The sequence below is a fragment of the Quercus robur genome, chromosome 12, assembly GCF_932294415.1.
Source record: "Quercus robur chromosome 12, dhQueRobu3.1, whole genome shotgun sequence".
Classification (NCBI taxonomy): Eukaryota; Viridiplantae; Streptophyta; class Magnoliopsida; order Fagales; family Fagaceae; genus Quercus; species Quercus robur.
This window is the reverse complement of record NC_065545.1, coordinates 40,557,977-40,702,155: the sequence shown is the minus strand read 5'-3', so window position 1 is coordinate 40,702,155 and position 144,179 is coordinate 40,557,977. Positions and strand designations below refer to the sequence as shown.

The window sequence follows — 144,179 nt, the reverse complement described above, 5'->3', positions numbered from 1 at the left end:
CATTATTAAAAGTAAACTTTATTACTATAAAAAATATCAAAATCACTTCAATTTGGTCAAGTTAGCTTGAATTTGAATTTATTTTTTATTTTTTTTTTTTTTGTGGTGATTTGTGTAGTGGTTTTTGGCTAATTTGGATTTTTGGCGGTGGTTGTGGGTGGTTGTTCTTAGCTTGCTAGTTGTTGTTGAGTGGTTGTGGGTGGTTGTTCTTGGTTGGCAGTGGTTGTGGATTGTGTCATTGATCGGTTTGCGGTGTTTTTATTGTTGTAGGATGTATTATTTTATTATAGTAGATATATTATTTTATTGTGATATTTATATTATTTTATTGTGTTGGATGGTTGCAGGTGGTTGTTCTTGGTTGGCAGTGGTTGTGGATTGTGTCATTGATCGGTTTGCGGTGTTTTTATTGTAGTAGGATGTATTATTTTATTGTAGTAGATATATTATTTTATTGTGTTGAAAGCTAAAATAGATCCACTACTACTGGATGTTTTATAAAGTGAGTATAAAAAATAGATAAAGTAGTTTTTTACGATGTCAAATAGTAAAAAAATTAGCTTTACTGTTGTGGATGCCCAAGGGAATTTCAAAGTTTGAAGGCACTTTTTCAAAGTTCGTTTCAATCCAAGGATCTGGAAAAGTTACACTATTTTTTTGGAATTGATTTGTTGTATAGAAAAATGTGTTATCATTTTAGAAGACACAGGCTAGTTAGATGCTAAACCCACAAAGACTCCTCCGGATCTCGATGTGACTATTTAAGGCACAGGTCATCAAATTCTGACAAATATCATTATTTGATTGGAAAATGCTCTCTCTCTATCTCTCTCTCTCTCTCTCTCTCTCTCCAAGGGAATTTCAGAGTTTGAAGGCACTTTTTCAAAGTTCGTTTCAATCCAAGGATCTGGAAAAGTTGCACTATTTTTTTGGAATTGATTTGTTGTATAGAAAAATGTGTTATCATTTTAGAAGAAACAGGCTAGTTAGATGCTAAACCCACAAAGACTCCCCGGATCTTGATGTGACTATTTAAGGCACAGGTCATCAAATCGGTAGTGTATTAAAAGGCATATCTTTGGATGTCAATGTTCACACATAATAGAGAAGAATTAACTCGTTCAAATTGATCCAAATCAATTGCAGATAGAAGATCCACCATATAATATTTGCACCTTTATAGGAAAAAATTTGATCACTTGAAAAAGTGAAAGCATAGTTAACTTTCCACATAAAGTGCAGAGACTAAGAGCTTGTTTGGATGGGATGAAAACTGAGTGATATCACTCAGCTTTCATGATCCATCATCCAAACCGAGTGGGTCCCGCGAATGACCATTTGTTTAGCTTAGTTTTGGATCACTGTTTTCATGACTCAAATACTCAAAAAAAAAGGATGTGGGTGATGGAAAATGAAAACAGGTTTTTGGTGTTTTCAAAACTTGAAAACTGAAACTCAGTGGCAATATGGTAATTTCATTCAACTTATAGGACCCACAGCTTTGTCTTGTCATGTCATGGTAGCAACTTGCAGCCAACGGCTCTCTCTTTCTCATACTCTCTTTTCTTTCATTTTAGTTTTCTTTCTATCTATTCTCCTCATTTCTTCATTCTTCATTTTTTTTCTTCTACACAGAGCCTCAACTACTCCTCCACAAACCGCTACCACAAGCCACCACTGAACCACTCAGACCTCAAACCCCAAACCCGAATTTGAATCCTAACGATGACGAAGAACGAATCTCGATCTGAATGACTCCAACAATCTGAATCCCAACCACTCCTCACAACGAACTTCGATGACTATAGCAACTCTGGTTTCAAATTCCACCGGTGAAGGCTCAGATTTGAGTTGGGTTTGCTATGTTTGTGGGTTTGGGTTTGGTTTTGTGTTTTCTGTACATTTGTATGTTGGTGGGTTTGGATTTTTGGTTGTGAGTGTGTTTGATGGTTGAATTTTGTGTGGCTGTTGGTAGTGTTTATTGTGGTTGATCCTAGGTTTGCCGTTGGTGGTGGTGATGGAGATAAAGATGGCCTTCAACTTTTGCTGGAGAAGAATAGAAGCTTCAAACTTTGCTGAAGATGGGTCTGTGATCTACATGAGGAGATGGGTCTCTTTGTTTTCTGCAGATTGGTATTGTGAAATTGAAAAAGGAATGTGAAATTGAAAGAGGTGCCTTAAATGGGTATTGTGAAAGTGAAAAAGGAAATAAGATTAAAACGAAGAAGAGAACCTTGGATGATCTACGCATGCGATGATGTGGGAGGGTGAATGGGTATTATGAGATGCGTTAAATGGGTTTTTTGATGGGATAAAATGAACCACTGTGTAGTATAGAAGAAAGGGACGCGGGTAGCTGTTAGTGAACCACTGTGTAGTGTCAGTGGGTGGGGTCCACAGATTTGGCAAAAAGTTGGGTTAAAAAGGTGAGATATGTGATTGGGTTTTTTAACCAAACAAATGTTTTTGTGTTTTTGAGAAAAAGTGAGGTTTGGGTTATGATTTATGGGTTTTGAGTTTGAGTGATGAGTTTTGAGTATTGAGTGATGACCAATCCAAACGAGCCCTAACTAGCTAAGTACAAGCAGATCAATCAACTTTTCGAGGAATTAAAATTAGATGTGCAAGTTTCTATAACTATATATTGCAACAACTAAGCAACAATTCATTTTGCTTCTAATCATGTGTTTCATGGGTGAATTAAACATACATAGGTAGGTTATCATCTTGTGTGAGAAAGAGTAGGTCGTATAATTGCAACTCGAAGTGCTGCAACAAGAACTCAAGTTACCAATAAGTTTACCAAACCTGGGTGCAAGACCAGCATGGATTTGCTATATGTCTGTGTTTTTTTTGATAAACTGCATATCCATTAAACTGAAAAGGAACAAACAGAGGAATCTCCCATACAAATAGCCTCAAGGGAGGGTGGGAGATTTCCATTATTGAAACAAAAATCTAAATTAGAGTTCAAGGCAAATTTAGCAATTTCATGGGCTGCTAAATTACCAAGTCTCCGAACCCAACTGAACTTTACAGCAGTAAAATGAGAAGAAAGACAACGGATATTACTGATAGTAGCGGTCGAATACCAATCAGGGATAAGCTTAGAATTTGATAACGCATCTATACAGATTTTAGCGTCCCCTTCAAATATAACAATGCTCCATTGCTCTTGGATTACTAGTTTCATTGCCCACAGGAGGGCATCGACTTCTGCTTGAGTTGGTCTACATAAATGATGCCTTATTCCCCTCAAGAATATGACTTCACCACGATGGTCCCTTGCCACAACACCTGGAGCTGTTTAATGCGGCATCCACATTAACTTTGATCCAGCCTTGAGGAGGTGGGGGTCCATCTTACAGTAACTTGCTCTGGTGGGGGTTGGATGGCCGGGGATAACACCTTTAAAATCCTAAGGAATTTTGTTTGGACATTATGCTTGGCCTTGAGGACATCGACTTTACCATCTTAGAACTGTATGAGGTTTCTAGTCTGCCATATCTTGTCAATAATGAGGGCCATATTAAGGGAAATACACCATTGCTCATGAGCTGGAACCAAGGAATTTGGAGCTATCATAATGATTTTGATAATGTCTTCATTTGAATTAATAGAAACAGCATCTATTCTGAGACCCCAGCAAGCTGATGCCCAAAGAGCTCTTGCAAAATTGCATTCAAAGAACAGGTGGGTGCTAGTTTCTTCCCCTGAGTTACAGAGAGAACAGGTCGAATCAATATGTGGAATTCTTCTTTGCAGGTTTACTTTAGTAGGAATCGCATTAGCTCCAATTCTCCAAATAAGCAATTTGAGGCGCTCTGGGAACTTGGCCTTCCACAGCTTCGTCCAATATGTTTGGGATTAATCATTGCTGGTGGGATGATTAAAGGTAACTTTGTGGACAGATTTGATAGAAAAAACACCTTTGGAATCAGATACCCAAATAAGTCTATCTTGCTTTGGAGTAAAAGTTATAGGAATGGTGAGAATTGCATGTGCATTAGTATGGGTGAAAATTTCTCTTACCATTCCTACATTCCAAGATTTGGTGGTGGAGTCAATGAGCCGGAATGCTTTGATGGGGAACTATTTGTACTCTTCCACTCTAGGTTGAGGCTTGAAATTATCAACATGGATGGCAATTTAGATCCGACCCGTGGATACCCGGTCCGGCCCGATCCTAATGGGCCGGATTTTACCCGGTCCGATAAAGAATAGGGTCGGGTATGGGTTTTAAAAAAAAAAACCCGAAGCAGATCCGGGTCGGGTCCGGGTTTTATTAAAAAATCCGAAACTCGACCCGGATAAGACCCGGTTACCATAAAATTACTAAAAAACCCCCCTATATATATATAGCTAAACAGAACACAAACCCTAACTCCCTCATTTCTCAGCTCACGCCTCCAGCCTCCTCACCCTCACTCCCTCATTTCTGCTCAAACCTTTTCAGTCCTCACCCTCGTCCCTCACTGCCTTACACAGCACACGGCCTCACACCTCACGTAGCCACGCTCCGTCTCACGGCCTCACACCTCACGCTCCGTCTCACGCTCCGTCTCACACATGGTCGTCGCCCCCCTCGCGGACTCACTCTCACTCTCCAGGCACAGCCGATCGCACCAGATCCTTCAAAGCCCAGCGGATGTTTTTCCTTGTTGGCTGATTGTAAGACTCATCTAGTCATTTGTGTCAATCAAAACAATGATGTCTTCCTCCGACGATCTATGCAACCTAGCCTTAGCTGCGCACGCCGCCATGGCGCGTATGTTGCTCGGCGACATCGACGAGACGACGACGATATCAGATACAGAAGAATCAAAATAGGGTTTTATTTTTTTTTTTTTTTCTGTTTGTGATTTGTGTTTTTTTTTCTTATAGTAAAAAATTATGTATTAACAGAGAAGAGCAAAAAATCAAGCTGATTTGTGTTTCTGTTCATGTTTGGGATTGTGATTTGTATTTTTTTTTTTTTTTTTATGGTGAAAAATTTGTATTAACAAAGAAGAGAAAAAAAAGAAAAAAGAAAAAAAAAAAGAACTGATTTGTTTCCTCTCTTTTTTACAAAAAAAAAAAAAAAAAAAAAAAAAAAAAAAAAAAAAAAGAGGAAAAAAAATCTTACACTATGGCATAATGCATATGCATATACTCAAGATCTTTACACAAGCTGATTTGGTATGAGATTTTTTTTAAAATTTTTTTCCCCTTCACATTTTAAGCTGGCTGGGCCTATTTTTGGCATCTGGGCGTTAAAAAAAAATTGGTTGTGATTGGGCCATGATTTGGTCCGAGAATTAGGCCCAAATTTGGCCTAGCTGGACGGGGCCCGTGGAGCCCGGTGGGGCGGGTCTGGGCCCCGGGAAAAAAACCTGTTTAGCAAACGAGCCGGGTCCGGGCCGTGGGTCTTGGCCCGCGGGTCGGGTCCAGGTATGGAAAAACCCGGCCCGAACCCGACCCGTTGCCATCCCTAATTATCAATCCATGGTACCCACGGGTCAGTCCATATATCAACAAACTTTCCATCAACCAGTAAGAAGCAAACGCCCTTCTCAATCAGTTTTTTAGCAGCTTCTATCGCTCTCCAAGTCGGGGAAGCTAACTTGGCAGGTTCTTTAGTAATCCAATTTTTGCTTACCTTGTACTTAGCTCACAAGACTTCCATGCATATGCTTTGCTTCCCAGAAACCACCATCCATGCAAGCTTAGCTAGTAATGTTGAATTAACATCTTTTGCCTTTTTAAAACCGAGGCCGCCTTGCTTCTTAGGACAACATAACTTGTCCTAGGCATTCCATGCAATAAATCTACTGTCTTTATCTTTGGGCTTCCACCAAAATCTCCTCGAGAGCGCATCCAACTTGTCACAGCTTTTGAGGATAGAGTGTAGTTAGGGATGGCTTAGGCTACCGAGTTAATTAGACTGCATCTCCCAGCCCAAGAAAGACATCGGCTTCTCCATCCGGACAACTTAGCTTCCAGCTTTTCTTCAAGAAATTTGAAGTCTTTAGATGGTGATTTGGTTAAGAATAAGGGGGCGCCAAGATACACTGCATCTTTTTTCATTTTTTTCATTTGGAGCTACTGCTTTATGGATCTTCTAACACTGTCTGTAGTGTGCTTGGAGAAGAATATACCGGACTTGCATTTGTTAATGCTTTGGCTAGACCATATGCAATATTTGTCTAGGCAATTGGATAGGATCTTAGCATCGTTCCTGATTGCCTTAGAGAATAGCACGATGTCATCAACATACATCACGTGCATTAAGGCTAAACTTCTTACACTTGCTTTAGCACTGCTAATATTACCAGCGACAAGCTCCCTGTCAAGCATTCTAGACAGTACTTCCTGACCCAAACTAAAGAGATACGGAGAGAGTGGGTCACCTTGTCTCAGACCTGTGCTAGGTTTGAACTGATCAGACTTACCTCCATTGACAAGCACCTCAAAGGAAACAGAAGAAATACAGGCCACAACCCAGTTAACAAAAGTATCATTAAAACCTAGGTTCGAGAGCACAGTTTGGATAAACCTCCAATTGATTTGCTTTTTGAAGATCAATCTTGATAGCCATGAAACCCGATTTAACTTTTTTTACCTTGAAGCTATGTAGAAGCTCATGAACCACAACTTGGTTTTCTGCAATCCATCTCCCTGGGATGAATGCAGATTGGCAAGGGGAAATGATCTTATGTAAAAGAGGTCTAAGTTTTGCTACTAGTAATTGGATATGATCTTATAAACCACATTACAGAGACTTATGGGCCAGAAATTGTTAACTGTGGAAGGGTTTGGGGTTTTGGGGATTAGGATGATGAGGGAGCTATTAACCTCATTAGACATTCTACCATTTTCGAAGAAGGAGGTAATAGCTCGGATAACTGTCACCAATAATGGGCCAGAATTCTTTGTAGATGAGCGTTGGGAATCCATCTAGTCCAGGAGCTTTTATGTCATGCATCTGAAACAAGTTCTCCTTTATTTCCTCCAGAGATGGTATACTTCTAAGGATTGTGTTATCCTCCTCGGATATGCAATTGGGCATAAGGTTTTCCAACTACTCAGGGAATGCTACATCCACTCCCGTAAACATTTTCTTGAAGGAGGAGTATAATAACTTCCTAATCTGATTTGAGCTTGTTACCCACTGACCCTCTTTCGACTTAATCGCATCAATGCTAATATGCCTTCTTCTAATGATGGTAGAGAGATGGAAGAATTTCGTATTTTTGTCCCGTTCCTTCAACCATAACTCTCTAGATTTTTGCTTCTATAGGATTTCACTTCTCATTAACCATTCTGATAATTCTAATTGCAGCGTTTCCTCGATTATGCCATTTTCCTCCGAAGGAGTCTTTCTTTGGACCTCATTAATGTTTCTCATGAGGCGGTTGACCCTATCCTGACAATTCCCAAACACTTCCTTGTTCCATTTGCGGAGCGCTTCCCTTGTTGCATCTTGCTTTTTATACAGTTTAGTAAAGGCAATGCCACTTGAAACACTCTCTCATGCCTTTTCCACAATAGAGTTGCACCCATTATCTCTAATCCACGCCATTTCAAACCAAAAAGGTCGATGGGCGAAGTTGTTTTCGGGGTTTATGTTAAGGAGAATTGATGCATGATTTGAATTAATCGCACCCAGATGAGATACAACAGCTTTAGCGAAGGCTAGTCTCCAAGATATACTGGCAATGCCTCTGTCCAATCTTCTTTTAATAGCAAAGCATCCCCAACTTCCTCTAGCCCATGTGAATGAATTGCCCGAATAGCCCAGATCAATAGCTCTAAACTCAAAGATAAGCTCTTTCAAGTAATTGGTGGCTGAGGAACCAGCTCCGCCTTTATTTCTTCCAAGAACTTCATTGTCATTTGTGGTGAAATTAAAATCACCTATGCAGACCTAAGGGAGTTGGCACAACTCAAGAAGCGCCATGAGATTCCCCCAAGCCTTTTGCTTTTTGGACAGGTAAGGAGGGCCATAAAAGCCTACAAGGAGCCAGCTGCAAATGGAATCAGAGACCTTGATCGTAATAAGGTTTTTATTGTACTCCACCTGTTGACACATGAGACCAAACTTCCACATGACACAAATACCACCTGTAGAGCCCTTAGCTTCTACCACACGCATATCAACAAACTTTATTGAATTCATAACATTAACCATCCTAGAGGCCGACGCCTTCGTTTCACAGAGAAAGATAAAATCTGGGCTAGTCCCATTTATTTGAGCCTTAAGGGCTCTGACTGTCACAGCATTGCAAATGCCACGACAATTCCAACCAAGAACCTTCATGGGGATGTTGGGGGCTTGATAAGGCCCGCCTTCTTAGCCACAGTAGAAGAATTAAAGAATGAAACATCATAGTTGGGAACAATGGGGGAAATAGTAACATCAATGTATCTGGGGTTGGATGATTCAATAGACTTACCTCAATGGCCAGTGGTCTCTTTACCTGATGCAATTTGCCTTTCCTCTAGGTTGAAAAGCTCAACTCTTGATTTGGGGTTAAAGGTCACTGATTCAGGATCAAGGATGACTGCCTCCGAAGCATCGTCTGTGATTTTGATTCTTTTGGAGTGAAACACAAGTTCATGCCGAGAATCCTTCCTTTTCAAAGATGGGTTGTTATTGGTATGATCATCTTGACTGGGTTGTGGCAATGCGATCAGAGGTTGTAGATGGGGGGTTAGGTTTCGTTGTCTATGTAGGTGATGTGATATGGCTGAGTTTGGTGAAGGATAATTTATATGAATTAGGTCAGACGTTGTTACCAGTTGAACATTAGAGCTTGAAGGGTTGTTTAGTTTTAGGCCAAAAAAGGATGAGTCGAAGCCAGGTGGGAAGGGGGGGGGGGGGCGGTGTCCTCTAAATTCTCATTGAGTGAAAAATGGTTTTGGGCTTGTGATGGGAGTTGGGCTTCAGGCAATTTATGGGCTTTAGGAGAGGAGAGGCAATTGTTCTCAACGTGGATTGGGTTGAAATTGCTGATGTGTTCAAATGAGCTTACCTGCTGATGATTGCTGGTCCCCACCATTACCTTGGGAGGCTGCAGTGTAATGCGCTGTCACGTTGGTGTCATACTCCTGAGGTACGCTGCCATTTCATGGAGTGTGTTGTTTGTCCTAGCTAGCTAACATGGCCTTGCTTGCTAATGCCACCAGGATAGGATCAATTGTGTTTGAATTTGCTCCCGAGGGGGAGATTGGTGGCGAAAGGCTGCTGAAGTTAAGGAATATTTCTGGGGGCATGAAGCTGTTCTCTGCTTTCAACCATGGCCCTGATGCAAGAAAATCATGCCCAAACAGGTTACGAATGAGGAAGGTCTTACCTTAGCATGCACGTGTCACATGTCCGATAATACCGCAACATTAACAGACGTCTGCCAACTTCTCGTATCTCAAGCTAATCCATAGATAAGGAAGGTTTTTCCTTGGAAGGAAGATGTTAGGCATAAGGGGTTGTTAGAGGCCGATTTCAACTTGAATACGAGTAAACCGTTTCCACGCTTCGCTATCCTCGCCAGCAAGGTCCATCTCTACAACTTTACCGACTTTTTCTCCTATTTTTCAGAGATTACTAGGGGACCTCCTTAACACAGGGAGACCATAAACCTATACCCAAAAAGTTGAAGTTGCAAAAGGTACTTCTTGCCATGCTAAAGATGGGTTCCATTGTTTTTAAACAAGGTGTCCACCTCTAACAAACCATGGCCTTCTGCAATAGGCATTGGTCATATCTGCTTCATGATTAAAGTGAAACATGAAGGTATTTTTATCCAAATGACTAACCCAGATTTGAAAGGTTGGTCTCCAAGCTCTGTTGACTACATCGATGATTGAAGCTGTACCTAAATTCTTATAGGTTATGATTTTACCCAGTAGGATGAAGGCAGATGTGTTTGGGTCTTGTTGGTTTGGAGGGAGCTCTAAACTGGCGTCTATCCAAGAGCAATTTTCTGTTCTGGCTACGAGTTCTGAGACCTCCATGGAATGAGGGTGTAATTAGCAAAAAAGAAAACTAACGACATATAGACAGATACCTTAGGGGATCTGTAAGGAAAGATAAGGTGAGGAGTATTGCAGGTAGCAAGAGGATACGGAGAGGAGCTACACGAGGTAGAGTGGGACGGTGCTACAAAGAGAGCACGAAGGAAAAAAAAAAATCATCTCAAGGCCTTAGAACCAGCAAAAAGAGAAAAAAGATGGCAGTTATGTCTATGTATACTAGGGGAAAATAAACATTTGCTCATAATTTACAAATTATACAACAAAATGCTCATGTTTTGAAACTATTTAGAAAAATACTCATATTATTGAAACTCTATTTTAACAAAATCTAGTTTTGTGTAAATCTCGATATCTTCAAAATCAAGTTTTATCTTTTATGTATATTTTTAAACAGAACTCAACATTAGCAATGTCAAGTTCCACTTAATTTTTTTTTTTTTTTTTTTTATTTAAGTGGCAAAATATACATAGAAATCGACATTGCTAATGTTAAATTCCACCTGTAACTCAATTTTGTTAAAACCAAGTTTAAAAAACAGTGACATTTTGCTAAATAGTTTTAAAACAATAGCATTTTGCTGCATAGTTTGTAAATTAAGAGAAAATGCCCATTTTCCCCTTCATACTATGCCTTAACTTGAGGAAAAGTGTTAAGGGTAGAATTGTAATATTGAATTAATATGTATAGGAACCCTACAATTTCCAACGCAGAACATAGACTTTGGTTGCACAATCCAAAAGAACCATTGACTCCAAAGCATTTCCTACATAATAATATACTCGGCTTCCTTGATGTTCAAGTCATCTTCACTCCCATCATATCTGCATTATTGATACTCTTATAATTTTTTCACTTGTAATTTCTTGGAAGGTGGTGGTGGAAAAAGAAAGTCATAAAGAATCTCCATTGGCATAACCCATGCCACACGTTCCTAGTTTTCCTCTCTGGCTAGGAACAAACAAGAAATTCTTCACAAGGGCCCTACATCACTATATTAAAGATTATCAATTCACATGACAAATTTAAGGAATCAAACAACAATCGACAAAGATGTGATAGGTAATGCCATTATTTTCTAAGACAAATATCTCCCACAATAATTCCGCATGTTGATCCCCAACATGTATCCAAAGCAAAATATCACAGAATTTGGCTTCACCAAACTGAATTAAAACCAGGGGCAGCACTAACTAGGTCACCTTGAGTTCATACAGATAATGAAGAACAGTAATGTGCACAAATTTTTTTTTTTTCTAAGGAAAATGTGCTCTAAATTTTTTTTGCATCCATAAACAGAATCCACATACCAGTCTTAACGCCTAGTCGAACATGCTCACACAGAAGTCACAATAAAAGCAGCCCACCAGCACCAAGCCAACATGATTCATAATCTTAAGAAAAAAACCATACCGGACTGAAAGATAACATATAAATCAACAATACAACGGTTCAGTTGACCACCAAACCCATGTGGCTCCAATGGATGATAATAAATAGCAATAACAATCACGACTATAATGAGAGCCCACAGAAATCATGAAAACACGAGATTATTACTTTGTTAGTAATAAATTAGTTTCCATGGGTTCGGATTTGGTATTGGTTTGAAGCCCCCACCTCTACCTCTCCCTCCCCCACTATTTACCTTAAAATAATAAAAGTTCATTGGACTTGGTATCTTGTATAACACTTCAACGAAACAACCAAGCCAGCACATTGACATACTTCCTAATTTTGTTCTCATCCTAATGAAAAACAATTATATCCGTTTCTCCACCTTTTTCTTTTCATCTAAAAAACTGTAAAAATCACTTGTTTCAGGTAAAATTGTACTTTTGCACAATAATAAAAATTAAGTAAAACAAGGTGATGAAAATAACTCATGCTAGACTGGGAAAAGAAATGTAGGATTACCAAATCATAAAAAACAGAAAGATATTTCAGGATCAATTCCCTAAAACAACGCACAAAATTCAGCAATATTAACCAAGAAGCACATGCCTAAACTAACTCAAAGTATTACACTTTTTGGTCCCATCAACCTGCCAACAAGGAATGATATATATATATATATATATATATCTGTGTGTGTATGTGTGTGTTACTGAAAAAGGGATGAGTGAGACTACATAGTTTTACATGCATTTCTTTCTGGACTAGACAGTCCCACAAACCCAAATTCAAACCAGTAGCAATTTTTTCTTATTGTTTGCCAGTAAGAAAGTCTGCACTTGCTGGTGCAGCCTTAAAGAGGCCAAGGAAGCATAGAGATGAAAGATGTTTAGAAACCATGTCTATATTACTTGTAGAGGTTATTGAATTCAAGTTACTTGTAGAGTCTTTCTATTTCGTTTTCTTAGAATTTTCTTGAACTAAATATATCAAGGTAATCTGATCATTTCATGATTTGGTGGAATGGGTTGAGGGACGGCCCCAAGTATTCATTATGATTTTTTTTTTCTGGCTATATTGAATCCAGTTTTGTTATTTAGTTTTTTTTTTTTTTTTTTAATACTTTACAACTTGTATATTAAGCAAGCCAAGTGGTAATATAATTGTAATCTGTTAACCCAACCAGAGTCAGGCAATAGGGTGTATGCAAGCCGAGTGCCTTCTTCCAAGACCGTTTTAAAACCCTGAACTGGTTTGCTTTTTCTGCAAACCAGGCCTGAAGCTTTTGAATTAAACCCATAAGATATTTAATTCCATGACCAAAATTCCTATTCTACTAGACCCATCCCATACATCACAAAACCTGTCTGAAAAATTAAAGCTCCTGCATATGATTAGCAATGGAAAGCAATCTGTCCTGCACTGCATTCCTTAACCATATTCTATAACCAAGCTAAAAAAATGCAAAAAAACACCCTGCCTTACCATATCTTGCCCTATCTAGCACAATATTCATCAAGATTGAGGAGCCATCCTGCTAGCTAAAATTCAAAGTTTAAACAAAACAAATCACCTTACTGACCTCGAACAAGAACCCACCAGATGAGTCCAGACTTGCGCATTTGGCTAAACATAATAACTTAATTCTAAACCCACCAGAAGAAGATAAATCACTATAATTTCCAACCAACACCCTCTTCCCCCACCCCATAAGAAAATAAATAAAATAAACGAAAAAAAAGGTAAGGTAAAACCATATAGGCCCAAAGATAATAGGGAAAAAAGTTACCATCAGGTTTTTTTTTTGACAGGTAAAAAACTTAACTAAAAATCGAAGGAAGGTGGGAAAAGAGAAAAGTTTGGTTGACAATTTGAACCTATAAAGTAACTTTAGATAATAAGCAAGAAAAGATGCATTGACAATTTAGGCAAGGGTATTGGAGAAATGATTCGACAAATTTGACTAAAACAGCTTTTCCCACAGTTGGATATGACACAACCCATTTAGCAAGGGTGTCAAAAAGCAATGTTTAACACGTCACGCAAACATGACACAAACAAAGACATAATTTTATATACATAGATTCGTGTCATAATGGATCAACCCACTTTAACAAGATTAATAAATTGGTCAATTTTGTTTTGATCTGTGTAAGCCGCAATCAATCCAAAATGATCTTTTTCATTATTCATGTCAATGCAGTTTAACCCATTTTGACATGATCTTGTTTAAGCCATATAAATAAATTTCATTTTTATTTAACATAAATTAAATTTAAAATATAAAATTAAGGGAATCAAAGAATTTTAATGATTATATTTGTTGATTACTGCTTCTTCATTAAACCATAAATTCCCTAACCCTTTTTCCCAAAATGAAGGAATAAAAAAATATATATAAAAAAAAAAGCCCATTTCATTTTATATTTCTTAAATATTGTGTATTTCAACATTTAGATGGAACATCATTGGTTGAAAAAATAATTTTTAGATTATATGATATCAGCCACTCTATTCTAAATGTTGTAGATTATATTCTAAGGGCATGTACACGTCACTAGGGAAAAAATGTAACCTTATTAAAAATCTGATTAGAAATCATAGCAACTCGTGAAGTCACTAGATATTTACAGACATGCAACATTATATTAAGGAAAAACAAGGATGATGTGTACACATAAAATAAAAAAACTGTAACATTCTTGTAAAAAATCTGTACTCAGAAGTCAGTAACTTTTAAAGTCACTAGATATTTGAAGATAAGCAACATGTTATATTCAAGGTTCACACACACACACACACACATAAACAGCAGGAATTTTGAAACAAGGATTCTTCATGTTCTTGTTTAAAGGAGACCTCAGTGAAAAAGCAAAGATCATGAAGCACATTAAACTTAATTATAGGAATACCTAGGTCAAGCAGAGCTCAGCCTTGTGTGATATAATTGATGCAAAAGTTTCAGCAAGCAGTTCTAAGGTTGGTGAAATACATATCACGCCTTCTGCATAAGGAATTTTCAAGACAAATCATAAATGTATATCCGGTACACACCATATGCTTCAACAAAAGAAGAGGTGTAACACAATAGATCTAGAACTAACCTGAAATGTAAACTAAAGATCTCAGCAATTCTGCCACCTAAACAATGTTCTCTGCATCAATTGCTAGAAAGTGTGATCCCTTTTAAGATCTAAACATTCAAAATGTACCACATGGGTTGACAAAGGTTTCATGACCTCCAGCATAACATCTAAACAGCCATATCAACATTTCCCCAGAATCTATCCATAAAAACCAAATAAGAAACTTCATCTTGCAAAGTACTAAGAAGCTGTGTGTTAAAAAAAGAAATATCCTTGATGAAGTTGCATGAAAAATACAAAACACTTTACAGAATGATGAGATGTTCACTATGCTCAACAAATAAAAACTTAATAATGACAAGTAGAAATTGTAAATGTACCCAAAGTCGGTTACAAGGTCTCACCATTCAGCCTCATATGGGAGAGGTTCATTTGGGTACCAACCATAACTGAACATTCCAAGGTGAATTATGAAAGATGTGTAGAAAAACTAGTGAGCAACATGGTCTGGAACCCCAATGCATTCAGCACCTGCAAGGTGTGCAGAAAGAAAGGCACTGATTTAAATGCGATATATTGTTATTGTTTAATTAGGTGCGGAAGACCAACATTACTAAATTACATTAAAAGATCACATAAATCAGGTTACAAAGCAGATGGGGAAAATGAAAACAATAGAAAAGGTAAAATCAGCTTGGTTTAACAATGGACTAATTAACATTATAAAATGAAAAGTTCCCGGTCCTCTTTGCTTTTTAAAAATTAGAAACAGAATGATTACTCTTCATTAATTATTAATAAAAGTTGAGCCTCACTGGTTCTACCTAATGCCCATAAAATATACAAACTATGTACACATTCGATGAATCTTCCTTATTCCACCAAGTTAGTTGTCTAGTCAAACTCCCCATCCAAAGGTTTCAGCTATACAACTCCCAATAAAATAAATCAGTGATTTGAAATTTGTATCAACCTAGACCAGATATCCCAAGTTTTGTTTTTCCTTTTTGGTTTAAGTGAGGGAGGACTTTCATGGAGAGAGAGAGAGAGAAGGCTCTGATACTGATTTTGATGTAGGATCATTAGGAATACAATATTAAATAAGGGTTCTTGAATAAGGTTTGTTGTTAGGGGTTTAGGTAGGGTTAGGTAATAAAAAATATTAGATCTTATATGAATTTGATGGATACTTGGTGATAAAAAAGTGAATAGAACAAGAAACCAAGCAAGATAAACCCTGGGCAATCACACCTAAGTTTTCCTAGGCAATCACAATTTAGGTAGTAGAAGGCAACCACACCCTCTAGGCTTAAAATAAGTTGCTGGAATTTTATTACATTCAATCTCTCTATGAATGTTACTGACTACAAATAAGAAAAATACTCCAAACACAAAATAAAGCTAACGGTTGTTGGTACTTGGTACAAATAATGACAGCCCATTCCAGAAAATCAAGGATTTACCAGATTGCAATTATTTTAATTTTTTTTTTTTTTTTTATAAATAACGATATTTCATAAATCAAAAGCTCCAAGTACACTAGGAGTATACATGGAAAGGATTACATCAAGAACGAAAATTACAATGATCAAGCATAACAAAAAAATTAGAGCAAGAAAAAGAATTGAAAACAGAACACCAAGCAAATAAAGAGTGGAGGAGGAGAGATTTAATCTCATGAATCGACCGTTCCTTCCCCTCAAAGCATCTATTGTTCCTTTCCCGCCAAAGACACCATAACACACAATGTGGGACAGCCCGCCATAGGTCTATATTGCGCTGTCTACCAAATGGACCCTGCCAAGAAGCAAATAAATCTGCAACACTTTGAGGCATCACCCAAATCACACCAATAAGGCTCCAAACAATAGACCATAGCTCAAAAGCAATGGGACAATGAAGAAGAAGATGGTTTACCGACTCCCCACTTCTTTTACACATATAACACCAACCCATGACGGGTAAACCCTTATTCCACAATCCATCAAGGGTCAAAATCTTGCCTAAGGCGGCAGTCCAAGAAAATACTCCAAACTGAACCCACAACTTTCTAATCTAAAGAAACTTAATAGTAAGACTTAATTATAACAAAAGTAGCCCAAGAAAACTGCCAAGAAGGCCCTACATTATATCTAGACCACTATTCTTGAATTTTTCATATTTAATCTTATTTTTCCTCAAACTGTTTACTATCTGCATCAGGGAGAGAGATAATCAGAACATATAAGCAAACATAATATAGTAACAATAATGGTTAGCATAATGCAGAACATAGTTTCAACAACCCAAACCTATATTGAGAACAATGTTTCCAAGTTGAATTGCTGGTCAACTTATGATATGTATATATATATATACAAAGCGAAAATAGAGAATCTATGCCTATAATCATTGATACAAGCCCATGGTGCCTAAGAAAAATACGGGCAGGTATCAAAACTATGCCTGCAACATCTCAGTTTTCAACTTTTTTCTTAGTGGATTAATTATGAATGGATTGCCTTCTTCAATATACAGATTAGTGTCTGAAAACAACATCTGGATGGGAATCTATATCTTTTCCCTTAAAGCATTAATGAAAAATTATTTTTCAATAAGCATCTTGACTAGCATCATTTGGTGAACAACTTTGTATTTCTACAAAATATTCTGTCCCAATGATTAAAGGAGAGAATATATGAAGTAGGGATGGAAAGCACTAATTTAACGTATACACAGAAAGAAAGGAAAGACCTGCAATATCAAAAATGGGAAATTCAAAGGAAGAAGAAAGAACTTTGTACTGTCACATCTGGGAAAGTTCAATAAGTTACCAAGAATATAGGGCATTCCAAGCGCAGTGCACTATTGCCTCTGAGAAAGTTTAATAAGATGCCAAGAATACGAGGCACCACAAGTGCGGTATATTGTGATCCATGATTTAAAATAAAATAAATAAAATAAGAGTGAAAACCCAAATTTAGGAAGATGCACACCTAATCCAACTGCGCACAACTTAGATGCACCCAGTCAATAACCAAACTAGTCAGTTGGTAAAATTTCATGTGCAACACATATAATCATCATAATTGATATAATGAAAAAATAATATAAAAACAAAAATATCCAACAAAAAGAAAAAGAAAGAAAGACGAGCACATAAATCTAAAACGGGAAAAATTTCAGGCCACTGCAGGTGGGGAAATGGAAAAAGATGCTGAGAACATAAAGCACCACAAGCACAGTATATCCTTTTCTCTGAGTTATACAATTCAGTCAATGTGCAGCCTTGCAATTGATAGAATATCTTATGCAAGCACAAGCATAAGTTTTATGCATAACAAAAGTGCACCATGTAAGACCATAATGTAAGCATGTATTTAAGTCTCCAAAAAAAAAAAGCTACAGTTGTACTCACAGCATTGTTTGCTTACGTTTCACACCCAAAACAAATTTAAAACATACAACATCAGGTCAACTAGACGTAAAAGCCTGTCATTATCATATTACAACATGATTATTTGATGATTCCACCAAAGCATGTATCAACAAATTGACAAAATAAACTGGAAATTCCAACACTCAAATTTTGAAATTGAAGTTTTAGTACAATGCCATATCTCAAATATTCTCAACTTTTAACTATAAATACTACATCAAATTGAAACCAAATTACAAAACGAAATTCAACTAAGACAATAAATAGATTCACATAAAAAAAACGAAGGCCGAAACTCAAGTACAGTTCCTTAGGCGTCGTACTTTTAGGTAATCCAACCAAACCAAATTCAAACACATTGTCGCAATTATCAACAAAGCACAAACACTGTTATATTTTTCAAAGACAATTAAATTCAATGCCGCTACGTGTTTGAATTTAATTAGCAAATCTGATATACTACACCTAAATACCTGTATGTAATTCACCCCAAAATTTTAAATATTTTTTTTGAAAAAAAAAATACTTAAAATGGTTAAAAATGATTAAGTTACTGGATCCACAAGAATAGCAAATATTGGATCAAACAATCAATAAAATAAAATAAAATAAAAATAAAAATGTAAAAACTGAACTTTTACCGTTACTAGTAAATCAAAATGTTTCTAATTATAGAAAAAGGAGGTCCAAAATCTAGAGACTTGGAATCTGAATGGTTATAAATAACATGGTAACAAGAGTCAAGAGACCGGATTCAAATCCGGTCTACGCTAAAAACTAATTGGCGTCTTATATTGACGAGAGAGTAATCATCATAGAGCGAACGCGATAGATTCAAATCTTTAAGTATCTATCAAAAACAAAAACAACAACAAAAAAAAAAAAAAAAAAAAAATTAGAAAAACCGGACCTGAGATCTGAGAATGAGCCAGGGAAAAAGGCGAGATCCATGCAACCTGTAAAACATCTTTCTTCTTCACCGCGGTCTCCGATTCAGTTGATGCAAGGCGGGATCCAATTCGCTCCCTAACCAATCCCAAAACGCCAACTGGCTATCTATATCTATATATTTTTATTTTTATTTTTATTATATATAAGTGATATTATGAAACTCCCATTTTTAACAAGCGAAGCGAAGTAGTTCCCGACCTGCACCAAGCGAATTAGAGACCGCCGGTAACTGAATCAAATCTCTCTCTCTCTCTCTCTCTCTCTCTCTCTCTACCTCCTTCCTCTGTTGATAGTATTTTGGGAAATGGTGATGGATTTTGAGTTTTTATGTTTTTAAGTTTAACCCTATAGATGGGCTTGGGGTGTTTAGTTGTTTTTTTAAAGGGGTTATTTATAATGGAAACAGACGAACCTGATTTTGACACGTGGAGATTAACCATCCACCAACGTTTCTGGTTGAAACGGCCCAAAAGAAAAATAAAGAAAAGATTTTTTTATTTTTCCTTTTTTTCTTCTTTTTTCAGTCGGCCTACAGACACGCCTAAATCTGGTGAATTATTAGTTAGTTGCGAAATCGTAGTACAATGATGCCGTGTTGTTTCCTCCCACATTGACGTGTGTACCTCTCGTATGTGAGAGGAGACTCACGTTTAGGACCTATCGATAACTTTTCAAGCATTTGTGAAGGATATTACTACTATTAATTAATAATATAGTAGTATTTAATTAATTAGGTGTACACGTGGCATGTTTTTATTGGTAGAATATAAAATGGAATATAAAAAATGAGATAGAAGATTTGGACTCAGAATATTATACATCTATAATATTTTTATAATATTTTCGTAACAAATCATAGATTTAAAGGTTTTATTAGTTTTAATTTGAATTCAAAACTTAAATTACTTTTTTTATCCGCATGTAATAATCAATAACAATCTACCATTTAAAATTTATTATAAAAATATTGTGAACATTATATTTACGCATGGGTCCATATGAAATAGTGGTTGAAAAAGTAAATTTAGGTGCAATAATGATAGAATGAGACTTAGGCATATTTTGAATTTTTGTGTATATTCGGGTTTGTTGTTAGAGTTTCCTTTACTTTTTCACATACAGACATGGGTGTGGACATTTTAAAAATAGGTAAGTGTTATATTAACAATATTTGTACAACAAATCTTAGATGATAAGTTTTTACTGGTTTTAATTTTATACTCACTACTTAAATTAATTTTTTTATCCAGTTGTAAAAGTCAGTAACAACTTATCACTTAGAATTTGTTGTAAAAGTACTGTGAAAATGTTGTAAATATAACATTTCTTTTTATATGAAACATTTTTACATTAATTTGTGGATTTGTGCATAAAACAGTGGATGTAAATGATTGTAAAAGAAAAGTAATGCTACATAAATAACAATTTTCACAACAAATTTTACACTAGCTGATTTGTCAAATTATTATTGATTTTCACATAGTTCATCATTGATATTATTTTATTATGAAAAATGCTAACGGATGCCCTTAGAGCATTCTCATCAAGAATGCTAAATATTTTAGCATTTACCACTTCAAAATCCTACTTGTGAGGGTAAAATTCCCAAGTCAAACGACAGGCCTTGGGCCCTATACAAAGTCCAACTACGACCAAAGGGAAAATGGGCTGCCAAAGCAACTGCCAGCCCAATCCTAATAAGTCCAAACTTATTTAAAGGAGACGTCCGAGGAGGAGTGTCTCCTCGGACGCGCCAAATATGAGCCCAACATGCACCCTATCCATAATAAGGAGTCATTCTAAACAAATATTGGTTATCAGGATAAGCCACACAAAGCAGGGAGAAGACACAAAAGCATAGGATGTCCAGGGAGAGACCACAACTGCCGCATTAAATGCAAGAAAGCTACTTTTCTAGCTGCATTAATATGGAGAAGACAGGCGAACAGTGTTACATTGGCCAATGCAACTCATAGAAAGATAAGGTGGATGTCCGATGGGACAGGCACTCAAGTGAAGGTCCAGATGGTTAACAAGTGTAAGGCTCTTATCAATTTAAGGAGACTATATAAGAGAAGGAAATCCCCATGAAGAAGGGATCGGAAATTGAAAAACAGAAATGAGAGAGGAAGAAACAGCAAGGCAATAGTCTTTGATCAAAACCAGAGGTGCACCCATACGGTTTCTCGGACTAAGTATCCTGTGGACATTAAGGATATATTCTTACGTTCAAACTGCTGCATGGCATGAAATTAACTAACGTTCACTTCGTCCAGCCCTAGTTCTGTAACCCGTTCTCTACAAATTCATTGTCTAGGATTCTTTGGGCCAGAATCACTTACTTGTTGGGCCTGGGCCCCAAAGACCGACCCTACACTACTTTATCAATTTTAAAATACCATTTTACAATCCACCAAATATCAAACATTCTATTTTTTTTACAACTTCATTTAAATAATATTATTTTTATTTTACCACTTTCTCTCTCTTTCCACCACTTTCTTCTCATCCCAAGTAACCCCAGTTAGCCACCACCACCATAAACCATCAACATTCAACAGCAAAACCCGTGGCCAACCCACTGCCACCACAATCAGCATCCATCCAAAAATCGAACCCATAGCCAAAAAACAACAAAAAAAGAAAAAGAAAAAAACAAAAACAAAAACAAAAAAACAAAAACAAAAAAACAAAAACAAAAACAAAAACAACAACAACAACAACAACAAAAACTAAACTAAACTAAACTTGAGAGAGAAGCCTCACCGTGAAAGGAAGAGAGGGAGGTGGAGGATAGAGCGGTGAACAAAACCCACAAACCCAAGACCCACGACAGCCATGGCAAGCAAAACTCATCAAACCCAGAGACCCACGCCTCAACCACAGCAACCCACCTCAGTCACCACCCACCCAGAGACCCATGAACTCAGACCCACAAAATCGCCGGAGCACATCAGGGAGAGAAGAGTGGGTTCGATATGGGTTCATTCAGAGGAAAAAGAGGCTGTGTTTGTGATGGTGGTTCGGTCAGAAGGAGTAGTGAAGCGAAGATGGGTTTGGTGGCGTGAATTGAGGGAAGGGAAGAGCGGCTTGGGTTGAGGGGGTACGAAGAAAAAAAAAAAAAAAAAGGAGAGGAGGCAGAGGCAGAGGTGTAGGCGTAGGCGTGGGAGAAAAAGTGAACCAAAAAAAAATGAGGGAAAACCAGTAGAGATAGGCGCGAAAAAGGGAAGCGGGTGGGAGATAAAGTGATTAAACAAATATTTTTTTATTTTTTACAATCTTGCTACAGTGGGCTGCTAGAGATAACAATCCACTGTAGCCGGATTGCAAATTTTATAGGATTTAAAAGTTTTGATGGAGCATGCTTTTTAATATTTATAGCATTTAGCATGCTAAAATTTAGCATGCTAAAATTTAGCATTCTTAATGAAAATGCTCTTAAGACAAATGTTAACAATCCATTTAAAAAAATTATTGGAAAAGAAAAAAAATAATTAATTTTTTGACAGTTTTTTCTATTTTCTATAAAAATTGTGTCAAAACTTTCCTAAAATAAATTATTAACTATTGCTCTAAAGGCACCTATTAGACCATTTTATTATTTACCATTAATAACTAGTCACATCTGATGTGTAAAATTTGTTGTCAATTTTGATATGTCTCTAGACTTATCAGCAAAAAAAAGAATTTTTCTATAAACTTATTCAATAGTATATATTTTAAGGTTGTGTTAACGGGCACCGTAAAATGTCCATTAACAACACAATTATTGGTAGTTTTTCAACTTTTTGAGTAACTTTTGACAACTTTTGGCAATTTTTTTTTTTTTTTTTTTTTTATAAGTGAGACACAAAAAAAGAAACGTTAAGAAATGCTGCACGTTACTTGCTAACATTTCCCTATATTTTATTGTAGGAATAGAAGGAAAGCAAAAGGTGGATGATTTTGGTTTCGTTCAAAAAGAGAAGGCAGGACGACTGGACGAGGAAGAAAAGGAGGATGTGCCCAAGAATATTTTGAAAATTCGGGTATGGATTTGGGGAATATTTACCAGATGTGCCAGTTGGAAGTTTGGTACTTTTAAAAAAAAAATTGGATTGTTTACTAAATGTGGAGTTATAGGTAGCTAAAGCCTACAGTGAGTGCACGTGCGTGTGTGCTGCCACTGCAACGTGGTCTGAAAATACTCAAAATAGCAAACTGTCTGCGTGCGCTAAGAAAAAGTTTACACAGAAATACTACAAGACTCTATCTCTCTCTGTACATACTTACCAAGAATAACAGCGTTTGAGGACAGAGATCTTTTTGTGTACTTTTTAGCCCATAGAAAATATTGTGGCTTTTTCTATAATAAAAAAATGAAAATAAATTGTTGGATTTTTTGTTTTTTTTTTATCTCAAGAAATATTGGGACTTACCAATGAAGTTTTCTTTTCCTCCTTGCTGGCTGACTGTAGGTTGCTGCTGGGAAAGCTTCAGCACTTCAGGATGAAGCACGCTTTTAGGGAAGCGAATAGAGTGGCAGATGCTATGGCTAAGCTTGGAGGAACAATGCAGGAAAATTTTGTTGTTTGGGATAATCCCCCATTTGATGTAATAGCAAACTTTGTGTATTTTGATACTAATGGAGATGGTGTAAGTAGGCTTGTAGCCTCTAACTTAGCCGTTTTGGCTTAGTTGTTTTTTAATAATATTTCCTTTTAAACCAAAAAAAAAAAAAAAAAAAAAAAAAAATGAAGTTTTCTTTCATATTACAGCATTAGAATAATTATTGGGGCTTTGCATCATGTGTGGCTCGTGGCTCTTTATGTAGAATAATTATTGCATATTCACATGTTATCGATACATGTACAAAACTCTTGTAGAACATGTGAACTTTACAGGTATATAATGGCGTGGAGTCTATGTATTATGAGAAATTTGCTACATATATTCTTAAAATGAGATATTGTCTCCTTTTTCAATTTTACTAGAAAGTCAATATTGGATATTCTATAAAATAATTTTAAAAAATCTCATCTTACTTTATCGTAAGATGAGGTTTTAGGTTATTTTAATGGGTGATATGTTAACATATCATCTATTAAAATAATAGAAGGTGAGTGTTATTTTAGGTTATTTTAATGATTGATATGTATCCCCCATTAAAATAACCTAAATTAACACTCACCTTCTATTAAAAAATAAAAAAGTTAAAACCCACTGTAAAGAGAGAGAAGAGAGAAGAGAGAGAGTCAATAGAGAGGAGAGAGAAATTAATTAAAATTTAAAAAACAAAACAAAACAATGAGCTACTATACTGTAGCTCAAAACTTTTTTTTTTTTCTCTTAAGTTTAGCACATCTAATGGTATTTGGTGTAAAGCATTTAGTACATCCCATGTTGGTTCTCTTATTGGAGTTAAAACTCTTTCAATACATGAGTTCGACAAAGTTCCAATCTCACCTTACTGTAGCATTATTTAAATCGTGTTCCTTTGTTTTGCTATTCCATAGTACTGACCTTAATCTTATATCATACATAAATAAAATTGTACTACTACTTACAAACCAGTAATTGCCAAAAGATTGAAAATAAATAACTAAATTTTTTAATTCCAACTTGATGAAAAAATAATAATAATAAAGCTTGAATAACCTAATATCTGGTCCAAATCATTTTATAATTATGAAAAGTGAAGATGATCTTAAGCTTCACTAAAGGTTTAATTCACAAGTTTTAACATATATGATATACCTCAGCAAATTTCTATTGTGCTAAAGTTTTTTTTTTGCCATCCAACACGTGTCCACTTACACTAAACAATTCAAAGGACCAAGAAACTCCAATTTTCCTCCCTGTTAACTTATGGATGGTCACCCTCTAGTGGCAATGCACAAAAATCTTTGATCTAAGAACCTCACGCACTTACAGAGAGAGAGAGAGATCTTATGTCTTTTTTGCTATATATACCCACACCCCCGTTGATGTTTAAGTAAGAATTGGGGCTTCAATGAATGCACTAACCAAGAAGTTAGGCTTCCGATGCCAATGACAAAAAAGAAATCAATTTTTTTAATGGAAAAAGTCACTCTTGGTGAGCCCAAAAGAATCGTGACTTGAGAAAACTCTAGTTGAGACAATAATAATAATAAGATTCTCAAAATAATAATAATAATGTTCTTAGGGAAGTATACGTACGCATATGCCTAAAAATAAAATTAAAAAACCCTAAATCCAATTTCTTTGGCCTAAATCGGAATTTTGAGGATTTTGGGTGCCCCACCAACCCCTCAAAATGCTCTTATATAAAATCCTTCATCTAGTTGAAAAGAATCCCTTCTTTCAAAAGGGAATTTTTTTTTTTTTTTTGGGTTTTTGGTAATTGCCTAATGAGATTTTGAATCTTGATTGCGCATGGTTCCAAAACCTTAGAGGACTAGTATCTTGTGTGCTAAATGCTAAATTTTTAGCATTTAGCACACCAAACATAAAAAACACTCATACATCAAATCTCTCAAATGCCAAAAAGAATTTAGCATTTGGTACAGTATGCTTCTACAGTTCTACTAATAGAAGTGTACAGTATCATGTGTTATTATTCATTTTTATTCTTTTTTTTTTTTCCCTTTACTCTCCATCATGATAAAGTCTCTCCAAATTAGTTTTGAAAAAAACCCTTCAAATTCCTTCAATATTTTTTTATTAGATGTAAATTTTGAAAATCGAACCGTTGGATTTTATGTAATTTATGTTCTTAACATGCATATTAAATTTGGTTGAAATCAGATATTGTTTGCTATTCAATTAATAAACTTATTTTTATGCATAGTTTTAGATCACAAAATGTTGAAATTTAAACATTTGATTGATAACTTAGCTATTGATCTTTGATCTTCTTATCGATTTGCAAGCATTGAGATTTGAGAATATAATAAGGGTCTGTTTGAGATCCACTTATTTTATTAAAATTGAAAACTTTTTGTTGAAAGTACTATAAATAAAAGTAAATGTTAGTTGGAATAGTATAGTGAGACCTATGAATAGTACCAAAAAGTGTAGTGGGACCCATGAATAGTAACAAAAATAAACTGAATAGTAAAATAAGTTAGCAAAAAATAAGCTAGCCAAACAGACAATAAGAACATACAATCTAACGGTTAAATTTTCAAAATTCACATCCAATAAAAAGATATCAACAGAGTTTTAGGGGTTTCTCTACAAATTAGTTTGGAAGAAACTTGGGAAAATGTTTCTCTCCAAATTAGTTTGAAGAGAAATCCTTAAATTCCTCATATATCTTTTTATTGAATGTGAATTTTGAAAATCTAATTGTTGGATTGTATGTTCTTATTATATATTCCATGCTTACAAAATTATAAGAATATCAAAAATCAATAGTTATGATATCAATCAAATGTTTAAATTTCAATTTTTTTGTGATCTAAAATTATGCATAAAATATATGTTTATTTATCAAATAGTAAATAATATTCAATTTGAACAAAATCTAACATGCGTGTTAAGAACATAAAGAACATGCAATCGAATGATTAGATTTTCAAAATTCACATCTAATAGAAAGATTTATGAAGAGTTTGAAAGGTTTTTCTCCAAACTAGATAGGAGAAAAACCTTTTCCCATTTTGTGGTTGAGAAATTTTTCTTTTTCTTTTTTTCTTTTTTAAGGTCAAGTATTCTACTTTGTGGCTGAATTTTTTTTCTTTTTAAGAAAATGTTGATCTTATTTTAGGTTATTTTAACGGTGATATGTTAAAGTAAAAGATATGACGTGGAATGTACCGTCAAATACCATGTAAAAGTAGATAAAATAATTTTTGATGTGTCATCATCTCATCCAACCTCCGACAAGTCCATAAAAGCTTTGAATTAGATCATCCTCAATACAGAGTAACTATCTTTTCCATTAACCTCTTTCACCTTTTTTTTTTTTTTTTTTAGAATCTCTTTAACCTTTACTTGAATAGATTAACAAGTATTTTATTCTTTTATTTGATACCCCTCCGTTATATGTGACAAGCAAAACATGCATATGCACCCTTAGTCCAACGTGTGTAGAAATCCCTAATATTGGCTCAATCTTTTGTGATTTGTTCAAACTATAACCTAATTGAGCACTTGACTGATGCCTTATTTTGACTCTGTTTAAAATAATTTATGGATCACTAAAATTAGGCTAATTGCGATTGAATGTTCTTTTTAATCAATTGACTTTTGCAAGATTTAGATATGTTTCAAAAAGTGGCTTTGATTTTCAAAATAAATTAGGAGTAATTTCAACTTAATTTAAGGTTCAAGTAATAATGCAATGGTAAGTAATGTCATCATTTTTTTTGCCTCATGTCTACTATTCATATCCCATCTCCCCCCTCCCCCAATATCTAGCTAGTTTAGGTGATTTCCCCGTAAGGTGACTTAGTTGATTTTAATTTATTTGATTGAATGACTTTTCATATTTAGTTTTATCTTATTTGATTGCTAATCATATTTGATTGGAATTTAAATTTTTTTTTCTATATGTTGTGATACAGTCTCTGATAATAAAACCTATGTATATGTATTCATTTATCTGAAAATAGAATCTTTTGATTGCTAATCCGATCTGCATGTGAATAAACTTTTGGAGGAGGATGAGGTATAGACTTACAATATTCCAACCAACACATAGATGTGAAAGATGACCCTTTTCTTGGGTGTGGTTGATTCACTTGATTGTTTGGATTGGATTCTTTTTTAGTAAAATTAAATTTGATGTGACCTAAATTTTTAATGGCGAATAAGGCTTCCTAGCTAGATTAGTATTTTTATTTATTTGTATACAAATTAATGCCTATGTTTTAGGATATGATTGGTTCCTATGTTTTAAAATTTGCTGATGAGGTTATCTCATCTTAGTTTATTTATGTAAGTTGAATGCATAATGAAAATTAAGTATATAATTACCCATAAAGCTATATTTCCTTTCTCAAGTTCAGGGGATTAGTTATCTCAAATTGACGACACTATCGATATGTTTTCTCAATTCAAAACAAAAGACAGATAGGATCTCCGAGTCCATGGATCTCTAGCTTAAATTCGTAATGAGAACAAGTGACAAGACTTAAATTCGTAATGAGAACAAGTGACAAGACGAGCACTTTTTGTAATTTGACCTCTAACCTACCGAAAAAAGAAAAGCATAAAACAAAGAATAAAGATGGCCAAAATTCAATCAAGGAAAGGAAAAGAATGGAAGAAGAGCAAATGTTGAAAGTGGGCTCAAGCGAATGGAAAATGGACTTGAAAATTAGCAAGTGATCATCATTGTACCTTTATTTTAGGCATCATAGCAAGAAGAAATCATGCAAGAGGTAGGTAATCGTAGACCTAAGCTGGAAGAAAAGTAAGGCAAAAGACCATTAGTGGAAAAGGTGGGCGGGGAAGACCAAACTGTATGGGATGAGGAAGACTAGGTTGGCTCTGAGAAAAAGAAGATGCCACTTTTGAAGTTAGTCAAGATCAAACTTTACTTTGTTTTGTAACCCTTCCTAGAGGTGTTAGACTTAATTTCCCTAGACACTCAAGTGTGAAGTACTAGAACATATTGATGATTTCTTTAAATGCATTCTCCTACATACACATCTTTTTAAAAAGTAAAAAATTCTTGCATTGTATCCCAACTTAATGTCAAGTCTTTTTGTCAACATGTGCTTTTATTTTTATTTTATTTTTTATTTTTTGAATTGGTTAGAAATATATCACTCTTCCCGGACTTGAATCAAGGCTCACATATTCTCCCATGCACTTAATGTATGGGCAAATACCATCCAGCTTAACTCACTCAATGTTAACAAATGTCGTTGAACATTTATTAAGAAGGTATTGATAAGATCTCATTTGAATTGGTTAGAAATATATCCCTCCTCCTGAATTTGAATCAAAGCTCACACCTAAGGCATGGACAAGTACCATCTAGCTCAACTTACCTAGTGGAAATTTATTAAGGAGGCATCAATAGGGTCTCATTTGCACGGAGTAGTAAAAAAAGGCGCAAAATTAACAACCAACTACCAACTCAATCTTAAAGGTATATTCCACTCCCTTATGAGTCTAATCCTATCATTCTAGAACTATCCTAGAGCCCTACAAGCCAAACCTATAAAGATAAACTGAAAACATAGTCCTCAGCCCATACCACCAACATAAATATGGCTTGTTGATCACAACCACTCCATCGCATACCATGAAAAGTTGCACCGGCTCTCATCTTCTCGTAAGTATTAGAAGAAAGCCTCTAAAGCAGTAACACGCCCTCAAGTGAAGTGCCATTCGGTGGTCTATCCTAAAAAACAGGATTCGCGACCTCTTTTGAGTATATGCCGAGACATTGACATATGCACATAATTTTTTCACAATTGATTAAATGGTTGACCGTAAGTGGTAGGAAAAAATAAAGTGATGTGTCCATGGGTGTATTGTCTACCACCATTACTCACAGTCACTCACAGTTAAATCATATGAACAATTATGAAATTTGTTGTGAAAAATGTTACGCCAGTAACATTACTGTCTTTTTGTCAACACGTACTTTTATTTTATTTTTAAATTGGTTAGAAATATATCCCTCTTTCCAGACCTAAATCAAGGCTCACATATTCTTCCATGCACATAATATTTGGGCAAGTATCATCCAACTAAACTCTCCCAGTATTAGCGGGTGCTCTTAGACATTTATTAAGAAGGCATCCATAAGGTCTCATTTACGTTGAGAAGTAACAAAAGAAGCAAAATTAACCACCACCTACCAACTCAATCTGTAAGGTATATAAATATTCCACTCCCTTACGAGTCTAATCCTATCATTCTAGAACTATCCTAGAACCCCACAAGCCAAACCTATAAAGATAAACTGAATACTTAGTCCTCAGCCCATGCCACCAACATAAATATGGCTTGTTGATCACAAATTCACAACCACTCCATCTCATACCATGAAAAGTTGCACCAGCTCTCACCTTCTCATTAAAGCAGTAACACGTCCTCAAGTGAAGTGCCATTTAATGGTCTATCTAGGCACCTATAGGTACACAGCTGAAAAAATAGGATTAACGACCTCTTTTGAGTATATGCCAAGACATTGACTTATGCACACAATTTTTTTCACAATTGATTAAATGGTTGACGATAAGTGGTAGGAAAAAAAGTGATGTTCATAAGTGTATTGTCCACCATCACCACCACCACCACCACCACTACTCACAGTCACTCACAATTAAACCGCAAAAACAATTATGAAATTTGTTGTGAAAAATGTTACGTAAGTAACATTACTGTCTTGCAAAATATATTGAGATGAAGGGATGCAAACAAATTAAAAACTAAAAACTACCAATATAAATGATCATCAAGCAACCTCGGAAAATGAAGGTTAAAAGAAATTTATTACAGAAGTTCATTCATGCTAGACAATAACAGAAAAGGACCAATAAACAACCTGTACTGTACAAGCTATAAAGAGTATTACTGCTTTAAACAAACTCGAGATCTATGATACATGTACAAGAAAAGTAAAGAGCCGAGCATTTTCAAGCTGTGGGAATGCGAGACCAAAACCAGCTCACTGTTTGGTCCACAAACCTCAAAGCCAGTGGAGCCAACAATGTAGCAACTCTTGGCAATGCTGGGTAGGTCAGCATGCCAAGTATGAACAAGTTGAAGCTTAAGAGAGCAACTGCATCCGAAGCAGGTTTGTTCTTAATGGTGAAGAAAAACTGAACTACACTCTTCAAGGACATTCCAACTACTGTGAAAAGAGCCACTACAAGGGGCATGCAAGGGTCTCCAGCTTCCCACACAATCATTCCAACCAAAAGCGATAATACTGCACTGAAAAGACTTTGTGATAGTGCAACCTCCCTGCGTTGGTCAAGAACTTCATTTGTATCTGAATGTCTTGCGATGATTTCACTAGATTTTGATCTGGTTTTTAAGAAATTGATAATGTCCGTTTTTCTTTTGCTCTCGTCCCCCCAAGTGTCTTTAGGCATCGTTAGATCCTGGAGAAAGATACCACTTGCATTATAACTGGATTTCAACGATGAGATCCCATAGGGAATTCCATAATTGTCAGAAACGCTAGTGTTTTGGCCATTGCCCTTGTCATCTGGACTTCTAATACTCCAATCTCCCTTACCCTGAATTTCTTTCAGCCAAAGATTCTCATTCTTCATATGCTGAAACTGTGGAGAACAAACCACAAGGGTCAGTAAAGAATATAATCAGCTTACATTAAAAAAAAAAAAACATTTAAATGAATTAACTCTAAAATAAGAAAATTCAAATTTCCAAATATACAATCTCTGGGTTTAAACTCAAATAAGACTAATAAAATGGGGAAATTGAATTTTCAAATAAAGTAAAAGGTAAGTTGCAGTGTCCATTGACTTTTCCAAGCAAGCCATATTCAAGGACATTCCAAAATGAAATAGATGAGCAACGAAAAAAGATGGAGTAATAGGAAGACTACCAGGAAAGAAATAAATAATAAATTTATAACACATTCAAGGCATGTGAAACTATCGTACTTCTGTGTCTGGATATATTTCGTCTTGTGTCATCTTAAACTCAAAGCAAGTTAAGTATATTTCAGGATTTCTTCCCAATTTAAAGTATGATACTGATGACAACTCCTATAATCAAAACCTTTTAAGAATTTGATAATTAAGAATATCATCTCCAGCACAGATATCTGTCTTTGATCATACAAAGGTTTTTTTCCAGTGACTTTCATCCCCTTATTACTGTTGCTTTATCCTAAAGTTATGATGGGAAGATGAGCTAAAATGTAGAGGCAAATTATAATCATATAGTTTGAAGTTTAAACCAGTTAAAATACCACTACTAGGGTACAGCCATAACTCAGAAGCAGGCTAATGATCTAAAGAACTCCTATCATAGTATGTATTGTGGCTATAAGTATTAACTGTGATAAAATCTACACTAAAATACCTTGTGGTCCCTCTTTAGTTTTGGGTCGCTATAATTTTGGCCCCTCATATACTAAAATTTGCAATTGACACACTTCAGTTTAGAATTGTAAGTCAATGTGATTCCTCTGTCAAAATCTGTAAATTGCACCCAAAAAGCTAAATAGACCAAAAGGATTCTAAAGTTAAAAATATATAAATCATTATATATCTCTTATAATACTGTTAAAGTTAATCAATCACTAAAAGATAAAGAGTATAAAACATCCAGAAACTCATCCTCTCATTCAGATAAATGACATGTATACAAAATTCATGTTTCAAGAAAAGTGTTTGTATTCTGGACTTTTTGAAATCCTATCTATGAGTGAGAAATTTCCCTTTCGAAATCCTCTCTGTGTCCCTCTTCCTCTGAAACTGTTTCTCAATAAAGGACGAAAGAATATGAGAAATATCAAAGAATCCTCAAGAAACTCTGGAGATGGACAACAAAAGAGACTGGGATTCCCCAATTTATCTGAGCTTAATTCAGATTTCCAGAGCTAAAAATAGTAGTCTGGATTTGCATCTCTTACCCTGCTTCAATTCCAGACAGCATTCTTTTGCTTCATGACAACTTTTTTGTGTTGAATATAATGACTTTGGACCATCTACCTTACCAGATTTCCATAACTAATTTCTCACTCTAACACGATATCAATTCACACATCCTAAAAGTTATAGAGCATGTGAAAGTATTTATAACCTTTTTTTTCAGCACATAACTATGTGATCATATTCTCATACATCCATATTTGGCATAAAAATTACATCTCCCACAATATTATACTTGTGAATAACGTAACACTGAAAACTTGTCATATTTTGGAGGTCAACCTACATTTTCTTGGGTATTAAAACAGAATTGAGCAAAATCAAATGGCTGAGATCAACAACAATAACGCACAAAACTTGGGTCCTGAAACCATTTTATATTGGATATTGGTGTAAATCCTTTCAGAGCAGAGTGTGTCTCTTTAATCCATTGATCTATGGTATCAATCGTCTATCAATCTGAATCATGTGGCCTGAGCCATTCTATAATCCACAACTCAACCCCAATCAAAATGCAGCTTATCTAATTCTTCTTTTGAAAAGGTGAATATAACTCGTTCCATCCATACACCATTGACAACAACCTAATGTAGTTATGTCAAGTATTGTACAAAATAATATATATGTGGACACAAAATCAATGGAAGCATCAAGCATGTCAACCATCAATCATCATTTTATTGATTTAAGGGCACATATGCACACGCACACATGCATATTATACATATATATGCGCAAACTGCTCTTCAATCTCCTAACTCCAATGCTTCTTATAATTGGAAGGGAATTACTAAATCTAAATTCTAAAGTTTTCTGTTAAATGGTGGCAGCTGGGGTAACTATAAAGATCTAGGAGGATGCTTGGAGCTAGACCCCAATTCCCCTTCATGAAAGACCATTTCACCATTCAGCACTGACCCAGCGTTCAGTGCATCAACCTCACCAGAGGTTGCAAACCAGTCAAATATTAATGGCATATCCACCACACCCTAGATCGGTTGGCTTGTGGAGTTCCAGAGAGTCTTATATTGCCAACATATCAAGATCGGCCTTTCTCTAACCCCTTATGCAACCCACTTCTACCTCTGGCACCTCCCTAGCTTGACCAATCAAAGAATATTGGGCTCCCACACCTATGTTCCGTCACTAAAGCCTCCTCAAAGTCTCCAGTTCTACCTCTGGCACCCTCCCTACATTAACTCATTGACCCAACAGAACATCAGTCAAACATATTCACCATAAGTTCTGTAGTCAACTTCTCTCATCTCATCAATGCCAAACTTGAGGCTCCCAAGGTATTCCCTTTGTTGCATCAAGAGGCATCACCTTGGGTTAGTCCCACTCCCGAACTAGCTCAGCTTGACATGTATTTTTTTCCTTTCGGATATGGTCTTAGGTCAACACCCCCATTCTTAATTGAATTAATGCAAACCCACTTTTTAATTCCTCATCATTCCCTGGCTTGACCCATTGGATCTCCGCTCTAGTATTTGGACCAACCCATAATAACAGTCTTTTTCCATCCCTTGCAACCACTGTACAGATCATTTTAGCTTGAGTTATAGTTTTCAAGTCTCCACATCCTGTTACCGTGGAAAGAATTCTCTGTCTGAGGGGATGAATTTTGGGTGGCATTTATCACTTGGTAGTTATGAGGAAGGGTCATTGAAAGTAGAAACCTTGCGGTGGTGGTGGGTAGTGGAATATGGAGGGTGCGGGTCATTGCGGTAGGGAGGCAAGAGGCAGATAATATGCACCAAATGCGCTACTTAGTTGGAGACTACAATCTTTTGAAAAAAAAAAAAAAAAACTTCCATTACGATGACATTATTTAACAGAGAAATATAAATTGCAGATTCTGAATAAGTGATCAATGGAAGAAGATTCAGAGGATACCGCTCCATGGTAAAAGTTGACACTTTCAAAAGACAACACTTTTTATTAAAATTTAACAGTTTGTTTTAAATTTTTCCTTTTTGAAAATAAAGAATTTTATTAAGTTGTATCATGGCATACATGGAAGCCTCACATGCATGGCCATAACAGATTGATTTCAGATCAAGATAGAAAGTTATTATTGTAAACCTGAGATGAAGTTGGGACATTTACAGAAAATATTTACATTCCCAACAGAGCCAGAAAGTAAGTAAAATTGCTCAAACACTCAACAGTGAAAGATCTGTACCTCACCCTCTAACCGTTCAATTTTGGCAATGGCCTTGTCGTGTTCCTCTTCAAGCTCTTCTAATATCAACTCCATCATTTTACGTTCTTTAATGGCTGTTTGAAGATGTTCTTGTAATTTCTTATTATCCCACAGAAGATTCTCCAAGTCAATCTGCATGTCATGCAGATACAGTTCGAGCTGCACAGACCAACAACCATCTTCATATCTAAAATATATTTGGAGATAAAAAATTCAAGCATTGAAAAATGTGGAATATTTTTTATTGTAGACTTTCTGACAGATTGGCTAAGGTGAAAATTTCAAAGGTTGGAAATGCACCTCATCAAAAACCAAAGCAGGCATAGTTCAACTTAATCCTTCATCTTAGACTTTAGGTGGCACATAAATCCAATTAACCACTTGCTGCGGGAAGCATGAAAACAATTTTATTTTAATTTAGTCTTGTTTAAAAGTCAATTCTAGTGATGAGTATTTTACTTAATTTCCTAGTGATGAGTATTTTTGTAATTCAATTATTTGGATTTTCCAAGTCAATCAAAATTACAGTCCATTTGGAATGAGAGAGGAATGGAATAAAAAAAGATCTTTAAAGGATAGTCCATCTATTCCCTTATGTGAGAGTTCAGTAGGAATGAATGGAATGGCTTCAATGGAATGTGTATTCCACTCCATTTCCTAATCGACATTCCTCCCAATAGTAGGAGGAACACGCATTCCTTTAATAAAATGGAGGTGAAATATTGACTCCCTTTTCTAAAGTATAATAAAAGGTGAAGGGTATATTAGTGAAATATTAATTCCCTATTTTGAAAAGTATAATAGAAGGTAAAAGTTATACTTGTAAAATATTATATTTCTTTCCTTTTCCATTTCTTTTTTCAATAAATTCCCAAAGCAGGCATACCAATGATAAAGCAAACAAGCAAAGGATTGACAATGGAAAGGTCTTGCTAACTTAATCAGCCAATCTCGTTACATCTAAAGACACCCCCTATAAAAAATTCACCATATTCCATTCCATTCCTTTATAATGTATCCATTCAATTCCATTATTGTTGTAATTTCCACTAAATATAGCGACTGTAAAGATCATAAGCAATTGGTACATTCCCAGTCCAAATCAATCTAGAAAGCATTCTCAAGCACTTAAATATTCACTCGTTGTAGTCTTGAAAAATTCCCTTCAAAAGGGATCAGACCTAAGAATATTATCCTTGGATTATTTCATAATTACATAATATCTGTAATCTAATTCAAAACATGTTTTCTAATGATAATGCTCAGATAAGATCAAACCGTAATTCTGGAAATAAGGTATTGCCTTATTAAAAAAGTCAACCTGCTAGAGGATTTAGTTGAGTATCTAACATAAAACACTCTAGGGCTAATTATTTTATTGTGGCGCAACTCTTTCTTTGCAGGTCACAGATGCATATAATTTGGGTGTTTGCTGAGCCTATAAGCCACAGAATACAGTCCAACTTTTTTCAGGAATGCATGGCCACAGCTATAAAATGGACTCCCAAGGCCATTTCTTTTAATTTTAAACTCTAATCTAACTCATGAAAAAAAAAAGTGTGAAAGGACTGGTGTTGAAGTTTACCTATTCAAGAAATTCAGTTGATAACTTACTGTACACACATTACTGCCTGGACACATTCAGTTGATAACATTTCAAGATTTACACTTGCACATATCCTTGTCGTTCATCCTTCTCCAATTACCAAGTTAGAGATTGTCTCACTTGATGCTTAATTCACATCTCATCAGTTTTGCTCACATCTCAGGAGAGGATATAATTTTCATCATTTAATTGGCACCAATAATGGGTTTTTCCTTTCCTATTCTTTTTTCTTGCAAGCCATCATTTTCATCTTATGTCTAATATATCGTTCCATCAATCATTAGACTCAATGTCATTAAATTTTAACTTTCACATAAATAAATGCTAAGTTGATATAATTTATTTGCAAGATAAGGTATTAAAGTCTCTTAGGATTAAAATCATTTTTTATTGTAATAACACATGCACTAGTTGATTCTTGAACCATGACCTCATCCTTCACCTCGCTTAACAATTGAGGGAGGTGCCATTTGAGCTAGAGCAAAAGGCTTAGTATTCAAAATATTGAAATGATATCAAGCAAATCCAACAATGTTCAGCAACCTAATTGATTTATTAGTGTGCATCTAGCTACATAATGGCAACAACAACTAAGCCTTATTCAAAAACATTAGGGTTAGCTATAGATCCTCAACAAACTATTAAGGTCAACCATACTATTCTTTCTTGCCATTCTATCGCACCCAAAATCATACTCTCTATTAAATTAATGATAATTGTCCCAAAAATTTAAGCTATTGGAACATGGTAAATTCAATCATTTAATCACATAGTTCTAACACTCCCCTCATGTGTGAGCTCAAACTTTCTTTTAATAGGTGAGGCCCAACACATGAGATTTTAAATGGGAGGTAAAGTGGAGGAGACAGAAATCGAACTCGGGATCTCCTGCTTTAATACCATATTAAATTATCGATTGCCCTAAAAGCTTAAACTATTGGGATATGGTAAGTTTAATCATTTAATCATATACTTCTAACGCACTCCATCACCTCCTTAAATGACATGTCCTTTTGCACTACTACTAATTTTATTTTAGGTCTTCCTCTACCTTTTTTTTCATTCCATCAACTTAAATCAACTCACACTTAAAACTTTCAAGAATTCAAATATGAGATCAGGTATCTCAATTAAGTAAAAAAAAAAATTTAATAATAAAATTTGAAATAATTTGGCTACTCTCCATGATTTTTTCTTTTCAAATATATATATATATATATATATATATATTTTATTCCCACTTATTCATTTAACTTCTTATTTTAGCTATGCTCATTTTATAAAGATGTTGCTTATTAATAGCCCAAGATGAGCACAACTAATCTTATAGTAGTCTTATAAGAATTTATCTTTGAGCTTAATAGGAATTCTATAAATACACAATATTTTGATGGGCTTCTCCACTTCATTCCACCCTACTTCAATCATATGATTTGCATCCTCTCCGATCACTCCATCCTTCTCCGCTTCGTCCACCCTTCTCCACCAAAAATCAATTTACCATTAATGAATATAAAAAAAAATTTATAAATTATGGACCACGGTAAATATTAGCAAAAAGAAACTGAAACTAATGTTTTGATAGTTTGTCAATAAAAATTAATGTATTTAATCTAGAGTCTATTAAATAGATTACAAAATATATTGATCAGTTCACTGAATAAAATCAAGACACTATATTTTGTACATGGTATACTGGTGTTTCAAAAGGTAGAGAAGGGTTTTTTGAAAGAAACAAAAAAAAATCTCATATAAAGCACACACATAATAGACAAAAATTGCAAAACCCAAACATTTTACAAGCCACAAAGCTAGTGCTTAACTGAAATTGAGATACTGCTAAATGTTCTAGCCTTCTGAATCATATAAACTCATTAGTGGGGGAAAAAATGCATCACGTCTCTCATCAAATGGATCCATTTTTTTTATTGATGGCTCTTGAACCCATGATCTCACCCTCTGCCTAGAACATATAGAGGAGGAGGTGCCAGTTGAGCTGGAACTCATTGGCCTCTCATCAAATGGATCATTAGTGGAAAAGGAAAAACAAAAAATCTCACATCTCTCATTTGATTAAATTTCTTGTCAACCATAGTACTTATTCACGTGGACTTTTAGTAGAAAAGTATGAAAAAATAAAAAGAATTGGAAAATTATAGTAACTTGGTTAAGTCAATAGACAAATGACCAACTGCTGATGATTTGGTTTTAGCACATGCCTAGTACAGTAGGCTGCCAGCATGCTGATTCTGATGACCCACCAATATTTTATCATTGCTCAATGTGCCATTGTGTGCTTAATTCCAACAAAAGGGAATCCAGAAGAAAAGCACAAGCTCATTTCCAGAAATCAGAAAGCATTAGAGTAAAAATCACTAAGATATAATACTGACCTGCCTCTCATTCTGTAAGGCATTCAAAATTCGTACAGGCAGAGATATAAGAGCGACTGTCATCATCGTGATTCTCCAGAACAGATTCAAATGGAAGCAAATTGCAGCCCTTACCAACTCTATCCAAGTGCGAATAATAATGATAACAGGCTTCATGCCAAACAAGTATGCTAATTTGAATAGAGAGAAAGGCCTTGTCACCAAAATTGCTATGGTAGTCATTAACTCAGAAAACAATGCCATCAAATCCGTCATATTGATGCCTTTCCTGCTGAACTACATGTTAACAGGTTGGATAAAGTTGTAGCAAAGTATTCAAATCCCAATATCCAGGAAATTAATGAATCCCTTCAAGGAAAAAAAAAAATTAATATACTAACATAAAACAAGTACCAAAAATAACATCAGTAGAAGTAATCAAAAAGGATGTGTCAATTAAGGAAGTAACAAAGTGTATGACTTTAGACAAAACAAAATGGCAAATAAGAATACATGTGACCAACCCCGTATAGGCTGTTATGGATCTATAACTAACCCCAAAAATTTTGAGACTTGGTTATTGTTGTTAGTGGCATTATACTAATATAAAACAATGAAAGAATGATAGTGCAGGTAGCAAACACATAGGAAGTCAAAAGAATCAAGACATGCTGAACTGCAGCAAACATCTGAACAAATTAGGAGGAAATTTTTATTAACACAGCCTCTAATTTTTTTTTTTTTTTACTTATCAATTGAATACAATGTTGTTCCCTAAAATTTACCCCCATAAATGATTTTCGTTTATAAAGTTTAAAGCAATAGCTTTTAGTCCGTATCAAACTTAAAGCAGCAATCGCTTTTGTTTTCAGTTTTTCAGGTTTTTTCTTTTTATTTTATTTATCTGATAACCAGTCAATGAATACTTTCTACTAGCCATGCCAAATGTGCAGGGATAAGTAAAATTTAACCTTACAGCTGCCCAAATTATTACTCTAGCTGCAAAAGGAATGAGAAGTGCTATGTCCACAAAATTTTCATAACATTACAACAAATCATAGGTGGTAAGTTGTGATTGGTTCTAATTTGAACTCACCACTGAAATTACTTTTTTGCCCACCAATAACCACCAGTAATAACTTATCACTTAGGATTTATTGTGAAAGTGTTGTAAAAATGTTATGGACATAGCATTTTTCTAAAGGAATTGGAACACAAAAGAAATTTTACAATTAACTAAAACAGCATGCATTAAGTAGAAAATGAAAAATGAAATTTGTTGAGAATCTACAATAGTAATCATTAGTTGAGAATAACAGTGAAGTAGGGCTACAACTGTCTTTCTGGCTAAAACTTAAACAAGGAAAATGTTAAAGATACTATAAATTTTATAACATAACCTTTAGAACCGATATGGCAACAACTGTGATTAATGGACACCAACAACATAATAAATGAATGTAAGGATTACTTTTTGTGACTAGTGACACCTCAGTTTTTAAAGGTTATGTGCTAATATTTGGAATAATTATTAGGTGTTCCTGGAGCACAGTGATGTGATGCTCCCTCCTCTCACATTCATAGCAGATCTCACTAATGGATCTCACTAATTAAATTCATGGCAGGATCCACCATGAATGTGAGGAGGAGCACCACATCACCGTGCTCCAGGAGCACCTAATAATTTTCCTAAAATTTGTAGTATCCTAGCATTACTCCTTTAACAATAATACAAATAATCAAGCTTGGTGGCAATTTATTGTCTCATTTTTTAGATAGAGGAAATAATGGAATAGGGCACGCTTTCATCAAAAGAACTAATTATCTATATAAAACAACATTTCACATTTTCAGGACTTCCCATTGGACAGGGGAAGAATAATAGAATATGATGTTACATCATTTTGCCATTTCTCTGGAAACTAAGGAATTAGATGAGTACATGAATCAAGAAGGCACCCAATCCTGCCTCATTCCTAGACAGTTCTTGCTTCCACAAAAGGGAAGTTTACTCTAATAGTTCAAAATTAGCTTTAAAAACAAATTATGGTATAATATTTCCTAATCCATGGCAATAAAAGCAAGCACCCTAGTTTTCACTTAGCTCAACTAGTAAAATCTCCTGTTATCAAATGAGGACTTGATTCGAATCCTGCCATAATTCTCGCTTCCACAAAAGGGAAGTTCACTCTTAATAGTTCAACATTAGCTTAAAAAACAAACTAAGGAATAATATTTCATGATGCAAATAGCAATTAAAGTAAGCATCCTGGGTTTGCCAAAAGCCTTGTAGCTCAACTTGTAGGCAACTCCTAGTGTTTCCAATAAAACAACAAGGACTCAAATCCTCCCATTATAACTATCAAATTATCCCAAAAAAAGAAAGAAAGAAGCATCATGGTTTCACTTAGCTCAAACTAGTAAAATGTCTTGTGGTGGAATAAAAGACTGGGTTAGAAGCTGCCTACACCAAAACCCTTTTTTTTTTCTTTTTTCTTTTTTATGAACAATTGGTATCTTTGATTTAATGATAAAGAGCAAAAATCATGTTTGATTTAATGATAAAGAGCAAAAATCATGAAAATACAAAAAGTGTCCATATATATATATTGAACATAACTCACTTATGATTATTCCTAGAACAAAAAAAGTCCAAAAACAAGATCTAATTGTGAGATAAAACAAATGAAAACAAACCAATTAGCTCCATAAAATGAATTGAAATGTCATTAAAAAAAAAAAAAAAAACCACTTCCCGTTCCAAGATCAAGTATTAAAGAAGAACCTAAGCAACATGTGAAAGCATAGACAAATTAAACAGCCGAAACCCAGAAGTCCCTGACGCATTAGAAACCCCGAAACTCCATACAAATTGTAAAAGCCACAATGTAACCGTCACAGCCCAACAGGGATGTGAAAGGACCAAAATAAATGAGACAAAACAAAACCCAATGAGAGAAAAAGACAAGAAGTACTTACCAAAAGAAAAAGCGACTGCCGACTGGGCTAAAGCAGAAACCAGGTTCTGAGATTTTAGCACAGAGAGAGAGAGAGTGGGCGTGTTGATACTAATGGGTATGGAGATTAACCAGTTATGAGGTGCAGAGGTGGCAGCAACACTATCGCCATGACTGACACGTTAGACTAAGGATTAACGAAACTGGCTGTCTTTTTTTTTTTTTTTTTTTTGGGGGGGGGGGGGTATAGAATTTATTTATTTGTTAGTGTATTCAAAAACTATTAATTTAATTTTCCACGTGTAATCACCTTGTATCACCACAACAGCACTGACTGCTGACTGCCGACTGCCGACTGCCGACTGCTGTGGCCCGACCGAGAGTGACCCAGTCTACATTCAAATTTCAAAATCCACTTCAACTCGACGGGAACTTGGGTCCATATATGTTTATTTTTTATAGGTGCAACACATTTTTTTTTTTTTTTTTTGTCTAATGTCATCATTTTTATTTTATTTTATTTTATTATTTTTTTTTATAACATGTATAAGTAGAAAAATGTCCTATTTTATAGGTATTTTAAATGGAGTTTGAGATATATATATTTTTACTAAGTTGTTCTTTAGTTTTTTCCTTGTTAAACCTAAGGTTTAGAAGTATTTCTAAACCACAAAAAAGTTCAATCCAAATATTGGAATCTTCTTGTAGACACTACTAGTCTCATCACAAGCGTTTTGCATGTGCGATGAGGTTTTTTTTTAGTTTAGTATCATAATTCTTTTTTATTTTTTGTGCATGCAATGAGACTTTTTTTTAGTCTAGTGTCATAATTTTTTTTAAAAAAAATTGGATTAGTTTGTTTTGAAAATATGAATTAGTAGGAGAGTGTCCTATTTTGTAGACATTTTAAGTGGAGTTGGAAATATATTTTTACCGGATTGTTCTTAAGTTTTTTCTCCATTAAATATAAGATTTAGGAATATTTCTAAATCATAAAAAAGTTCAGTGTAAAGAGGGGAATTCTCTTAAAAATAGTATAGATAGATATATATTAATAGGTAAAGTTTAGAGAAATTCCAATTATAATTCCAAATTAGAGTCCAATTTTGTGCCATTTGTCCTAAATTATTTATTTTTAGAGAGAATTTTATTTCCTAATTTTAGAATTAAATATGAGATCACATCATAAATATTCATCCAAGTGAGTTATTGAGTACAAAAACCAAAGAGTCTAGAATAAATGAATAGTAAAAAAAAAAAGTGCTTCACAATAACAAAAATTAAGAAGTAATAAAAAAAAATAGACAGTTTACATTTTATATATGTGCGTGCCAGAAACAAGGCTATTGGGTTGGGCCTGAATCGGACTCACAATCTATTTGTATTGTAGGCTTAAGTTTCCTACTTTGGGTCGTTCTCAACACAGAGATTCAACGAAATTACCTCTTCCTCTAGATCGTTCTATTCTCTCTCATTTCCCAACTTCTTTATGAACCTTTCAACAACCTTTTCCTCCTTTAACTTCTTGTATTTATAGCCCAAAATTAGTGAAGAGACTATGATTACTTTCATGGTTAGTACAATGGGAGATCCAATGTCGTTAATTGTAAGTGGGTGTCAGGTGGGAGTGGGGTGTGATGAGAGTGGCTTTGGAAATGGTTCCCATTTCAGTAGATATGCTCGGCAATGATGCTCCCTAGGCACTGCCGAGCAACCGAGAGACAATACAACCGAGCAATCACTTTCTTGTTTAGGAAGCAGGTCACCGGATATGACCCAGGAGGCGTATCGTGGTATGAATTGATGAAGATCATTTGTTCAATGGGCTTGAAGCTGGCTTAAGGCCTGGGCTTAGGGACGGTATGGGCCATATCATCGGGTTGAAGCCTGAGGCCCAAATGGGTTTGGATATCGCAAGGCCGTACATTAGCCCCCCTTTGATTCTTGCTCGGTTCTTAGGGACGAATCAAGGAATCCAAGGGGCAAATGGCTATCTAAGAAGTTCAACGGGTAGATATTGGATGGTTGAGGAACCCATTAATGCGCTCTCAAAAGGCGCGTTACGTCTGATTGTTTGCTCAGCCGCCATCATTATCTGACGGTTCGTGAACCGAAAGGCACGTGTGGCAGTAAATGGGGATTCGTTGGTTTTCCTGCCCTCCAATTATTAAATGTCATTTATTCCCCTTTTGGCTCCTATAAATAGCCATCTCTGAGTTCCTCCTTCACTTTTGCATTCCTCATCCTCTAAACTTTCACTCTGTCAAGCATACTTTCCTTGTGCGTCCATCTTCCAGCCCAAAAATCTTCCTCCTTAGAGCTCGCTGTAAGTTTCCTCTCCCTTTTCTTCAATTTCTTCTATTTCTTCCTGTTCTATCATAATCGTAGTTCTAGGAATCCTAGCTTAGAAAATGGGCTTTTCTCATCTACTTTCCTCAGAAGCCGCTTTGGCCACTTTTAGGGCTGCTTACAACGTCCCCGAGGATGTTGATATCGCCTACTGTCATGACTCATGAGGGTGATATCAACACTCAAAGGTGTCGTGATGTAAACACTGTATTCTTTCCTTTGATGGCCATCATTGAGGGTGGGGTTAGGTTCCCTGTTGACCCCCTCGTCATTAGCACCATTAGGTTTTATGGTCTTTGCCTCGACCAACTTCCCCCTAATTTTTATCGAGTGGTGAGTTACGTTAGTAAGTTGAACCAGTTGTTTGGGTTGCAACTGGATCACCAAGACATTAATTTTATGTATGGTTTGTGCAGCAAAATTACTTTAGACTATTATTTAAAAACAAGAGACATGAGGGTACGACTTATATCATGCCTACCTGATTCGAATAGGAACTCGGCTAGCGAGTTTGTACAAGTGAGCGGCAATTGGTTTGTCGACGAGCTCCCCTGTCCGTTCTTGCCTCGTGATGTTTGTAAATCTGTGTTTTCTTAATTGTACTTGACTATTTTGACTGACTGATTGTTAACTGGTTTTTGTGTTGTTTCCGTGCAGAGAGTAAATGGTTCAAGCCGGACCTTAAAGTGGTGCATGTGAAAGACCTAAATTTTGTGCTTAGGTCAGAAATTTTCGTTCGCTGGGACGGACAGCTTCAAGCGTCCCACTTAATCCTCGGCGTTGACCCCATGTACTCCACATGGCAAGCATTCGGCCAAGCTTTGCTAGTTGATAGTCCCCTTCTCTCCTATATTGATGTACGGCATGCGAATTTCCTCCCCCCAAAACTTACAGTAGGCGAAGCTCGAGACCTTGGCCCGCGGTACATTTACTCGGACGAACCTGCACCCATACGGGACAAGTCAGCTGAACGTGTATCTTTACGACACCGAGAACAGACTCATGTGAGGGTTCAGCCTAAGGCCCCCGTTCAGCCTGAGGTCCTTATAAAACCCGAGGCCCTTGTTGAACCTGAAGCTCCCGTTCAGGTAGCCAAGGAAGCAGCCATCAAATCAATCAGCTCTTTAGAAACCAAATCTGACCAAGGTAACGACATGGTGACAAGAAGGACAATGACAATCAACCGTTTTGTGCTTGGTGCCCGGCCAACCGCGCAGTAGCAACCACTCCAAGGCCAAGATCAAACTCCCCCTCCTCTTCCTCCTTTTACCAGCAGCACTCGAAAGAGACCACGCACGGCAAAACAAACCTCCGCCGGCTCGGGAGATGCGCCCACAAGGACTCCCTCCCGGTCATCGGGAAACATTGTCATCCAGGAACCAGCAGCTCAGACTGAGATGAATGTGGCGTCCACCTCCCGAGCCACTTCGGCATGGCAACCTTCATTCCTGTTGAATGGTAAACCCTTTCCCGCAACCGCGAGCGTACAGGTGTGGGAGAAGGGTGAAGGGGGTTGTGTTGCTCAAAGTTTGGTGCACGGCCTCCTATTGCCTGAAGACATGCACACGTTCGAGGACGGGATGGACAAATCGCTGGGCAGGCGGCTGCAATGGCATACCATTGCAGTAATCACTTGTTCCCCGGTTCTTTACTGACTTTTACACGCATACTATTCTTGTCGTCGTACTTATCATTGCTATTTTGCTAGGCTGTCCAACTGACCCACATCCTCGATGGACGGGTGTAGGAGCTAGCTGAGAATGCCGAGCGGGAGAAGGCTTTGAAAGACGTGGCCGAGGCAAGCGCAAAAGAGAAGACTAAGGCTGCCGCAACTGCGGAAAAGAAGGCTGCTGCGTTCGAGAAGGCCAAGGTGTTGGCAGAGAAAAGATCTTCGGAACTGAAGGCTAGGCTGGGCAAGACCGAGCTGAAACTGGCAGAGGCTGTGAGCTTGAATACTACGCAAGCCAAGGAGTCGGTTGACTTGAAGGCAGCTTTGGAGACCTATGGAAATAAGTGGTATGACGAGGGATTCGCTGACGTGGAGAACTTAGCAAAGCCGGTCATCAATGAAGCCCAAAAGCTGGCCTTTGAAAAGGGTTGGTTGGCAGCACTACAAGCTTTGGGGGTCCCTGAGGATTCTCCTCTTAGGAATCCCAACGAAATCCCTTTCTCGGGCCCTCCTACGGCTACACAGAACCATCTCGGTGCCATTGACGAGGAGGAGACCCAAAGCATAAAAGAGTTAGTAGAGGCAATTGACTCCCACATGGAGGCAATTGACCTGGAAGCCATTAGCAACCTCCGTGCTGATGAACAGCCCGGGGAGGGTGTTCAGCTCCAGCCTAGCTCCGCGATCCAGCAGCCGTCCGAGATGGTCCAAGTGCAGCCTGCTGACCCCACGAATTGATTGCTAAACCGGATTACTACTGTTTACCTTTCTTTTACTTAAATGATTTCTTTTTTTAGCAAGTTTGCTTATGTCACTGGGCTGTGGTGACAAAACAATTATTTTTCCCGGGTTTAACTTTTTTTACGGTCACCAAGTAATGGTGACAAGACATTGGTTTCGTTTACATGTGTTGACTATTTGACTAAGGTTTACTTACCGAACAACTGCCCTTGTCATGTTTATGAATGTTTTAATATTAAGCTGTTCCATTATACTCTTCTATTTCCGTGAGTATGTATACATGCCTCTAATGGTCGGGTAATTTACTCATGGTTTGCTTCTTATCCGGGCATGCTCGGCGCCCGGAGTTGGTTTGTAAAGGAAAATGAGTTAGCTCCTTGGCGATCGAAACTTTGCTTAATATATGCCTATCTTCTTATGCGAAATGTAGGCTATGGAAAACCTAGTCTCTGAACTTGGCCTTTAAAGCAGGCTCTCATCCTTAGAAAATTGTTATGTAAGGCTTCCACTTGCTCGACAATAGTGAACAAACCAGGAGATAGGTTACTATCATTAGAAGAGTTTAGTGTAAGGTTCCACCTGCTCGGTGATAATGATCAAACCAAGAAGTAGGTTTCTACCCTTAAAAGAGTTTAGTATAAGGTTTCCACCTTCTCGGTGATAGTGATTGAACTGAGAAGCAGGTTTCTACCCTTAAAAGAGTTTAGTATAAGATTTCCACCTGCTCGGTAATAGTGATCAAATCGAGAAGTAGGTTTCTGCCCTTAAAAGAGTTTAATATAAGGTTTCCACTTGCTCGGTAATAGTGATCGAACCAAGAAGCAAGTTTCTGCCCTTAAAAGAGTTTAGTATAAGGTTTCCACCTGCTTGGTGATAGTGATTGAACCGAAAAGCAGGTTTTTGCCCTTAAAAGAGTTTTGTATAAGGTTTCCACCTGCTCGGTGATAGTGATCGAATCGAAAAGCAGGTTTCTACCCTTAAAAGAGTTTAGTATAAGGTTTCACCTTCTCGGTGATAGTGATCGAACCGACCTTAAAAGAGTTTTGTATAAGGTTTCCACCTGCTCGGTGATAATAATCAAACCGAGAAGCAGGTTTTTGCCCTTAAAAGAGTTTAGTATAACGTTTCCACCTGCTCGGTGATAGTGATCGAACCGAGAAGCAGGTTTCTACCCTTAAAAGAGTTTAGTATAAGGTTTCCACCTTCTCGGTGATAGTGATCAAACCGAGAAGCAAGTTTCTGCCCTTAAAAGAGTTTAGTGTAAGGTTTCCACTTGCTCGGTAATAGTGATCGAACCGAGAAGAAGGTTTCTGTCCTTAAAAAAAAAAAAAAAAGTCCCAGTTCCATAACTCTCTTTATATTTACTAACCGGCAACGCCTCTAGATGAATTAACGGCACTAAGGATAAATGCACCTGTAAAAACAAATATCACCTTCATATTAATCAACAAAACATATATACAAGATTACATTTAATTTGCAGCTCCATGCATGAGCAGTTAATGATAAAATTTCTTCAAATTGTGCACGTTCCATGGCCAAGGGAGTGGCCTTTCATTTAAATCTTCCAAGTAGTATGCTCCTACACCTGCAACGGTAGTGACCTTATAAGGCCCCTCCTAAGTCGGGGCTAACTTCCCAGCATTTGTATCTCGCATGTTCCCTACCGCTTTCCATAACACCAGGTCCTTAGTACCGAATCCCCTCGTCTTTACATCTCGGTTGTAGCGCCGGGCAAGTTTTTGCTGATATTTGACTAGCCTTATAGTTGTCGCTTCTCAGTATTCTTCCAGTAAATCCAGGCGCTCTACCATTAATCTTTCATTCTGGAGGGGGGGGGCAAATGTTGCAATTTGTGCACTGTATAAGTTTACCTCGGCTAGTATCACAGCTTCTGCCCTATACATTAGTGTGAATGGAGTCTCTCCTGTAGATATCCTAGGAGTCGTTCGGTATGCCCAGAGAACGTTGGGCAGCTCTTCAGCCCACATACCTTTTGCACCGTCTAATCTTTTTTTCAACTCATTCACAATTGTCTTGTTAGTGGCTTCAACCTATCCATTGTTTTGGGGATACACTGAGGTAGAGTATTTGTTATTGATGCCGAGATCACTGCAGAACTCTCGGAAGGCCCTGCTGTCAAACTGTAACCCATTGTCAGATATAAGAAAGTCGGGCACCCCAAATCTAGTGATTGTATTCTTCCACATGAACTTCTTAACATCTACGTCCCGAATATTGGCTAATGCTTCTGCCTCCACCCACTTAGTGAAGTAATTAACAGCCACTAAAACAAACTTTCGATTGCCTGTCGCCTAAGGAAATGGGCCGAGAATATCCAACCCCCACTATGCAAATGGCCAAGAGCTGCTGATCGGATTCAGATGCCCCGCTAGTTGGTGGATTAAGAGGGCATGCTTCTGGCACCGTTCACACTTACGCACATATTCAGCAGCATCCTTCTGCATCTGTGGCCACCAAAATCCCTGAGTCATTGTCCGGTGAGCTAATGAGTGTCCCCCCACATGACTACGACACACCCCATCATGTAGCTCAACCAAGAGTTCGTTTACTCTCCTGGGGTGTAGGCACAAAAGGTACGGCCCTCCAAAGGACCTCCGATATAGCTTCCTATCTACTAACAACCAGTACCGAGAGGCTATTTGGCGAACCTTGTTAGCCTCTTTTTCGTTATCCGAGACCCAATCCTCAGTCAAGAAGTCAATGATCGGGTCCATCTAACATCGTCCGGATGTTGAAATCACTGTAACACCAACCCCAGCAACACCAACATCAATCACGATATTAATGCTTGGTTTCGTTATGAGCTCCACTTTGATTAACCGAGGAACATCCTCAGTCATTGCTGAAGCTAGCGTAGCTAGAGAATCAGCATGCCTGTTTTGCCCCTGTGCCACTTAGATCAATTTTGCCGTACAGAACTTACCCATAACCTACTTTACCACTTGTAAGTACTCTTTCATTCGAGAATCTCGAGCTTCAAAACTGCCATGTACTTGGCTAACCACCAACCATGAATCTGAATTAACCTCCACGTCCAGAGCACCCATGCCTAATATGGTCCTCAATCCAGCTAGCAAGGCCTCGTATTCTGCCTCATTGTTGGTGGCTCTGAATCCTAATCTAAAAGAATGCTCCAACCATATTCCTTCCGAAGTAATTATGACAATCTCGGCACCAGCCCCCATGGCGCTTGATGCACTGTCCACAAACACCCTTCATGGATGGCATTCCACATGACAAACCATTTCCCCTTTGTCCCTAGGAGAAAATTATGCAACAGAATCAGCCAACATCGAGCCTATGGACTGTAAATTCAGGATCCACCCCGGGCACCTCATAGGAGCTCCAAGTGAAGACATTAAGATTCTGAATAAGAAACAACAACATTCCCACCTTATCCTCATCCTTCAAACTCGCTCCTATTTGGAAATACCTGTCAGCATCCGGTAATATCTTAACTCTGAGTGGTTCCTTGGCACAACCAGCCCCCATTCCTTCTCGGGGCTCCTGTAATTGCTATAAAGGGGCCTCCTCGGCAATTTCCTTCTTCTTAGCTTGCTCACTCTTCCTATTAACCGTGGCAACTAGGCATTGTCTCGCCACTTATTGATTTCCTCTCACTACGGCAACGCCATGCTTGATAGGGAATTTAACCTTCACATGTAAGGTGGACGGGACAACCCCCATTGCGTGAATCCACGGCTTTCCCAAGATTGTTGTATAAGGAGAAAACGAGCCTACCACAATAAACATTGCAATAACCTCCTTACCTTCCATATTCACGGGAAGGGAGATTTGCCCCTAAGGAATCACCACCCTATCATCAAACCCGACCAGAGGTGTATCGCATTTTGAGAGGTCCTCCCTTCTAAGCCTGAGCCCTTTAAACAAGTCGGGGTACATTACGTCGGCCCTGCTCCCCTGATCTATCATCACCCACTTTACTAGGAAACCACTTATTCGTGCCACCACTACCAACGCATCATCGTGCGGCTGAATCGTTCCCTTTAGATCGCTATCGTCGAAAGCAAGAGGTCCCTAAGCAAATCTCATTTTCTTTTCGAGGGGCTACTCATCTGAGTAATTTTCTACGAGTGCCATAGTCAGTACCCCCTTCCTAGTCACTATCGTACTCTTTGGCGCAGCATGGATGACTTCAATCACTTCCAAAGGTTGTGGGAGAGGAATTCCTCTCTGCGAGGCTCCCTGCCCGGCACCCCGATTCCCATAATCCACCACAAACTCTTTCAAGTACCTTGCTTTCACCAGCTGCCCTAGATGATCTTTTAATACCCGACACTGATCGGTGGTATGCCCCTTATCTCTGTGATAGGTACAGTACAAGTTCTGGTTCCTCCGAGATTGGTCTCCCCCCATCTTGTTCGGCCATTTGAAGAACGGTTCGTTCTTTATCCGGTTTACGATCTTGTGCACCGGCTCCTTGAATGCCACGTTCACCTCCCCCTTTTGTACCTCCGGTTCCTGCATTCTCAAATCCTTTCGGGGTCTTGGCGGAAAAACGCCTTGTCGAGGACGATTTAACAACGGGGCCTTGCCCTTACTCTGTAGCCGATTATCTTCAAGGCGTTTATACTCTTCAATACACCTTATAAGTTGCCTCATATCCTCGGGAGGCCTCTTCCTCAACAACTCCCGTAGTTCGGAATCCTCTGGCAGCCCCATCCTAAAAGTGCTTGCCGCAATTTTCTCGTTGCCCCCACCAATTTCATTGTAAAGCTCCCAATACCAACTGGCATAACTATGAAAGGTTTCGCCGACCCTCATCTTCATAGACAGTAGTGCGTCCACCGGCTGCACATCATAAACTGAGCACCGAATTCTTGAATTAGCTCGGTAAAGCTGTGAATAGAGCCTTTTCGCAACCCATTAAATCATCTCAATGTCGTGGAGCCGAGACTTGAGGGAAATACCTTACACATCAGCGCGTCATTACGTGTGTGTAGAGACATCATGTGGATGTAATGATTGACGTGCTCTACCGGGTCCGTTTTCCCATCGTAGGAGTTAAATGGTGGCCGCGTGAATCTACTCGACATTAGGGCCCATTCAACGTCGTCCGAGAACGGTGACCGAGTGGCTCTGCGCAAGGCGCGGCTCATGGCATCCATAGCAACATTGTGGGGCCGTCGCCTCTCTGGGAAGTCTGAACCCCGGTCGACATACTCGCGTGAACGCGAACTGTCCCGGTTTCGATGCGACTCTCGGGAATAGGAACGATCCTTGCATCGACGTGACTCTCGAGAATGGGAACGATCCCGGCATCAACGGGAACCGGACTAATTGGACTCCGCCCCGTATTGGTTTCCCTCACTATCAGCTTTCCTTTCTTGTTCATCTCGATCCTTTCTCTGGTGCCCACCTCTCGCCTCTAACTCCAAATCTCTCACTAGTTCGCATAACCACTCCAGCTCCTCATCTCTCTCGTTAAATTGCTCGTGCTCCAAAGCACTTGATATTGTTCAGTGTGTTTGATATAACCCTTCTCCGAGGCCAGATTGTTCCTCCTCTCTCTCACGCTCCCTATCCTCATGTCTTTTATGTCTTCTCTCTCGCCAAGTTGATCCCTGAGAAAACCCCACCGAATCACTTTCAGCATGGCTCCCTGATCGTCTATTAGACATTTTGCCAGGCATGAGTCTCACTCGAACTACAGCTTTGTAGAAGATTCCCATAGACAACACCAATTGTGCATGCCAGAAACAAGGCTATTGGGTTGGGCCTCAATCGGACTCACAATCTATTTGTATTGTGGGCTTGAGTTTCCTACTTTAGGTCATTCTCGGCACAGAGACTCAACGAAATTACCTTTTCCTCTAGATCGTTCTATTCTCTCTCATTTCCCAACTTCTTTGTGAACCTTTCAACAACCTTTTCCTCCTTTAACTTCTTGTATTTGTAGTCCAAAATTAGTGAAGAGACTATGATTACTTTCATGGTTAGTGCAATGGGAGGTCCAATGTTATTAATCGTAAATGGGTGTTAGGTGGGAGTGGGGTGTTGTGAGAGTGGCTTTGGAAATGGTTCCCCACTTCAGTAGATATGCTCGGTAGTGATACTCCCCAGGCACTATTGAGCAACCGAGAGACAATACAACTGAGCAATCACTTTCTTGTTCAGGAAGCAGGTCACCGGATGTGACCCAGGAGACGTAGCGTGGTATGAATTGATGAAGATCATTTGTTCAATGGGCTTGAAGTCGGCTTGAGGCCTAGGCTTAGGGACGGTATAGGCCATATCATTGGGTTGAAGCCTGAGGACCAAATGGGTCTGGATATCGCAGGGCCGTACAATATCTAATAGTATTCTTACAAGACTTTTTTAAAGAGTTAACAAAATATAAGAATGACTATCAATAGTATTTAAATTATATATACAAGAATTATACTATACATCTTTTTGTGTATCTTTACATGTGTGGACCCCAAACCTTCCGTTACTAGACGACTAAGTGAAGGATTTGGGCTCCCAATTTATTTATTTGTAGGCTTTCTAGCAATCTTACGAATAGGACTCCAAGCAACAACTAGATAGTCCAAGATATATATTTTTTTAATAACCTCTAAACTTATAAACCTCGCATTCTCACAGCTATTCTTCCTCTCTTGTTGCTCACAATCCCTTTCTTTTGTGTTTCTCCCTCTCCTCCTTCTGTTTTTCCTCATGTTTTCTCTAATAGCCAAAAAAATATCTCCCTCTCCTCTCTGTCCTCCTTCCCCTTTACAGTATTTCTTTAGTGGGGTACTAATTATTACTGTTTCACCAATTCACATGCATTTCCACTTTCATCTGAATCCCAAGGAATCATAATTCATTCTGAGAATTCTCTTGAAACTTGTTCCAGACACTAAATAGCATTTGGTAGTGGGTTCCCCAGAGGCACTAACAACTCTTGGCTACCGACCCTAGCTTGGTCAATTCTTTGTCGGTTCCCCATTATCTCATTGATTGGCATTAGGCCAAGCAGTATAGGATTTCCCTCGAGCGATAATTTCTTTGATCCAATACACGTGTTTTTGGGCTGAACTCACTCCTATTGAGATTGAGGTCGATTTCCCTCTTATGGGTTGACCTTGGCTATTCAGGCTGGTCTTGGGCCTCAGCTAAATGGGTTAGTACTGATTTTCTAGGTCCTAACCCCCCACAACGTGTATCCATGTATATGCATGTTATAGTAATTGAACCCAAAACTTATTAGTTTTTTGTGTTAAAGTATATTTCTTCTTTGAAAAGATGAGATGAAATAAGAAAATTTTGATGTTTTAAAAGCTGAATATTAAAACTAAAAAACTTATAATCTAGTGTCAAACGGACACTAGAGGTCACATTAAATAAGGGCAAGCTAGTTTGATTATTCTAGAACCAATGATCCATAATTTGAAGAGAAGTGTTATGTTTACAATATTTTCATAACAAATCATAGGTGGTTAATTATTATTGGTTCAAATTTGAACCTACCACTAAGATTATTTTTACCTCAATAATAACAACCAGTAACAACATGCCACTTAGCATTTATTATAAAAATATTGTGGACATATCATTTATCTAATTAATTTGAATGCCAATTATTTTTTTTTATTTTATACAAGATAGAAATTCTAAGTCGAAAGTGTTGTGGAATTTATTGAACTTTAGAGAGTTTGATTTTACCTAAACAACTTCAAAACTAAAATGGGTTAAGTTCAAATGATTTGGGAGTCCGTTAAATTAAAAGAGTTGGAAACTTGGAATCAAAATAAAAATTCAAACTTTGCAGAAACTATTAAAAAAAAAAAAAAAAAAAAAAAAAAAAAAGGGCCTTGGAGAGTTGGTCGGTACTTCATTCTTGAACAAGGAGCTGATTTCGCCGATGCATGTCCCCGTGGGAATAGTTTTTCAAAGAAATGCCCCTAGTTTTAAGGGGTTTTAATTTGATGCATTATGATCTATTACTCCATAATTAAGCAAAAATGGACAAGATGGGCCAAATGGGCTTTGTAAGGCTATGCAACATTTCATTTCAAAACATATTATTGATCCAGCCTAATTAAGAGAGTTGACTGATACTTGGTTCTCTCTGTACTTCATGTGTACTTAATTCACATATATATTCAGGAAATTTCAGACATTTTATATAATTTATGCCCATACATGTTAAGCTACGTCGCATTGCACGTTTGTTTTCCATTTACTCTTCTTAATTTTGTTGATTTCAGTTTTCTTTTTCTTTTTTATGAATGGTGAATGTGTCGGATTTTATTTTTACTGACTTTTCGTTGCTTTATTAAGTAATTGTGTGTTAGATAGCTAGGTGAACTGTTATATCGACTATTAGTAGTAGTTTTGGATTGTGGTCTCCTTAATTTAGCCACACATGTACTCTCGGTGAATCCCATGAACACATACGTATGAAAAGACAAGTAGTATTGCTTGACCAATGGCATCCCTCGTAACCAGTATAAATAAACCTAGCAATTTTAAGGCCCAAGTCCAATGCTTATTATTTAGGACCCATGTTTGAGCATTGGGCTAACAGTCCAACATGCTGGGAAATGATTTCCAGCACAATATAATTAACTCTAGCCAGTTGAGAAAAAAAAAAACAATTATTTTCCCACAAAGAAATTCTTCATAATACAATTTAAAATTTTTGAGTTTGGAACATGGTTTGTATAATCTCTGAGGAAGAAAATAAAATGTCAAAGACAGTAATTTATTTCACTACACCTAGAGTAAAAAGGAGAAAAAAAAAATTGAAAAAGAGAGCCTGAACAACTTTGAGAGAGAGACAGAGACAGCATATGAGCAGAACTTTAACCAATACATAGATAAAGAAAGGTCATTTAGATTTGGAGCTGCAACGTGAGCTTATGTAAGTTCCGTTCACGGGATGGAACCGGAGTTGACAATTGAGGTGACACCAGAACTTAACAGAGCCAAGCAGCGACACTCTCCACTGAGTCCTCGAGTTCCCTTTAAAATCGAATGTAATTACCTTTTTCTTCAATGCCAAGTCTACTTGATGCATTCGAGCAGAATCCAATGGAATTTCAGAAGATGTGACTACATAATTAAAATCAACAGAACTGTTTTTGCTTACATCAAATGGGTCGGCGACGAGTTTTGCTAGTACTAATCCTTGGAAGCTGAGAATGAAGCTAGTGTCTGAAAAACTTGCATGAACTTTGCTGTTATCATTCTCGGCCCTGATGATAATATTCATTGCGGTTTCAAGTAGACCAGCTTGAGAATATTGCATGGTATCAAGATGGGCATTTGCGACACTCAAGGTAGGTATTCTCGGATGTATGACCATGTATCCAATGAACACTGCGATGCCTGAGATTATCACTGCTATGCATATGATGGTGCAAAGTATGGCGAAAAGCCAAATAAAGTAACCGGTGGTATGTTTATGTCCCAGTTGTTTTTTGCTTGAAGACATTGAGGGAAAATGGTTGAGGTCTAGATAGCGACAACATTCGATCGGCAAGAGTGTTTATGGCTATTCCTATAAAATGGTGAGTTTTAGTTTTAGGCTTTGGCAAGGTAAAGAATTTAATTGGGTTCCTAGCTCAATTTGGTGGGGAAGGTTTTGGTATCTTCCTTTCCGAGTTTCAAAGCTTTGTATTAAATAAGGCTTTCTATATAGTGTGACCCTTCTCTACGTAGTCTGTCTAGGAATCCTGCCTACTTTTTCCCTAAAAAGCAAATATTCCAAACTTGCATTGCTAAATACTACTTCTTCTCTTTCCCCTTTGTTTATGAAAAGATTTTTGAGCGGTAGTGCAATATAAAATGATATCAAACTTCTTCAAAACAGGAATTTGGATCCGGTAGTGACAACATGAACAATGAGAGAGATAAGATTTGTACATAGCTACTGTGCACGTAGAGTAAAAGGGAGCCGAAAAAAGAAATATTTGAGTAAGACTAAGCCTGAACAACTTTGAGAGAAAGAGAAAGTAATGTGCATGTAACCAGGAAGCATGGAGCAGTATTGGTTGTGTCAGACACCACTTCTGCCTGCATGTCCCCAGTGTGTTCGGCCCAGGAATTATTTTACTATCTTCTAACTTTAATTTTTTTAAATAATAACCAAATTATTAGAGCATTCATGGATAGGTTTAAAATATAAATAAATAAAAAACATATTTTACAACTCATCTAACATCTTTTTTTATTTATTTTTCATTTCAAATCCAACATAATTCAATTTTTTATTCATTTGACTCTCTTTCTCAATCTCTTTTCCTTCACCCATAGCAGTTTCTCTCTCTGTACTTCAGTCTCTCTCTCTCTCTCTCTCTCTCTCTCTCTCTCTCTCTCTCTCTCTCTCTCTCTCTCTCTCTCTCTCTCTCTCTCTCTCTCTTCACCCACAATCAAAACTAGGAGTGTTCAACAAACCGCATAAACCGTAAAAACCACACCAAAACCGCCCGCAAAATGGCATAACCGCACCACACCACACTACATGATGCAGTGTGGTATGTAGTTTTATAATAAGAAAACCGCATCGCACCCTCTCTATATATTAATATATTTATTTATTTTTAATATTAAATATATTATTAATAGTTTAATAACCCTCGTTTTCAAAAAAAAAAAAAATTAATAACCCTAGTAAGTGTTAACTAGAAAAGCCAACCCAAAAAAAAAAACCTAGCTCAATAATTTAAAACTTGGCCCAAAAAAAGGGAAAAATTAGTTTTGGGCTGAGTAGAAAAGGCCTAAAATTTGAAAAATATACCGACTTCAAACCGCATCTTATACTTAGTATCGTACATGTGACCGCAAAAAATGAGGTGCAGTGCGGTTATGGTTTTAGCTAAACTCTAAACCGCACCACACCGCACATATGACCGCAAAAATAAAGTGCGGTATAGTTATGGTTTTAGCTAAACCGCACCGCAAAATGCGGTGCTAAAAATGGCCTAAAACCACACCACACCGCGAACACCCCTAATCAAAACACATCCCAAAATTAAACACCATAGCAAAAAAAAAAAAAAAAAAAAAAAAAAAAAAACCCCCAACCATAGCAACTACTACCACTAGGATCCAGCACCACCACCTCCACAACCATCAACAACCACAAACAATCAGCAAACCCAAATAATATATTAAGAAAAAAAACCACCAGATTAGGTAGAGTCACAACCCACCACCACTGTCGCAATCCGATCTCACCCACAACCCAATTTGATGGTGGTACAAAGGTAAGAGAAGAGAGAGGAGAGAGAAGTGAAAGGGGCAAGAGAAGAGAGAGCTGTGAGAGAGGAGTGGAATGAGAGGGCACGAGAGATAGAGTGAGAGTCAGAGAGAGGGGGAAAGAGAGAAGAAACTAAAAAGAATAATAATAAAAAATAATCACCTAGGTGTAGAGGTTTTTTGGTGATTGGGGGTTTTTAAGGAAATATTTTAGCTACAAACACCCAGGTGTAGAGTTTTTTTGGGGTTTAGGGGATCAAAAATAGCCATTTAGGGGTTTTACATCCCTATATGCTAATGCTGTAATTGTTGCGTCGCCTTGTTTAAGATTTGGTTATTAATAAATGATGGCTTTGTTAGTATTTGATGGGTTAGACTCTTTTTTAAATAATTTGAGATAGAAATCTTATTTTAATGTAATCTAAGTATATATATATATATATATGTGTGTGTGTGTGTGTAACTTCCTTCTAAATACTTGAACTCCAATCCATGCCCTCCACCCAACAAGAACTTGGAGTGGTTAGAAATTACAAAAAATAAAAAAAAATCAATTATATTCTAAACATCATTTAATAGCCATGAATTCACTCTATTATCCATTATTGCTCTTAAATTGATATAATTTTAACAATATATGAAAAATAAATGCTCTACAAAATATTAAAAAAAATTAAAAAAATTAATTAATATATGTATAAGCACCATGTCGTATTTTAATTTCTCAGGAAAATTTATATATTGCATCCGTTTCAATTCTTCCTATATGAACAGAACCTTAAACAACAAAGAGACAAAGAGAGGTCATTTAGTTTCGGAGCTGCAACGTGAACTTATGTAAGTTCCGTTCGATGTATGGAACCGGAGTTGACAGTCGAGGTGACACCAGAACTTAACGGAGCCAACCAGCCATACTCTCCATTGAGTCCTTGAGTTCCCTTTGAAATCGAATATAATTACCTTTTTCTTCAATGACAAGTCTACCTGATGCATTCGAGCAGAATCCAACGGAATTTCATCAGATGTGACCTCATAATTAAAATAAATAGAACTGTTTTTCTTTACATCAAACGGGTCAGCGACGAGTTTTGCTATTTCTAGTCCTTGGAAGCTGAGAATAAAGGCAGTGTCTGAAAAACTTGCATGAGCTTTTTTGTTGTCATTCTCTGCCCTGATGATAATAGTCATCTGGGTTTCAAGTAGACCATCTTGAGAATATCGCATGGTGCCAAGAGTGGCATTTGCGACACTCAAGATAGGTATTCTCGGATGTATGACCATGTATCCAATGAACACTGCCATGCCTGTGATTATCACTGCTATGCATATCAAGGTGCAAATTATGGCTAAACACCAAATCAAGGGATGGGTTGTATTTACAATTTTTTTTTTGGGATAATACATTGAGGGAAAATGGTTGATGTCTAGAGATTGACAACATTCGGCAAGAGTGATTATGGTTTTCACTATAATTAAGGCGGTGAATTTTAGGCTTGGCAAGGTAAAGAATTTATTTAGGCTTAAGAAAGGTTTTGGTATCTTCCTTTCTCAGTTTCAAAGCATTTGTATTCAAGGCTTCTGTATAATATGACCCTCTCTACTCTATCAAGGAATTTTGGCTACTTTTTTCTTAAAAAGCAAATTCCAAACTTGCATTGCTAAATACTACTTCATTCTCTTTCCCCTTTGTCCATGAAAAGATATTGAGCCGTTCAATATAAAATGACATCAAACTTCTCCAAAACAGGAATTGCATCCTGTAATGGCAACATATATATATATATATATATATGAACAATGAGAGAGACAAGATTTGTAGCTAAAAAAACAAGGAATTGCTACTTATATATAGGTGCCTTTTTCCAATTAAATTTCAACAAATATTCAAGAATTGAAGATGTCAATATTTAATTTATGCTTTCTTATTTTCAAGTTATATTAATGAGCTGCTTTCAAACAATTTTGAAAACAATGATGATCTAAGAGAAGGTTCTACTCAACTAGGAGTTGGAATTTTGAATTCGAAAGGAAAACCAAAAGATTATACTAGTGGAAACTAGGCACATTTAACTATATAATGGATATATACACATTTTAACGAATGAATTTTTATCCAACAAAGCCAAACTTGCAAATAGATCATAAAGACTAACACAAGGATGTCTAACAATTCCAAACACCAGTAACATAGCTAGTGATGTAGCACGCGGTTACAAGCTAGGGAGACAAATCTAAATTCAATATTATTTATCAAATTCAAGTAATCCAACATGCTAACAAGTCAACAATTAATGTGTTTTTAAGCTCCTAAGTAGAGCTTCAGACTTATACCACAAAAGGAAAGGAAATATTCTTATACTCAGTAGTAGTATATTATAGGAAATAATTAACTTGTAATCAATCACATTAAGCACGGAAAATTTTTTAAATAAGGCCTAATAATTTGTTGGGCTCGAGTTCTATGAGTGTTGTGTTGTCCAACCATGTGATTGGTGACCTTGATTTAGTGTCCACTATCAAAACCATGTTGAACCTTGGGAACATAGAGGCTTCAACATGAGAGTGACAAGAAATATCCACATTGAAGAGCCCACTTTGATGGTCGTCAGTCGTCTAGACCCAATAGGCCACTTCTTTGAAGAGCAGTGCCTTCTCTTTTTCTTTTTTTTTTCAATTAGTGTAAAAGTGTGCATTAAGGAGTGTCCAGTAATATTTATCATTTTTCGAGTTGTACTGCAAAACTTTATTACCGAAGGACAAGAGGATCCGATTTGCCAAGAAAAAAGCTCATATATATAAAGCTGAAATTTTTTGGAAAAATATTTAGGCTTGTTTGGTAGCCTATTTTGAATACATTTTTGAGTATTTTAAACAACATTACATACTTTTCTACCAACATATATATCAAAAACACCCATATAACATTACTCAAATTTCTCTACCAAACATCCCCTAAATAGCTCATTTCTAGGAGAAACCAACCAATTGGGTAGAGATGAAAGAAAAAATGAACCGTGTAGGGGTTGTCACTCTCCTCTCCTATGCTTTTTGTTCTTAAAAAAGAAAAAAAAAACTTTTTTTTTTTTTTTTTTTTTTGAGAATGAAGAAAAGAAAAACTTAATGATAAGTACTTGTCCCTGTCATGCGAAAGTCACGTTCAAGATCAATTGAACTACTTTCTAAAACAAAAGGGTTGAGTTACGTGGTACAATCTGAAACACTTGAAGTAATTGCTAGTCTTTTGGGCTAAATATGGAGCAGTAATATATATATACACACACATAGGATGATCATCATGGGATTCATCAAAAAAAAGAAGATCATCATGGGTCTGAGTTGAATATTAACAGTAGCTGTTTTTTGGCACCGTCAAAATCGGACCATTGTGTCTTGTATGAGTAGGTGGTCTTAATCTTTGGGCTGACCAAGACCCAAGTTAGAGTCAAAATCTTGTTACCAAACTAAAATATGAGTTAAGAAATTCAAGTATGTTTGTAGAAGGTGTTAAACATCACGCTTGTTCAACAAAGGTTCCTCGTATTAAATATATTATGAACGTGATGACTGATGTGCACTAGCGCACCCAATTATAGTCCAATTAGTCAGTACTGATAGTGCTCCCTGCCAACCACAGCTCTCACACCCCCTACTCACTTGTTTGCTTATTATTAATAAATTGTATATATATAAAAATAAATTATGTGAATATGTGTCTGTTTTGAAATTGTTTATTTCCCTAGTTTATTTGTATAGTAGTATTTATTAAAAAAAAAAAATGCTGTAATTTTTAATAACTTTTATATTAAATGTGTCACAAAAATGTCAAAGTTAGTTTGTTTCAAAAATAAAAATAAAAACTAAATTATTTGTTAAAAAGTAAAAAGCAAAAACTTTTCACCAATTCCCAAACTCACATAATAATAATAATAATAATAATAATAACAATTGTGGGGGATTTTTTCCCGCGTACACTCAGCTCATTGTCCGTTTTGGAGAGTCAAGCCCGCACGAATTTAATTGTCCTCGTCCCCGAGTGTGGGTGTGGCTGAGTGGTACACCATGCCTTGCTCCAAGGGCTTATAAAGCATGTGTGGGGCGCTTCTCTAACCAATGTGGGACTGCACTCAAAGTCTTCCCACACTCGGGGACAAGGACAAATCCGTGCAGGCTTAACTTCCCAAAGCGGACAATGAGCTGAGTGTGCGCGGGAAAAATCCCCCACATTTAAAAGCGACAAATCCGTGCGGGCTTGACTCCTCAAAACGGACAATGAGCTGAGTGTGCGCCGGAAAAATCCCCCACAACAATAATAATAGCTAAATCAAATGGAGAGTCTAAAATAGATCATATTAGAATAATGTTAGAGACATAACTATCTTCATAACTTGATAAGATAGCATAAGGTAATTAGAGTACCCCCCCCCCCCCTCCCCACTTCAAGTACACTTCGGGTGGTGGGTTTAATTAATGGATTTGAAAAACATGTTTTGAAAATTTTGAAGGTTTTAAATTCTATCCACCACAATATTAGTACATAATATTTTCAAAATGTCTCATGCATGAACAAAACGTGGAATAATCTTTACCAAAAAATGTCATACCACTCCCTATTGTGATATATTAAAATTTTTTTTTAGGGATTATTACAACTTTTTAAAAACATATATAGATAGGTATTACTTCTACTAAAATAAAAATCCCTCTTACTTGGTCATGCTATAGTACTTCCTCACATCAACTTGTGCAAAAAATTTTGTCTATTTTAATATAAGAACCTACTTTTTCCTATTTTACATAACTAATTTTCAAAAACATCTGAAAGTTCAAAAACGTGTATAAACACCCTTGAACGTTTAGACCCCCAAATTACAACTTAACTAATTCAAGCATTATGTCAAACAACTAGTGTGCGGAAACTTAACATAAACTATAATATGGAATTGGTAAAAACTATCTAAGCCAAATTAAAACACAATCCACAGCAGAAAATAAAAAGGCAAAGATAGAGAGAAAGGAAGATGCAAACACAAAGACAACACGCGATGTGTTATCGAAGAGGAAACCGAAACCCTCGGCGTAAAACCTCTCCGCCGCCCTCCAAGTGGTAAACAATCCACTAGAAAATACAGTTGGGATACATGGACAGCAATAGACCCTCCAAGCCTAATCTACCCAGTGCACCTAAACCCTCCAAGCTTTTTGCTCCAACGAGGTTGCGCCGAACCTATTTCTTTTCTAGCTTCCCGGATTCCGCTACTAGACCGTAGCATCAACCAATGAAGATTGGTTCCTTCCTAACTGCTTCCCAGAAATCCAAACAGCTCTCTCACGGTAATGATAATGGTGAGAACCAGGTTTGGTATAATGCCTCTCAAGGATTTGACAATGGAGAGGAAAAGAGTTGAGGAATTTGAAGAGACTCTAATGTATAGATTGTGGGTGAATCAATCTTGTTTTTCTTTAGGGTTTCTCTCTCAAAATTCTCTCTGGAAGCTCTCTTACAATCATGGGTAAAAGGGGTATTTATACTGGAGTGGGAGAGGAATGTGAAACTTCAGGTTTTACAAAACAGGGGTGGCTCGCGGCTTGACCTCGCGGCTTGACTAAGTCGCGAGATCCAGTCGCGAGATAACCGTATGGCCAGTTATCCTGTTTTGTCTTGTAGTGCTCCAGTTAGCATGACTGTTCACCTTCTGGCATGCTTGGCACGTGTGCTGCGTTTGGCGGCTTGCAGCCGTGAGTCACCCGCGAGGCCAAGCCGCGAGTCTCTGTTTTCTTGCACACTCTTGAGCAAACTTCACTCTATCTCACTCACTACCCTTACATCAAACCCACCTAAATACAGGGTTACTAAATGCTGAATTACAAGCAAATTTGACACGGAATAAAGCCAATTAGATGGTTGAATAAATTCAACCTTACAACATCTACATCAAATTATTTATTTTACACTATATTTCATTAAAATATTATTTCATTATCAATTATTTGTGTATATAAGTAAAGAAAGTATTAAAAAATAGATTTACATAATTACATGTGAACAGTAATCGTGTATTCATGTAAATATACACAGTTACTGTAGCAACAATGTAGAGCACTCATATAAATGCTTGTTGTGGGGTCAGAGAACTTATGACCCGGCCCACTTTCCACTAGGGCCCAGGGCCCGTGTCGAGGAAAGTAGTTGCCGATGACAAGTAGTGAAAGACCAAATAGCCTATAGATGCAGCCGAGGATGACTCTGTCCTCGGCATCCCAAGACTTCGAAAGGAAGAGCGACATGTCGTCAAAGGCAACCTCCAAGGTGCTTTCAGAAGAAAAGGCGAGTAGAATGGGACTCGCATGGGAGTACGAAGTGGGAGTGGTTCAAGGAAAAGACGTCACCTCCGCATTGAATGCGCCCACAAACGTCCTAGCTGTATTAATGGGAAAAGACTCAAGTAGGTACCTGCCTGACCAACAGATGGAGGGTCAGGATCAACTGAGAAGGGCTATATAATGTGAAGGCTTATGCGCCAAAAAGGGGCTGGGAAAAAGGCCAAGAACAAGAGCCTCCAGGCCATGCCGAGGAAAAAGACTTCTTGAGCAAACATCTAAGAACATTAAACTCCATGGACAAGATCCATGGACAACTTTAGCTCGTCTCTACGTAACCGCCATGGGTACCACGACTAACCTCGGTCCGGTGACCAAAGCCTAGCCTTTCAAGCCCACGCTCTACAAATTATATTATTTGGGCCTTTAACGTACGAACCCAATACCATTTTGGGGTCGTTATAAATTGAGTCCTTACACTTGTATAATAGAAAAATGACCAAGTTTTGGCCAACCAAACCCAAAATTCACTCATGTGTTAGGCCATGCAAAGTTATGTAAAAATACATGGTTGCTACTTGCTACAGTAATTGTGTAAATTTATACTAAAACTATTCATCGTATTTTTTTTTTTTTTTTTTTTTTTTTAATTTCTTTATGTATTTCAATAATGAAGGAAGATAGTGGATGGTAGTTGCTGTATTTGAAGAAAGATAATTTTTTTAAAAAAATCAAAAGAAATTGATATTTTAATAAAATGTAAAGTTTTATGTGAAAATAGTTTTTTGTAATTTCTTGTGTTTGTTAGTATTAATAAAAAAATTGAATTTGATAAGGATAAGGTGTAAAACTCATTTTTTGCACCATTCAATAAGAGATTGTTACATTAGTTTTATACTTAAAACTCAATACATCCCATTACATATAATAACATCTCAATAAATTTATAGTTAAGTTGGATTTTCAATCATTCTCCAAAAAAAAAAAAAAAAAGTTGGATTTTCAAATAATTATTAGAATTGATTGAGTGTGGTTGTATCTATTCTTTAATATGTAATATGATGATATGGCATGTTGAGATCAGAGGAGTAAAACTTAGGTTTTACACCATATCCTTATAGAATTTAATCTTTAAAAAAAAACGGTTCATAAGAAAATTATCTCTTTACTTCCCATATTTAACTTAGTAAGAGATAAAGTTGTTTTCTACTATAATTTTTTGAAAAACAACTTCATCTCTTGTGAAGCTAAATAAGAGAAGTCAAAATATTGTTTTACAACTCATTTTAAGGTTGCTAGGAAAATGAGATAGTTTTTCTAGAAAATATTATTTAGAAAATGATTCATTTTTTTGGAAAAATGTTAATGTCAAAACAAATGTAGCGATGGTATAAAATAAATAGTCTGATATTTAGTGTTTTAAAAAGTAAGTATATGAAATAGAAAAAAAGGTTCTCATACTAAAATAGACAAAAATATTTGCACAAGTTGATATGAATACTCTAAATTTATAAAGTTAACTTAATTAATATGAGTGGTTTTTGAGATTGAATGCACTAAATTTAGCTTTTAAGGTTCTTTTTTGCTCTTTTTTTTTTTTTTTTTAATTTTGATTTAATATTAGGGATAATTACACATAACCCACCTGTGGTTTGGGCGAAAATCACCTTGCCAACCCGTGGTTTGAAAAGTGTCACTTAACCCACCTGTGGTATGTTTCCGTCAATCTCCGTAACCCACCTCAAGCCCAGCCGTTACAAAAACACCTCTTAACCCCAAAACACAACATAACGCGAATCAAAACACCAAAAACTCAGAAACTTTTCGAGAGAGAGACCTGTGGTGATATCAACGTGTTCTTCATGGTTTGGAGTGTCTGGAGGGGGAGAAAACATAAGTTTTGCAACATCGAAGCTAGGGAAGGTAGTTTCAGTAAAAAAAATCAAGATATTTGTGTCTGTTCTCGATTTAGGGTTTCAGATTTTGTTCAAGTGCTAAAACAAAAAATAGCACAAAAATGAAAGAAAAACAAGATCAAAAGGGAGAGTTTTGTGAAAATTAATATTTGAACCCTATATTCAACACTCCTAATTTCACCTCTCCCTGTAATCAAAACTCGTATATTTGGACCCTATATTCTAAAGACCCCCTTTGTTTTCACCTCTCCTTGTATTCAAAACCTCGATGGATTAAACCGCAACCGGCATAAGAGCCTTGAGCATTTGGATGAAGGAGACAGAGAGGTAGATGTAGGTGGAGTTAGAGAACCAGAGGGAAAGGGAGTACAGAGCTCCAATGGGTACCACAGATTTGAGGTAAAGGTCACAAGTCATGGTGGATGGGAGTTCCACGACCTTGAAAACTTTGATGAGAACTGGGTTTTTGATTTTTTGGAACTGGGTTTTTTGATTTTTAGGAACTGGGTTTTTAGGATGGGTACTTTGATTTTTAGGAACTGGGTTTTTAGGATGGCTACCACGAAACCCAGACAAAATCCAGCCATCCACCACAAAACAAACCAAAATCCATTACCACAAACCCACTACCACGGCCAAAATCTACCACCATCAAACCCACAAACCATTAAACCCGAAACCCACATTGAACACGGCGAAACCCACGGCTTGGGTTGGCGAGAGTAAGGGTCGGCGGCGAGTGGAGGAATACGTTTGGGTAGGGGAGTTGGGCCGCCGGTGAGGAGTGGAGGAAGATCGGTGAGCTGGGTCAGCGGAATGGGCTACGGAGATTGGCGAGCTGGGTCGGCAGAAGGGCTGGATCGGAGCTGGAGAGGCGAGCTGGGTTTATGGTGGATGGGCTTGTGCATATCGGCGATGGAGGAAAAGAGAGAAACTCAGTGGGAAGATGTGAGGAGAGAGACGGCTGAGATGAAATGAAAGAAAAGGAAGAAAAAAATAAGGAAAAAAAATCATTAAAATAATAAGAGTAGTGTGAACGTGCTAATACAAATTTTTTTTTTTTGGTATGTTCTTCATGTTCAAAATTTGTGTGAATATAGAGAGACAAATACCACTTTTTAATCTTGTTTCTCTTCTATTTTTGTGCTATTTTTTGTTTTGGGAGGAGAGAGATATAAAATTTGAGCAAAAATATCTATTTACCCCTAATTTTAACAGAGGTGGGTTACGGAAAACAAACGGAACATACCTCAGGTGGGTTAAGTGACACTTTTCAAACCACGGGTAGGCAAGGTGATTTTCGCCCAAACCACAGGTGGGTTATCTGTAATTATCCCTTAATATTATAATGTTTAAAAGTGAAATAAAAATATAGTAAAATAAAATAAATTTTTTTTTAAAGATAAAGTAGAATAATATTTAAAAGGAAGATGGGTATAACATCCTAATTTTTAAGGATAAATTGACTGGTGTAAGTGCCTTACCTAAACGATAACGATACTTCTACAGTGACACACAATCTATCCATCCCAAAATACGCGCAATTTGCGGTGACAGCGTGGGTGGTCCATTCCGCCACATCTGAATCTCTTCTTACTGAAGCCGAAACTTAAGGACAAGACAAAGAAAAAAAAAAAAAAAAAAAAAAACAACAAAAATCCATAACAGAAAAGAAAACAAAAAACGTAAAAAAAAGCTAACAAGAATATATCATCCACCAGCTCCTAGATTGAAGCTTCACTCTGATCCCTGTGCTCGTCTCATTCTCCATTTTTTTTCCCCCACAAAAGGGTAAGTCTCTCTTTTTCTTTCTTGTCTTTTATTATTATTATTTTTTTTTTTGCTGTCTTCGGATTCAGATCTGAGCTGCTGAGATTAATTGTTGGGTTTTTTGATAATGGGTTTTCGTTATTGTTGAATTTTGTGAGGGGTGTGATATGGGTACTGACGTGTTTTTGTTGCGTGTGTGTAAGATGTCTGATTGTGAAGTGTGTCAATGTCGTTCGGATGTGTTTTTTTTTCTTTCTTCATGTGGGTATTCGTAGAAATTTAGGAATCTGGATTTGGGGAACAACTTCTTACGTACAAGGTCAATTCTTGCTTTGCGTAACTCAGATGTGATCTAATAATTAAAAATATAAATAAATACGAAAGGATCTGATTGTGACTTTTTCTCTTAAGCAGAAACAAGGGAATAAGATGACTTGCAGAAGATAATTTTGATACCCCACTAAGATCTCAAATTATGTTTAAGAGCTTTATGTTTGTTCTAATCAATATTGAGGAATGCATATATCATGTGTGGAATAATATGAAGTTGTGGTTTTAATCTTTTTGACTTTTTGTAAAATTAAGTGTTATGTTTCAATGTTGGGCCTTAGTGCGATGGAAAGTGGTTTCCACCAAAAGTGACCGGATGAAGGTTTGAGTCTGGGAATTAAAGTTTGTGAAAAAAAATTGGTAGTTAGGTTGCCTACAAATCACCTCTCCTAAACTCCGCAAAAGTGGAAGTTTTAGGCACTGGGTACAATCTTTACGCTCCATCCTCATTGGGCGCTGGATCTATCTTTAATGTGATATGCCTTAAATGAATCCCTTGTGTTGTGTTACTAACTTTTTTCAAGTTGCTAGGTGTTACCTTCCTCACCCACATATGTACACAAATAAAGTGGTGGAGGATGCTATGATCTTTTCTCATGACACCTAAGTAATGCAACTGTCAGGTGGCTTTAATCGGTAAAGAGTTATGAGACTGTAAATACAACCTGGAATGTTAATTTTTATGCTCTAGAAAAGGATGAAATATTGATAACTTGTGAATGGGAAGCATTTTATAGACAGGGAGTAAGATATCTATATGGAGATGAAAGGTCATGCTAGCTATAGCTGGTTTCCAATATCTATATGGAGATGAAAGGTCATGCTATATAGCTGGTTTTCAAATGGATTAATTACCTGCTATTTTTATATGATTGGAAGGTTCCAACTTAATATCAAATTCATAAGTAATTACTTCTGGTTGGGTGGGCTTATATTCTTTGAATTGATTTTACACCTAAGAGTGTCTCTGGTTAATTTTTCTGCAGTGCTCTGCTTCAAATCAGATTTACATGTTTTGCAATTTATGGCTGGTAACCATATTATATTAAAAGGAAAATTGATATGTTCCAAGCAAGTCAAAAGAAATCTCTTGCTCCCTTGCTTGTATACTTTTAAAATATTTTTACAACTCTCTTCTTTGTTGAGTAAAAGTGTTTTGAGGGGGGTTGTTCAATGTATGCTATGATAGATTTTGGGCAATGTAATTTTTTATTTTGTTTAGGTTCATTTTAGACTTTTGTACCATTACAGAATAAGTTTGATGATGTTCAAGTTATTTATAAACTATGCAAATATGTTATATTGTGATTCAGTTGGGGTATGTGTAAATATTCTCTTAAATACATATCATAATAAGTTCAATTTATTCATAATAATACAGGTGAATTCAGAACTTAGGTGTAACTACTCCTCTCTCATAGTTTTTGTGCAATTACTTTTGGTGCTATTCTTGCTTATGCACTTGAAGAAACATTTCTTCAAGTGAGTGAAGGTTGGATTTTGTAGTGAATGTTAACCTATGACTCTAGTCTTGACTATTGTAAGTGCATCTTTATCGTGAAAGAAGATGATGCTTAGTGTCAGGGTCCGCTGCCTTATGAAATTACCATAGCTTGCTTGTGATATTGTCCATGTCTGCCTCTCTCATCTTCACCCCCACCCTCCCCCCTTTGAACCCAAACTCTCTCTATCCCCAATCCTATTGCTTGTTGGTTTCTGTTTTGGGTCTCATTGGCCCACCACTATTTGTAGCCAAGCTGCACTGGACCATCAGTAGTTATCCATGGTTGTCTTGCTCTTCCAACCTTTTAGTATTTAAATGAGCTGAAATTTACAGAAATCCACATGTTTTCTGATATTGTCTCACAAAATGATCCTAACTATGGTTCATTGTGCATCTAAAGGTTGGAGCAAAAGAAGTAATGAAGAGTTCTTTGATATTAGCTTAAATGAAGAAATTGTTTGGTGGAATCTTTTTGCCCACGCTCCTTACTCAAGATTCCTACACAAAATTTCTCTTTCTTGTATATGAAAATAATGTGTCCATATGGTGTATATCTTTATCTTTGCATTTGCAGTGACCTGCTTGAAGTGGTAGTTTCATATGGAGCCTCATGATTTCTTTGCAGTTTTCATATACTTGCTGCCTAAAAAATTTTAGACATGTCCATTTGGGAACATCTTATTTGCTTTTTGCTGAAAGTGTGTGAAATTATACTTGTATTTTGAAAAAGTGAGAAAAAGTAAGAAAAAGTGAGATTTTAAAAAGCTATGCATAAAAGTTAAAAGCTGAGCTTATAAGCTCTAACCAAACAGACATAGTTATTGTTCACCTGCTTAGAAAATGATATGTAGTGTAGCACTTAGCCTGGTTGATTCATCATGGTGAGTGTAGACATCTGTATCGCATTGATTCCAGTGTTATCCAACTCCCAGTAGCCGTCTATTAACCCTTGTTGATGATTGCTTAATTGGTAAGCAACCTGATTATACTGCTATAGTGATACATAGACATTGAGATATCACCCTTTTATCATAATTGTTCTCCTGGTGATAGTTCTGTTTATTCATCATGTATCATTTATAAACACACACACATGCGGAGAGAGGGAGAGATAGAGAGCTACTCTGCTGCCCTTTGCAATTATAACATCATTCTTCTATAGCTGGCAATAGACATCTGTATTGCATTGATTCCAATGTTATCTAACTCCCAGTAGCCTTCAATTAACCCTTATTGATGATTGGCTAATCAGTAAGCAACCTGATTATACTGCTAAAGTGATACATAGACATTGAGATATCACCCTTTTATCATAATTGTTCTCCTGGTGATAGCTCTGTTTATTCATCATGTATCATTTATAAACACACACACACACACACACACATGCGGAGAGAGGGAGAGAGAGAGCTACTCCGCTGCCCTTTGCAATTATAACATCATTCTTCTAAAGCTAGCAATAAACTTATTCTTACAAAAAGAAAGCAATACGCTTCTGCATCTTTTGCCTGCCTGATTGTTCACCTTATCTATAAAATCCTGTCTGGATCAAACCTGTTCACCTGTCATCTCTTGAATAAAAATTTCAGGTTCGCTGAGGAAGGTAGTGCATAAGCCATGGTTCTTGACAGCATTCTATCTTCTCCTCATCGTAGGTCACCATCATTCAGGAAGCAATTCTCGCGGGATGATTCATTAAGCTGGCCAACACTCCTTCAAAGGCACCGCTTCCTCTTAACAGCTCTAGTTCTCCTAGCTTTCCTATGCATTGTGTATCTTTATTTTGCTGTCACTTTAGGTGCTTCTGGATCATGTTCTGATTTAAAGGGTGCTCAGAAAGAGTCGTGTTTGGATGCAAAAGCTTCTGTGGGCAATGGAAAATTGAAATTCCTTTGACATGTAGATGATAATTATAGTCGGAAAGCATTTCCATCCTTGGTTCTTTTCGATTCTAAGGAGATTGAATTTAACCATACTTTTAAAATTGCAATAGGTTGTTTGCTGTTTTTGAACTCAATTGTCCTGAATCTTATATATGAGAAATGTAACAAAAATTTCATTTGGAGACTATATAGCAAAAATTTCATTTGGAGACTGTAATAACTTTGATGTGATTATATAGTTTTTTATAAGCTAATGTAAGTTCTTTGAAAGAATTCAAGGGCCATCCTTTTGTGATGATTACTGGGGATTCAAGTCAGTCCAGCATAACCGGAGAATGAATTAACCGTACCTCCCCTGGGTTGATTTGTGGGAGTGGGTAAGAAAGTACCTTATTTATATACAATTGGAATTTCTTTACGCAATTTATTAATAACAAGCTCATGAGAAAATAGGGATGGACTTGCAATTACTAGAGAATTGAAGTGTAGTTCTTAACTATTTATATAGGAGTCTGATATAAAAGAGGCAATTGAAGTCTGGGGTGACAAAGCCTCAACTGTTAATGGGATGTATTCTGTTGCCCTTGGGACTCGTCCTCTTTTTTTGGTTGTATTACAGGAGCTAGTAATCATATGGTGGTGCAATTCCAGTTATGATTTAGTTGGTGTGGTGGTTCTGGTGTCAACAAGGATTTGGTATGAGCGTTGCCTCGATAATGGCTATTGTGGTTGGTGAATTGGTGATAACTCTGATGATAATTATGGTGGTTGTGGGAATGATAGTGATAGTGATGATAGTGTTAACATGTAAACATTGTATACAAAAAACAATAGACAAAAGATTTGAGATATAAGGATCTCGGTGAAGAAAATTAACAATTGATTACGATAAAATGTTTCGAAGTGATACAAAAATATACTTGATATATGTTTCAAAGTGATACTATATATATATATATATATATATATATATATATATTTACCACATTAAGAGTTAAGATGTTAAACCAACGCAACAAGAATAATTTTGACAATCGAATTAAAAAAAAAAAAAAAAAATTGAATTGAGTTTGTGTGCAACAACATTAATAATTCCTGCAAAAATATTATGAGCATGGTGCCCATGAAAGATGGTACAAAACTTTAGTCGTCAATGTCTCATTTAAAAAAAAAAAAAAAAAAAAAAAAATCCAACCATTAGAAAAAGAAAATTGATAAGTCGGTTCAGACTAATTTCTTTTTATTATTTATTTATTTATTGAAGTTGAAACTTGTGAGGACACGATTTGTAACGACCCGTAACAGTGTTGGGTTCGTACGTAAAAAGGCCCAAACAATATGATTTGTAGAGCGTGGGATTGAAAGGCTAGGCCTTGGTCACCAGACGGTGGTTTTTCGTGATATTCATACATGGATAAATAGTGTTCGTCCTAGGAGTTTTTCTCCTGGAGGCGGGTTGGGAGGCTCTGGTTTTTTGCCATTTTTCCCAGCCCTCTCTCTGGATTGCTTACTTTTTCTTTTATACTAGCATGTGTTCCTTATCTTTCGTCAACGTGTAGGGTCGACTTTTCCAAGGCTGATACTTGTCCCATCAGCCCATGTCCAAAGTGGTTGGACGTGGCTGTAAAAGCTGGAGAGTATGGCTCTGTCAGGTGCAAAGTATTGAATGGTAGTAAGGGCAGCTTTCCCTGGTCGTTATTTTTTTTTTTCCAGCGTATCCTTCTCTATTGACCTAGATATTTTAGATTTTTCCCAAACTACTCCTATACCGTTTTTGCCTTTCCCTCCAGTGAGACCTCGGACATGCCGAGGACTGAATCATCCTCGGCTGTGTCCCAAAACTATTCTGTACTTGTATTACTGAGCCTAGGCTATAACCTTCCTCGACTCGGGCCTTTGGGCCCTAATGAATAAATGGGCCAGGGCCATATATTATGGGGCCCCACAAAACTAATTTCTAAATCAAAAGCAAGTGGGTAGTAATTTAATTGGTAAAATCTCTTACAATTATCATATAAATTAGATAAAAGAAATTAAAATTGTATCGTATCTAGAAATCAAAAGTAGAAAAAAGATGATATAAATTGGAAAACGACTAGGAAGCAGTAACGTGTGAAGAAAAGAAATGAAAGCGAAAGAACGTGTGTCACAAGACATTAATACTCATTCAACTTGCAATTTTTAGGTTTCAAAGAATTGAATAGAAAATAAGAGAAAAGATTAATCACTCTACCTCAGTGAAAAATTTAGTGTCTCTCTATCTTAGCCAACATCAGGATCTTAATCAATGATTGCTTTCTCACTCATCTTCATACTTCTTTTGACTATATCTCTTTTCTCTCTTGTCAATTGTTCTAGGGAAGCATTGGTTTGATGGTGCTTGTGGTGAGATTGAGTTACTGATGTGCTTGTATGGAGATTATTAGTGGCAATTTTGTGTGCTTTGTCTATGGATTTTGATGATTCATGGTAGGTTGGGTTGGATTTGGCTTTCGAAGTAGTTGTGGTGGCTTAGTAAGGGGTTTTTGGTGGAGATTCATAGGTTTCATGGTGGTTGGATGGTTCAACCTAAAAGGTGGGTGTTCATAGTGTAGGTTGATGCTAATCAAACTTGTCAAGTTAGTAATAAGAGCAACAACAAATAAGAGCAACGAGGGAGGTGGGGTAGATGAGTGAAATTAAGTTAAGGGAGTCTTGCAAGCCTTGAAGTTAAGGGGGAGAAAATGAGAGTTTAGGGGTAGCAATTATTGATCGATTCTAACATTGCAAATTTTGAGTTGGGTTACTCGAGTTATTATTCTTTACAAACCTAAAATCAACTAGTTGAATAGTTTAAAATAATGTCTTGCTTCTCAACCCTCATCTTTTATTTTGTCATTTTGTCAACATGTAATCAAATGCATATTTCATTTTTATGTTTGTCTCTGAAATAATTGTTAGATTTTATTTTTGACCCTCTTGTTACTTAACACAATGGCAAATAACTTAATGGGAGTGGATGGAAGAATGAAATGTAGAACTTTATGAATTTTTAGAGGTATGATAAAACGAAGAACTTTATGAATTTTAAAATTTTAAAGAAAAAAAATAAAACCTAAGCTATATTTCAAGGATTGATGAAAAGAATATTTTAATCAATAAAAAATATTAAAAAAATTCGCTCCACCTCTATAAAAAATTAATAGAGTCTCTCTCTCTCTCTCCCTCTCTCTCCCTCTCTCTCTCTCTCTCTTGTTTTTTTCACTTTTTTTTTTTTTTTTGGTTCAATTCAGCATTGTTCTAGGGAAGCATTTATTTGATGATGTTTGTGTTGAGATTGACTTATTGATGGTGTTTTTTGGAGTTTAATAGTGGCAGTTTGGTGTGTTTTGTGGCTGGATTTTGATGGTTTATGGTAGCATAGGTTGGATTTAGGGTTTGAAGTAGCAGCAACTTAGTAAGGCATTTTCAGTGTGGATTTATAGTGTCATTGGTTCGAAGTAGAGGGAGAAAAGAGAGTCTAAGTTGGCATTGTTGATCTTTGATCTTGTAGGCCTTTTTCTTTTTTTTTTTCTTTTTTTCTTTTTGAGAATATGATCTTGTAGGCCTTGAAGTGGGAGATATGAGAGTTTAGGGGTGGCAATTACCGATTTCGACATTACAGACCGAGTTGAACAATTTTGTCATATTGATTAGATGTGAACAACCGTAGTCAATAGAGATTTTACAATATTGATTGTTTTATTTTAAAATTATTTTATTTTATCAAGTTAAGTTTTAGGATTTATTTTATCCATTAAAATTACGTGGCATGATTTGATTGGATCAATTAGCATATATGGCAGTCTTAGGTGTCACTTAACATTATACATAAACACAAACATTAATAGAGGACCAATCAGAATGAGCCTTAATGTTAGGATAGCAAAAAAAAAAAAAAAAATTTAAAATTTAGGGGAAAAATTAAAGTGACCCTAAACATCAGGGTGTATTTTGCACTCTTTTACCCTTTTTAAGAAACATTTTTTATGCACTTTAGTCATTTTAATAATTAATGTTGTTTTTAAGCTCACATATATATAACCAAACTTGATATTGATGAAAGAGTTATATATATATATATATATATATTGAAAGAGTTTTATCCTATGCCATCTTCTCCTAATTATAATTCTTTATCATCAGACTAAGACACCAATCGGTTGAAAGAGTTTCACCCTATGACGTCTGCTCCTAATTATAGCTCTTTATCATCAGACCAAAACACCAATTGGTTTTTGGCCCACGAAAGAGTTATATTTACAACAAAGAGAAATGTCAAGGACTAAATTGAATAAATAAAAAAATAGAATGATCCAAATTGAAAACCCTGAATTTAGAGGGACCAAAATATAAATTTACCTTTGTTAATATTATATTTTTTCTAGTCCCAATTTTCAGAAAAATAATTTCTTAATTCTAATTGAAGATATTTTAAATGTTTGCTTTATTAAATATTGCACCTAAAGTGGTGAATTTACTAGCCCATTTACACCCAATGAACACTAGATTGATGAAGTTTATTTAAAATATATGGCCAAACCCTAATTTTTATTGACTTTGTCAAACTTTAACAAAATTTGACCAAGTTTATTCGAGGTTTAATGTTACCTATTTTTCCCAATATGATGTTTGAACAATAAATCTTAGAAAATTATTGTCAAACCCCAAATTTGACAAAGTTTGACCAATTTTTATTTATTTATTTCAAAAAATCTAACTAGTTGGTAAGAATAAATGTGGTGTCACATTTAAAAAAGCATGAGATTTCCTTCAACTTCACTATTTATGGAGAAATTGGAATTGAATCAGTGAGATATCACAAAATAAAATATAAACTATACGCAAGAGGTGGGGCTTCGGCCCAAAGGTACATGGACTAGAATGACTAGATCAAAGGCAGAAAATGAAAAGGATGTAGAGGAAAAGGAAGGGCCCAAAAGGAAACTATCAAGGGAGCTAATTGAGGAGGTGTAAGTAATGGAACAGGGAAAGAAACATAAGCTTGATGAAGAAACCAATAATCTTAGCATGCTTTTGGCATCAGAATTTGGTTCAACGGAGGTTGCTGGGCAACCCCGTCGAAAATAATGAATCTCTTAAGTTGGAATTGTCGGGGGCTTGAGAACCCCCAGGCAGTTAATGCCTTGAAAGATGTAGTTAAAAAAGAAGAGTCTAAAATCATCTTCCTTATGGAGACAAAATCGAATAAGGACTGGATGATTATGGTTCGCGACAAATGTGAGTTTAAACATTGCTTGTTTGTTTCTAGCAATGGAATGAGTGGTGGTTTGGCACTGATGTGGAAGGAGGAAATTAACTTGGATGTACAAACTCTCTCACATTCACATATTGATGCTCTTGTGGATGGTGGGCCTGAGCATGGTTGGTGGCATTTGATGGGTTTTTATGGTAATCCGGAGACGGCAAAAAAACCGAAGTCTTGGGCTAAACTAAAACAGTTGAGCACTACTTCTGCACCACCTTGGATTGTGATTGGTGATTTTAATGAAATAACAGGAATGTTTGAGAAGGAAGGGGGGAGTGATAGACAAAGGCAGCAAATGACCAACTTTGTTAATACAATAAATTACCATGGCTTGCAAGGTATAAGGTTTGTTGGTCCGAGATATACATAGCTATATGTGAGGCGGGATGGAGAGCAGATAACGAAACGGTTGGACAAAGCACTTGCCACGCCAAAATGGATAAGCTTATTTCCTGCGGCCAAGCTCCATCATCTTACTTCCTCGACATCGGATCATTCTCCACTACTGCTTAGGTTGGTCTAGAAAAATAGAAGACGTCCAAGGAAATTGTTCAAGTTCGAGTCAATGTGGCTTAAGGACCCATGGTGCAAAGAAGTAGTTATGGAAGCATGGAACTACGGATTGGCCACCCAAACAAATTTCCCTTTAACATCGTGCCTGGAGAAGTGTAGAATGAAATTGGAAATTTGGAATAAAACTGAATTCAGGCATGTGCGAAACAGGATTGCCGAGTTATAGAAACACCTTGAATGGCTAGAACTCCAACCGACCACACCAAACAACATTCAAGATATGCGAGCTACATGGGTTGAGCTAAATTGTTGGAACAAAAAACAAGATGCTATGTGGCTTCAAAGGTCAAGAATCAATTGGTATCAAGCAAGGGATCAAAATACAGGTTTTTTTCATGCGAAGGCTTCGGCAAGAAAGAAGAAAAATCACATGGATGGCCTGCTGGATGAGAACGATTGCTGGTAGGAAGACGAGGAGAAAATGGGTGAGTTGGTGGTGAACTATTATGAAAAGCTATTCTCTACTAATCATCCAACGAAGTTCACAGAGTTGTTACAAGCTTTGCAGCCAAAAGTAACCTTGGATATGAACCGAATGCTTAGGAAGGACTTTACAGAAGGTGAAGTGAGGAAAGCAATGAAGCAAATGTATCCTCTTAAAACCCCGGGGCCTGATGGTATGCCTCCACTTTTTTATCAGCATTTTTGGTCAAATATAGGTGAGGTAGTCACTAAAACTATTCTTGATTTTCTCAATAATGGATTATCTCCCGCTAATTTTAATGAGACGCATATTGTTCTTATTCCAAAAATTAAAGAACCTAAAAGGGTGTTGGATTACAGGCCTATTAGTCTGTGTAATGTGGTTTTTAGAGTCACATCCAAGGTAATTGCAAATAGACTCAAGAAAAATTTGCAATCTATTATTAGTGACACCCAAAGTGTTTTTGTGCATGAAAGGTTAATTACTAATAATGTCCTAGTGGCCTTTAAGGCTATGCATCATATTAATCAAAAGATAGGTGGAAGGAGGGGTGAGATGGCACTTAAATTAGATATGAGTAAAGCCTATGATAGAATAGAATGGGTATGCCTTGAAAAAATTATGGAAAAATTAGGGTTTGAGGAAAAATGGAGAAAACTAATTATGCAGTGTGTCACATCTATGTCTTACTCAATACAAATCAATGGGAAGCCAAGGGAGCATATTGTACCAACAAGAGGAATACGGCAGGGAGATCCATTATCACCTTACTTATTTCTCTTAAGTGCAAAGGGTTTATCTGCTTTGATTCAGAAATTAGTGGAAAACGAAGAATTGGAGGGACTATCTGTTTGCAAAGGTGGCCCCACAATATCACATCTTTTCTTTGCAGATGATAGCATTATCTTTGGTAAAGCCTCAATTGAAGAATGCACCACTCTACAAAGAATTCTTGCTGTATATGAACATGCCTCCAAACAAAAATTGAATAGAGCTAAAACGTCTCTATTCTTTAGTAGCAACACTTCGGGGGAAATTCAAGAGGAGATCAAGAATAGATTCGTAGCATAGGTTATTCGCCAGCATGAAAAATACTTGGGATTGCCATCTCTTGTGGGGAGGAATAAGAGGAATTCTTTTAATGAGATAAAATAAAAGCTTAGCAAAAAATTGGTAGGGTGGAAAGAAAAGCTCATTTCAAAAGCGGGCAAAGAGGTGTTGATTAAGGCAGCAGTTCAAGCTATTCCTACATACACTATAAGTTGCTTTAAAATCCCAGATTCTCTTTGTGATGAGTTGACTAGCATAATCCGCAATTTTTGGTGGGGTCAAAAACAAGAGGAGAGGAAAATGGCTTGGCTTAGTTGGAATAAGCTTTGCACAGCCAAGGTGGGCGAAGGGATGGGATTTTGTCAAATAAAGTAATTTAATCTTGCTCTTCTTGCTAAGCAGGGATGGACAATGCAAAACTCATTACTATATCATCTATTTAAGGCAAGGTATTTTCCAGACTCGAGTTTTTGCAAGTTTCAATTGGTAATAATCCCTCTTATGAGTGGCGGAGTATCATAGTGGCCCAATCTTTGGTACAACAAGGAACTCGTTGGAATGTGGGCAATGGGGCCTCTATCCGGGTATGGGGTGATAAATGGTTGCCATCTTCTTCCACATATAAGGTGGTATCTCCTCAGCAGTTCCTACATGCTGATACATGGGTCTGTGAGCTGATTTCCCAAGAGTCTGGTTGCTGGAAAAATCAAGTGATCAATGCAGTTTTTCTTCCCCATGAAGCCAACTTGATATAGAGTATACCATTAAGTTTGCAGTTACTCGAAGACCAGCTGATTTAAGCAGGGAATATAAATGGTAAATTCAGTGTCAGGAGTACTTATAGATTGGCAATGGAGAGAGATCACAGCCTAATAATCTCAGGTCCAGTTCAGATGATAGAAAGCTGCGAGGGCATGTTGCGCGACATCCTTCCCACTAAGCAAAATATGATGCGCCGAAAGGTCCCGCAAGAATGTAAGGCAGAGTCTGAAACAACGGGACATTTGTTCCGGAGCTGTCCAAGAGCACAGAAGGTATGGCAATACATAAAATTGCATTTCTCTTTTGAATCACATACTATCTCGTCCTTCTTTGACTTAATGTGGAACCGGGTTGTGCTGGGTAAGTATGATGAGGACAAAGTGGCAATGGTGGTTACTGTAGCATGGGCCATATGGTTTAATAGGAATGAAGTTCGAAATGGGAAAAGTAAGAAGACAAGAAGGGATATAGTGCAGTGGACGTCTCAGTATCTTGTGGAATGCTTTGCTGCGATTGAAATTCCGAGAACTACGAGTCCAACAAGTCAGGTGGTAACATGGGCACCTTCAACGGGTTTGAGATACAAAGTCAATGTTGATGGGGCGGTGTTTAAAATGCAAAAGACAGCAAGAGTAGGGGTGGTGATTCGAGACTCTCATGGACAGATTGTAGCAGCTCTGAGTAAGAAAATCAACTCACCTTTGGGGGCATTGGAGGTTGAGGCGAAGGCTTTTGAAGCTCGAATCAGATTTGCAAAGGACGTTGGGATTTCTGATTTTACAGTTGAAGGGGACTCCTTGGTGGTGTACAATGCTTTGTGTGGTCATTCTAATCCTCCTTCATTTGTGGCACACATTATATCAGGTATAATTGGGAATTATGGGGCTTGTTCATCGATTGATTTTTCACATATTAGAAGACAAGTCAGCTCATTTGTTAGCAAAATATGTGTTAGGTATTGATGACTATATGACTTGGATGGAAGAGAATCCTTGCTTTTTAGAGCAAGCTCTTCTCCATGATGTATCTTGCATTCCGTGATTTTCTTAATAAAGTTTTACAGTTTCCTATCAAAATATATATATATATATATATATATATATATATATATAAATTATACGATATTCAACTCATTATATTGGAGTACATTATCAATCTTGGAAAGCATTCTTAAATTTTAGTCAATGTGCGTCATATTTTTTTATGAAAAGCAGTTTCAAATTCTCAAAGAAAAATACCTTCTAATTCCCTTATGTGTTTGTTTCAAAAAAGAAGATAAATAATAATAATAATAATAATAATAAAGTAATTGTAGGGACACAAAATCTTTAACGGCCCAACAACGATGTTGGGCTCGCACACGGAAAGTCCCTCACAATAATATTTGTAGAGAGGGGGCTTGAAAGGCCAGCGTTGGATCACAGGGCGACATCTCGGGCCGGACTATAGGTGAACCAATATGAGAAAGAGCTTTGGGCTGGATATTCAGGCACTTCAATCTTGTATCTAGGAGGATTTGGCTCCTCGGATCATGTCCGAGGAGCGATGGTGCTGTCTCCGGTTACCCGTCGGTGGGTTTTTATGTGGTATCCGGCGTATATTATCCAGGCATTCTCTTTCATCAAGTCTTTCTCCAGAAGCTAGATGGGAGAACCCCCCCTTTTGGTCACATAACATTCTCTTTTATACTAGCCTACGTTCGTTGTCCTTCGTCCACGTGTAGGGTCGATCTTTCCAGGACAGATATCTGTCCCATCAGTCTAATCCCAAAATTGCTGGAGATGATCCATAAAGCCTAAGATCCCGGCTCTGTTAGGGGCAGTGTCATGTCAGGGAAGGGTATTAAAGACAACTTCCCCAGGATATTTTCTGATCTTTCTAGCTTACTCGTGTTCCATTCCTATCCATGAGGTTTTGGACCTGCCGAGGACGAAACCGTCCTCGGCTGTGTCTTCGGGCCACTTTTTATGTTTCCTAGTTTCGAGCTTGGGCCCTGGCCTCCTTCAGTTTAGGACCGGTGGGCTTCCCATAAGCGCGTGGGCCGGACCCATAAACTATTAGACCCCACATTAGCCCCTCAAAATCCTGCTGTCCAACGTCATGGTAGGACAGGTGGATTTTGATGATGTCAAGCCCTTACTGCCGTTCACTTTCTTCGGATCTTGATCAACACTGGCGACTCTTCCCCTCCCCAAGGAACGTACCGGTCTACGAGCCGTTTTTCCTGGATTTGCGTACGTTGCCGTTATGCCGCGTGGTTATCTGCAGCGTGTCTTTAATATCTTCCCATTTACGAGACCTCCCAGATATAACGGTTACTGATGGTGTGGGAGAACGAAGCGGCGCGTTATACTCTGGATTTCCCTGGGGATCTGAGTGCATTACATACCCTCTTCTTCGTCCCCTATATAAAGAGAGAAGACAGAGGGTGACTTTTTCATATCCGAATCCCTCACGTTCTTCCCAGAATCCACTTCCTCCATTCGGTTACTCCTTATTCAATAATACCTCTCTCGTAGTAATCCACCATGAACAAATTCTTCCTTTCCCAGAAACGCTATGTCCTAACAAAACTCGAGATGGCTCGGTCGGGGCAAGGATGGCGGAGGCTTAAGATTTGCCTCCCCATTCTTTTAGCCAAAATCCGAAGCAGGGACTCGTCACACCCCATTTCTGGTGTGACTGAGTCGAAAACCTCCCTTGTCATCTCCATCTGCTCTCTCATGAGCATACCTAATATGGCTCCCCTTCTCCCTCTTTTGCTCCTTTTACTTTCTTTTCATTGCTTCCCTCTTCTTCTCCTCCTTCCCGCTCATGTCCTCCATCTTCTTTTTCCCTTGCATTCTTCAGCGACAAGAGTTTGCTGAAGTGCTTCCATGTGTTCCAATTCTTCTTCCTTCTCCTTCATTATTTTTGTATAAGGTTCTTCTCCTGATATGAGCAGTACTGAGGCATAGATTTCAGAGAGACTTTGAAGGCGAGTTCAGAAGACACCTGATGGTTTACTTATTTGTATTACGGATGTTGTTACTGTTTTAGCAGTTCATTTTTTGTATAGGCTTGTTTAAGCCCTTCCTTGTACGTTGTAACAATTTTTCATATTAATAAAAGTTATTGTTACTCTATTTCGTATGTCTTGTTTATATATTCTAACCAATGTGAAAGCGCTGCTCAGCATAATAGTATAGCATTTGAATCAATAATAACTAAGGCCAAAGTAATCGTTGATAAAAAGATGCCACGATAACTTTAACAAAATTATTATTCAACATAACAATCCGACCAGTGAGGAATGAGACTTATCTTAAAATTAGCCGTGATGGCTATTAAATGCTCGATAAGGTGTAAGAAGTAGTTATCCGAGGACATGTTACCCACCGGATGAATGGCCTCCTTAGGTTGACGATCATTAGGTTGTTCTGCCATCTCCATGATACGCGAGCCTTAACCTTTTCCAGTATTTAAGCCGAGAAATTTCTTCATTAGGGCAGTTGATTTCCCAAGAAGCCTGAGTCCGAGAACTTTGCAAAACCTGGGTTTTGTTCAGGACTTATGCGTTTTATCTTATGTACTTGATTTTTCCCTTAGGCTTGAGTCCGAGACTTGTGTCTTTATCGGTACTTGGTTTTCCCTTTTAGCTTGAGTCCGAGGACCATGCAAGCCTTAGGTTCTGTCCGAGACCAATGTCTACACCAGTACTTGGTTTTCCCTTTTAGCTTGAGTCCGAGGACCATGCAAGCCTTAGGTTCTGTCTAAGACCAATGTCTGCATCAGTACTTGGTTTTCCCTTTTAGCTTGAGTCCGAGGACCATGCAAGCCTTAGGTTCTGTCCGAGACCAATGTCTACACCAGTACTTGGTTTTCCCTTTTAGCTTGAGTCCGAGGACCATGCAAGCCTTAGGTTCTGTCCAAGACCAATGTCTGCATCAGTACTTGGTTTTCCCTTTTAGCTTGAGTCCGAGGACCATGCAAGCCTTAGGTTCTGTCCAAGACTTTGAGTTCAGATTTTCCCTTTCATTGAGCATTTCCCGAGGTGCCAAACAGGGTGTCCCTGGGCCTTCACGCAAAGCGGGCTTGGGCCGCGAATTCAATGAATCCGCGGATTAAGAGATATTTCTGCAACCTCTGGCCACGCAGTACTTCTCTGACGACCCAAGGATCGAGGCGCGCCTTTACGAGGCTCCTTGAGTCTCTTGGCTGCAGTTGACGTTGGAAGTTGAGCTAAGACTACTTTGTCTGTAATGCTCCTTGGGACGCCGCGTGAGTTGACTGCCATTATCTTGTCTTTTCAAATAAATAGGGGGGAGAGAGGGTTGCTTTATATATACACCCATCCTTTTATTTTTCTCTCACATCACGCTTCCCATATCCGGAGTTCTCCTTTCTTGGCATAACATGTTGAAAGCGAGGGTTGGGAAAAAAGAACTTTCTCCGCCGCAGAAGCGCCGTGTCCTCATGAGGCTTATAACAGTAAGGTATGGGCACAGGAAGCACAAGTTCAGGAGAGTACTCCAGCTCCACCGAGGGGGGACGGCGTCTCTCCCTCTTTTAGTCAAAATTCGAAGCAGGCTCTGTTCATGCCAGCACTTTGGTATGTCAGAAGAAAGATTCTCCGCCATCAGCGCCTCTGCTTAGCAGCAAGCGAATATTTAGAGAAAGCCCCTCAGTTTCCCACTCCCTGCACCTTTCCTTCAACGGTGCCAGGCTCAAGTTGGATTTCTTTGGCTGCCTGAGTTATGGGCATGTAAGAGCGCGGGGGAAGAATAAGGTCTCGGAGCTGTGGCCAACCTTTCCTCCGACATACCTCCTCGGCTTTCTCCAGCTTTCTTGTATTTTTCTTTTTCTTGCTTATGTAGTAAGCTTTGACGTAGGCTGATTCCAGCTTTTCATTGTACACTGTACTATTTCTTCGTTGTAATAAAAATGGAAATTGATTTACATGTTTTAAGCGTTGATCTACTGGGCAATACAACTTTGTGAACGAATGTGCTCTATGTATGTGTTACTTTGAGAATATTTGTAACAAAGCTACTTTGAAGTATAATCTAATCAATTCTCATCTATCAGCACTATCAGGCATTATATCGATAATTTGTAATAAATCAAACTTAGTAAACTGACCGGGGTAGCAGTTGACTACTCTTGTGATAAACGCGTGAACACCGTCTAAGGCTGATAATCTCTAAATAATCCATCCGAGCAATCGACTGGGAAGTAAGGAACTCCGATGGTGCTTTTGTGTACTTGGTTTCCCCATAGGCTTGCAAGGCCTTGGTTCTGTCCATTACTTGTAAGATCTCTTTTTTGTACTTGGTTTCCCCATAGGCTTGGGTCTGAGGACCATGCAAGGCCTTGGTTCTGTCCATTACTTGTAAGATCTCTTTTTTGTACTTGGTTTCCCCATAGGCTTGGGTCCGAGGACCATGCAAGGCCTTGGTTCTGTCCATTACTTGTAAGATCTCTTTTTTGTACTTGGTTTCCCCATAGGCTTGGGTCCGAGGACCATGCAAGGCCTTGGTTCTGTCCATTACTTGTAAGATCTCTTTTTTTGTACTTGGTTTCCCCATAGGCTTGGGTCCGAGGACCATGCAAGGCCTTGGTTCTGTCCATTACTTGTAAGATCTCTTTTTTGTACTTGGTTTCCCCATAGGCTTGGGTCCGAGGACCATGCAAGGCCTTGGTTCTGTCCATTACTTGTAAGATCTCTTTTTTGTACTTGGTTTCCCCATAGGCTTGGGTCCGAGGACCATGCAAGGCCTTAGTTCTGTCCATTACTTGTAAGATCTCTTTTTTCGTTAAGTAGCCTTTTCTCTATACTGATTTATTTTTCGAAGGTCGGCCCCTAGGCCAGGGAGAGAGGAGTTGGCTCGAGGCCAGAAGCCCCTAGAGCTGCCCGCTCCGTTAGCAGTGCAAGGCGTAGCCCCTAGACGAAGCTTATGGCGGAGCAACAACTGCACGTCGCCGGAGATGAGAAAAACTCGTGAATCTCTGTTTGCGAGAGGGCTGACTCATGCGCCACTCGTGCCAACGCGCAAGCCTTTTCCCACAGACGGCACCAATTGTAGGGACACAAAATCTTTAACGGCCCAACAACGATGTTAGGCTCGCACACGGAAAGTCCCTCACAATAATATTTGTAGAGAGGGGGCTTGAAAGGCCAGCATTGGATCACAGGGCGACATTTCGGGCCGGACTATAGGTGAACCAATATGAGAAAGAGCTTTGGGCTGGATATTCAGGCACTTCAATCTTGTATCTAGGAGGATTTGGCTCCTCGGATCATGTCCGAGGAGCGATGGTGCTGTCTCCGGTTACCCGTCGGTGGGTTTTTATGTGGTATCCGGCGTATATTATCCAGGCATTCTCTTTCATCAAGTCTTTCTCCAGAAGCTAGATGGGAGAACCCCCCCTTTTGGTCACATAACATTCTCTTTTATACTAGCCTACGTTCGTTGTCCTTCGTCCACGTGTAGGGTCGATCTTTCCAGGACAGATATCTGTCCCATCAGTCTAATCCCAAAATTGCTGGAGATGATCCATAAAGCCTAAGATCCCGGCTCTGTTAGGGGCAGTGTCATGTCAGGGAAGGGTATTAAAGACAACTTCCCCAGGATATTTTCTGATCTTTCTAGCTTACTCGTGTTCCATTCCTATCCATGAGGTTTTGGACCTGCCGAGGACGAAACCGTCCTCGGCTGTGTCTTCGGGCCACTTTTTATGTTTCCTAGTTTCGAGCTTGGGCTCTGGCCTCCTTCAGTTTAGGACCGGTGGGCTTCCCATAAGCGCGTGAGCCGGACCCATAAACTATTAGACCCCACAGTAATTATCTCACATTGCTTAATATAGTGTATTGTATTCAATATAACTTATTTCGTCATTCCTTAAAAGTTTCCATGACTTTTAAGTGAAAGTTGTGGTGTGTTTTTATGTTAGAATTTCATTTTATTTTTATCATGTGTGCACATATGTGTGTTTGTTTTTCAAAAATAAAAAAAAAGAATAATTGTCTAATTTTTTTTTGAAAGTGTGTTATAATTTTATTAGAAATGATGTGGACTCTTGGAAAATATTCCAACTTTTACTAAAGTGGTCATGACAATTTTATTTGATTGCAACCATGATTTTACTTGAAAACTTGTTTCGCTAGTATTATGTCCATTGTTGTTAAATAATGCACATTCAAATTTATATAGAATAATTATAGGGAAATCTAATCACACATCCAATTTTACAATTTATTGGCTTGTGCAATTATGAGTGGTGATCACTTTTGCTCGCTACTAATTGTATGAACCACCACTTTTCGTCAATCACTCAAAAATATACAAGCCAATAAGTTGAGAAATTGAGTATGAGAATAGGTACTTCCATAGATTAATTGATTCATACATCTTCAAAGAGCATGGTAAATTTAGCGGCCTCGCTATCCACATGCCAATCCCAAATTTTGCCATGTCATCATCATCCTTTTTTCACAATTTATTGCAGTAACAGAATTTTGATTAGTACAATATTATTTGTACTCTTTCGTAGTAATGACCATACATCTATCACAATCAATCACTTAACTGTGAAAAAAAATTATAAAATTTCTTGGATGTTTAGACAAATGGTGTTTCTCTTGGCATAATGACCTTTATTTTTATCCCCAACCCTTGTATTTACCCCTTTTGGGTGTACTAGCGTTACAAACTTTTTCTTCTTCTTTTTTTTTTTTTTTTTTTTTTTGTCTCTTAATTTAGGACTATTCAAGACTGTGTTGAATTTTTATTTTTATTTTATTATTATTATTTTTACATTGAAGCCCAAATTCGTCATTTGACTAAATTTATTCCTATATCATATATAAAATTTGTGTTGACTAATTAAATATAATGAAATATTAAGTTATATATATGTGTGTGTGTGTAACTCTAAGCAAAGTTATGTCACCCAATAACTTGTTGAATTTATATTTTAAAAATTTTACTGTAGGATTACATTACATATTCTATATGTTCTTAACATGCATGCTAATTTTTATGTCAATCGGATGTTATTTACCATTTGATCCATAAACTCATCTTTTATGTATTATTTTAAACTACAAAAATATGAATTTAAACAATTGATTGATGACAATGTTATTGATCTTTGATCACTTTGAAATTTTGCAAGAATTAAGAATATATGAAGATAATGTAATCTAATAGTGGATTTCAAAAATTCGCATCCAATTTAAAACTTTTGAAAACTTCACCACACAGTAGACAAGAGCCCACCTTTCAAAGGGAATGGCTTGTATCCAGTGACTAGTTGCCACTGAACACGTTAGGATACGAACACGTCTAAGAGTGGACACATGTCCGTATCGCATGAAAAGCACGTACTGGATACAGTTCTACATGTGTGTCCTCATTATATCTGATGTGAATCATTTTATGCCCACTTTTGGGTCCAAATATTTTACACCTTATAAGGAACATGTTGTGTGGCATAGTAAGGAGCACATTGAAGAATCTCTCTCTAACACACCCTACCTACCATTGTGACCGCACCACAACAAAATCGCAACCCAATCACCACTCTAGCGACCACTACAACCTACCTCTAAAGACCCTTTCTCACTTTCTAATCCAACCCACCTAAAACTTCTACGACCACCACTCCCGCAACCTCTCCCTCTAATCCACCCTACCTAAAACTGTCATGACCACCAATATCCACCCACAACATGTGATGAATTTATTATTTTTTTTTTTCATTCATGTGATCATGGATTTTTGTTGGTTTTATTCATTACAATTTTTGGGATTATGGTGAATTTTGTGTTGAGGGGAATTTTTTTCATTCAAGCTAGAAACATGAAAATGTTTTCCGATTTATTTTTAGGAAAACAACCAAACATCTGAAAATATTTTCTTTCCTATAATATATTTTATGGTTAAAAAATATTTTCCATCAAAACAAATGCAACCTCATAAATAAACATAAAATATGTTTATCTATACTATTATTTAAGAAGTTTCCCCTATTTTGATTCCTCAATTTTGATGCCTAAAATATCCTCAAATTTACCAGTTTTTAAAGCTTAAATAGTAGAGTTAAACATGTAAAATTACTAATTTTAAAAGTCCTAAATTTTAGATGAATTTGAAAAAATATTACCTACAAAATAGAAACACTCCCACTAACCCACTTATTTTAACACACGTTTCTAATATTTTATTCGAAAAAAAAAAAAAAAAAAAAAAAAAAAAAAACCCCCACAAACCACCAAAAAATTAAATACCCTTAATTTAATAAACTTATTTTTATCTCTAAATCATAAGAAATGGATTAAATACTTAAATTTAAAAAAATTAAAAAAAAATAACCTAATGAAAAAACCCATATTTTGTCATAAAAATTATCTACCAGATTCCTATTTTGAACCAAAAAAAAAAAAAAAAAAATCCCACGATTTATCCAAAAAAAAAAAAAAACTACCTCGACCATTTTTTTTTTTTTTTAATTCAAAGTTTAAAAACAGTACTAGTTTTAGATAACTTCATGTTTAAAAATTCAAGTAAAATATGCTAAAATTTCGGATAAAACTACCACTCTCCCACAATCACAAGTTATTTTTCCTTTATCTAAATGCAAGTTACATGTAGTTATGTTTCTGCCATAATGATAACCACTCATGGGAAGATTTTTTCAAATTAATTCATGACCATGTTAGAGGTTACTTCCGCACTAGGTTAGGATTTGCTTAATTTGTGATTTATACATGTAGGTTTGTCACTTTGTCTTTAGTATAGTTCGATCAATAACATCTTCTAGGGATTTTTTGTGGTATTTACTTTACTGGGTAAACAATTGGAGTCTAATACACTTGGGGGATTAAACATGAGACTGTAGGGTCAGATTCTTATCTACTTTTTTCATTTTTCTCTCTCTCACTTTAGATTGTATTTTCCATTTTTTAGTTAATTTGTTTTGGATGTATACATTCCTCTTCTACATTAGGCGTTCTAAAGTCAAATGTAAAAGAAGAATCATTACCACCAAATGCAATTGTGTTTATTTATTTATTTTTATGAAAGATTGTGTTTATATTTAAGTGCGTACTAGTCTTTGAGCAGATGTATACATTCCTCTTCTACATTGGGCATTCTAAAGTCAAATGTAAGAGAATCATCATTACCACCAAATGCAATTGTGTTTATTTATTTATTTTTATGAAAGATTGTGTTTATATTTAAGTGCATACTAGTCTTTGAGCACGCGCTCACACACGCGCTCAATCGCTCTTCTATTTTTTTAGGAAAAAGTTAATAATTTGCATTCATTATAATTTGAAATTACTACATTTTCCAATCACAAAAATATCTAGGCGTGTCATGAAAAAATTATTTCATCCACAAATGTATAACACTCATCACACGCTTGGGTGTTTTTGAATTTTTAAACATGATGAATCATCATTGATAATCAAATTCCAATAACAACTTACAGCTTCAATTTTTGTAAACAAATCTCCCACACAATAGATTGTTAACTTTAATCACCCAAGAATCAACCAATTACCAACTTTGCATGAAAACCCAGGAAAAAAAAAAAGAACTAATTTTAGCTGAGACATGAACCAGAACCACAAAACCCACTCAAACACCTCCATTTGGCTAGATTTAGTCAAATTAGGTCAAATCCAAGAGTTACGAAGCAAAATGCCAACTTTGACCACTAAACTTTCACAAAAAATCAAACCATTCAAATGGGATGATTCTCACATCAAAACAAAGGCATATTAATCCCCTTCAAAACGATAAGTGGATTTCAGTGATTGAACGTAAAACCAACGAAATATTACACGAACATAAAAAATCTCCAAAATTGAAACACTATCATATGCCAAAATTAAAGTAATCGAAACCCAAACAATCTTTAAGAGCTTGTTTGGATAGCATGAAAACTGAGTGATATCACTCAGTTTTCATGATCCATCATCCAAAACAAATAGGTCCCACAAATGAATGATTGTTTGGCTTGATTTTGGATGATTCTTTCCATCGCTCAAAAACTCAAAATTTTGAGTTTGGATAATGGAAACTGAAAACACAATTTTGGTGTTTTCAGATGTTTGAGTTTAATGGTAGTTTGGTAATAAAATACAATTAGTGGGACTCATGGTCAGAACACACGTGCTACACCACATTTTGTCTAATGCTTTCTTGTTCACTTTTTATCTCCCAACGTGATGAGACCTGATGCTTTCTTCTTCTTCTTCTTTTCTTTTACTTCTTTCTTTTTCTTTCCTTTTTTCTCTTTTGTTTCTTTTCTTCTTCAAGTTGGGTTTTTGCTCTTAGTTTCTTCTCTCCTTTCTTTTTTCTTTTCTTTCTTTCTTTCTTCTTCACTCTGGTTTCTTCTCCTCTTAGCTGCTTCTTCTTCCTTTCTTTTCTTTTCTTCATGCGGTGATGGCAGAGATGGCTGAGTTTAGGTCTCCGATCTAAGGATTTGGGTTTGGGTTTTTTGTTGTGGTTGTGGTGGTTTGAGGCTTGGGCTGTGGTGGAGTTTGTTTGCTTGGATTTTTTAGTGGAGGTTGTGGTTTTGGTTGAAGGCTGTTGGTGGGTTTGGATTTTTGATTCATTCGGATTTTTTGGTGGAGGTTGTGGTTGTGTTGAGGGCTGTTGGTGGTAGTGGTTGTGGTTGTGATTGTGGATTTCTAGGTTTGCCGTTGGTGGTGGTGGAGCTTGGTTGATGGTGGTGGATGAAGGGTTTGTCGTTGGTGGTGATAGAGCTGGGTTTCAATGTAGCTGGGTTTGAAGAGCATACAAGAAAAGGGACGCGGGTAGCAACCATATTCCTCTATGTAGTGTCAGTGGGTGGGTCCATCATTTTGCAAAAAATGGAGTCAAAAACTGAGATACATGACTGAGTTTTGTGACCAAACAAAAGTGTTAGATTTTTTGAGTGATAGTGGGGTTTGGCTTATGAGTTATGGGTTTTAAGTTTGAGTTATGAAAACTGAATACTGAGTTATGAAAACTGAGTGAGCCCTAAACCAAACAAGCCCTAAATCATGTGAACCATATATTATTGGAAAGCTTGTGTAATAAACTTCATTTTGAGTAGAACCAAAGCATGATTGGTGTCATGATATTTTCAAAAATGAATGGCTCGCTCCATTATGAGTACAAGAAAGACTCCACCCAAATGTGCAAATTTTCACCATGATAAATTGACAAGTTTATGACACACAAACATTAACAGGCATAACTCATCACAACAACCTACGATTTAGGAAAACTTGATGACAACGGAAAGATAATTTTATAAGATTTCCAACGCCTCATTTGCCCTGTTTTGAGAACCTAAAGACTTTCAAATTACCCTTAGAAGTTGAGAAGTAAAGTCGGAAATTGGCAAAAAGTCGCATGTCAAGCTCATCAGCCACTCAAAAAAAATGCTATAAATAGCCCTACTGAAGATGCTAAGAGCACTAGCATTAGTTGAACCATCCCAAATGCCATTTTGACATTCCAAAACTTACTTTATCTATTTTACCACACTATTTTACAATACACCATAAATTAGATGTTTTATTTTAACATTACAACACATTAAAATAATATAAACTAATAAAAAATTATTTAATTTCTCTCTCTAAACTCAGCACCACAGAGAATTAAAAAATAACCACTACACCCTCAAAGGTCAAAACCAGTGTTGTAAACCACCACTATTGCACTTGCACCAAATTACCCCTACCCATCCCCCAAAATCTCCACCACCACACCAACATTGTCATCTTCAACATTGCCAGATCCAAAAAAAATTGAGCTTCTTTCTCTTCTACAATCTTAGCCCAAGCTCGGACCCCACAACACCTCCAAAACTATTGCTGCCATGAACCAGCGCCTAAAACCCAAATTAGGAAGAAAAACAAATGGATTAGCGATTTGGTGATTGGCGGAGCAACCACCAGCACCGCTTTGCGAGATTGACAGAGATTGCCACAACCACCAGTACTACTTCATGGGGCGAGAGAGAGAACTGAGAAGACCCAAACGAGAGAGAGCACAAATAGATGAGAGAGAAATCGGTATAAAGAGGGAGTTGAATAAACAATAATAATAAAAAATTACAACATATGCCCTTACCATGTCATTTTTAGAATCTCATTGTAGCTCCATGCCAAATTTTTTGAGATTTGACATATTTGATGTTGGTTGTTTTTTGATGTTTGGTGTGCCAAATGCTAAAAATTTGGTATTTGGCACACCTAATGCCAATGCTCTAATCCTACGACAATTAAGACCTCTTATAACTCGAGTGAAATCCCAACCTAAGATAGGGTTCCTGGAGATTAGGTCAATTTTCCAAACAAGGGGAGAGTATTGCATGTTTGCTTTTTGAACATTTTACTTCATGAATTAGATTGGATTCGTCTTGTACACTATGTCATAAATCTATAAGCAACCCTTTGGAAAGAATGACCAGGGGGACTCAACCATTAAATCCGTCCTAGTTCTAAAAACCTTCAACCTTTTAAGGACATGATCATGCATTTGTCTTTGTCACCTAAACTATCTCAAACAATAATCAATGGCAAGAGGTCAAAGCCTTTTCAAGAGAGCAAATAAACAAAATGCCAATTTTCTCACCCAAAACTTGAGTCAAACTTTGAATTTTGATAAGCCATTTTTCAAAAACCCAAAAACAAATTTGACTCAACCTTTTTTTAGAGTGGTCTCTTGCAAATCCAAAACCTCTTATGTAAGCTAAGCACTAAACTTGTCTTTACATTGTAGAACCCATTTAATCAACACCCCTGTAAAGTTGGCCCATATTGCATGAACCGATAGAATTGTAGCCAATGTATCCAAGACACTTTAATGACAGATCCTTTATTGTGTCATCTGATAGGGTTTCTCTTGTAAACATTCTCTTATCTAAGAAGTGTAGTCCCCCTCGCGGACTTGTTTTTGCAAGACCTAGTTAAAAAGAAACCTTTGATACTCAAAGGAGGAAGTCATGCCAAAGAGAATGGAAACCCATGAAGATGCAGTAACCTTAACAAGGATAAAGGAGTCAAAACCAGGCCTGATCAACCTCCCAATATCGATGAACCAAGTCTCTCACGTCCTGCTCAGTAAAGGTGTAGTCACTTCTATCACGCCAAGATCAACATCCACTCCACTGACGACAAGTTAGGACCTAGCCAATACTTGTTCATATCACTAGCACTATAGGCCATCCCCTCAAGGATTGTCATGATTATAGCTCTTAAGCACGAGATTTGATTAATCATGAACTCGTCTAGTTTAGAGATAAGATTATGCATAATGACACTAGAATGCCTAGCATCTTATCAAAGCCCAGGTGGCATATCATAGTTAGGCACAACTGTAGACACACCTCAAAGGAAGAAATAGGTATAAGAGTCTAGTGCCAAGTAGACTAAGTTCTTGAGATCACTTGATTTCTCCATGCCCCTCAAGCAATAGTTAAGTAGCAATCAGCTACCTCGATATTCATGTTTATCACAAGGACACTTGCTTTGATGACCAACTCCTTAGAAATTTAAGTTTTGATATTCAACAATGCTTAAAAGGCCAATTGTGGAAAGCTAAAAGCTACAGACAAACTTTTATGCTAAGATTGGCATAAAAAAAGAAGTTAGATGGAACACCACAATATTAAAAAAAAAACACACACACACACACGCATATATATATATACACATATGAGGCTAAATAGTGCATTGGACATTCGATTGAATAATCGAACTTATACTGTTATAAGATATTGGTCAGCTTAAAAAGATTTTCAGTTGACTGGAAAACCCTTCGTCAAATGTTTTTCTGAAAAAATTTCAGTAAAACATTTTACAACTTCAAGGAAGGTGCTCCAAGAGTCCATTTTTGTAACTTATCAAAAGATATAAAAAAGCTAAAAGCTAGCTTATTTCAAGGAGGGGAAAAAAAAACAAAATAAAAAACAAAAAACAAAAATCTTGTTTCCTTTACTCAAATAGTCACTTAACGTAGCTTAAGCAAAAATGAAATCAATCCTCCCTTCTTGAAGATTCCTTAATTGAAATTTCAAGGTGCAGCTATGCTTCCACTTGGAGAAAGATATACTTGATCACAAAATCCAAACCTACTTTCCTTCTAACGAACCATGGTTATTGCATTAACATATGCAGCTCCATGATGCCAAAAACTATAACACAAATCCATTCACGAATCTATTGCAACCAACACCATCTATGAGTGCATTATTTTGTCAAAACTAGTAGGGCCCTCAAAGACTATTATTATGCATAAAAGTAAAAAAGCTAACAATGCTTTTAGCACATGTTGATTGTCCAGTCACACAATAAGAGGTTCAAAAATTAGATAAAAACTATAGCATCTTACATGCAACCAAAATTGGGAAGCTCGAATCAATTCGAGCTGCAAGCACATTTAACTATAAAAATTTAAAGTCAAACAAGAGCAAAACGCATGCCACAATCCAAAATACAGCAAAAAAGAACTTCCCATTACTATTTTAGTTTTTATTTATTTATAATTACACACATATCCGGTGGGTCTTGAGCCCACACCCTCACCCTCCACCTTACTCTTACAAGGGAATGAGGTGTCGTTTAAGCTAGAGTTAATTGGCACTTCCCATCACTAATTTATCAGTATAACTAATATCATTGCATTGATAAAAAATTTGAACAGATAGATGATATAAAATGACAATAACCACTTAACACTAGTCAAAAGAGAGATACTAAAAGCAATGGCTCTTTGGGGTAAAAAGAACTAACCTTGTACCACCTAAGGCAGTGAAATTGTCCCAAAACAATGATAAAGAAACATAATAGTACAACAAAGTGAAGTTTTTGTTAGGTGGAACCTGAACAACTTGGAAAACATAAAGGGGCAATAACATGAAAGAACTGCATTGTTCTTTCTACAATAAAAAAGATACTAAAAAAAAATGAGAAGGATGCACCTACTTTGCAAATTAAAGAATATCAGCAAGAAATCTAGCAACAATATTATTTTAAATATGAGAGAGAATGATAACTCCAAAAGAATTAAGAAGACTTTGCTGGCATAATCCAGTTGTTGGTCGAACTGAAATGCAATAAAAGCTCCAGAAGTTAAGAGAATCAACAGCATCTCACAAATTTCCAAACCAGGCCATGTAAGCAGGTCATAACCAGCAGGGAACATATTTAACAATAAGAACTTAAAAAAAAAAAAAACAAGAGAATGGTGCGAGTAGGCCACACCTTTTTTTTTTGGGGGGGGGGGGGGGGGTGGACAAAGAGGATAAAACAAGAGATGGAAGGGGTGAGAGAGAGCTGAAGAAGAAGAAGATGAAAAAGACAGCTATTTCAGTAGAATATTTTCTGCTGCAAGGATATCGTATCAGGGTAATGAGACATCAGTAGGTAGATTATTTATTTTTTAAACAGAGCAAAATAATAAAGAAAAAAGCAGCTTGCATTCAAAGACTTCCAATGACATAAACATACTTCTAAAAAAAAATAAACTTTTATACCAAATCGAAAGAAGAAGTTTGCACCAAGAATTCTAGCAAGCTTTCCACCTTCTTGAAAAACTATCAAATTTATCCCTTGCAGCTCTGCCCACCTTATAGAAAGCATTCTTCAAATCTGCCATAGTTGATTCATAGATACAGACTCATAGATAAAGACTCTTCTATCAAGCACAGGCCAGAATCCCAAATACAGCAGAAAAGAACTTCTCATCACTATTTTAGTTTTTTTATTTTTTTTATTTATTGAAAATTACACACGTAACCAGTGGGTCTTTAGCCCATATCCCCACCCTCCACCTTACTCTTAGAAGAGAATGAGGTTAAGCGAGAGCTCATTGGGACTTCCCATCACTACTTTATCAGTATAAATAATAGCATTGCATTCATCCAAATTATGAAAGGTAAAATTATTAAGTATTGGATGGACAGGGCCTAGCCCACACAACTGTCAGAGGATTAAAAAAATGACAATAGCCACTCAACACTAGTCAAAGAGGAGAAACTAAAGGCTGTGGCTCTTTGGGCAAAGAGCCATTAACCTTGTACCACCAAAGGTGGTGCAATCATGCCAAAACAATGATCAAGAAATATAAAACAGCACAACAAAGCGAAGTTTGGGCTAGGTGGAACCTGAACAACTTGGAAAACAGAAACGAGCAATAACATAAAAGAACCACATTGTTCTTTCTACACTAAATAAGATATATAAAAAATTCATGATGGCTAAATCACTTCAAATAGAAAGAAGCACCAACTTTGCATACTAAAAAATGTCAACAAGAAATCCAGCAACACTAAAAACTCATGACCATTATGCACAAAAGTAGTAAGAAGACTTTCAATTTTGTTGGCAGAATTAAATTCTTGTTGGTCAAAATGAAAATGCAATAAAAGCTCCAGAAGTTGAAAGAATCAATGGCAGCATCTCAACAATTTAAAAACCAGACCAGGTAAGCCGATCATAACCAGCTGGGAAAATATTTAACTATAAGAACTTAAAACAAACAAGAGAATGGCCCAAAGAGAGATGGAAGGGGCGAGAGAGAGAGAGAGATGAAGAAGGTGAAAAAGGTAAGACAGCTATTTCAGTAGAAGATTGTCTGATGCAAGGATATCATATCAGGGTTATGAGACATCAGTAGGTAGATTATTTATCTATAAACAGAGTAAGAAAAGGTGCTTGCATTCAAGGACATCCAATTACTTAAACATTACTCTAAAAACAAAGTAAATACCAGATCAAAAGAAGAAGAAATTTACACCACGAATTCTAGCGAGCTTTCCACCTTCTTGAAAGACTCTCAAATTTATCTCTTGCAGCTCTACCCTCCTTATAGGAAGTTTTCTTCAAATCTTCCATTGTTGATTCATATATACTGAGTCTTCTATCAAGCACCTCATCGCCATACCTCCTTAAGTCTGAGAACCTACCTAGGTTACAAAGACCAAGGAGCAAAGCATTCGCGCTCGCATCAAGAGGTGTGATATTGTTCTCGGTCGCATAGTTCCATATCTCAATGGCTGCTTCGGGGTCATAGCCTTGAAAAAGCATCGATATGGCCATCGCACAATTAGAATGCGTAGGATGCCATTCATTCTTGATCATCTCGCGAAAGAAGTTACTCACTTCGCGAACCTTCTTGCTTTTAATCAGACATTTAAAAATCATGTTATAAGTTAAAGAATCAGCAAAAACACCATTGAAGGGCATCTGATCCAAGAGCCGAATTGCATTGTCCAAATCATCATTGTCGCAGAGCAAGCCAATCATGGTATTGTACATTGTCAAGTTTGGTACCAATCCATTACCCACCATGGTATCCCACAACGCCATTGCGTTGCGCGGATTGTTCTGCTTAATAAGAATAACAAGAGCAGTGGAAAAGAATCTCAAACCTGGAAAGCAGTTATTCTTCTTCATGAGTTGAAGAAACTTGATCGCCTCATCAACCTGCGAACCACTCACGAGCGTATTCAAGAAGGTGTCATAAGCAGACATATTCTGAGGGCTCCACCCGACACTAATCACCATCTCGCCAAAAGTCCTAGTCGCCTCGGCCACATTGCCTTCTTTCTCCCACCCTTCCAACAAAATCGCGAAAGTATCCCCATCCACCGGTATCTTTGCCTTGACCTGCTCGAAGAACTCCACCGCCTTCGCAGTCTGATTGTCTTCATTACAAATCGCACTAAGCAATGAATTCACAGCGATCACATCCTTCTCAATCCCATACCTATCCATCACGTTAAAACTCATCACCGCCTCCTCGAACCTCCCCACATTGCAATAACTCCCGAAAATCGACACGAAAGTGGTGATGGACAGCACGCCTTCTTGCTTCATCGACCTCACCGCGTCCCACATCGGATCAAAGAGCTGGTTCTTGCCTAGCAAGTCAACCATGAGGTTCCACGCCGGCGTGGAGTGCTTGGTCCCCTGCTGCCCGGCCCAGCGGAAGAACTTCACCGCGGAGGACGGGTAATGGTAGCAGTATTTCAGCACCTCGCACACGAGATCGGTAGAAGGCGAGATTCCGGTGGAGGAGAGAGCGGTTTCAATGGCGGTGGGAGACGAGCGAGTGAGGATTTCGCATAAGGTTCGAGCGGTTAAGGAGATGTCAGTAGAATCCACATGAGATGGAAATTGCTGTAGGAGTCGCCCCGGTTTTAGGGTTGCGGCGTTCGTATCCTCCATTAAAGTTTTTTACAAAACCCTAGAAAAATTGTCATATAAAAAAAGTACAAGAAATGCTAATTTGGATGAAAAATTTTAGGAGATTTTTTTATTTAAAATTTACAAACACAAACAAAATGTAAAGAAACCATGGGAATTTCAAATTTGAAGAGAGAAGAGAAAAGGGGGAAAAGAGAGAGAACCTTGAAGTTGAGAGATTGCAGTAGAATCGAAGGGGGTGAGAAATTGAAGAGGAGATGAAGGGAACTGAGTTCAGAATTAGGAGCCAACTTGGAAGACCAGTCACCAGAGTCCTTCAGTGTGAGGGTGGGTAACTGGAATTTCATGGATTCTTGTTTCTTTGTTGCCCCGTGCAGCGACTCAACTGGTTTTTGGGTCGTCGAGGTCAAGGACACCCAAAAAAATAATTTTACTTTTTGATCATAATTCATTTCACCACTTTAATTTGAATTTTGTCATTCAAAAAAAAAAAAAAAAAATTAGGCTTTCCGACAATTTCCATCATCAAATAGTTCCCAATAATTGTCCCCATTTTGATATTTTTTTAATTTTTAAAATTAACAAAATTAAGAAAAACATTTTTGGATGCTCCAGTGCTCACATTTTTTCATGCTTTCATATTCACATGTTTGGATGTTTACATGCTTCTATATTCACATGAACAAATGTCATATGCTAATACCTTCTGTTGACCTTCACATGTTGGGTTTCCTCTCACATGATTTATCTCTTGCTTTCTGTTTATCTATTTCACATGACTTGTAGACGAACTCTAAGGTTTAGATGATGCACGCATTCATATAGGCTCAGTAGGCAAATCCTATTTGACCACTATCCAACAACAATATATAAAGGCTAACTATGGCTGGGCAAGCTTAAGGTGTCTAACTTCTTTCGATCTTATACCCTAACTCTGGACCTTTATAACGATCAAAACGATCATTCATAACCATTAATCAAGCCATCAGATTAAAAGATATCAAAGAAATAACTTTTAAGGGTAAAATGCACTTATATGAATCAGGTCCCGACCATACATGATTATGATCTCTCAATGGTGGCTTTAGGAATATTTTCCAAGGTGTTCCTTAAAAAGCATAAATTACACAATCTAATAAAAATAGAAATTCATATATTGACAATAAAAAATAAATAAATAAAAAAAACGCAAATACATAAAGTTTACAATTGTCTTCTACGAGTTTTCATATTTTGAAATCGTTACATGATAGTCTCATTATCAATGTTACAAGCTACATCTCTTTCAATATACACAACCAAGTAATCATTCATCCACTGATCTCCCATTCGATTGCACAATTCATTTTTTATATATTTCATTACTGAAAAACTTATTTCTACTGTTGCAGTAGTGACAGGAAATGTCAAAACTAACTTCACAAGCAAATAGACTGATGGATAAGTCTCATGCTTCCTTGTATTCACTAACTTTTCAGCAAGTTCACTAACTCCTTGAACCTCTAAAAACAAATCATTGTTGCGTATATCAAAAATGTAATTCTGAAGTTGAGAGTCAAGTACCAAGATATCTGTCCCAAAAAAATCAAATGGATAGAACTTTGCTAGATATATCAATTTTTCCTTATCAAAAGCTACAAATGAATTACTTGGATTCAAGCAAGCCATACAAAATAGCAAATTGGTATTCGCCTCTGAAAAAAGGTTGTTACGCTCTTGAAGTTGCATGTCTATGACTATGTAGAATAGCTCAACATGATAATGATGTAAATTTGTATTTTGTTGGGTGTTGTATCATGGCCTTCCACTAACTATAAATATTTCATCTATGTTCAAGATAGGAATATCATGTGTGGTACAAAATAAAGACACTTCAGCCAATAAAAATATTCATTCATCATCTCTCATCACTTGCAATTGTTATTTAAACACTTTAACAAGATCCATAGCATTTACTATATCTTGATTTTTTATTTTTTTATTTTTGCGATATTATTGCCAACTCATTTGTGATCCCTAAAATGTTTTTCATCAAGTGTAGAGTAAAGACAAATTCAAAAGATAAAATTGACCTCATAATAGATCAAGCTTCAACTTTTTGGTCGGAGATGTCATCTTCTTCAATAATCTCAAGTACATTAACAATAATAGAAAACATCAAAATCAAGTTGAGAATAGTCATATAATATGATCTCTAACATGTATCACCAGGACGTTTAAGATTTGTCTCTTGATTCAAATCTTGTCCACTTTTATGTACACCATTCTCTAATTCTTCTTTGATTTTGGCAAATTGTGCATCTCAAAGAGCATCTCGTCTCTTACAAGAGCCTCTAACAGCAATTATTAAATTACTAACCACATAAAAAAATTCAGCAATGTTAATGTGATTTTTAGCAATAGTAACAAGTGTCAATTGAAGTTGAGAAGCAAAACAATGGACATAAAATGCTGACTTATTCTCTTTCAAAATTAAAATTTTGAGACCATTGATATCACCTGGTATATTACTAGCCCCGTCATAACCTTACCCACGTAGTTTCGATAAGCTCAAATTATGTTCATAAAGTAAACATTCAATAGCATATTTGAGTGATAAAGCGGTGGTACTTGCTATATGTACAATACCAAGAAATTGCTATATAATAATTCTTTTTTGTTCACATAACGAAGAACGAGGACCATTTGCTCTTTCACTGATATATCACGTGATTCATCAACTAATATTGAAAAGAACCCATTGTCAAAATCCTTAATGATGGCTTTAGATGTTTCACGTGCAATTGTATTCACAATGTTTTTTTGAATTTTATGGTGGGTAAGTTTGCAATTTTTCGAAACTTTTTACAATATTTCATTGATAGATTCATTGTGATCTCCAAAAAATTGTAGAAGTTCAAGGAAATTTCTTTTATCTCTTGAACCTTGAGATTCATCGTGATCACGAAAAACTAATCCCCGACATAAAATGAATCTTACGCAATCAACTATTATGTTTAATTGAACTTGATATTCAATTTTATCTTGATTTGATTGCTTAATCAAAACACTTTGAATGTGTTGTTTTTTCTTCATTAGATCTTCACTTTTCTTGACAGTTTGTTTATGAGCACTATTAACTCCTTCAACATGGGAATTTAACTTCTCTTTTTGAATCCAAAGTTTGAATCCCTTCGTTACAAAAGTCTCACATCCTCCTTGTTTACCAATATCTTGCCCAAATAGATAGCAATATAAAGAAAATACTGCATCCTTGTCTATACTATATTCCAACCACTTTCTATTTACATACCATTTAGATCTAAATCGACGAGGCTTTCCAAAAAAATATGATAGAGAATAATTATCATGGTTTTGGAAAACAGGTTGACAAAGGCCTTTTGTAAATAATATCTTCTAATTTTATCATGATTATTAGGATGATAAGATAATATCTTTTCTCATAGCCCAAGATCTGAAAGAAGATTTTCTAAGTTAAAGTCAACACAAATTCGTTTAGAAGATGAAGATGAATCTTGCACAAGAGATGAATCTCGGGTACGTGGTTTTTTTTAATCAAATATTTGTCCATAATTCTTGCAAAAAAATAAACAATAAACTATAAGTTCATTTGAAATATTAATAAAATTATTAATTATTGTTATTTAGTTGTTTCGTTAATTTGTTTGTCTTTTATAAACTATAATTTGTTATATTATTGTTTGATTAATTATAAAATTATTGATTGTTGTTTAGCCTAACATTATTTAATTTGTTTGTCTTTTATAATGTATTGGTTAATTAAATTATTAATTATTGTTTATTAGTTGCTTCATTATTATTTTTTTATTAACTATTAGCACACACTCCATAATTTAATTTTGTCTTTTATTGGTAAGTTACTGTCTTTGCTTTGGATGCCTTTACTTCCCCCAATTCAAATATCCCACCCAACCCTATGCTCCCATCTACCCCCCACTCAACAGACAAGCTCCATGGCCCCAATCACAAAAGCCAATCAGATGAATTCACAAATCACAATATATTAAAGTACAAACTCAGTAACTCACCAACACCAACACCAACAGATAAAGCCAAAACAGCAGGGGCAAATATTAATAAAGTTATAAAGACTAAAGTAAAGCTAACCAATTACAGTTCAAACATCAAAGAGAAAGAGAGAGAATCATATAAAGAAAAAGAGAGAGAGAGAGTGTCATTTCATTAATTCATTTTCATTTTTCAGTCTTCAGTTAAAGAGAGAGAGAGAGATAGAAAGTCTCAAAGACTCCACAGCAAAAGCAAAGTGAGTGAGCAAACCCCCAAACCCATTAACCCGATCGTGTAAGAGAGAAAAAGAGAGAGAATTGTAAAGATGAAATACCTTGAGGGAGCAAGGAAGCTTGAGAGGCGGCGGCGTCAGGCAGCACATCGAGGCGAGGAAGGAATCAAGGCCAAGCCGAGCAACGAGCGTGACTGATCTCTAATCCGATTGGACCAATCTTCGATGCCCGATGCGATGTGCTATGGATTGAAGCTCAAGTTGTGCTCTATTGGTTGTTGTGTTGCAACATTGCTCTGTTGACTGATGAGGTTTTTGTCTTTAGGTTAGGTTTCTGATTTAATGATTTGAGATTTCAATTTTTGCTTTAGCTTTACCATTTGATGAATCGGCGGACGCGTATATTGGGTTTTTTTTTTTTTTTTTTTTTTTTTTTGTTAGGGAATCTGCGGGTTTGCTTTACCTGTTTACCATCTGTTGGGTTGTTTTTTTCTTTAGATTGGGTTTGCTTTACCATCTATTGTTTAGGATTGATGTTGGGTTTTTTTGTGGGCTTGCTTTATTACAATTTTTTTTTTTTTAAGATTTAGTTCAAAATTTTTTTTGGGCTTTTTTTTGGGCTTTTTTTTTGCCTGAAACTAGAGAAAATAATTTTTTTTTTTTATTTGAGATTGTTCCTAATTTTTTTTTTAGAGTGTTTCTAATTTTTTTTTAAAGGGTAAACAAATAAAAAAATTTTAAATTATTGTATATAATTTAATTGGTCTCTTAATTTTAATTGGTCTAATTTTAGTCCAAATTAAATTTAATAATGTGTCATAATGCTATTGATTGAGGATAAGATTTATGGTAATGTTGCATACACCTAATTTAATCCAATGTCAAATCATTTATTAATTCTCAACAAAATAGGCAAAAATTGGTTAATTAATTAATTAATTAAAAATTAATTTGATGACCTTGAGGACTGTTGATGGCCATTTTGGAAGCCCAACTGGAAAGGAGAAGCCCAGCAACATGGACAGAAAAGAGTTGGCAAATGGATAGAAAACTCATTAAATCCAAGCGGCAGGAATAATGGATCACAGGCCCATGAGATAAACAAATGGGCCTTAAGGAGGTAAATGGGCTTAAAGGAGCTTAGAAAGAGAAAAAAAGTAAACCATAGGCGGTATATGATATGGAAATTTGAGAATGGGCCACGGTAGGCCCAAAGTAATGAAAGCAAAGAAAGTAAGGGGTTAATGGCAAGCCCATGAACCCCAAGGATGAGGGATAATGTAATTGGGTCGAGGAAACCCAAAGAATTCAGTAAAAGCCCATGAGAATGCAAAGTTAAGAAAATGGCCAAGAAAGCTCAAGAAAAGCAAACGGGCTCGAGATGCCCAAGGGAAAACAAATGGGACACAAGAGCCCACCGATGATATAACAAAAGAACCAATGGCCGTACTAGGCCATTAGAAGAAGAATAAACGGCAGGCCTAAAGAGGCCCAGCAGGATTGAGGCAAACAATTTCGCAGTAGGAATGATAGAGTGGTATGGCAGGAGATGGTAGTAGGAAAAAAGGTGGATTGAAGAAAAAACAAAGTCCACCGTCAAGCAAGGCCCAGCCCTTAAATAGAGTAAGCCATAAAGGAAAGAGGAACCGGAAAATAGTAAAAAACGGACGGTAGACTATGCAAGCCAACCATGACAAACGCATGAGCAGTACGCAGATTTTGGACATACATGGAAAAGAGGCACACGCAAGGCCCAGACCTCGCTAGCCTGTACCCAGCCAATATAGGACATGGTGAGGTCATGGGTCAGAGATAAGAGGGCATGGTTTAGCGGTGGGGAGAGGGGAAAAACCTATTTTGAGGTTCTTGTTTAGGCTCTTTTGGGGGAAGTGTCATGTTGGGATGACATACCACCCAAAAGAAGCAAAACTGAGTTGGAACCACTAGGTGCATGCCATGAGGGATAGAAAGAGAGAAGACATCCATACCATAGTAGGAAAGGGTGCCACAACAGACAAATAAACAAAAGAGTTTTCTTTTGTTTGGCGATGGGGAGTGGCATACAGACAGACCAGTGGTGGTCGGCAAGTACTCCCAAACTAGACAAGGGTGGTTGAGGGTCAAAATAGTAAAATCTGATCATGACATGCACTATAAAGAGGCCCTTGCCGTGTACAGGAAAGAGAAAACGACAAGCACCACGGTATTAGAAATTTGAAAACCAGGAAATAGAAAACAAGTATTAAGAAAAAGAAGTAAAAAGAAAAAAGATAAGAAAAGGGAACATTAGAAGAGAAGGAAAGAAAAAGATAGAGAGTTAGAGCGACAGGCATGCACCAATAAGTTGATTCCCTCTCTTCCTCTCAAAGTCCTGCTTTTTGTCAGAAACAAAGGGTTTTCTTGTGCACCAACCATTCAGGTCCACTTCCCTCAAAGTGATTAATTTCCATGGCAGGATCTCCCTGGGAGATTATTCACTTTGAGAAGAGGCGTTCTTCCCTCTCTGGTTTTGGTTCTACGGATCAGATTTAATCTAATTTCTTTCCTCTTTCAATCAACCCATATACTACCCACTTGTTTTCCTTACTTTTCTTATAAAATAATTGTTGTTAAACTGTGATTATCTTTTCTTAAGTAAGGATTATCTATTTACTTTAATAAAGAAGTCAAAACACTTTCTTTTATCTTATTATTATCATATTTGTCTGCCATAACTCATCTGAAACAGTTTTGCCCGTCGTAAGCATGCTCCTGGCAGACGAGGCATAGTTTGCGCACAAGCCGGATCAAATTTAGTTGCAGTTGGACCGATCTCAACTCCCTTACTCAGAATATTTGGGCCTAGTACCGCAGGAGGTAGCCCAACCCGATTTAACCAAAAAGGCCCACTACAAGGACTAAGAAATTAGAAAATGAAGTCAAAATTCGCAATAAATTGGATCCCAATTGAAAATGGAAATAGATGTAATGAAAATGGAAAAGATTTAGAGGATTAGGGACGAAGTGCCAATTGGCACTTAGGTCAGATCTACCCATTTATTTATTAGTATATTTAAAGCCAAAGTTAAGAGAAAATGCAATTAAAATCCAAATCAGATTTCAATTGAAGTATGATTTTGCACCATGTGCATGTCCCATCTAAGTTTTTTAATTTTTGTGTTAAGTGAGTTAATTCAGTGCAAAATACAAGGAGCCCAATATAAATGAACCATAAGAAACCCTATCACATACCTATTTCTATATCTAATATTAGAAGAAGAGAGAGTTTGAAAGATTATGCTTTCCAATACCATTTGTTTGTCTAGCTTAAAGTAATTCAAATTTATCAACTTTGTAAATATTCCTATGAGTAGTTGTTATTTATTAGGTAGAAACTTATATATATTATGATATGTGTGTGTTTTTTTGTGTGTACCTGTGCATATGCACAAGGTTCTAAGCTAGTTTAATGAGAGTACTTGGGAACTAAGGTGGGGTTTTCAAGTAAAAAATTCGAAGAAAATTAGAGCATTAATGTGAAAATCATGCAAAAATTTATATGTTATAAACATATATTAGTTTGATTTTATCTAGTTAGTTTGTTAGATGTTATTACATAAGTGATAAATAAATTAGTCATTAGTTGAATATATTCAAAATTTATAATGAAAATACACTTTATATATGTATATCTATAATTTTTTTATAAATTTAATTAAGTTTTGTGAATCTTACGATGCACAATACGAGAAAATTAAAAATCAATTCACGATACAATTCATGCTTTAACAACTATGGATGCAAGAATGAATATCGCATTCAGTGCTCTACTAATAAAGTTTGTAGCTTTATTCTAATTATCATTCCATTTGGCAGGTTTCTCATTAGTTTTTTTCCATCTTACTTCTATAGACAACCAAAGTTTTTATCAAGGGACTTTTAGAAAGCTCAAGCTCTCACATGCAACTTCCAATAAGCATAGTTGGTGTCATCAAAGAAAGGTGGAATCGCTAAGGATTGTCCACTATTTGTTGACAACAAGGGCCAATGATTTGACAACAAAGAATTTAATCAAAGTTTTTCTGTTCTGATACTAATTGATAGGTTTAAAATTGATCCTAGTACCATTAGCCAATTACCTAAGTTGGTTAACTAGTTCGATTTATGCAAGATTCAATTAAGGCACAACCACATCTCCAATCTAGAGTATAATACAGTGGAAAATAAATTTGACACATACAATATGGTCATAATAGCAATGGGGAAAAGCGTCATGGGGAAAACCCCAATAGGTGATATATAGATATGTCACCAACTCTTTTAATAATTCTCTATGTAAGATTGAAGTTACAATTATAAGGAATACCACCTGATCCCAAAGTAGCTACCTATAGTAGAACTTATTAATGTTATTTATGCATAGCCCTAACCCGGTTGGACTACTATGACACATGAATCTCTTCGGTGCATAGATACCCAATCTATGACTCACTTCAAACAATCATACTTTGATTGTTGAAGGTTTTAGGTGTAGTAATCTTCAACTCAAACACACTAAACTTTGCAACTCTGGAAACTTAATTTAGTGCAAAACCTTAGGCATACAAGGTTGTAACTGGTTCTTCGGTGTAGAGTGCTCCCAGATCTCAAAATCACTCACTATGAGGTCACACATGAGTTATCTTAAATCTCTAGTGATGACAGCTCTAAAAAGTACCATTTAATTAGTCTTGAAACCCTATTGCACAAATCCCAAGGTTGCCATGTCATTTGAAACATAACAAATTAGGATTCTCTAAGCTCGATCGATCAATTGGTGTTGAGGTATAAGCAGCCTCCATCGTTTGGCTGGTGTAGAGCTAGGTGTCAATACAGTAGATCCTTTATTGTTTTGAGTAAAAGTGTAAGCAATTTTCTTATATCTTCAAATGTACCTTACCAACTTCTATACACTAAAAGCTTAGACTTAAATGCATTAAAAAGAGCCTTTTGACTCAGATTTGCAAACACAATAATATTTAACTCTAACATGGTTACTTGGCTTGTATAGTTTAGGTTTTAACCAAAAGTGGTGTAAGTTAACTATAATTTAACATTGGTTGAGTAAAAAATCTTTTTTCTCACAATTATTTTTTTTGAGAAGATTCTTTCTCACAATTTGTCCCTGGTTGTGGATGAGAACAAATAATAAGAGTTAATGATAAAGAAGGTAGGTGTTTAATTCCAAACTAAAGGATTAGTGAGTGTAATTATTAAAACCTAAGAGATCAATACAATTGTTTCATTTTTCTTAAATTCCAACTTATTTTCACCTCAACAAATTAGGTTTACGAAACCACTTAAGATTAAGTTATGGGTGGGTCCTAGTATTGCTGAAGATACTTAATTTTACATATAATTTCATAAAATACACTTATAAAAAAAATTATAAAATGCTCGACTTAGAATGATACATTTTTTTGCTACTTCCTTGTATTTACATGATGTAAGGTTGAATTTAATCAACCATGTGTTGTCTTTATTTCGTACCAAATTTGCTTGTAATTCAGCATGTAGAAACCCTGTATTTAGGTGGAAATAATGTAAGAGTTGTGTATGAGAGAGTGTGAAGAAACTCAAGTTGTGTGCATTCAAGAGGAGTCTCGTGACTGGATCTTGCGACTGACAAGTTGCCAAAGTGCCACACATGTGAAGCATACATGAAGTTGAAGGGTCAGACAGCTGGAGCACTACAAGACAAAAAGTACAGTTTGGCCTGGTAGTTAACTCGCGACTTAAACTTGCGACTCGTTCCCGTCGCGAGACCGAGTCGCCAAAATGCCATGTTTTTCTAAAAACTGACTTTTCACATTCCATCTCATATCTTACTATAAATACTCTTATACCTACGAAATGTATGGTGCTGAAAGAGGAGCCTATTGAGAGAAAAACCTTAAAAAAGATTTCTACAACACACCCACCTTATTAGAGAGAGAGCTATTCATTCCTAAAGAGAAATCTTTGCAGTTTCTTCTCCTTCCCTTTCTCATTGTTATACCCATTGATAGGAGATTTGTACCCAAACATTATCCACACCTATTTAAAGTGTTGAGAGTGTTTTTGGAGTTTGGAAGGTATTGGAAGATGCCAAGGATGATAGATGCAATATAGAGCTTATTGCGGGATCCGGTAAGTTAGAGAAGAAAAGGTTAGGAGTAACCCGGTTGGAGTAAGAAGCTTGGAGGGCTTAGGTGCATCGGGTAGATTAGGCTTGGAGGGTTTATTACTATTCATGTATCCCAACTAATTTTCTAGTGGATCATTTTACTGCTTGGAGGGCGGTGGAGAGATTTTTCGCCGAATTCTTCGATTTTTTTCTTTGATAACACGTGCCAGTGTTATCCTTGTGTTTGTATCTCTTTTCCCTTACTCTTTAACCATTAATTGTTGCTATGTTTGTGATTAATTATGTGTTAAAATAGTTTGTCAAATTGGGTATTGCTTATATTTCATATTCCATACATATATTGTTTGAATATAAGCTTGTGTTGGTAATTTTGTAATTGAGGGTCTAAACATTCATTAGTGTTTTACACACTAATTGATCATTCACATGGACTCAAGTTGTGAAAATGGGTATCAAAATAAATATGTCCCTATTATTGATTATAATGAATTCGGGTCCATTTTAGATTTGTTTATTTTATTGAAACTAAATTTTTTTTGTTGAAAGTATTGTAAATAAAGATAAAAGTTAGTTAAAATAGTACAATAAAATTCATGAATAACATCAAAAAGTATAATAAAACTTATAAATAATAACAAAAATAATTAGTAAGAATAAATTGCTAAAAATAATATTTGCCGAACAATGCTCTGTCTAGGAAAGAAAATAAAATCGGAAAGATCATTTATGTGGCTGAAATTTCACTTTCAAATGCAACAACGGCCAATTTCTCAAATCCCCATCTCTCCAACTCCACGTGTCGGACTCTGTCACCGACTCATGATTCCTTATAATTTAGCAATACTATATATGTCTTATTATGGGATAACCCAACACACTTTTATTGTTGTTTCCTGAAAGTGAGAATTCATCGGAACCATGAAACCATCTCCACTTTTTCTCCCAAAACCAATCACTATTATTAGAACACAACCGCTCTTCTTCACTCAAACTCCTAAATTCACTTCAAATGTCAAACCGACTATCTTTCAATCTAGTCCACATAGAATCAGACTCCGTCCAGTCTCCATGTCCACCCGCTCGGTCCACTCTGCATCACCCGTAATCGAGTCCGATGTCCAACGACCCGATTCAGACCCGGCGTTTGTGAACTCCACAGAAGAGCACATTGAGAAGGTACTGGCTACAACCTTGAAATTCTCAAACAAAATGTTTTGACATGTGACTTTATTTCTTGTTGTTTTCGTATGTATTTATGTATGTATGTTAATGTAGGCTATTTATGGATGTCGTTTCATGACGCTTCTGGGAGTCTTGGGGTCTTTAGTTGGATCGTTTTTATGTTTTGTGAAGGTATGCACTTTTCATTACATGATTTTATTTTTTGGCATTGAAAAATATTCCTGTAAGAAGTTACTATATATATATACACAAATATATGATTATGCTGTTTGAAATTGTCTCAATTTGGTTTGTAGTGTTGATCAGCGTCTAAATGTGGTCGTCTCCGTTTGGGTATTCGGAGTTTTTGGTACCTTATTTGCATAGTATTTATAAAAAGATATAATTTTGGGTAACTTTTATGCTAAATGTGTGGCAAAAAGCTAAATGTTAGCTTATTTTTGAAAAAGCTAATATTGTTAAATTGAAATTAAAAAAAAAAAAAAAACTGGGACAAAATGCTAAAAGTTTTTACCAAACGTACGAAATAATGTTACAAAAAATGATATTTTCGTCTAATATTTGCCTAGAAATGGTGAATTTTGGGTGTGTTATCTGGATATAACTTTTTCAAGTACATTGTAAGACCCAAGTCAACTCACCCAAGCCCTAATCCCAAATTAAATTCAACTTCACCGACCCTTAATTTGACAAAATTGGATTTGGCTTGATAATCCTTTCGGTTGGTCATATGTGTTTTTTAGGCCTCTGTCACCTTGCATTTATTATATCCTTATTCACTACATCTATCTACGTCACTTTTGTCAATATTGATAGAAGAAAATAAAATATTTTAGAGAGACAAATTGGATCCAAGAAAAAGAAAGAGAAAGAGAGGTAATTAATTATTAATGTAGTTCGGCCTAACGGCTTATGTCCACGGCAGAAAGCCCTTGATGGCTACATCTTTACTATAAGCTTTGTTTACAATAAACCCATAGTAGGGTATTTATAGTAGGATAAATCCTAGACTAATTCAGATTACAAGACTAGCAATACAAGCAGAAATATATTTCTTTGCATGCACACCAATTAGGAATTTTTTTGCTTGTACACCAAATAGGATTAAACTTGGACTTGACTAGGAATGAGGCCTTGATATCTTTAACAACTTTAAGCCTCCTTCTAACTAATTTAACTCGTTCTCTTCGAAGTAAGTCACACTAGCGTATTCATTATGTTTATATCTAGCAACTGTCCTTATCTTTCCCTCAAATGGATAGTGTGGAACTCTTCCCCATTTCTCACTACATTCAAGTGTTGATCAAGCAAATTCCTTAAAGGGAATGTTTTGGCTAATCTTTGCCCACTTCGTATTTCATATGTGATTGATTTGACGGGTCACTAGTAGCAGACACCGAAACTCATTTCTCTAAAAGATCCTTTCAAATAATGTGACTAAGGTTTGTTGATGCCTTGATGGCTGTCCTTTCTCAAGGCATAAAACCCACTATGACCCACTATGTAAAAAGATTTTTTTCTTTTTGATGAGCAATAATTTATCAGAAACTAGAACAACATCAATTGGACAGGAAGTATACTAGATGTATATAATACTAAACTTTGCTAAAAGTACAGTGATCATTAAATGCTAAGAAGTTTGAGAGCGAGAAACTTCCTGATGCTGACACCGATTCAAACAGATCTAGAATTGTCCTCTCACACCCATCACACTGTGTAAAAGGATCAGGACACTAAACATGGCTGGAGTTCCTTTCAAATACATCATGAAATCTAAAATCTTATTTCATCAATTGGCTGGCACTATTAGTGTATCAATGAATAAATTGATTCATCTCTATAATGTATTTATTTGTTTTTTACTTTTAAGATTTGGTGATTTAATCTATCATTACTGTTGTACTTCGATATTTTGAAACATTGCTGTTCCAAGCCATGGAGAATTTCTTGGAAAGTGAAAAATAAATGAAGTCTATTTACTTGAAAAAAATATGGTTTCAAGAATTATATATGCTTATTTTTTTGAATCATAGAAATGCTTTTAAATAATAGAATCTGATCCAGTAAAATGTTATTGGTGAAGTTTTCGAGTGATATGTTGGGATTTGAATGAGAGGATGTGCCTTATAATTGTTAAAGGATAAGTAACAGAAACATTTTTTTTGGGTCATGTTAAAAGATGAATGTATCAGTGTAAGCAGTTCCATAAATACTGATGAATGAGACATAGCTCAATGGTGTTGAGAGGGTTTTCCCAGTTACTTCAGGTTAAACCATTAAAGGTTATAGGTTCAAGCTCACTCATGTAAAAACGGGTTAGTTTGGTTATAAAAAGTTGTAAGCAGACTTTTTTTTTATCTGTCTCAAAAGCAAATGTATACTATCTTATGATAATTACTGTGATACAATTTTAAATCAGTAGGTTCTTAGGTCTTATATTATACATGCCAAACCTTGTTAGTCTCTCTCTCATTAATTTTTTTCCTCTTATAAAATACTATGGCTCATGTTTGCTGCTGTTCTGCTTTCACTTGCTATATAGATAAATTGGTTGATTAATTTAAAATAATTTAATGGTTTTTCATTGATGAACTGTTACCTGTTGCAAATTTCCTCAATGCAATGAGTTCTGCTGTTGACATGTAGGGCTGCACTCATGTTGTATCATCTTTTATGGAGTACTCTGTAAATAGAGGAAAAGTGATTCTGTTGCTGGTTGACGCCATAGGTGAGTGTTTATGAACTACTGCTGGTATTCATGCTCCATTTGTACTTCTTGCTTGTCTCATAAATTGAATGATGCTCCACTTTCTTTTTTCTCTTTTTTTGGGTGTGTGTTCTAGGTGACAAATAAATAGCTCTCCATTGTTAAACACAATTGAATTTATTATGTGAAAGTAGATGTTGCAAAAATTTATTAATTTATAGATGAGATTACATAACCTAATGATATAGGAAATTAACAGGCATAGCAATTGGTTTGCCATTAGATGAGAACTTTCTAAACATTAAATTCCAGCAGTGAGTCTTGAGTTATAGCAGTAAATCTTTCGGCAATAAATTTTTTTGCAAGTTCACTTTAAAGATTTTCTTCTACAGAAAATTGTAACAGATTTTTGGCAGATACTTTCATGCACCATAATGGAACATGGTTGTTGATGATTTGCACTAAGCAATGATCATTCTAAGATCCAAAAAAGTAATGGCCATTATATGAACTGTGTATATTATACCTTAGTGCAAATTATCAACCATGTTCTTGGGATCAAGTTATAACATACACAGTTCATTTATCACATGAATTGTGTATATTATACTTTGATCCCAAGAACAGTCTCTATTAAAAGGCGCCGAGATAAAGAGTGCCACTCCCTTCTAATATTTTTCCACAAACTAACTCCATAAGGACCAGAGAAAGAGCTAGAACACCAACCACCCCAATCACAACCATACTTCACCTCTATCACTTGACGCCATAGAGCATCCCTCTCTTGCCCAAATCTCCATAACCACTTCCCTAATAAAGCTACATTGAAGGTTCTCAGGTTCCTAATCCCCAACCCACCTGAAGAAAGCGGAGTACACATTGTAGACCAATTAACCAAATGAAATTTGGGCTCGTCTCCTAGGCCACCTCGTAAAAAGTCCCACTGAAGTCTAGCAATTCGGTTAGCCATAGAAGCGGGAATAGGGAATAAAGAAAGAAAATAAGTAGGGAGATTAGAGAGAGTAATTAAAGTGACTCTACCTCCCTTGGATAAGTATGATTTTTTCCAACTTGCTAATTTTCTTTCCATCTTCTCTAGAATAGGATTCCAAATAGACTTGTCCTTAAATTTTGCCCCCAAAGGAAGACCCAAATATTTCATTGGGAGAGACCCTTGCTTGCAGCCTAAGACAGCCACCAAAAGATCCATGTTATGAACTTCCCCCACAGCCACTAGTTCAGACTTATCCAAATTTACCTTCAGACCAGACACAACCTCAAACCAAATGAGCACCATATGGAGAATCAGAATTTAATCAATATTAGCATCGCAAAAAATCAGAGTATCATTAGTGAAAAGGAGATGGAAAACCATCAAAGATCTTCCAGAAGAAGCACCTACACTAAAACTTGACAAACGACCTTCATGGACAGCCTTATTCAACATTCTACCGATGGCTTCCATAACCAACACAAATAACAAGGGAGACAAAGGATCACCTTGCTGCAACCCCCTAGAACTTCCAAAAAACCTATGGGGAGTACCATTAATGAGGATAGAAAAACGAACGGTAGATAAACAAAAAGAAATCCATTGCCTCCACTTATTAGAAAAACCACAATGCTCAAGCAAGTTAGAAAGAAATCCCCAGTTCACATGATCAAAGGCTTTTTCAATATCCAATTTACATAACAACCTTGGCTGACCAGACTTCAATCTACTATCAAGACATTCGTTAGCAATAAGAACGGAATCAAGAATCTGCCTATTTAGAATAAAGGCGTTCTGGGGAGCTGAGATGATCTCTCCTAAAACCATGCGAAGACGAGTAGCCAAAACTTTAGTAAGAATTTTATAAACCCCCCCCCCAACAAGGCTGATAGGCCGAAAGTCCTTTACCTCCACTGCTGAAGCTTTTTTTGGAATGAGAGCAATGAAGGTTGCATTCAAGCTTTTTTCAAACTGACCTGTAACATGGAAATGGTGAAACACAGCCATGAGGTCGGATTTGAGAATCCCCCAGCAGGCTTGAAAGAAAGCCATCGAAAAACCGTCAGGCCTAGGAGATTTGTCCCCATTAAACTCCTTAATGACTTCAAAAATCTCAAATTCCTCAAAAGGTCTCTCTAACCAATCCACATTATCCCTTGAAATCCTTGGAAAGTCTAATACATCCTGGAAAGGATGCTACTCTTGCTGCTCAAAGTATAGGTTCATATAGAATTGAACAATATGGTCAGAAATCCTATCCTGGTTGGAAGACAAAGCCCCTTCAATCATAAGGTTATCAATACAATTATTTCTTCTATTAGAATTAGCCATCCTATGAAAAAACTTCGTATTGGAGTCACCCTCCTTTAAAAATAACACTCTGGACTTTTGCCTCCAGCTAATCTCCTCTAACAAGGTTGCCTTCTCAAGATCAGCGCGTAAGGATGCTTTTTCCAATTTCTCCTCCTCAGTTAGAGGTTGATTGTTCTCTTTTACATCTAGAGCATTCAACTTGCTCCATAATTGCTGTTTCTTGACTGAGATATTGCCAAAATATGTTTCGTTCCACTTCTTTAGGTCCGTTTTTAGAGCATTCAACTTCTTGGCAAGAATGAAACTAGGAGTCCCTTGAAAATGGTAATTTTCCCATCAAGACTTCACCTTATCTAGAAACCCCTCCGCCTTCAACCACATATTCTCAAAACGAAAAGGAATACGCCCTCTGCGGTGACTCCCACTCTCCAAAAGAATTGGAAAGTGATCGGATAACACTCTAGGAAGCCTTTTTTGGGAGAAATGAGAGAGGTAATCTGCCAAAACCGGAGAGAGGAGAAACCGATCTATTTTAGAAGCTGAGGTGGAGTTAGACCATGTGTAAAGGCCTTCCTCCAGAGGATTGTCCATAAGCCCATGAAGAGATATAAAATCCGAAAAATCATACATGCAGCGAGTAAATCTTCCTGTCCCTAACCTCTTCGAAGGAAAGCGTATGACATTAAAGTCTCCTCCCAAACACCATGGCAAATTCCACCAACTGTTCAAGCCTGCCAGTTCCTTCCACATAAATTGACGATTCCTGTTCAAATTTGGACCATATATACCTGTGAAAGCCCACTCAAATTGGTCATTGACGTTTTTGAACCTACACGAAATCGAAAAAAACCCCACTGCTTCCTCTATCTTTTCAACCACCCTTCTGTCCCACATGAGAAGAATTCCACCAGAAGCACCCTCAGAACCCAAATATAACCAATCTATGTAAGGACAACTCCATATGCTTCTAACAATTCCTCTTGTAACCCATTCCAACTTTGTCTCTTGCAAACAAACGATATCAGCCCTCCATGAACGTAAAAAATTACAAACCTTGAGCCGTTTTTCCTTCTCATTCAAACCTCTAACATTCCAAGATATGATTTTCAAATTCATTGGAAAGTGATTAGAGCCCTGTCCTTACCATTACCAATGCGCCTTGAAGAAGCTGAACCATAATTGACAGAGCTAAATAAACCCCTCAATTCCCTAATTCCTTTCCTCCCTGAGCTCTTCACAGCTTTATCAGTTTGTTCCTTAATGGCTCTCTGCTGTAACTCAGTTTCTACAGCCAACAGGAATTTGGTTGCTGGCTCTTCCAAACCTTTGAGGGATGTCCCAAGAAAATCATCAAAGCCACTGAATTTTTCCTGAAACCAATCTGAGTAATTGTCCTTACCCAGCAATTTCTCCTCATCCAGAGATGCTGACCCTTCAGAAATATCCATGACGCCCATAGGCAAAGAGAAAGCCAGTGGTTCGACATTTAGAGGAGGCGAAGAATCAGTAAACTGGGAAGCATCCTCAGAACAAAAATCTGAAACCCAATCCTCCAAAGTAACATCAGCCCCTTTTTCCAATTCTGAATTTAGCTCCTTACATTCCGATGACACTCCCGGTGCCGTTGGCAACTGGTTCGAGTCGTCCACTCTGGCAACGACCTCTCCCGGTGGCAAAGAAAATTGGATCGGGACAGCCACCCTCTTCCCATCTCGTAATTCAAGAACCCACTGGTCTGAATTTCCCCATTTTTTGATGACGTTATCTGTGTGCTCATGGATGATCCGTTGAATGTTACGTTGCAAGGCCACATCACCATTGGAGCACAGGGACTCATCCACGGAAGCATCGGAACTCAAAGACTCAATCACGGAGGCCTCAGAGTTGTCGAGCACTGAGAAACACTTCTTTGGAGATGGATCAAAGGTGTAGTTTTGGCTAGATCGTTGGTATGGATCTTCTCCTCTCACAGACCACTATCCTGATTTATATAGGATTTGTTGTAACAAAGAGGCAAGTGTGGCGGATCTAATGAGGTTCACCAATGTAGTCCTCCATTGGGATTTTCAGTTTTGTAGGGAGGTGCATAATCGTGAATTGGAAGCTTTCAGAAGCTTCATCAATTCCATTTATTGCACTCCTGTAAGTGGGAACAGGAAAGATAAGAGATGTTGGCTGCCTTGTAAGAGTAAGGGGTTCACGGTCAGTGCTTATTACCATCTTCTAGTTGGCCATAGTGAGCAGTTTTTCCCTTGGAAAAGCATTTGGAAGCAAAAGATTCTCTCTAGAATGGCTTTCTTTGTATGGACCGCAGCCTTGGGGAAATGCCTGACAATTGATAACTTAAGGAAAAGCAAGGTTTGCATTGTGGATTGGTGTTATATGTGCAAGTGTAATAGTGAAACTATTGACCATCTTTTCCTTCATTGCCCGGTTGTTTCGGAGTTGTGGGATATGGTTTTTGGGTTATTTGGAGTTTGCTGGGTTATGCCATTTTCTGTTGTTGGGCTTTTGGCTTGCTGGCAAGGTCGTTTTGGCGGCCATCGTAATGGAGATATTTGGATGGTTGTTCCTCACTGTTTGATGTGGTGAATTTGGAAGGAGAGAAATAGTAGGTTTTTTGAAGACAAGGAGCGTTCCATGCCTGATCTCAAGCTTCTTTTCTTTAGAACCTTACTTGATTGGTTTTCTGTGTGGAGAAACCATCATTTTTCTTCTATTTTGGATTTTCTTGATTTTTGTAATGTTCGTTTTTTATTTGTTCTCCCTTGTATACCCCCGGTGTACTTGGGTGTCTTTCTCTTTTTGATATCAATGAATTTTTATAACTTATAAAAAAAAAAAAAAAAAAAAAAAAAGGCTCTTATTAGGGAAATATGAAATAGTACTTAAGATCTCTATCATTTTCAATTACCAGTTTGAGGCTAAAACGTAATAGACCTCCAAAAAAAGATGAAATAATCAAGGAAATTCCATATCTTGTTATGAGTTGTAACTTAGATAATACTTCCTCCCCCTATAAGAATGGGGTTAAAGGTGAGGTCTTGGGTCCAAGACTCACTGAATTTGTCGTGACTTACGAGTCATAAAACCAATAAAAAAAGTGTGGACATACATCAATAAAGAAGCATATATTTGTCAAACTTCTGAGTTGAAAAACCAATAAAAAAATATGGACACACATCAATAAAGAAGCATGTATTTGTCAAATGGAGGATTCTAACAAACATAAATACCTCATCTCTTTTCTTTTTTCTTTTTCTTCTATTAGTATAATTTGCACTCAGCATCCCCTAAGGTTATTCAGTGAGTGAAAACTATACTTATAAAAAAAATGAAAAATAAAAGAGATGGTGTTTTTCATGAGCATTTATTTCTCTTTAAAGATGCTGCGTTAAGCACAGAGGAACAACTTACCATATCTCTCCATTACTTCTCTTTCCAAAATGTCCCTTCTAACATGATAACTTTCCAAACAGAATGAGGCATTACCCAAGAAACACCAAACAGAGAACCAAAGACCACAATTCTTGAGCCACCACACAATGTAGAAAGGGATGCAACACTCTTTCCCTGGTTCTTGCACAAAAAGCACCAACTCATAATAATTTTTTATTTTTTTTGAAAGTAAGAAAAAATTTTATTGAAAAGAGACAACTTCTTACTAAGGCAACCCATAATAATCAACCCTTATTTTGGTAGATTATCTGTAGTTAACGTCTTATCTAATGTCGCACACCAAAAGAAGAAAGCCACTTTGATGGTACACAAACTCTCCATATGTTCCACCAAGGAAAATACTTCCCTTCTCCTCTCAATACTTTGTTATAGCTCTTTACTTGGAGGTCTTTAGACTTTGAAGGGATCCATACCAGACAGTCGACTCCCCCACAATGCAACTTTGTAGCATAAATATCTTCCAACAAGTAAGCCATCGATTCTAATTCCCAATTATGCACCACTTTAATGAACAACAAATTCCAATAAAAAGAACAATTTCTATACTCTAAATTCACAACCTTATCTTCTCTATCCTTTGCAATTAGAAAAAGGCTAGGATATCTCTCCTTAAGGCTTCGTTTGGGAGTTCATAAGGGAATGAAATGGAATGGAATGTAATGATCATAAGGGAATGGAAAGGAATTGAATAGAATGGAATGTATTTAAGTAAGGGAAAGGAATGGAAATGAATGGAATTAAGTAACCTTGATTGAATATTTTAAAATAAAGGAATGGAAAGGAATGAAAATGGATGGAATATAAGTAATCTTGTTTGGGAGTAACATGGAGGGAATGGAATGGAATCATTTTATGACAATATTACTATTAGACCCCTATTTTAAATAAAAGATTGAATATATAGGGGTGTTTTGGGAGTTTTAGCAAAAAAAATCATTAAATCTAATTCCATTCCCTCCCATTCCTCCCAATTTCGGAAGGAATGAAAATTTGAGATTTTGAGGAAATATAGAAGAATGAGTGTTCCTTCCTACTCATTCCATTTCCTCCCACTTAAACTCTCAAACAAAGGAATGGACTTTCCATTTCTTCTATGAAAACACCCAAACAAGAGAAGGGAAGAATATTCTAAAATTATTCTTTTCATTCATTTCCTTTCCATTCCATTCCATTTTCTCCTCCCAAACGAGGCCTAAGAGTAGTCTCACCATTCCAAAGGTCACACCAACAAAGATTTTGGAGTCATCACCAACATCATATCTAATAAAGGATGAAAAGAGATACAATTTTATTCTAATATTCTTCCTCAAACCTACACTGTAAGGCCCCCTAGCCTCATCAGAGCACCAACCCCCCAAGTGGTGTTGTACTTCAAATCTTCCACCCTCCTCCACAAGGATTTTCTTCTCCATAGCACCACAACCATTTCCCTCGTAAAGCATGATTAAAAAGAAAAAGCTTCATAAACCACTTCAGATAATGTCCCTTTGAATTTTTTCCAACCTTTTTGCAACACCTACAGGCAATGGAGAATAAAGATAAAAAGTAAGTTGGAAGGCTACATAATTTACTTTTGATAAAATGAATTTTTCCCATTTTGATAAGTAAAACTTCTTCCAGCCAATCAATCTTGTATGCATCCTTTTGATAATGGAATCCTAGATATTGTTTACCTTGAAATGAGCACCTAGAATAGGTCTCTTCTACATCCAGTTTGCATAAAACCCCCAAAATGCCATACTTCAATTGACTATGCTAACATTCATTAGCTCTAAGGATGGAGTCAAGGATTTGTCTGCCTTGAATAAATGTGTTTTGTGTGTCAGATACCACAGTTCCTTACACACCCTTCAAACTATTTGCCAAAACTTTAGCCATAATTTTGTAATTAATACCCATCAGACTAATTGGCCTAAATCCTCACTTCAAGTGCACCAACATTTTTAGGAATCAAAGCTACAAAGGTACCATTTGTACTATGTTCAAACATACCTTTGTCGTGGAAGTCAGTGAAGACTTGCAATGTGTCCTCTTTGGCCACATTCCAACAGGATTAGAAGAATGTAATAGTAAACCATCAGGACCAGTTGTTATTGGCAAATATTCTAGCACATCAATGATTTTTGATGGATACTCATTGCTGTTTTTGGTGTGGCAGACAACACAAAAGTGGATTGTTGAATGATTGAGCAAGAATAGAGTTTCTAATATTTTCACTAATGAATTACTTTCTCTAATTAAGTAGACACATAGATTAGGTGCTTGCAAAAGTATCAGCACATCAATGTGTTCTGATGGATATGTATTCACTAATGTGTCAAAGTGATTTGTCCTTTTAATGTGAGATACAACACAGGGGGGATTGAGATTAATGAACAACTACAAGTTTCTTTCACTGCTTTTGTTTTGAAGTAAAATATTTTAAGTAAAATATTCTCAGGTATTTGGTATGACAAGTAAAATTTTTCAAGCAAATTACCAAAACCGATGGCTTCACACCAAAGCCACGGGTGTTGGAGGTTCGGTGATTGGACTACTGGAACTGGCAACCGTAATGGTGGCTCTTGCAATCGGATAGTTGGAATCGGCAATCAGAGCGGTGGCTCTGATGATTGGATTGCCGACGATCACTGTCGGAGTGGTATCTCTGGTGACCGAACCGCCAACACCCATTGAAAAAAAGGCATCTTCGGTCACTAGACCTTTGGCATCGGTTGTGATGCGGCATCTCTGGCCACTGGACCGCCAACACTAGTCGTTGATGTGGCATCTTCAACCATTGAACCACCAACATTGATTGTTGGTAAGGTGTCTCCTACCACTGAATTGTTGGCACCGGACACTAGATCGTCAGAGCTGAGTCATGGCCACCGAACCGCTGGTACTAGTTGTTGGAACAGTGTCTCTTGCTACCAGACCGGTGACCTAGATGGAGGAGGGGAAGCCACAGTGTGTTTTTTGAAAATGTTTTACCAAATTTTCAAAGGTAAAACATTTTACAACTTCTTACAAAGGATTTTACGTTCAACGGAAAATAATTTACAAGTTTGACCATATTTTACCCGCAAATAAACACCCAAAATAGGAAAACATTGTAGGCGCCTCCAATGCTGCACGTCTATTGAGTGATGTCTCTCCCTCCCCCTCCCCCACCCCTCTCCCACCCTTACCCTCACCACCAACCGTCCCCAACTCCCTCTCTCTACCCCTTCCTACCACTGGTAGTCCCACATATTCCTTCTCTCCCCCCCTATCCTTTTCTATTCCCACCTCAATTCCCACCTTTTGTCACCCCTCTACAGAAATCCACTCTAGCTCAATCCCACTGTCACACCCCTTACAACCATCTACATTGCCCAAAAAACCTTCTATGCCTACACCTCCATTGTTACCCGATATCTCACTACCTAAAACTGATACCAAACCAGTTCCACACCTTAATACCTCTTCATCTTTATCGGATCATGGGGGCAGAAAGATTTCTTTCCGTATTGATGCAAAGTTTTTTTCTTTTTCTTTCAACGGTGGGCAACCTGATTCTTATGCTATACACGAGAACAACCAGAATGTCAAGCACACTATTTGGGTAGGACGTAAAGGATTTGAGTGGATCCTTTCTTGTTTTGCTGATATTCGTGATTGGGTTTTGGGGAAAGTTTCTCTTTGTAAACGTTTCTGGGAAAATAATAAGTTGTTGGAATTTTGTGGGAGATCGAATAAGGTTGGCATTTTTGTGGCCTAGCTGAGTACTATGGTGGGGCTCGTCAAGGGTGTGTTATGATACCAGTAAGCACTAACCGTTCTGGATGGTCTTTGTTTCACAAAGAATTAGGCCTCTTCTTTTCCGGTGACAAATCAAGGCCATGTAATGGAGTTGAGATTGGTGTTTTTTCGCCAGCCAATGGTGGCCGAAATAGGCAAGTTGGGAATAATTATGGGAACCAGCAAAAGTTTAGGAATTTTGAAATTTTGGGAGATAAATTAGGTAATAATGTGATTCTTGGTGATTCTACCAAAAATAGTTTTAATGGCAGACCCACACGTGCATTTATTTTTAAGTTGACTGCTGAGAACATGGCTTTGAGAATTTTTAAATCTGAAGATGGGAAGAGAAAGTGCTTTAGGCTAAAGCCTAACAAAGTCTTTAAGTATGGGCCTTTAAATGTAGAAACCTGGGTGCCCACTCCTCCTATTTTCAATAGGACTGTGTTTGCTGGGCTTGACAAGGCCCACATTTGACAAAGGGCCTTTAGTCCAGCCCTTACTCCAGCCCATAACTCAGCCTTTAGTCCAGCCTGTAGCACAAGTGCTGGGGTCTCAAGTTTTGAAGCCAATGGAGAAATAGCTGGCGAGAATGAGTCTTGGGGTTTGTCGCCGTTAGAGAGACAGGTAGGTGAGAGCTCAAGTAGCGAAGGGATGATGTTGATGAGAGATTTAGGAGATCTAGAGACTGGAAAAGTCTCAACGTCAAGGTGTAGCTCCGTTGCAGCTATTCTCGACTTCGTCAAGGCTGTTTCTTTTGTGGGCATAGATTCCGATGCCGAGGTAACTCATGGAATAGGTAATCGAGACTTTGGGTTCATCGATGATATGGTGGTTAGCTCGGTGACGGCGGCGATTGAGGCTCCAATTTTGAAAGTTGTGTCGCCAATTCTTGGTCGGCATCCATGGGTGGTTCAAAATCGATTTTCTCCTCTCTTAGACTTGGGTAATGGGGTAGAAGATGAGTTTGTGGAAAGGGAAGATCATGAAGAAGAACAGAGGAGTAATCACCATGATGATACGACGCAACAAAGGTTAGTGGATTTTGTTGGGGAATTTTAGACAGATTCTGGGCTTCACCTTCTACCATGGGAGACCAATGAAATGGTTGACCATGGTTGTGGTAGTGGAGAGAGACAATTGTGTGTTGGAGTGTGACCTTCTGTCTTGGTGGGAACCCAATGAACTCAGAGAGTTGTTGCTCGTTCAGGATTCTGCGGAGGGAATTTAGATGACAGAGTCAGGGCCACCTTCGAATTGGGTGTCCCAGTTGATGAAAAATTTCTGTAATATGGTGGGTTTCCCTATTGTGAAACATGAAACTCAATGTTTGGCTCTGTTTTACATTCTGGAACAGGAGTGTCTTAAGGTGATTGATGATAGGGTGCCTAAGCAACTTGCAAACTCAGGGTCACGAGGTCTCAGGGAGCTTAAGGGGCTTATTTCTTATGTTAATTATGATGGTGTCTCTTCTAGGAGTAGGAGTAGAGCTTCTTCGACTGTTGTGGGGGTTGTTGGTAGTTTTAAATGACTCTATGACTACTTTCTTGGAATGTAAAAGGGCTTAACAATCCTCGGAAGAGAGAGGTTTGTAAGAATCTTCTAAAAAAGTGGAAGTGTGATATTGTATGTTTTCAAGAAACGAAAGTATCTTCTATCGACGTTGCTTTTGTTCGGAGTTTATGGGGTAGTTCTTTCATTGATTGGGCTGTTTTGGATGCTGTGTAGACTTCAAGAGGGGTCGCTGATTTGGGATAAGAGGGTTTTTGAAAAATTGGATGTAATTGTTGGATAGTTTTCTATCAGTGTCTTATTGAGAGGAGTGGTGGATGACTTTGTTTGGGCTTGTACAGGTGTGTATGGCCCCAATGACGATGGACAGCGGTCTACTTTGTGGGAGGAGCTGTCACAGGTGCGTGCCAGATGGCCCATGGCATGGTGCTTAGTAGTTGATTTCAATATCATTAGGTACCCAAGTGAAAGGCTTGGCTGTGAGTCTTTTAGCCTTGCTATGTTTGCATTCTCAGACTTGATAGAGATCTATGTCAAGAATTGACAGGGCTTTGATTTCTCTAGATTGGGAGGAACATTTTGAGAATGTATCCCAACGGGGTGCTTTCTCATGTTATTTTAGACCACTGCCCACTTTTGTTGGAAGTTGGTGCTGTTCGACGTGGTCAAAGTGCTTTTAAATTTGAAAATATGTGGTTGAAAGTTGGGGGTTTTGTTGATAGAGTTCAGCAATGGTGGAATGGGTACAGTTTTGTGGGCTCGCCAGGTTTTATTTTGGCACAAAAATTGAAGGCTCTGAAAGTAGATTTAAAAAAGTGGAAAAAGGAGGAGTTTGGTGATTTAGCTTTTAGAAAGAAGAATTTGCTGACCGAACTGATGGGTTTAGATGCGAGAGAGGAGCTGTTGGGTCTATCGAATGAGGAACAGAGTCGTTGTCTTCAACTCAAAGGAGACATAGATTAGTTGGCTTCTCTTGAGGAAATTTCCTGCAAACAAAAGTCTCGAGCTTTGTATGTGAAGGAGGGAGATAATAATACTCGTTTCTTTCATAGATTAGCAAACTCACATAAAAATGCTAATCAAATTAAGAGGATTGAGGTGGATGGTGTTCTCTATGAGGATGAGTCGGATGTGCGCTCTCGGTTAGTTCTCTTCTATCAAGGGTTGTATGAGGAAATTGAGTTGGGGCGCACTACTATGGATGGATTAGATTTTGCATGTATTGAAGAGGATAAGAGGTTGTCCTTAGAGAAGGATTTCACGAAGGAGGAAGTCATCCAGGTCTTAAGGGAGATGGAAGGTGTTAAAGCCCCTAGTCCTGATGGTTTCACCATGGCTTTCTTTCACAAATGTTGGAGAGTTGTGAAAAAGGATATCATGGATTTTTTTGATTACTTTCATTGGCACTCTGTGTTTGAACAGTCTATGAATGCTTTGTTTCTCACTTTAATTCCTAAGAAGTGTAATGTCGTTAACATTAAGGACTTTCGCCCTATAAGTTTGGTGGGTAGTGTGTACAAGCTGCTATCCAAGGTGTTGGCTAACAGGTTGAGGGCGATTTTACTCAAAATTCGTTTGTTGGTGGAAGGCAGATTCTGGATTCAATGCTCAATTCAAATGAGCGTTTGGATAGTAGGTTGAAGAGCTGGTTACCAGGTGTGGTTTGCAAGTTTGATATTGAAAAAGCATACGACCATGTAAACTGGGAGGCCTTGTTTTATCTGTTGGGCCGGATGGGTTTTGGGTTGAAATGGAGGGGGTGGATTAAGGCTTGTGTTACTTATATCCGTTTTTTAGTCCTGGTAAATGGATCCCTTGAAGGTTTTTTCGGAAGCTCTCGTGGGTTGAGACAAGGAGACCCATTATCCCCGCTTTTGTTTCTCTTGATAATGGAGGTTTTAAGTAGACTTTTGAAGAAGATAGAGAAGAGTAATCTTATTTGGGGTTTTCATGTGGGAGCAGTGAATTCTGTTGGTGTGCGTATTTCCCATTTGTTGTTTGCTGATGACACTATCTTATTTTGTGATGCCTCTAGGGAATAGATGCTGTCCATAATGTTGGCGTTGTCTTGTTTTCAAGCTTTTACGGGTTTGAAGGTCAATGTTCGGAAAAGTGAGATTGTCTCTGTTGGGGAGGTGAATAATCTAGATGCACTGGCTAATATTCTTCAATGTAGAGTGGGGAGTTTGCCTATGAAATATTTGGAGATGCCATTGGGAACTTCTTTTAAAACAGCTTCGATTTGGAATCCTATTTTGGAGAAGATGGAGAAGAAACTATCAGGGTGGAAGCGTCTCTATTTATCTGAGGGTGGTAGGCTCACATTACTAAAGAGTACTCTCTCAAGTCTTCCAACGTACCTTTTATCTCTTTTTACTATTCCTAAAGCTGTGGCTGCTAGATTGGAAAGTATTTAGAGGAATTTTCTTTGGGGGGCTTCTGAGGGGAGTTTCAAATGTCTTTTAGTGGCTTGGGAAAAGGTGTGTTTACCCGTTGAATTGGGTGGTTTGGGGATAAGAAATGTGGCGTCGTTAATCAAGATTTATTAGGGAAATGACTGTGGAGATATGGGCATAAAGTTACCCATCTTTGGCGGAGAGTTATCTTCACAAAATATGGTGAGGGTCAAGGGGGGTGGAGTACGAAAGTTTGCAGGAGGACTCATGGATGTGGCCTTTGGAGAAGCATTCATGAAGGGTGGGTGAAGGCACTCGTATCCGCTTCTGGCATGATAGGTGGATTGGTGAGAATACCCTAAAAGATGTCTATCTTGAGCTCTATGTGTGTTCAGCTGCCAAGGATGCTTGCATCTCTGAGGTTTTGTGGATTCCGGAGGGGGTACTGTTAGAGTGTGGGATTTAAGTTTTTATAGAGCTTTTGAAGATTAGGAGCTAGCTGCATCTTATTCTCTACTTCAGTTTATCCAAACTCGTATTCCTTGGGGTGATAGGAGAGATACTCTTTGTTGGCGGCTCAAAAGTGATGGTAAGTTTGACACCCGATCTTAATACCAAGCGTTTCGGGGTACTCCGAATTCTTTGTTTCCTTGGAAGGGTGTTTGGAAACCAAAGATTCCTAAGTGAGTGGTTTTCTTTTTGTGGACAGCTGCTCATGATCGGATTCTCACTTTGGATAATCTCATGCTTAGGGGTCACCCTTTGGCAAATCGGTGTTGTATGTGTTGTTGTGATGGGGAGTCGATGGACCGCCTTCTTCTTCATTGTCCTGTTACACATACCTGATGGACTTTTATGCTTCAGGCTTTTGGTATTCATTGGGTTATGCTAGGATTGGTGGCGGGTTTGTTATCTTGTTGGCATCAGTGGCTTGGGAAGCATAATTTGAACATTTGGGATTTGATTCCAGGGTACTTAATGTGGATTGTTTGGTTGGAACGAAATCGTTGCTCCTTTGAGGACAATGAGAAGATGTTGGATGAGTTAAAGGTTTTATGCTAGCGTAGTCTTTTTGAGTGGTCTTGTTGTTGGGGTTTTACTGATTCTTATTCTCTCTCTAAGTTTATGTTTTCCCTTAGATTAACTTCCTGATTACCCTCTTTTTTGTTTTGCTGTTTGTTTCATCTGTTTCTTCTTGTTCATCATCATGAACAACTTGTACTATTCATTTTTTACTCATTAATAATAGTTCTCTAATGACCTATCAAAAAAAAAAAAAAAAAAAAAAATTATGTAAGGTGTTTTTCCCTTTTGGTTTGCTCAATATGTGATTAACTCTCTATATATGCACTTCCCTCAACACCAGGAGATGTAGGGAATATAACAATTGACTTTCCATATCTATTGGTCATAAGAGAGAGAGAGAGAGAGAGAGAAGCACAAAGGAACATGGAATGAAAGCTGAAGTGGCACAAGACAGATTGAAAGCAAATGAAGTATACGAAAGACTCCAATTATTAACAGCCCTTTAAGTCCAGATGTTCATTTTTAGGTACAGTAACAGTGACATGTCAGTAGGCTCAAGTCTGAACAAGTAATAGCAGTAGATGTGTAGGATGAACTCTTTCAAAGCAAAGCTGATTCAGTAGCTTTGTGCAGTCAGACCTATGATTATTTGAGATTTATCTGAAGCAATCAGTGTAATCTCATACATCCAGCTGTTTTCTGGATAATAATAATGCCATACTTTTTTTCCCATTCGCCAACATGCATTCTGAATTCAATATGAGAATTTTTTATCTGTTCTTTAGCTAATGTGTTAGAAGCGGAAGACTTGACCTGTGCAGAAATCTCTCTATCTTAGAATAGATATCTTGTGTGTTTGCTTGGCAATTCTTGGTAGAGCTCATTTATTTGGTGAAAGAATTTTCCTTGGTGTATTGTACCAAGGCAAAAGTGTCGTATTCACCAGTGATCATTCCAGTCTCAGCAGGGGATGAGAGAGTATGACAGCCAATCGTCCTACAAGAACAAAGGTTTCTTGACTTTTGAGCTGTTACCCAAATACATATGATGTGAGTGCTTCCGCACCCCTAGGTGGTGTTGGGAATCCTTATGATATGAAGATGAGAGAGACTGTTAAAGGATGCTTTAGACTGTGTGCAGGTAGACGTTATAATCTTCATAATTGTAAGAGTGACGGTTGAGTTTCAGAATATGAATATATATATGTATATATATATATATATATAAAAGCAATAGTAGTGGATGGGGGAGTCAATTGGGCACCTTTTGCTTCTTTGTATGGTCGCTGGAGATGTTTGGTCATTTTTTGTTTTCTTTATTTGGCTCATCATGGGTTATGCTGAAGTTGTTGTTCAAATGCTAAGCTGTTGGAAGGGAGCTTTCATTATTTGCTTAGTAATGATTCTCAGGGACCGCAGCTTGGAATACAGTTCCTTTGTGTCCTATGGACTATTCCGGTTGAGAAAAATAGATGAACTCTTGATTGGGTTGAACATCCAAACCACATGATTAAACAATCAGTGCTAAGATGTTTATATGATTGGATGGTTTCTTTATAGGAAATACTCCCTCATGTTCTTTTTAAGAATTTGTAGATAGCCTGAAGGCCCTAAACAGAAAATGTAAAATTCAGGACCTATTATGTACTTTTGTTCATTTGCTTTTATGAACAAAGTTATACTTATAACATGGGGGGTTCTTTGTCCTTAAAAAGGTTACGTGAAAAGCCAATCATGCACGTATTCTGGAAGAGTTCTAAACTTGTATGAAGAGTCTTGATCATGATAATATTCTTAGAGCAAAGAAGTGATGGGACACATACTGTTCTTCCTTGATCATGAACTCGGGATTTCAAATTGAAGGTTAGATTTAGTAAATCACTGGCCTTCTACTTGGACTTGGGGTTATATGATGCACAGATTAAACTAATATGTTTTTTGGGGAACAATGTTGTTGTTTACAGCACTACTCAGTACAGAACCTTGTATACAGAGTACTTGCATGGAAGTGAAAATAAATGCATGCATAATGGCACAAAGAAGCACCTCTTTTCTGATTTGTGCAGTAGAGACTCCCTGTTAGCCAGCTGAAGTAACTAATTACTACTCTATTGCACTTGTAGATGTCTATCTTTTGGGAACTGTGATGCTGGTTTTTGGAATGGGTCTTTATGAACTCTTCGTCAGCAATCTTGACAGTTCAAAATCATTGTCGGAGGAAAAAACTCCATACAGATCAAATCTATTTGGCTTATTCACCCTAAAGGTAGGTGAGAATTCTTTCAGCAATTGAGCAACTTCAATGCCTGTATATCTGTTTTGGTTTCTAGTTTGGCCTGTGCATGTGGGTGACACAGGACAAAACCTAAATGATACAACAATAATATTGAAGAATAGAAAATTAAAGGATAGAAAACCTAGGAATTAGCACCTAAAGTTGGTTTTGAATCTGCAAGACCATTGGAAAATTCCAAGAGAAATTTTATTACAATAAAATTGGATACATTATTTGAGGGAGTACAATGCTATCCTTATATAGACTACTTCACCTTAATTCTAATTGATTTAAGAAACCTTAATTGTAATTTACATGTGAAATCCCAATTTTGAACTACAAAAAAAACCTTGATTTTAAGGAAATTAAATCAAATACTAATGAACCTAATTAACTACTAAGACCTAAAATAAAATATAATTGACTTCCAAAATTAAATAAGACCAAATTAAAGTAAATATTTGTTGATGACCAAAACGATGCAATGATAAAATGAAGAATAGAAAAATAAAGAGTAGATAACCTAAGAGTCAAACACCTAGGCTTGCTTGGAATCAGCACCAAGCAAGAGATAACATACCTTCAAGAGTCAAAACCTACAGTTGGTTGTAGTCAACACCCAACCGACCATTGGAAAATTTCCAAGATAAATTTTATTACTCAATCAAACTGTAAATACAGTCTCCGTAAAAGAACAATACTATGCTTTTGTTGAATATTTGACTCTAATTCTAATTGACTTTGGAAATCCTAATTCATAAATTCCAAAAATAACATTGATTCTAGGAAATTAAATAAAATACTAGTTGACCTAATTAACTACTAAGACCTAAAATCAGATATAGTCGACTTCCAAAATTAAATAAGACTAAATTAAGATAAATATTTACTGTATTTGCACTTCCCACATTGGTGTGTCTAAAGCCAACCTTGACTTGTTTGATGTTTTAAGCCAAATAATTGTTCATTTATGAAAGTTTTACTGCTTTGTAGGGTAAAAGTATTTGGAAAATGATATTAGTATGTGATTTCCTCCTTGAAGTTGAATTTGTCACTTCTTTTAATAGCTTTGAGATGGGTTTACCTTGCTCTAATAGCAATAATGCATTTTTACTTGTCCTCTTGTCTTTTGTGCTTTTCCATGCACGACTTATTAATGTTATGACTGAACTTTACTAGATGGAAAAGCAAATATTGATAGTATCTTTGTTTAGCTTATAGCTATACTTCAATTTACATTTTCATTTCCAGGAACGGCCTAAATGGTTAGATATAAAAACCGTCAATGAGCTGAAAACCAAGCTTGGCCATGTTATAGTGATGATTCTTCTAATTGGGCTTTTTGACAAGAGTAAGAAGGCAGTTATACACTCTCCTTTTGATTTGCTTTGCTTCTCTGCTTCTGTCCTCCTTTCCTCTGGTTCCCTGTTTCTGCTGTCTAAGCTCAATGACTCAAACTGATGGTTGCCATATATGATACTTTGAAAATATGTAATGAAATTTGTATATATGATATACACCAGGTAATGTATATGTTAAAATATGGTTTTGAGTGTAAGTTAAAATCTGAACCTTGTAATATGATAAAGTTGAAGTTTCATCCTATTAGATTTGCCTTAGCTGTTAAGTTACATTTGAATTGGGCTACCTGAACCAATTGTGTCATAAGTGACTTTTTACCTTATAGTTTTAGTGATACTATTGACCATATTTCTGTTTACGTATTGTTTGAACACCTGAGGCTGTCTGCTAAGCTTATTAGATATATGGTAAAATTTTAAAAACTAGATTGGTGTAGTCCACTCCATGATGGTTGCTTTTTATCATCAGATACCAAACAGTTTTTATTATTTGAGCTAATTGGAACTCACAAAACTAGATGTTCAAATGCTACTTAAATCAATAATATTTCAATCAGTTATACATGTTCGGAAGGGTTTTAAATCCATGACCTCACGTTCCACCTTTTTACAAAGGGAGCTATAATCTCATTGGCCTACATGGCTCAAGATAATTGGCTAGTTAATTTACTATGTGCTCTATGAATTAAGCCATGTGTTAAATAAGCTACATGTGCTCAAATCATAACCAACTCATCATACTCTGAACTAACTACCTAACTAAAAGGATTACAACATTTATTTCATATTCCTAATATTAAACATTTGTTTGTATATGAATTGAACGAAAACTGTATAAAGGGTTTCCTTTTTTTCTTTTTTTGATAAGCTATAAAGGGTTTCCTTTTTAATTCAACATTAAATATCAATGAAAAATAAACCAATTTCTTAGTGCATTAGTGCATCTTTCTCTTTTAATCTCCTTCTTTCTCCATGGAGATTACTTCGAATTAAGTCAATTCTTCTACAATTCATATTTGTCCCCATTAGAAACCACCAAGTTTCTAACCAGTGGTATCGGAGATGTTGATCTTGAGATGACCAAAGCCAGTGGAATTCGTCAAGCTCTCATGGAGTTTTATTTTAAAGGCAGAGATCCTTTTCGATGGCTTGTCAAGCTCTATGAATTCTTTGCTCTAGACAACACACCATCACATTGCATGGTTTCCGTTGCCTCTTGTTGCATGGAAGGAGAAGCGTGGGAATGCATCCAAGATGCAGAGGCATCGGGTTTGTGCACAAATTGGGTGCATTTCATATGCACCCTACAAGATTGGTTTCAAGTACCAATCCTTGATACATCAATGGAGACTATCACCCAAGAATCTAAGATGCAAGAGCCCGCGAATTATGCTAGAGGACCAAGAACTAATTCTTGATGCACCAATAGAGGCTCCCACTCAAGAGTCTACGATTCAAGAATTGGCAATCCAAGTGTCGGTGATCCAAGAATCAAAGATACAAGCGTCAATTCAACATTAGATATCAATAAATAATAGATCAATTTCTTAGTGCATTGTGCATTTTTTTCTCTTAATCTCTTTCTTTCTCTATAGAGAGTGACTAACTCAAATTAAATCAATTCCCCTACAATTCTATTCGTCTCTATTAGGAACCACCAGGTTCCTAACATTTAATTTTTTCAATTAAGAAGTGCTTATGATAAACATTTTAGAATACGAATCCCTACTAATTTTCTAGAAGGAAAGCATAATTTTAATCTAGTTTTTCCTCAAGGCTCTAAAAAACAGTATTTAACTTTTTTGTTAAAAAATTTCACCTTGTTAACTCAAATAACCTCCGTGCAGTATATTGATGTATTGATAACGGAGGAAGAACAAGAACATGAATAAAATCAATTACTCTAAAGCGAGAAAAAAAAAAAAACCATAAAATCTTTGAATCCATATAGAAAACACTAGAATTTACTATAAACTCAATTAAACTCTCTTAATTTTAGTTTCGAAATATATGAACCAATTTAAAGTCTCGGATAAACTTATTTTGTGTAAAAATATTTTCAAACAAATTCTAATTGATGCAAAACTTTATTTTGACAAATAACAACTTCAAAATACCTAAGATTGAGGGAATAAATGTTGGGGTTTTGAGTTTGTGATGGTTAAATATTAGCAGCTTGAGGAGACTCTCTTTGTGAGAGTTTAATATAACATGTTGAAACATCACTTAATCAAAAACTTAAATATATAGGTTTCAGCCTAATTATGTTATGTTATATTAACAATTTAATTTTTTTCAATTTGGGACTTTACTATTTAATTAACCATACCACTCATAGGTTATTCCAACAATAACATTAAACACTTAGAAAGATCCTAAACATACAAAATAATAGCAATAATACATTTGATGGCGTATAACATACATCATGCATGTATAGTGTAATTTTAGAACTAAAGTTACTAATAATGCAAGGAATAAATAAATGAAGTGCATCCATCATATCTTAAAAAAATATTCAAATTACTGTAATGTGTGAGTGACAGCAAATTAATGAGAGTCACCACAATTAATTGTGTCGGCAAAACTAAAATTCATAGACCACCCCCCCCCCCCCCCCCAAAAAAAAGAAAAAAAAAAACCAGAAAAAGAATAGAGCTCCAATTCCTGAGTTTTTGATTGCAGGTTAATTCAGTAGGTACCCTAGTATAAAAGTAGGTTTCAATTCTTTTATCTAGTATTCCTTTTGTTGCTTCTATGACTCAATTTTACTGACCGTTACTTTCTTTTCCTTTGTGGCATTGGGGTCGGTGTTAGTATAAGAAATTTCAACTTGACTTAAGGGTTCTTCCAAAAGCATTTTTGTAGAGAATCAAAATTTTAAGATCTCATGAGTCAAATAGACACTACTCTGCCAAAAAAAAAAAAAAAAAAGAAACTCGAAATTCTCAAATTTAAATAACTTTACAGCTGCTGAGCTCCATTTTTAATATTATCATTTTTTTCGAGTTTGATTGGATGTGGTGGGTTTTAGCAAACTTAACTCGTAAAGTCTCTAAAGATAAAAAAAAAATAATAATAAAAAATCATTATGGAGCATCCGTGAAGGATAAAAATCTATTGAATCTAGTGAAATCTATTATATATATAAAATGTTTGATTGCATGCACTTAGGGTTTGAATATGTAAGAAAGTTAGGAAGGAATAAAAGTATATCTTCAGATATTCTTGGACTATTTGTCGATGTGGGATTAGAAAATATGTAGTTAGTCAGTGGGGTGGCGGGCCACAATCGCGCACGCACGAATACGGGCAGACATGCATAGATGGACAATCATAGGAATTCTCACTGGCACCATAATTTAATCATATACTTCACCTCAACAATAATGAATAATGTTTAATACATTATAATTGTCAAGGTCTTGCTGCAGATTTCTTTTTTTATTTTATTTTATTTTTTTATTATTATTTTTTGTCCTTTGAAAAGATACACCTTGTTTTATACCATAGAGGGATATGAGGATTAAATATGGATATATGAGCTAAAACATAGACCACTGTGATTTGCTGGACTCCATCCAAGTGAGTATGAAAGGTACAAATCATTCTTCCACTGCTATAATTATCAACTAGCAACATTGAGTTACTTTTGTCTTGATATAATGATGTTAAATCCTATACCATTTTATGCTTTAGATTAAATTTTTATAAATTTAATTAAAAGTGTACAAACTATCACATCATTTAATATTTTAAATAGCATGACAGCCTATATACCATTAATCTCAACCGTAATAGAATGCTTGAAATGGAGAAGCTCCATGTGTTTTCTAATTAGAAACTTCATGCATTGTGCCGTTGACTAGTGGACAGTGGCGGTTCCAGGATTTTTTTCTAGGGGGTCAATAGTGTCTTGAGTTAGGATTTTGTTGTGGTAAGTAAAAAAATAAAATGATTTTTTTTTTTTGGTATACAATTGTCATATTACATGCAATAATCTAACATAGTATTTTAAATAGTATACAATACAACTATATTGTACAATAGTCTTAAAAAATTATTAATAGTTTAAAAATCGGTAAGAAAACAACAATTGAATGCATAAATAAATAAAAATAAATAACTAATCATAATATTTGTCAAATTAATAATAATTTACTATAATCAAAAGTAATATCAATTAAATAAAAATATGTGATAAAGAAGAATAGTAACACACCTAAGAGTAGGTTTGGGAGTAAACGTGAAACTAAGGAAAAAAAAAATAGTAACTTATATAAGATTTTGCTTTTGAAATGTATGGATTTTTAACCACACATATGGTCATTCTCTTGGAATTGGAGTAGGCACTAAAAGACTTTTTTTACTCAAAAAACTATAGAACACTTATCAAACTACTTGATTAGACAAAAAGAAAACATAGAAGGGAGAAAAAGAGAATGAGAAAAGAATCATAGATATAAATACAGATCAGTTGGTTGTATAAGCGGTGTAATTTTTTGCTAATGAAGAAGAAAAATGCAGGAAAAAACCATTTTATTCTACCATCAACGGTAAAGTAAGCCAGAGTCTAGAGAGAAGGTTTATTTATTTATTAACAAATGAGCAATTTTAAGAGTAGTGCTACTGACACAACATTTATGTAATAAAATTTAGGTGGCAAGTTGTTAAAAGTATGTAAAAAAGTTATGTCACTTATGAGTTTAGATAAAAAGCAAATTATAACTTGTTACTTAACCTTTATTGTAAAAATATTGTGAAAATAGTACTAAGATGATCATATTTCAAGTTTATTTCAATTGGGTTTAAACAAAATTTAGGGTCAGGGTGTTCAAAATTTTATTTTAGGAGTCAAAACAAAAAAATAATAATAAAATAAAGAAAATTTTTCTCTTTTTTTTGGGGCCAAGCCAGGGGGTTCATTTTGAACCCCTGCCAGTGGATTTCATAATCAATTGCAGTTGCTTTGGAGGCCCCAGAAGTTGAAGTTGCTTTGGATTTCATAATCAATTACATGAATCTGTTTTCACCATTGAATTCTATTTAGGGTCAGTCAGCACACCCATAATGTCACAGGCCCCTCTGCTTTATTAATTACTAATATTATAGATAGATGAAAAAATAAATTATTTTCTAAAAAGAAGTAGGGCCGCAATGTACTAGACGAGCCAAGTACTATAATGTGATTAAACATGTGAGTTCCAGTTAGCTTATCTGGTAAAATCTCTAATGGTTGAATAAGAGATCTAGGATTCAATTTCGACCTACACCAAATACTGATTGGTGTCTTGGTTTGATGATAAAGAACTATCATCAAGAGTGGACACCATAGGTTGAGACTCTTTCAAAAAAAAGAAGAAGTGATCAAACAGGGTTTGTTTCTTTTGTAATCAGATTCAATTAACCAAACTCGATTTTTAAGATTAAACTCAATTTTTATGTTCAAGCTTGATTTGTTCATTTCTCATTCATAAGGTTTATTAAGTTGGCTAAATAAATCAACTAGTTATATTTTTTTTTTACAAAAAAATTCTATTTTCTACCTCACTGCATAATAGCCATCAAAGATCAAACATTACTCTAAATTTACTCACTAATTCATTCACACTTCAATAGTAATTAATAGTTTTTATAAAACATGAATTAAAAAAATATTTTTGGACAAAATTTTCCTTTAAGTTACACAATAATTATTATCTTTAAGGTACACAAACAATTTGAGTCAAGTTAATTTGTTGTAACTAAAAGTTATCATAACTTTTGAGTAGAGCTTGCGATATATCTAAGTGTTAAAATCACATTCCTTTTCCCTTATGCATGTGTGCTTTTTTCTTTTTTTAAATAATAAATAAATAATTAAAAATAAAATTGTAACTTAATTCGTTAACGAATTGAGCTTTAAACTTATCCCAGACTTGATTCTTTTAGATAATGAAAATGTTTTTAAAATTTTTACAATTTACATGCAGTTTGGCCATAGCCTTACAAAACCTAAAATGCATAATCACATACACACATTAGACAGCCTAATACACATATTAACCATATTAGGTGAACAGAACAAAGAAGGCACTCCACAAGGAGACAAACTAGAACAAAAAATATTAATAGAAAGCTTTAGTAATGATACTCTATATGTGGTACTGGTATCAATAAAAAGGAATAATACCTTGTGGAATAGCTCTTCAGCCAAATTCGCAGCTCATATTAAATCTAGTGTCTTTTCGATCACCACTAGGACTTGTGCCTTTCCCTTCCATCACATATGTAACTTTTTCAACATAGAATCATTCATGCCTTATTGGTACATTCAAAAAGTTGTATAAGTTAAGGCCATTTGAGTGATTATAGAAATCCTTCGTTAATCATTAATTTATGTAGGCCAATAACCACCTCAAATGATAACTCCTTTTTTCCTCATATGAGTGAAGTACGACTAGTACATGTAGTACAATACTACAGTGAGATGGGTTTAATGGGCTTGTAGTTCATTTTACTACTATGCTTATACTTCATTCATATTTACTTTAGAAAACTAAGTACCATCTATAGTATCATAGTGACAATTTCAAAATGATTCTTTATTAAATAAATCCATGTATATCACCAAAAAAACCTACAAATATAATAAATTACCATGGCGATAAGAGAGGACTCCCATATATTCAAATGAGTAAGATTAAAAGGTGCCAATGCAATAGATTCACTCTTATTAAAGGGCAAGACAGGTTGTTTTCCGAGTTGACATGACATAAAATCTAAAGGACTGGAAGAAACGAAACCTAACAAACTCCTAAACACTACGTTTTTTACATGAGGTAGAGATGCGTGATCTAATCGAGAGTAATATAAATTCCATGTATGACAAAACATAAGTTGAAACTGTTGAAGCTGAGATTACTGGTGAAGGAATATGAAGAAAGGACATCTTAAACAACGTCCCAACCTTATGGTCGGTCCCAACAGTCTATCAATTCGAGTGGTTCGTTGCTTGAATCTGTGCATGATTAGCCTAGTATATTATGATAAAACAAAACGATGGCGGCAATCTTAGACCAACGATGGCAATGCTTGACGTGATAGAGTGTTTGAGAGATGGAGGGTATTTTTTTAGAACCCTAAGTTCTGACTTCTGATACCATGAAAAGACTAAAGAGTATATTTAATCATGTGTAAAACACACTATACAAAACCATCTATATAGGCAAGTATAAAAGTGAAATACAAATAATTATGAGTACGCAGCAGAATAAAACAGTAAATTTGGGCTCTTTTGAAATAGTATCCTAAAATTACCATTGATTGACGTTTCCATGAAATGCTAACTCACTACAAAAAAAAGGTTCTATAGCCACGTTTTTAAAACGCGGCTATAGGTCAGAAAAATGTGGCTATAGCACGATTTGGCCTATAACCGCGTTTTTTTAGGCCACATTTTTTAATGTGGCCTAAAACCTGTGACTATAGGAATGATGGGTCTATGACCGCACTTTTTCAAATGCAGCCCAAGACCAGGGTCTTAGGCTGCGTTTAAAACGTGGCCTAAGGTGAAAGCTGTGGCCGCGTTTAAAACGTGGCCTAAGACCAGAACCTTAGGCCGCGTTTTAAACGTGGCTATAGCTTTCACCTTAGGCCATGTTTTAAATGCGGCCCAAGGGTCTTGGGCCGCGTTTGAAAAAGTGCGGCCATAGCTCCCTTGTCGACAGCCTCAAAGACATATTTTAGCCACGATTAAAACGTGGCCTTAGGAGACTAAAATACAACTTTTAAACAGTTGGTTGGCAAATTGAACTCAACCCAAATCAACGGGTAAAATGTGATTAACCATATTACAATAAGATTACCTTATTGAGACATATCCTAAAGCTATTGCCATAATCAAAGTTGCCTAACATTTTGACAACACATTGATGAGTGCCTATCTTTAGTACGGAACAATAAGCCTATCTTTAGTGCCTATCAATAAGTGATAGTTTATCATGGTATTAAAGCTAGTGATCTTGAGTTTGATTTAGCAAAAAAATAAAAAAGTGATCTTGAGTTTGAAACTCGTCTTTACTCTTATCTTCCATTTAAAATTAAAAAAACTAGATGTATTGAGAGATTCTAGACTCACACATGAGAAGTCTTAGAATATTGATTAAGTGATTAACTTCACACTTTCCAATTAACTTGGGTTTTTTGGCAAAAGTGATAGTTTTTCTGGACCAACAAGCAGTGGAGGTCAAGAAGACAAAAAGTGCAAGATTTTTATTTTTTTATTTTTTTATTATTGGTAAGTTACACAAGCATCATGTTAGGAGTGTCTAGTTGTATGTGTGCGTGTGGTGCTGATGAGGCGTGTGTGTGGTGCTGCATGTCATATGAAATGGCTAGAGCTACTAGTCACATATCATTTACAGCCAGAGTAGAGGGTTGTTTTTGTGTGTTTGCGTGTGTGTGTAGGATTCCCATTTTCAAAGTAATGAAGTAAATCTTGCTTGGTCCATTCAAAGTTACACTTTCCTTTTGTTGTCTAACTTGCACACCGCTTCAACTTTAGTAGAAGTGGAGAAGGTATATCATGTATCGAGTATATGTTTCTTCTCTCTCATAGCAAGCAACATATACCCGATACAAGATATATTTTTCTGTTAGATTCCAAAATACTAAAAGGTGGATAAAAAAGTTAAGAACTAGTAATTTTTGATACATTTTAAGTGGGGGAGAGATGATTCACCTTTAAATGTCTTTATTAGAAATATTAGTTAATATTATTAACTTATAAAACTCTAACTATGAACTATTAATTTTAATATGTGCACAAAACATATACGTGTGATCACCATTTGTTAAGAGAGCATCGGAAGTATCATGACTAGAAATCCCCGCAAATAGTTATGCCAAAAACCATAGTAGGTGTCAAAATCATTGATAAGCACTCCACCATCACAAAATGAAATGGCCATAATTATGAAATTGAATATAATGAAATGTAAGATGAGAAAGAAAGGAAAAAAAAAAAAAGATGTATGCTTTGGGATTTAAATTTTCTAAAGATTAGAGCAAAATAAAAGTATATTAAGACTTTGCTTGGGAGTTCATAAGGAAAGGGAATGGAATGGAATAGAATGAAATAATAATAAGGGAATGTAAATGAATGGAATGGTATGGAATGTATTTAAGTAAGAGAAATGAATGGAATAGAATAGAATTAAGTAACCTTAATTGGATGTTTTAAAATAAAGGAATGAAAATAAATGGAATGTAAGTAATATTGTTTGGGAGCAACATGGAGGGAATGGAATGGAATCATTTTATGACAATATTATTATTAGACCCCTATTTTAAAATAAAGAGTTGAATATACAGGGGTATTTTGGGAGTTTTAGTAAAAAAATCATTAAATCTAATTTCATTCCCTCTAATTCCTCCCAATTTAGAGGGGAATGAAAATTTGAGGTTTTAAGTGAATAGAGAGGAATGAGTGTTCCCTCCTACTTAAACTCTCAAATAAAGGAATGAGTTTTTCATTCCCTCCATTAAAACTCTCAAATAAGGGAAGGAAAGAATATTCTAAAATGATTCTTTTTATTCATTTCCATTCCCTTCTCCCAAGCGAAGCCTAAAGGAATATGTCATATGTTTACCTAATTAACAGGTACTTATTGGGTACTCTCGGAATACCATAAATGTATATTCCATTCTCTCACATAATTGTAGGTCTTACTAATTAAATTTATGGTAGGACCCACAATTCATGTGAGAGGGAGGAGTACGTATTTATGGTACTCCCGGAGTATTCAATAATTTTCTCTAATTAACTGTTAAGGCTTTAAATAATAGTTTAAATTAAGGAAAATTACACTTTTCTATCCTAAACTAAATCCCATTTTATACTTTTCTCTATGATTATCAAAATGCACAATTGACTTCCAAAGTTATAATTTTAATTTTGGTGTTAAATATGAAAGAATTTCTTCACCCAAAAAAAAAAAAAAAAAAAAGGAAAGAATTAAGTATTGAAAGACTAATTTACCTCTCCCCAAAATAGACGGTAGAGAGGTAAATTGGTTTTTCATGTACTAAATTCTGCTGCTAGACTTAACAGCAAAATAGACAATATAGGGGGTTAAGTATTACAAAATTTTTGATTTAAGGGATTGATCTTGCGTTTTGATAGTTTAAGGGATGAAGTGTAAAATAAAATATAGTTTAGGGTGTGAAAAATTGTAATTTTTTCCCTTAATATATTTATTTTCCAATAAAAGAATCTAATGCCTTGTTGTAAAGTGTAACTCCAGCAAGCCTAGGTTTTCAGATTTCTGGTGCACTACTAGATTTTCCTTAAATTAAGTAGAAAAAACAAGGGCAAAGAAGCAATATATAGGAGAAAGATTCTCTTGAATGCCTAGCCCTTTATTTATTCTTTTCCCTTCATATATTAGCAAAGGCAACTAGATCAACATGGTGCTGAATGTGCAATACTTGCTGGCCTAAGGATCGGTAAGAACCTAGTAGTGCCCTTCCATTTTAGGGTTTAGGTTAGATTTCTCTAAACGAAAAACCAGAATTAAAATAAGGGATAGACTGTGATTGAAAAGTATTCCAAGTGTTTGATTTCTAATTTTCTAGAGTGAAAAAGGAAGGCCTTTTATAGGAGTTAAGAGTGGATATAAAAGTATTGGTAGAGCCCTTAGCAGTTAGCACACATGGAAACTCCCTCTCTCTCACAAAGGCATTTGGAGCCCTCTCCTCTTCTCCAACCAAATTTTCTCGTAAAACAAAAAATATGTCATTGAAGTGGAGGCTCATGATAGGTAAAGGGCTCCTGCTTTCTCTTATAATATTTACAAGTCCATTTGTTTTGACAAAAAAATGTTTTTATGGAAAACTGATTTGTTTTGCCGTGTTTAGTTACAACCATGAAAATTGATCAAGAAAATAGTTTATGTTCTTTGACTTAAATGGAACATCGTTGATATTTATTATAATTCCAAATAATAATATGAACAAAAACTTTCATTATAAAACATATATTAAATAGGAAAATATTTTCAAATATATATATTTTTTGTTTGGCAAATATTTTCAAATTTTTGTGCCATTTGATTGCTTCAAATAAGAAAATAAACCCTAATTTGGAATCAAGGCAAAAAAAAATTAGGCTAAAGCACAATTTTGGCCCTAGCTAATATGAGATTGTTTTTATTTTAACCTTTTTATGTTTTAAAGTTTTTATTTTTCATCATATTGACCTTGCCATCCTTTTTTGTTATAAATATAACTTTTTAAGTGTGAGGTAAATGTCGTTCATTAAGACATGTTACTCATAAGTCCAATTCCATTAATAATGTGACTATTAAATGCAGTGGCAGAGCCAGAATTTTTTTCCAGGGGGGCCAAGGTAAACATAATAAAATTCTTATAAATAAAAAATGACTAAAAAAAATCTTTATTTCACATTAAATTTAACTTAAAAAAGTTGTGCTCTATGCTTTTTCTTGGCATTAAAATCATTTATAATTGATTCTGAACTAAATTCTTTCTCAATCTCCTTTTCTATATATATATATATATATATATAGTTAAACAGTTGCTCAAAAACTCATTGTCCATCTTGTTACGAAGCTTTGTCTTTACAAGTTTCATGACTGGGAATGCACGTTCTGTAGTTGCTATTGAAACAAGAAGAGTAAGCACAAGTTTGATCAATCTATCAACAAGTGGATAGATTTTTGATTTTCCAACTCTCACCAACCCTTGGCATAATTTAGAAAGTGTCAATAGATTCTTTAAATCTGGATGCTGAGGAACATCAAGCTCAAAAAGTTGAAGTTGAGTTTTTAAATTCCCTTTTTCTTGCTTCGTGAAATCTTCAGGATAAAATGTATTAGCAAGCTTGCAAATATCATCAATATAAAACTTCTTATATCCATTAATAGGATTCAAAGCTGAACTAAGAGTAAGTAACTCCATTGCACCCTCGTTGAATCTATTGTTCAATTCTTGTAACACAAAATCAATTGTGGCAATAAGCACATCAACTTGATAATAATGCTCTACTTCAATATCATCTTATTGATGTCGAGATCAACCACGCCTTCCAACATATCGAGCATTCAAATCAGGAATATCTATTTTGTGCTCCTCACAAAATAATTTTACTTTCTTAAGAAGATCTTCCCATCCGACTTCTCTCATTTTTGCAATCAATTTTTTAGTACTTGAAACAAGATCCATGGCATTTAGAATATCTTGAGATTTTTGTTGCAAGGCTTGAGAAAGCACTTCAGTGATTTCCATGATGTCCTTCATGAGATGTAATATAAAGATAAAGTCAAAGGACATTAATGAGTTTAGAGCAAAATCTGCATCTCCACGCTGATGATAGTTTCCTTCTGTAGAAAGATTCTCTAAAACTTTATAAGTTGCATCAAACATTTTTATCAAGTTAGAAATTGAATAGCCCCAATGAGTATCTCTAGCTTGCTTCAAAGTTCCAATTTGATTTAACCCTCTTCTAGATTCTATTTCATTATTTGCTAATTTTCTTGCAACATCAATAGCTTGAGTATCTTTCAACTCATCATTCCGTTTGCTAGAAGATGTATTGGTATTAATGATTGAAGTCAAATTATTGAAAAACTGATGAACAATACTTATTTCAGAAGATGTTGTAACTAATGCAAGTTGTAGGCGATGCACAAAATAGTGAATATAATAAGCATAGGGACATTCTTTACAAATTAAAGCTTGCAGTCCATTCCATTCACCTCTCATGTTGCTCGCACTATCATATCATTGACCTCGAATATTTTGAATGACTAACTCATGATGAGAGAGAACTTTAAATATCCCATCTCTTAAAGTTGAATATGTAGTGTCTTTGACATGGACAAGACCAAAAAACCTTTCACGAATAAAACCATCTTTATCCACAAATCTCAAAATAAGGGCCATTTGCTCTTTTTTGGACTCATCATGAGCTTCATCAACAAGAATGCAAAATATTGCAACTCCTATCTCCTCTTGCAATGACTATCTCCTCACATATCGCTTTCTTAACCTTACTAGAAATGACAGAAAAAGAATCTCATTTTGGTTCTTTATCCACAAATCTCAAAATAAGGGCCATTTGCTCTTTTTTGGACTCATCATGAGCTTCATCAACAAGAATGCAAAATATGGCAACTCCTATCTCCTCTTGCAACTACTATCTCCTCACAT

General features: G+C 36.4%; 7 protein-coding genes and 2 long non-coding RNA genes across 12 annotated transcripts in view; 3 read left to right on the top strand and 6 right to left on the bottom strand.

Moving 5' to 3' along the window:
• LOC126708827 (uncharacterized) overlaps nucleotides 1-19,212 on the bottom strand; it is a 20,687-nt gene extending 1,475 nt beyond the window's left edge. Inside the window, exons 1-5 of one of the 3 annotated variants that reach the window (XR_007649275.1) lie at nucleotides 18,822-19,212; nucleotides 14,898-15,024; nucleotides 14,512-14,691; nucleotides 14,320-14,411; nucleotides 10,665-11,004 (exon numbers count right to left, since the gene is read on the bottom strand). This is a non-coding gene — a long non-coding RNA (uncharacterized LOC126708827). Of the gene's footprint in view, nucleotides 1-10,664; nucleotides 11,005-12,494; nucleotides 14,412-14,511; nucleotides 14,692-14,897; nucleotides 15,025-18,821 lie in introns of those variants that run through there. The other 2 variants (XR_007649276.1, XR_007649274.1) reach the window with 2 other exon arrangements.
• Nucleotides 19,213-30,227: 11,015 nt separating this feature from the next.
• LOC126709329 (uncharacterized) lies at nucleotides 30,228-41,798 on the bottom strand. 2 transcript variants are annotated; one of them, XM_050409531.1, is made up of 4 exons: nucleotides 41,585-41,796; nucleotides 38,627-38,974; nucleotides 34,607-34,786; nucleotides 30,228-31,080 (listed from the first exon to the last, which is right to left on the bottom strand). In XM_050409531.1, exons 2-4 carry the CDS (start codon nucleotides 38,879-38,881, stop codon nucleotides 30,427-30,429), a joined length of 1,089 nt encoding a protein of 362 aa, XP_050265488.1. In that variant the 5' UTR covers nucleotides 38,882-38,974; nucleotides 41,585-41,796; the 3' UTR covers nucleotides 30,228-30,426. The 2 variants fall into 2 exon arrangements, with proteins under 2 accessions (XP_050265488.1, XP_050265489.1); XM_050409532.1 differs by lacking the exon at nucleotides 34,607-34,786 and having other exon boundaries at nucleotides 41,585-41,798.
• An 8,615-nt stretch (nucleotides 41,799-50,413) lies between these two features.
• Nucleotides 50,414-51,130, bottom strand: LOC126708512 (uncharacterized). Its single transcript, XM_050408300.1, has one exon. It carries the CDS (start codon nucleotides 51,128-51,130, stop codon nucleotides 50,414-50,416), a length of 717 nt encoding a protein of 238 aa, XP_050264257.1.
• A 3,840-nt stretch (nucleotides 51,131-54,970) lies between these two features.
• LOC126710107 (NDR1/HIN1-like protein 12) lies at nucleotides 54,971-55,948 on the bottom strand. The gene has a single exon (XM_050410485.1). The coding sequence runs from the start codon at nucleotides 55,788-55,790 to the stop codon at nucleotides 55,185-55,187; it is 606 nt and encodes a 201-aa protein (XP_050266442.1). The 5' UTR covers nucleotides 55,791-55,948; the 3' UTR covers nucleotides 54,971-55,184.
• A 2,194-nt stretch (nucleotides 55,949-58,142) lies between these two features.
• LOC126709040 (uncharacterized) lies at nucleotides 58,143-59,071 on the bottom strand. Its single transcript, XM_050409110.1, has one exon. The coding sequence runs from the start codon at nucleotides 58,958-58,960 to the stop codon at nucleotides 58,361-58,363; it is 600 nt and encodes a 199-aa protein (XP_050265067.1). The 5' UTR covers nucleotides 58,961-59,071; the 3' UTR covers nucleotides 58,143-58,360.
• Nucleotides 59,072-67,259: 8,188 nt separating this feature from the next.
• LOC126709429 (uncharacterized) lies at nucleotides 67,260-71,559 on the top strand. Its single transcript, XR_007649386.1, has 2 exons — nucleotides 67,260-67,581; nucleotides 70,984-71,559. It is a non-coding gene; the product is annotated as an uncharacterized LOC126709429 (long non-coding RNA).
• Nucleotides 71,560-79,462: 7,903 nt separating this feature from the next.
• Nucleotides 79,463-80,335, top strand: LOC126708511 (uncharacterized). The gene has a single exon (XM_050408299.1). It carries the CDS (start codon nucleotides 79,463-79,465, stop codon nucleotides 80,333-80,335), a length of 873 nt encoding a protein of 290 aa, XP_050264256.1.
• Nucleotides 80,336-96,854: 16,519 nt separating this feature from the next.
• LOC126709120 (pentatricopeptide repeat-containing protein At1g77360, mitochondrial-like) lies at nucleotides 96,855-99,045 on the bottom strand. The gene is made up of 2 exons (XM_050409220.1): nucleotides 98,781-99,045; nucleotides 96,855-98,617 (listed from the first exon to the last, which is right to left on the bottom strand). The coding sequence occupies exon 2, from the start codon at nucleotides 98,596-98,598 to the stop codon at nucleotides 97,174-97,176; it is 1,425 nt and encodes a 474-aa protein (XP_050265177.1). The 5' UTR covers nucleotides 98,599-98,617; nucleotides 98,781-99,045; the 3' UTR covers nucleotides 96,855-97,173.
• Nucleotides 99,046-109,759: 10,714 nt separating this feature from the next.
• LOC126709014 (uncharacterized) lies at nucleotides 109,760-131,314 on the top strand. Its single transcript, XM_050409079.1, has 5 exons — nucleotides 109,760-110,159; nucleotides 110,259-110,336; nucleotides 112,812-112,893; nucleotides 129,455-129,597; nucleotides 130,858-131,314. The coding sequence occupies exons 1-5, from the start codon at nucleotides 109,902-109,904 to the stop codon at nucleotides 131,065-131,067; spliced, it is 771 nt and encodes a 256-aa protein (XP_050265036.1). The 5' UTR covers nucleotides 109,760-109,901; the 3' UTR covers nucleotides 131,068-131,314.
• Nucleotides 131,315-144,179: the final 12,865 nt, after the last annotated feature.

What these genes read in the sequence shown, in the direction of transcription:
- LOC126709329 (XM_050409531.1), bottom strand. Translation starts at nt 38,881, where the DNA reads ATGACGGATTTGATGGCATTGTTTTCTGAGTTAATGACTACCATAGCA. An exon ending in CCTTACAGAATGAGAGGCAG is followed by an intron (nt 34,787 to 38,626) that starts GTCAGTATTATA and finishes TGGTCTGTGCAG; the next exon opens with CTCGAACTGTATCTGCATGA. An exon ending in TTGAACGGTTAGAGGGTGAG is followed by an intron (nt 31,081 to 34,606) that starts GTACAGATCTTT and finishes TGTTCTCCACAG; the next exon opens with TTTCAGCATATGAAGAATGA.
- LOC126708512 (XM_050408300.1), bottom strand. Translation starts at nt 51,130, where the DNA reads ATGAGGGTCGGCGAAACCTTTCATAGTTATGCCAGTTGGTATTGGGAG.
- LOC126710107 (XM_050410485.1), bottom strand. Translation starts at nt 55,790, where the DNA reads ATGTCTTCAAGCAAAAAACAACTGGGACATAAACATACCACCGGTTAC.
- LOC126709040 (XM_050409110.1), bottom strand. Translation starts at nt 58,960, where the DNA reads ATGTATTATCCCAAAAAAAAAATTGTAAATACAACCCATCCCTTGATT.
- LOC126708511 (XM_050408299.1), top strand. Translation starts at nt 79,463, where the DNA reads ATGGAGAGAGATCACAGCCTAATAATCTCAGGTCCAGTTCAGATGATA.
- LOC126709120 (XM_050409220.1), bottom strand. Translation starts at nt 98,598, where the DNA reads ATGGAGGATACGAACGCCGCAACCCTAAAACCGGGGCGACTCCTACAG.
- LOC126709014 (XM_050409079.1), top strand. Translation starts at nt 109,902, where the DNA reads ATGAAACCATCTCCACTTTTTCTCCCAAAACCAATCACTATTATTAGA. An exon ending in CGTTTTTATGTTTTGTGAAG is followed by an intron (nt 110,337 to 112,811) that starts GTATGCACTTTT and finishes GTTGACATGTAG; the next exon opens with GGCTGCACTCATGTTGTATC. An exon ending in TTGGCTTATTCACCCTAAAG is followed by an intron (nt 129,598 to 130,857) that starts GTAGGTGAGAAT and finishes TTTCATTTCCAG; the next exon opens with GAACGGCCTAAATGGTTAGA.